At 44.2% G+C, this 143,609-nt stretch overlaps 5 protein-coding genes, 1 long non-coding RNA gene, 1 other non-coding gene and 1 pseudogene across 61 annotated transcripts; 4 read left to right on the top strand and 4 right to left on the bottom strand.

The window, feature by feature from the left end:
• Positions 1–27,197: 27,197 nt before the first annotated feature.
• LOC101163229 (bromodomain-containing protein 1) lies at positions 27,198–46,573 on the bottom strand. 13 transcript variants are annotated; one of them, XM_078949196.1, is made up of 12 exons: positions 46,245–46,573; positions 43,917–45,286; positions 43,664–43,817; positions 43,459–43,587; positions 42,675–42,803; positions 41,947–42,259; positions 37,118–37,858; positions 36,915–37,041; positions 36,551–36,699; positions 30,089–30,183; positions 29,746–29,900; positions 27,198–28,449 (listed from the first exon to the last, which is right to left on the bottom strand). In XM_078949196.1, the coding sequence occupies exons 2-12, from the start codon at positions 45,266–45,268 to the stop codon at positions 28,275–28,277; spliced, it is 3,519 nt and encodes a 1,172-aa protein (XP_078805322.1). In that variant the 5' UTR covers positions 45,269–45,286; positions 46,245–46,573; the 3' UTR covers positions 27,198–28,274. The 13 variants fall into 13 exon arrangements, with proteins under 13 accessions (XP_078805322.1, XP_023811980.1, XP_078805320.1 ...); XM_023956212.2 differs by having other exon boundaries at positions 36,551–36,681; XM_078949194.1 differs by having other exon boundaries at positions 43,661–43,817; positions 46,245–46,568.
• Positions 46,574–61,996: 15,423 nt separating this feature from the next.
• Positions 61,997–78,099, bottom strand: ftsj1 (FtsJ RNA 2'-O-methyltransferase 1). 12 transcript variants are annotated; one of them, XM_020699888.3, is made up of 12 exons: positions 75,724–75,861; positions 74,448–75,618; positions 73,753–73,879; positions 73,555–73,624; positions 73,384–73,483; positions 73,238–73,337; positions 73,111–73,163; positions 72,990–73,043; positions 72,201–72,303; positions 64,775–64,858; positions 64,577–64,680; positions 61,997–62,792 (listed from the first exon to the last, which is right to left on the bottom strand). In XM_020699888.3, exons 3-12 carry the CDS (start codon positions 73,871–73,873, stop codon positions 62,628–62,630), a joined length of 954 nt encoding a protein of 317 aa, XP_020555547.1. In that variant the 5' UTR covers positions 73,874–73,879; positions 74,448–75,618; positions 75,724–75,861; the 3' UTR covers positions 61,997–62,627. The 12 variants fall into 12 exon arrangements, with proteins under 12 accessions (XP_020555547.1, XP_004084525.1, XP_020555545.1 ...); XM_004084477.5 differs by having other exon boundaries at positions 73,238–73,316; XM_020699886.3 differs by lacking the exon at positions 72,201–72,303.
• On the top strand, positions 75,847–84,078 carry LOC101165529 (peroxisomal succinyl-coenzyme A thioesterase-like; annotated as a pseudogene). Its single transcript, XR_013656515.1, has 9 exons — positions 75,847–75,976; positions 79,631–79,832; positions 79,900–80,311; positions 80,733–80,852; positions 81,693–81,775; positions 81,860–81,953; positions 82,113–82,193; positions 83,409–83,550; positions 83,753–84,078. The product of XR_013656515.1 is annotated as a peroxisomal succinyl-coenzyme A thioesterase-like (transcript).
• On the top strand, positions 76,890–78,215 carry LOC144992506 (uncharacterized). The gene is made up of 2 exons (XM_078949193.1): positions 76,890–77,888; positions 78,076–78,215. The coding sequence occupies exons 1-2, from the start codon at positions 77,000–77,002 to the stop codon at positions 78,087–78,089; spliced, it is 903 nt and encodes a 300-aa protein (XP_078805319.1). The 5' UTR covers positions 76,890–76,999; the 3' UTR covers positions 78,090–78,215.
• A 3,529-nt stretch (positions 84,079–87,607) lies between the features above and the next one.
• On the bottom strand, positions 87,608–105,567 carry phrf1 (PHD and ring finger domains 1). 27 transcript variants are annotated; one of them, XM_078949171.1, is made up of 20 exons: positions 105,463–105,567; positions 105,155–105,245; positions 104,799–104,985; positions 100,746–100,844; positions 99,618–99,835; positions 99,428–99,511; positions 99,201–99,334; positions 98,998–99,089; positions 98,335–98,513; positions 97,068–97,197; positions 96,878–96,990; positions 96,615–96,808; positions 92,962–93,087; positions 92,710–92,849; positions 90,299–91,697; positions 89,179–90,083; positions 89,028–89,119; positions 88,378–88,518; positions 88,169–88,297; positions 87,608–88,100 (listed from the first exon to the last, which is right to left on the bottom strand). In XM_078949171.1, the coding sequence occupies exons 3-20, from the start codon at positions 104,887–104,889 to the stop codon at positions 87,948–87,950; spliced, it is 4,419 nt and encodes a 1,472-aa protein (XP_078805297.1). In that variant the 5' UTR covers positions 104,890–104,985; positions 105,155–105,245; positions 105,463–105,567; the 3' UTR covers positions 87,608–87,947. The 27 variants fall into 27 exon arrangements, with proteins under 27 accessions (XP_078805297.1, XP_023811971.1, XP_078805299.1 ...); XM_023956203.2 differs by having other exon boundaries at positions 92,962–93,084; XM_078949173.1 differs by having other exon boundaries at positions 98,350–98,513.
• A 7,948-nt stretch (positions 105,568–113,515) lies between these two features.
• LOC110013528 (uncharacterized) lies at positions 113,516–120,407 on the top strand. 3 transcript variants are annotated; one of them, XR_013656516.1, is made up of 4 exons: positions 113,516–113,655; positions 113,954–113,999; positions 118,481–118,576; positions 118,896–120,407. It is a non-coding gene; the product is annotated as an uncharacterized LOC110013528 (long non-coding RNA). The 3 variants fall into 3 exon arrangements; XR_013656517.1 differs by lacking the exons at positions 113,516–113,655; positions 113,954–113,999 and adding an exon at positions 117,309–118,383; XR_002288676.3 differs by lacking the exons at positions 113,516–113,655; positions 113,954–113,999 and having other exon boundaries at positions 118,444–118,576.
• Positions 113,982–114,086, top strand: mir210 (microRNA mir-210). Its single transcript, NR_107218.1, has one exon. It is a non-coding gene; the product is annotated as a microRNA mir-210 (primary transcript).
• On the bottom strand, positions 118,663–137,209 carry rassf7a (Ras association domain family member 7a). 3 transcript variants are annotated; one of them, XM_011492719.4, is made up of 7 exons: positions 134,534–134,925; positions 125,590–125,744; positions 121,613–121,820; positions 120,516–121,438; positions 119,860–120,016; positions 119,669–119,776; positions 118,663–118,897 (listed from the first exon to the last, which is right to left on the bottom strand). In XM_011492719.4, exons 3-7 carry the CDS (start codon positions 121,713–121,715, stop codon positions 118,866–118,868), a joined length of 1,323 nt encoding a protein of 440 aa, XP_011491021.1. In that variant the 5' UTR covers positions 121,716–121,820; positions 125,590–125,744; positions 134,534–134,925; the 3' UTR covers positions 118,663–118,865. The 3 variants fall into 3 exon arrangements, with proteins under 3 accessions (XP_011491021.1, XP_020555541.1, XP_004084526.1); XM_020699882.3 differs by lacking the exons at positions 125,590–125,744; positions 134,534–134,925 and adding an exon at positions 137,071–137,209; XM_004084478.4 differs by lacking the exon at positions 125,590–125,744 and having other exon boundaries at positions 134,534–134,763.
• Between the last annotated feature and the right edge of the window lie 6,400 nt (positions 137,210–143,609).

Genomic DNA, 143,609 nt, shown 5'->3' with positions numbered 1-143,609 from the left:
TTTGTTCACCCATGCAAGTGCTGTATATCTAAGTTGGAAATATTTATGAGGCATCTCATTCTGAAATCTCAGCCTCGTGATACAAACGGCTGATTTTTTATGAATTTTTAATTATCTGACTGCAACGCAATCAACCACTTCCTGTTTGGTGGTGGCTTGCGCAGGCACCGTCAGGTGTACACCCATGAAACTTTAGACGATGAGAGAAGACCCTTATGAGTATCTCCTGCTGTAATTTTATGAATGTCGGACAAAGCACAGAGAAAAGATAGGTCAGAATGTGACATAAAATGTATTTGTCAATATCTAGGTGGCGCTATGGAGTTCGTCCAAGATTGTCATATCCATTGGTTCAGAATGGAAGCCTCATCACCTCCATCGAATTTCAGTGAGATTGGACAAGGAATGTGCACGTGAGAGCAACTTTTGTGTGCATGGCGAGACGCCCAACTTCGCCGCTCTGTCACGACCACACCCCCGCATTGAAAGTTATGGCTTTTTATCAGAGTAAACTTCAATGGTTTTTCAACAGGTGGACATCATTTTGAGGTGTGTCGGCTCATCCTACTTGGAGCAGTGATGCTCCAAGTCAAACATGTCATTTCCTGTTGCCAGCAGGTGGCGCTACACCTATTCCAGATTCTTCCACTGCAGATGTGTTCAAAGTCAGACTACAATCATGCATATCAACTTTGGATCATATTGGATTTTGCATGGCTGAGTAATGGCCATTTTTCTTTTCATGGCCTGTTTTCAAAATGACCTCTATTTTCGACGCGCCGCCACGGTCACAAACATCCGTAAAAACTTAAAAGCTTCACAATTTAACATCGGACATGTGTCTAGTTTACAAAACCAAAGTTTGGAGTCATTACTCCAAAATCTCTAGGAGGAGTTCGTTCTAGAGCGAGGCCTGCAAATGTCCAAAATGAAGCAAAAATGACATATTGACCTCAATATATCAGACTCCCTGTGCGAGTGACAGGTGGGTCCTTTCAGACTTTTTTGTAGGTCTCCATCTGAAGAACATGCCCTGTAAAAATCAAGCTTGTACGTTAAAGCGTATGCGGGGCGTCGGGACAAAAGTCACTGTAGGTGGCGCTATCGAGCCGTTTTTGTGCGCCCATGCCAATCTCCTATAAAATACGAAATTTTTCGCGACTCCTGATGTGTGTGCCAAATTTGGTGAGTTTTGGGGTATGTTAAAGGCCTCAAAAATGCGACTCTTCTGGTAGAATAATAATAATAATAATAATAATAATTAAAGCTACAAGTACCATTTAGCGGGCCCGAGCACGTGCGACCGCATGGCACGAGCGACCGCCCCGTGAGCAACGCCCTGCTCGAGCCATTCTCGTCGTTTTTTCTTGTCCATTCTGGAGCTCCAAGCTATTGTTAATACGACAGCAGCCTGGGGGGGGGGGGGGGGGCTGTAATCTGTTGCCTTAAGGGACAAAGACTTTTGCATATAGCATGAAAAAAATTCAAGCAATGATGATAATTGCTATCACTGTCCCTAAGGATGAGAACAATAGAACTCATTCAATTTCCACTACAATGTCTAGATGAGTGTCAGCTATGTCTGATAACTTGGCCAATTAGCTGGACCGGGATCTTGCAAAGTGCAGGTGGTTAACGTCCAGTGTGATGAGTCTGTGGACGGCAACAGTACAGCATAGCTTTTGGTTTCCACAAGAGAAGAACTCCTGACACATCTGCCCTAACAGACAACTACAAGAGGAGTTGAAATGTATAACACGGTGAAGGAGTTTTTGTGCAGAAAAAGGTACAATTAGAAAAGCTGGTAGCAGTGACTGCAGATGGGACTCCTGCTATGATCAATAGACAAACAGGTTTCATCACTCACTGTAAAGCTGACCCAGACTTTCCAAAATGTCTGCATTACTGCTGCGTCATTCACCAGCAGGCCTTATGTGCAGAAGTGATTGGCTCTGGACATATAATGACTCTTATTCTGAAAATCGTAAACAACCTCAGCTGCAAAGCAAAACAGCACAGGATTTTTATTGTGCCATTGGAGGAGATGTCTGTTGAATATGGTGAATATGAACATTGTGAATCTGAACTTGCATTCTTGACTGACATTACTGGAAAACTAAACCACTTGATCTGCAAGCTGCAAGACAATGGCAAAACTATTTTTTTTTGACCAGCCTGCCTGAGCCAGTGTTTTTCTTGTGGGGATCTTTTCTGCCAGGGCTTGTCAGCTTGGTCAGTGGATGTTGCTGCAGTTGTCTCCCTTGCTGGGACAGCTGGAGTTAAACACAGCAGCTCACGGCTCTGAAGTGGACCCCGTTGCTGTCCCAGTCTGGATGGGCACTGTGGCGATGTTCCAATGGCCAGGCTGGCTCCTGGTATAAAGAGATTCCCAAATACCATTTCCTAACCGCAGAGCCAAGGATGTGTTTACATGTTTAGGTCAAAAATGTGATGGACAGCTTCATGTTGTCTATTGATGTAAGTTTAAACCTAAACATGCCACCCTGTTATTAATCCAGTTGATATGGTTCTCCATCTGTGTCTAGGTGATAGAAAAGCATTTTTTTTTATATTTAGAGCTCTAAGCAAACAAACAGTTGTCTATATAAAAGAGCTTTTACAATTGTGCACTTTTAGCAGGTCTCTGAGTTCATGTGACCAATGTATGGTGGATTTTCACAGACCTTGTTTAAAACTGAAGGTGAGAGAGACTTAGAGAAATGGCTTCATTGTTCTGGAGTTCTTTGTTTCATCCACAGAAGAGTAGAATTGGTGATTGATTTTGAAAAGCTGCTGAAAAAAGTATCTTTTCAAATTGCAATTTCTAACTTGGGTTTTACATTTTGTGTTCCATTTTGTGTGCTTTATTTGGGAAGCATTTGTTATTTGTTTGGTGTTTTTAAGGTTCTGCAAATATACACATCATTTTTTAGAGACATTTGTTATCAGTTGTGTTTGTTGATTTGTAGTTTAATTTCATTGGATGTATAGATGTCGTGTGGGGGGGAGGCTCGAGAGCAGGTAGGACCCAGGCGCAGAGACAGGAGGCAAACGGGTTCAGGGCAAGTGGGTTTATTTAACTAACAAAAAGCGCTGCAGAGCAGGATGACAAAACTAAAACAAAAACTTACTGTGGCATGGCAAGGGACATGGACGCCAGACAAGAAGACGTGATCAACATGAGCAGAAGTTAATGGACCAGCACAGGAGGAAGGCAGAGACAAGACTTATATACAGACAGGGCAGACAAGACACAGGTGAACACGATTAGGGCAGATGGGGACCAAAGGAAGTAAAACTCAAGAAACATGACAAGACAGGAAACCTTTCAAAATAAAACAGGAAACAGAATCAAACAAGATTGAACAAGAACTAAAGCGAAAAACAAGACAACAAACTGAAACCATGACAATAGAAAGGAAAAGAAGTTCAAACATTGATTATAAAAAAGGATATAAGAGATAAAAAAAAAGAAAAAGGAAAAGAAAAAAGATAAAATATTGATTTAATTGCATTTTGAATGAATAAAAAACAATGATTAATAGAATCAGAATCAGAAATCAGAAAAAGTTTTATTGCCAGGTTCAGTAGAGCGCACTTTACAAAACGAGGAATTTGACTTGGTGTATAGTGCAATTAAGAATAAGTTAAAAATTAAGTTAACAACAACAACACACTATATACAGTAGAGTAAGGTGAAGTAAAGTGGGAGCACAGATGGGCTGGGATGGTGGGGCCTGTAAGTGGCACCGACAGTCCTTTGGTGGGCGGGGGGGTCACCTGGGGGAGTTGGGGTACTGTTCAGCAGGCTGACTGCAGTGGGGAAGTAGCTGTTCTTGTGGCGCGAGGTCCTGGTCCTGATGGACCGGAGCCTCTTGCCAGAAGGGAGGGGCCGAAAGAGATTATGTCCTGGATGAGAGGGGTTGGCTACAATCCTGGCTGCCCGCCTCCAGGTCCTGGAGATGTGCAGCTCCTGGAGAGACGGGAGGTGGCAGCCGATCACCTTCTCTGCTGAGTGGATGACGCGTTGCAGCTTGGCCTTGTCTCTGGCCGTGGCCGCAGCGAACCAGACTGTGATGGAGGACGTGAGGGTGGATTCAATGATGGCGGTGTAAAAGTCTACCAGCATCTTTTCAGGGAGGTGAAACTTCTTCAGCTGCCTCAGGAAGTACATCCTCTGCTGGACCTTCTTAGTGATGGAGCTGATGTTCTGCTCCCACTTGAGGTCCTGGCTGATGATGGTTCCCAGGAAGCAGAAGGACTCCACAGAGGTCACCGGGGAGTCACAGAGGATGACAGGGGGGAGGGGGGCTGGGGCCTTCCTGAAGTCCACTGTCATCTCCACTGTCTTCAGAGCATTAAGCTCCAGGTTGTTAGCGCTGCACTATGACACCAGCCTGGCTATTTCACTCCTGTAGGCCGACTCATCTCCGTCAGAGATGAGGCCGATGAGTGTGGTGTCGTCAGCAAACTTCAGGAGTTTGACAGACAGGTGACCAGCTGTGCAGCTGTTTGTGTACAGGGAGAGTAACAGGGGTGAAAGGACACAGCCCTGGGGGGATCGGGTGCTTGTGGTCCGAGTATCTGAGACGAGCTTCCCCAGCCTCACATACTGCTGTCTGTCCGTCAGGAAGTCTGTGATCCACCTGCAGGTGGAGTCAGGCACATTCATCTTGGAGAGTTTTTAATACTAAAGATGTATGAAAGACATACCGAAAAAATATGTCTTTCAGTGTTTAACTGGCTGTCTTTGGATTATGCATGCCTGAGTAATGGCCATTCTTACTCCTCATCTCTCTGTTCACTGCTTGCTAATTTACATAGCAGGGGTCCCAGCAGGAGGGGGCGGGGTTGTAACACGACTCCTTCAGCAGAGCCAGGCTGAGAGAGGCTTTGACATGTAAGATGTTAGATGTTAGAATGCCAGATGTTAGAATGACCAGTTCATTTTATATCTATGAAAATATTCAGGGAGCTATGGGACATGTTCAGCTATAGGTCTGTGAAAATTGGTGTTGATTGTTGAAACATATGTTACCATAAAAAAATGTTTGTTTGGAGTCTAGACAGATTTAACACAGGTTTTTGGATGAAAAAGGATTTTTTATAAATCATCTGTTACACTTTTAAGTCTGAAAAAAATATGGAAGGCAGCAAACACAGATCCCTACCGTTTTTAATTTTTTTGTGCTGATATTTGAAAGATAAGTTATGCAAAAAAATAGGTGTTTGCAGTTTTGCCTAAAAAGACGTTTTCGGACCTTTTTGGATCAAATGTTGTCTAAAAGTTCACCTGTAACTTCAATCATTCTGAATTTTTTTAGGAAAACTAAACCACTTCAACTGTGATCTGCAAGGCAATGGTAAAACTATATTTTTTATGGAACAGCCTGCAGTGTTTCTTGTGGGGATCTTTTCTGCCAGGGCTTGCCGGCTTGGTCGGTGGTTGTTGCTGTTACCAATCCAGTTGATATGGTTCTCCATCTGTGTCTAAGTGATATAATCAGAATCAGAATCGTTTATTGTCATTGTACATGGGGATACAATGAAATTGCAGCAGCCTTGGAGTGAAGGAGTTACATAAAATAAAAATAAAAATAGAATAGAAAAAGAAATACTGTATTTACAACTCTTAACAAAAAATTAACAATATGGACAGAAACTGTTAAATATTAAATATTTGTGAATAAAATAGAATGGAATTACATGAGTTGCTGTGAGCACAGCTTAATAAATATCAAGTTATTGCACAGTGACCCGGTTAGACAGTCAGGATATTGCACGCATTGTAGTAAAATTAGAGTGAGGTGTGGTTGGTGGACGTATGTGCATTCCGTATGATAATTGCCTGTGGAAAAAAGCTGTTTCTTAGTCTGTTTGTCCTGGTTCTGATGGACCTGTACCTCCTTCCAGAGGGCAGCAGTTCAAACAGAGGGAAAGCAGAATGGGTGGAGTTAGTGGTGATGCTAGTCACTCTGCTGAGGCAGCGAGACTGGTAAATGTCCTTCAGTGAGGGGAGGGGGCAGCCGATGATCCTCTGCGCTGTCTTTACCACTCTCTGGAGACTCTGCCGTTCTGCTTCAGTGCAGTGGGAAAACCACACTGTGATGCCATAGGACAGAATGCTCTCAATGGTTGAGCGGTAGAACGTTACCAGCAGCTCCTGGCTGACGTCGTTCCTCCTAAGTTTTCTCAGGAAGTGCAGGCGTTGCTGGGCCTTCCTGATGACAGTCATGGTGTTGTTAGACCATGTGAGGTCAGCAGAGATGGTGGTGCCCAGGAGGGTGAAGCTGTGGACCCTCTCCACACAGTTTCCATCGATGTAGAGTGGGGGTGGATCTGTTCTGTTTTTTCTGAAGTCCAGGATGATCTCCTTGGTCTTGGTGGTGTTCAGGATGAGGTTATTAGCCTGACACCACCTTGAGAGTTTCAGGACTTCGTCTCTGTAGGCCGTCTCGTCGTCCCCAGAGATCAGCCCCACCACAGTAGTGTCGTCTGCAAACTTCACCACGGTGTTGCTGGTGTGGGCTGGTCTGCAGTCTGCTGTGTACAGTGTGTACAGCAGAGGACTCAGCACACATCCCTGTGTGGAGCCTGTGCTCAGCGTCCGGGTGGAGGAGAGGTGGGGGTCAAGTTTGACTGTCTGTGGTCTGTTTGTCAGGAAGTCCTTGATCCACGAGCAGGTGAGTGGGTGGAGTCCTAGTTCAGACAGTTTGTTGACCAGAATGTCAGGAATGATTGTGTTAAAGGCTGAGCTATAGTCCACAAAGAGCATCCTGGCGTAGGTGTCTCTGTGTTCCAGGTGGCTCAGCGCAGTGTGGAGGGTGATGGAAATGGCATCATCCGTTGATCTGTTTGCTTTGTAAGCAAACTGGTGGGGGACGAAGATTGGAGGGAGGGAGTCTTTGATGTGTCCCAGGAGCAGCCGCTCCAGACACTTTGTGATGACAGCAGTGAGCGCTACTGGGCGGAAGTCCGTGAGGAAGGCTGTGGATGAGGACTTTTTGGGTATCGGGATGATAGTGGATGACTTCAGGCAAGCAGGGATGAAAGCCTGAGCTAGCGACAGGTTGAAGATTTTTGTGAAGACCTGGGAGAGTTGATCGGCGCAGGCCCGCAGAACCTTTCCGGGAACTCCATCAGGTCCCGCCGCTTTCCTGGGGTTTACCCTGCTGAACATCCGTGCCATCCGTGCCACGTCCATAAAGGCATTGTTTTTATATTTAGAGCTCTAAGCAACCAAACAGTTGTCTATATAAAAGAGCTTTTACAATTGTGCACTTTTAGCAGGCTGAAAAAATTATCTTTTTAAAATTGCCATTTCAAATTTGGGTTTTAAATTTTGTGTTCCATTTTTCTGTGCTTGTATTGGAAGGATTTGTTATTATTTTGTTTAAAAGTGCTACATATTGTATATACACATAATTTATTTAGAGAAATTTGCTATAGGTTGTGTTTTTTGGTTTTGTAGTTTAATTTCATTGGATTTATATTAAGGAAAAGAAGTTGCAGCATTGATTAAAAAAGGATAAAAGAGACATTTACTGTCTAAGTCTTATGTTACATCTGTAGAACTGTACTGAGAGTTGGGTTTTGTTTTGGAGCACATTCATATGTTTTGTTTGTAAAAAAAAAAGATAAAATATTAAGTTAATTGTATTTTACATGACTAGAAAAGCAATGATTATTCATAAAAATCTATGAAAGACATACAAAAAAAAATGAAAAAGCAGTCTGCCCTCCCTCTTGTGTCTAAACTCTTGTCACCTCACCTCTGGGTTAGTTAGCATATGAACAGGCAGCTGGTGTGTGTGTGGGGGGGGGGGGGGGGGGGGGGGGGGTGAAATTTGACTCCAGCAACAGGGCAGATTGAGGAGCAGGCTGCAGCATGAGGAAAAACATGAAGCATGTAAGAGGAAATGACATCCTACAGTTGACCAGTTCATTTTATATCTGTAAAGAATATTCAAGAAGCATTTAGACATGTTCAGCTATATGCGTGTGAAACTTGGTGTGGATAATTGAAGCATAAGTAATTTTAAAACACTTGTTTGGAGTCCAGACGGAAAAAGCACAGGTTTTGGGATGAATCAGGATTTTTTTAAAATCATCTGTTTCACCTGGACTTCTGAAAAAAATATGGAAGGCAGCAAACACAGATCCCTACATTTAAAAAAATAAATGGTGTTGATATATGATGATTAAGTTATGAAAAAAAATAGGTGTTTGTAGTTTTGCCTAAAAAGACGTTTTCGGACCTTTTTGGATGTAAGGCTCTCTAAGATGTCACCTGTAACTTCAATCATTCTGAAAAAAATTAGGAAGCAGTAGCACATAAATGCCTATTAAAGTGTAGTCTTTGGTGCTGATAACCTAAACAGAATTTATGCTAAAAATCTTTGTTCAGTCCAAAATTGCATAGGAAAAAAAGAGGTATGAAGTTTCTCATAGACCCTATTGTGTTACATATCAAAGCTGGAGGTTATTAAAGGCATCTAATTCTGAAATCTCAGCTTCCTGAGACAAACGGCTGATTTATAATAAATTTCTATTATTTGGGTGCACATAATCGACCACTTCCTGTTACGCAGGCACCGTCAGGTGTACACCCATGAAACTTCAGATTATGAGAGAGGACCCTTCTGAGTATCTCCAGTTTTAATTTCATGCACATCGGACAAAGCAAAGAGAAAATACAGGGCAGAATGTGCCCAATGCAATAACTAGGTGGCGCTATAGAGCTCGTCCAAGATTGTCATATCCATGGGTTCAGAATAGAAGCTTCATCATATCCATTGAATTTCAGTGAGATTGGACAAGGAATGTGCACGTGAGAGCAACTTTTGTGTGCATAGCGAGATGCCCAACTTTGCCGCTCTGTCACGACCACACCCCCGCATTGAAAGTTATGGTTTTTTGTCAGAGTAAACTTCAATGGCTTTTCAACAGGTGGACGTCATTTTCAGGTGTGTCGGCTCATCCTACTCAGAGCAGTGATGCTCCAAGTAAAACATGTCATTTCATCTTGCCAGCAGGTGGCGCTACACTTTTTCCGGATTCTTTCACTGCAGATGTGTTCAGAGTCAGACTACAATCATGCACATCAATTTTGGATCAGATTGGATTATGCATGGCTGAGTTATGGCCATTTTTCTTTTCATGGCGTGTTTTCGAAACAACGTCAAATTTCTACGCGCCGCCACGGCCACAAACTTCTGTAAAAACTTTTTACTTGCAAAGTTTTGCAATTTAACATCGGACATGTGTATAGTTTACAAAACCAAAGTTTGGAGTCATTATTCACAAATCTCTAGGAGGAGTTCGTTCTAGAAGGAGGCCTGCAAATGTCCAAAATAGAGCAAAAATGACATATTGACCTCAATATATCAGACTTCCTGTGCGAGTGACAGGTGGGTCCTTTCAGACTTTTTTGTAGGTCTCCATCGGAAGAACATGCCCTGTAAAAATAAAGCTTGTACGTTAAAGCGTATGCGGGGCGTCGGGACAAAAGTCACTGTAGGTGGCGCTGTCGAGCCATTTTTGCGCACCCATGCCAATTTCTCATAAAAAACGAAATTTTTCGCGACCCCTGATGTGTGTGCCAAATTTGGTGAGTTTTGGGGTATGTTAAAGGCCTCAAAAATGCGATTCTTCCGGCGGAAGAAAAATAATAATAATTAAAGCTACAAGTAGCATTTAGCGGGCCCGAGCACGTGCGACCGCATGGCACGAGCGACCGCCCTGTGAGCAACGCCCTGCTCGAGCCATTCTCGTCGTTTTTTCTTGTCCATTCTGGAGCTCCAAGCTAATGTTAATACGACAGCAGCCTGGGGGGGGGGGGGGGGGGGCTGTAATCTGTTGCCTTAAGGGACAAAGACTTTTGCATATAGCATGAAAAAAATTCAAGCAATGATGATAATTGCTATCACTGTCCCTAAGGATGAGAACAATAGAACTCATTCAATTTCCACTACAATGTCTAGATGAGTGTCAGCTATGTCTGATAACTTGGCCAATTAGCTGGACCGGGATCTTGCAAAGTGCAGGTGGTTAACGTCCAGTGTGATGAGTCTGTGGACGGCAACAGTACAGCATAGCTTTTGGTTTCCACAAGAGAAGAACTCCTGACACATCTGCCCTAACAGACAACTACAAGAGGAGTTGAAATGTATAACACGGTGAAGGAGTTTTTGTGCAGAAAAAGGTACAATTAGAAAAGCTGGTAGCAGTGACTGCAGACGGGGCTCCTGCTATGATTGACCGACAAACAGGTTTCATCACTCACTGTAAAGCTGACCCAGACTTTCCAAAATGTCTGCATTACTGCTGCGTCATTCACCAGCAGGCCTTATGTGCAGAAGTGATTGGGTCTGGACATATAAGGACTCTTATTCTGAAAATCGTAAACAACCTCAGCTGCAAAGCAAAACAGCACAGGATTTTTAAGGTGCTATTGGAGGAGATGTCTGTTGAATATGGTGAATATGAACATTGTGAATCTGAACTTGCATTCTTGACTGACATTACTGGAAAACTAAACCACTTGATCTGCGAGCTGCAAGACAATGGCAAAACTATTTTTTTTTTTGACCAGCCTGCCTGAGCCAGTGTTTTTCTTGTGGGGATCTTTTCTGCCAGGGCTTGTCAGCTTGGTCAGTGGATGTTGCTGCAGTTGTCTCCCTTGTTGGGACAGCTGGAGTTAAACACAGCAGCTCACGGCTCTGAAGTGGACCCCGTTGCTGTCCCAGTCTGGATGGGCACTGTGGCGATGTTCCAATGGCCAGGCTGGCTCCTGGTATAAAGAGATTCCCAAATACCATTTCCTAACCGCAGAGCCAAGGATGTGTTTACATGTTTAGGTCAAAAATGTGATGGACAGCTTCATGTTGTCTAAACATGCCACCCTGTTATTAATCCAGTTGATATGGTTCTCCATCTGTGTCTAGGTGATAGAAAAGCATTTTTTTTTTATATTTAGAGCTCTAAGCAAACAAACAGTTGTCTATATAAAAGAGCTTTTACAATTGTGCACTTTTAGCAGGTCTCTGAGTTCATGTGACCAATGTATGGTGGATTTTCACAGACCTTGTTTAAAACTGAAGGTGAGAGAGACTTAGAGAAATGGCTTCATTGTTCTGGAGTTCTTTGTTTCATCCACAGAAGAGTAGAATTGGTGATTGATTTTGAAAAGCTGCTGAAAAAAGTATCTTTTTCAAATTGCAATTTCTAACTTGGGTTTTACATTTTGTGTTCCATTTTTTGTGCTTTAATTGGGAAGCATTTGTTATTTGTTTGGTGTTTTTAAGGTTCTGTAAATATACACATCATTTTTTAGAGACATTTGTTATCAGTTGTGTTTGTTGATTTGTAGTTTAATTTCATTGGATGTATAGATGTCGTGTGGGGGGGAGGCTCGAGAGCAGGTAGGACCCAGGCGCAGAGACAGGAGGCAAACGGGTTCAGGGCAAGTGGGTTTATTTAACTAACAAAAAGCGCTGCAGAGCAGGATGACAAAACTAAAAACAAAAACTTACTGTGGCATGGCAAGGGACATGGACGCCAGACAAGAAGACGTGATCAACATGAGCAGAAGTTAATGGACCAGCACAGGAGGAAGGCAGAGACAAGACTTATATACAGACAGGGCAGACAAGACACAGGTGAACACGATTAGGGCAGATGGGGACCAAAGGAAGTAAAACTCAAGAAACATGACAAGACAGGAAACCTTTCAAAATAAAACAGGAAACAGAACCAAACAAGACAGAACAAGAACTAAAGCGGAAAACAAGACAACAAACTGAAACCATGACAATAGAAAGGAAAAGAAGTTCAAACATTGATTATAAAAAAGGATATAAGAGATAAAAAAAAAAGAAAAAGGAAAAGAAAAAAGATAAAATATTGATTTAATTGCATTTTGAATGAATAAAAAACAATGATTAATAGAATCAGAATCAGAAATCAGAAAAAGTTTTATTGCCAGGTTCAGTAGAGCGCACTTTACAAAACGAGGAATTTGACCTGGTGTATAGTGCAATTAAGAATAAGTTAAAAATTAAGTTAACAACAACAACACACTATATACAGTAGAGTAAGGTGAATTAAAGTGGGAGCACAGATGGGCTGGGATGGTGGGGCCTGTAAGTGGCACCGACAGTCCTTTGGTGGGCGGGGGGGGAGGGGGGTCACCTGGGGGAGTTGGGGTACTGTTCAGCAGGCTGACTGCAGTGGGGAAGAAGCTGTTCTTGTGGCGCGAGGTCCTGGTCCTGATGGACCGGAGCCTCTTGCCAGAAGGGAGGGGCCGAAAGAGATTATGTCCTGGATGAGAGGGGTCGGCTACAATCCTGGCTGCCCGCCTCCAGGTCCTGGAGATGTGCAGCTCCTGGAGAGACGGGAGGTGGCAGCCGATCACCTTCTCTGCTGAGTGGATGACGCGTTGCAGCTTGGCCTTGTCTCTGGCCGTGGCCGCAGCGAACCAGACTGTGATGGAGGACGTGAGGGTGGATTCGATGATGGCGGTGTAAAAGTCTACCAGCATCTTTTCAGGGAGGTGAAACTTCTTCAGCTGCCTCAGGAAGTACATCCTCTGCTGGACCTTCTTAGTGATGGAGCTGATGTTCTGCTCCCACTTGAGGTCCTGGCTGATGATGGTTCCCAGGAAGCAGAAGGACTCCACAGAGGTCACCGGGGAGTCACAGAGGATGACAGGGGGGAGGGGGGCTGGGGCCTTCCTGAAGTCCACTGTCATCTCCACTGTCTTCAGAGCATTAAGCTCCAGGTTGTTAGCGCTGCACTATGACACCAGCCTGGCTATTTCACTCCTGTAGGCCGACTCATCTCCGTCAGAGATGAGGCCGATGAGTGTGGTGTCGTCAGCAAACTTCAGGAGTTTGACAGACAGGTGACCAGCTGTGCAGCTGTTTGTGTACAGGGAGAGTAACAGGGGTGAAAGGACACAGCCCTGGGGGGATCCGGTGCTTGTGGTCCGAGTATCTGAGACGAGCTTCCCCAGCCTCACATACTGCTGTCTGTCCGTCAGGAAGTCTGTGATCCACCTGCAGGTGGAGTCAGGCACATTCATCTTGGAGAGTTTTTAATACTAAAGATGTATGAAAGACATACCGAAAAAATATGTCTTTCAGTGTTTAACTGGCTGTCTTTGGATTATGCATGCCTGAGTAATGGCCATTCTTACTCCTCATCTCTCTGTTCACTGCTTGCTAATTTACATAGCAGGGGTCCCAGCAGGAGGGGGCGGGGTTGTAACACGACTCCTTCAGCAGAGCCAGGCTGAGAGAGGCTTTGACATGTAAGATGTTAGATGTTAGAATGCTAGATGTTAGAATGACCAGTTCATTTTATATCTATGAAAATATTCAGGGAGCTATGGGACATGTTCAGCTATAGGTCTGTGAAAATTGGTGTCGATTGTTGAAACATAAGTTACCATAAAAAAATGTTTGTTTGGAGTCTAGACAGATTTAACACAGGTTTTTGGATGAAAAAGGATTTTTTATAAATCATCTGTTACACTTTTAAGTCTGAAAAAAATATGGAAGGCAGCAAACACAGATCCCTACCGTTTTTAATTTTTTTGTGCTGATATTTGAAAGATAAGTTATGCAAAAAAATAGGTGTTTGCAGTTTTGCCTAAAAAGACGTTTTCTGACCTTTTTGGATCAAATGTTGTCTAAAAGTTCACCTGTAACTTCAATCATTCTGAATTTTTTTAGGAAAACTAAACCACTTCAACTGTGATCTGCAAGGCAATGGTAAAACTATATTTTTTATGGAACAGCCTGCAGTGTTTCTTGTGGGGATCTTTTCTGCCAGGGCTTGCCGGCTTGGTCGGTGGTTGTTGCTGTTACCAATCCAGTTGATATGGTTCTCCATCTGTGTCTAAGTGATATAATCAGAATCAGAATCGTTTATTGTCATTGTACATGGGGATACAATGAAATTGCAGCAGCCTTGGAGTGAAGGAGTTACATAAAATAAAAATAAAAATAGAATAGAAAAAGAAATACTGTATTTACAACTCTTAACAAAAAATGAACAATATGGACAGAAACTGTTAAATATTAAATATTTGTGAATAAAATAGAATGGAATTACATGAGTTGCTGTGAGCACAGCTTAATAAATATCAAGTTATTGCACAGTGACCCGGTTAGACAGTCAGGATATTGCACGCATTGTAGTAAAATTAGAGTGAGGTGTGGTTGGTGGACGTATGTGCATTCCGTATGATAATTGCCTGTGGAAAAAAGCTGTTTCTTAGTCTGTTTGTCCTGGTTCTGATGGACCTGTACCTCCTTCCAGAGGGCAGCAGTTCAAACAGAGGGTGAGCAGAATGGGTGGAGTTAGTGGTGATGCTAGTCACTCTGCTGAGGCAGCGAGACTGGTAAATGTCCTTCAGTGAGGGGAGGGGGCAGCCGATGATCATCTGCGCTGTCTTTTCCACTCTCTGGACACTCTGCCGTTCTGCTTCAGTGCAGTGGGAAAACCACACTGTGATGCCATAGGACAGAATGCTCTCAATGGTTGAGCGGTAGAACGTTACCAGCAGCTCCTGGCTGACGTCGTTCCTCCTAAGTTTTCTCAGGAAGTGCAGGCATTGCTGGGCCTTCCTGATGGTGATGTTAGACCATGTGAGGTCAGCAGAGATGGTGGTGCCCAGGAGGGTGAAGCTGTGGACCCTCTCCACACAGTTTCCATCGATGTAGAGTAGGGGTGGATCTGTTCTGTTTTTTCTGAAGTCCAGGATGATCTCCTTGGTCTTGGTGGTGTTCAGGATGAGGTTATTAGCCTGACACCACCTTGAGAGTTTCAGGACTTCGTCTCTGTAGGCCGTCTCGTCGTCCCCAGAGATCAGCCCCACCACAGTAGTGTCGTCTGCAAACTTCACCACGGTGTTGCTGGTGTGGGCTGGTCTGCAGTCTGCTGTGTACAGTGTGTACAGCAGAGGACTCAGCACACATCCCTGTGTGGAGCCTGTGCTCAGCGTCCGGGTGGAGGAGAGGTGGGGGTCAAGTTTGACTGTCTGTGGTCTGTTTGTCAGGAAGTCCTTGATCCACGAGCAGGTGAGTGGGTGGAGTCCTAGTTCAGACAGTTTGTTGACCAGAATGTCAGGAATGATTGTGTTAAAGGCTGAGCTATAGTCCACAAAGAGCATCCTGGCGTAGGTGTCTCTGTGTTCCAGGTGGCTCAGCGCAGTGTGGAGGGTGATGGAAATGGCATCATCCATTGATCTGTTTGCTTTGTAAGCAAACTGGTGGGGGACGAAGATTGGAGGGAGGGAGTCTTTGATGTGTCCCAGGAGCAGCCGCTCCAGACACTTTGTGATGACAGGAGTGAGTGCAACTGGGCGGTAGTCCGTGAGGAAGGCTGTGGATGAGGACCTTTTGGGTATCGGGATGATAGTGGATGACTTCAGGCAAGCAGGGATGAAAGCCTGAGCTAGCGACAGGTTGAAGATTTTTTTGAAGACCTGGGAGAGTTGATCGGCGCAGGCCCGCAGAACCTTTCCGGGAACTCCATCAGGTCCAACCGCTTTCCTGGGGTTTACCCTGCTGAACATCTGTGCCATCCGTGCCACGTCCATAAAGGCATTGTTTTTATATTTAGAGCTCTAAGCAACCAAACAGTTGTCTATATAAAAGAGCTTTTACAATTGTGCACTTTTAGCAGGCTGAAAAAATTATCTTTTTAAAATTGCCATTTCTAATTTGGGTTTTAAATTTTGTGTTCCATTTTTTGTGCTTGTATTGGAAGGATTTGTTATTATTTTGTTTAAAAGTGCTACATATTGTATATACACATAATTTATTTAGAGAAATTTGCTATATGTGGTGTTTTTTGGTTTTGTAGTTTAATTTCATTGGATGTATAAAATGGAAAAGAAGTTGCAGCATTGATTAAAAAAGGATAAAAGAGACATTTACTGCCTTAGTCTTATGTTACATCTGTAGAACTGTACTGAGAGTTGGGTTTTGTTTTGGAGCACATTCATATGTTTTGTTTGTAAAAAAAAAAAAAAAGATAAAATATTAAGTTAAATGCATTTTACATGACTAGAAAAGCAATGATTATTCATAAAAATCTATAAAAGACATACAAGACAAATGAAAAAGCAGTCTCTGGCCTCCCTCTTGTGGCTAAACTCTTGTCACCTCACTGCTGGGTTAGTTAGCATATGAACAGGCAGCTGGTGTGTGTGTGTGGCGGGGGGGGGGGGGGGGGGGGGAGTGAAATTTGACTCCAGCAACAGGGCAGACTGCAGCATGAGGAAAAGGCTGAATCATGTAAGAGGAAATTAGGTCCTACAGTTGACCAGTTCATTTATATCTGTAAAGAATATTCAAGAAGCATTTAGACATGTTCAGCTATATGCGTGTGAAACTTGGTGTGGATAGTTGAAACATAAGTAATTTTAAAACACACTTGTTTGGAGTCCAGACGGAAAAAGCACAGGTTTTGGGATGAATCCGGATTTTTTAAAAATCATCTGTTACACTTTTAAGTCTGAAAAAAATATGGAAGGCAGCAAACACAGATCCCTACATTTAAAAAAATAAATGGTGTTGATATATGATGATTAAGTTATGAAAAATAATAGGTGTTTGCAGTTTTGCCTAAAAAGACGTTTTCTGACCTTTTTGGATGAAATGTTGTCTAAAAGTTCACCTGTAACTTCAATCATTCTGAATTTTTTTAGGAAGCAGTAGCACATAAATGCCTATGAAAGTGGAATTTTTGGTGCTGATAACCTAAACAGAAGTTATTATAATAATAGTTGTTTAGTCCAAAATTTCATTAAAAAAATCAAGTGATGAAGTTTCTCGTAGACCCTATAGTGTTACATATCAAAGCTAGAAATTATTAAAGGCATCTTATTCTGAAATCTCAGCTTCCTGAGACAAACGGATGATTTTTAATAAATTTCTATTATTTGGGTGCACATAATCGACCACTTCCTGTTACGCAGGCACCGTCAGATGTACACCCATGAAACTTTAGATTATGAGAGAGGACCCTTCTGAGTATCTCCAGTTTTAATTTCATGCACATCGCACAAAGCAGAGAGAAAATACAGGGCAGAATGTGCTCTATGCAATAACTAGGTGGCGCTATAGAGCTCGTCCAAGATTGTCATATCCATGGGTTCAGAATGGAAGCTTCATCATATCCATTGAATTTCAGTGAGATTGGACAAGGAATGTGCACGTGAGAGCAACTTTTGTGTGCGTGGCGAGACGCCCAACTTTGCCGCTCTGTCACGACCACACCCCCACATTGAAAGTTATGGTTTTTTGTCAGAGTAAACTTCAATGGCTTTTCAACAGGTGGACGTCATTTTCAGGTGTGTCGGCTCATCCTACTTGGAGCAGTGATGCTCCAAGTAAAACATGTCATTTCCTCTTGCCAGCAGGTGGCGCTACACTTTTTCCGGATTCTTTCACTGCAGATGTGTTCAGAGTCAGACTACAATCATGCATATCAATTTTGGATCAGATTGGATTATGCATGGCTGAGTAATGGGCATTTTTCTTTTCATGGCGTGTTTTCAAAATGACATCCAAGTTCGACGCACCGCCACGGTCACAAACAACCGTAAAAACTTAAAAGCTCTGCAATTTAACATCGGACATGGGTTTAGTTTACAAAACCAAAGTTTGGAGTCATTATTCATAAATCTCTAGGAGGAGTTCGTTCTAGAACGAGGCCTGCAAATGACCAAAATATAGCAAAAACGACATATTGTCATCAATATATCCGACTTCCTGTACGACTGACAGCTTGGTACCAAGAGACTTTTTTGTAGGTTTCCATCTGATGAATATGCTCTGTTAAAATCAAGCTTGTACGATAAAGCATATGGTGGTGCTCGCGAAAACAAATTTTGCACGTGGCGCTATCGAGCCATTTTTGTTTACCTATGCCGTTCTCCTATAAAATATGAAATTTTTCGTGACTCCTGATATGTATACAAACTTTGGTGAGTTTTGGGGTATGTTAAAGGCCTCAAAAAGGCGAAGGAAAAGTCAGAATAATGATAATAATAATAATTAAAGCTACAAGTAGCATTTAGCGGGCCCGAGCACGTGCGACCGCATGGCACGAGCGACCGCCCCGTGAGCAACGCCCTGCTCGAGCCATTCTCGTCGTTTTTTCTTGTCCATTATGGAGCTCCAAGCTAATGATAATATGACAGCAGCCTGTGGGGAGGGGGGGGGGCTATAATCTGTTGCCTTAAGGGAAAAAGACTTTTGCATATAGCATGAAAAAAATTCTTAAATCTAAGCCTTATCAGATTGAGAAACAAACAATGATGATAATTGCTATCACTGTCCCTAAGGATGAGAACAATAGAACTCATTCAATTTCCACTACAATGTCTAGATGAGCATCAGCTATGTCTGATAACTTGTCAATTAGCTGGACCGGGATCTTGCAAAGTGCAGGTGGTTAACGTCCAGTGTGATGAGTCTGTGGACGGCAACAGTACAGCATAGCTTTTGGTTTCCACAAGAGAAGAACTCCTGACACATCTGCCCTAACTGACAACTACAAGAGGAGTTGACATGTATAACACGGTGAAGGAGTTTTTGTGCAGAAAAAGGTACAATTAGAAAAGCTGGTAGCCATGCCTGCAGACGAGGCTCCTGCTATGATCAATAGACAAACAGGTTTCATCACTCATTGTAAAGCTGACCCAGACTTTCCAAAATGTCTGCATTACGGCTGCTTCATTCACCAGTAGGCCTTATGTGCAGAAGTGATTGGCTCTGGACACATAATGACTCCTATTGTGAAAATAATAGACAACCTCAGCTGTTTTTTTTGGTGCTGATATCCTAAACAGAAGTTATGATAAAAATATTTGTTTGAGTCAAAATGTCCAAAAATTTGCTTTCAGTCAAATAGGGTGATTAAGGTGGTTAAATGTTTCTCGTAGCCCCTATAGTGGTGCTTATCAAACGTGGAGCTTTGTAAGACGCATCTAATTCTGAAATCTCAGCTTCCTGAGACAAACGGCTGACTTATATGAGGCTTTTTTCTATGATTGCAACACAATCGACCACTTCCTGTTTGGCGGTGGCTTACGCAGGCACCGTCAGGTGTACACCCATGAAACTTTAGATGATGAGAGAAGGCCCTTCTGAGTATCTCCAGTTTCAATTTCATGCACATCGGACAAAGCACAGAGAAAATACAGGGCAAAATGTACCCCATGCAATGACTAGGTGGCGCTATAGAGCTCGTCCAAGATTGTCATATTGATTAAAAAAGGATAAAAGAGACATTTACTGTCCTAGTCTTAGTTACATCTGTAGAACTGTACTAAGAGTTGGGTTTTGTTTTGGAGCACATTCATATGTTTTGTTTGTAAAAAAAAAAAAAAAAGATAAAATATTAAGTTAATTGCATTTTACATGACTAGAAAAGCAATGATTATTCATAAAAAATCTATGAAAGACATACAAAACAAATGAAAAAGCAGTCTGCCCTCCCTCTTGTGGCAAAAATCTTTTCACCTCACTCCTGGGTTAGTTAGCATATGAACAGGCAGCTGGTCTGTGTGTGTGGCGGGGGGGGGGGGGGGGGGGGTGAAATCTGACTCCAGCAACAGGGCAGACTGAAGGAACAAGTTGCAGCATGAGGAAAAGGCTGAATCATGTAAGAGGAAATTAGATACTACAGTTGACCAGTTCATTTTATATCTGTAAAGAATATTCAAGAAGCATTTAGACATGTTCAGCTATATGCGTGTGAAACTTGGTGTGGATAGTTGAAGCATAAGTAATTTTAAAACACACTTGTTTGGAGTCCAGACGGAAAAAGCACAGGTTTTGGGATGAATCCGGATTTTTTAAAAATCATCTGTTTCACCTGGACTTCTGAAAAAAAAATATGGAAGGCAGCAAACACAGATCCCTACATTTAAAAAAATAAATGGTGTTGATATATGATGATTAAGTTATGAAAAATGATAGGTGTTTGTAGTTTTGCCTAAAAAGACGTTTTCTGACCTTTTTGGATGAAATGTTGTCTAAAAGTTCACCTGTAACTTCAATCATTCTGAATTTTTTTAGGAAGCAGTAGCACATAAATGCCTATTAAAGTGTAGTCTTTGGTGCTGATAACCTCTACAGAATTTATGCTAAAAATCTTTGTTCAGTCCAAAATTGCATAGGAAAAACACCAGTATGAAGTTTCTCGTAGACCCTATAGTGCTGTCTATCAAAGTTGGAGATTTGTAAGAGGCATCTAACTCTGAAATCTCAGCTTCCTGAGACAAACGGCTGATTTGCTATGAAGCTTTGTTTTATGAGTAAGTGCAATTGACCACTTCCTTTTTGGGGGGGCCTTATGAAGGCACCGTCAGATGTACACCCATGAAATTTTAGGTGATCAGAGAGGACCTTTCTGAGTATCTCCAGTTTTAATTTCATGCACGTCGGACGAAGCGCAGAGAAAAGATAGGGAAGAATGCGACAAAAATTGTTTTTTTCAATAACTAGGTGGCGCTATGGAGCTCGTCCAGAATTGTCATATCCATGGGTTCAGAATGGAAGCCTCATCATATCCATTGAATTTCAGTGAGATTGGACAAGGAATGTGCACGTGAGAGCAACTTTTGTGTGCATGGCGAGACGCCCAACTTTGCCGCTCTGTCACGACCACACCCCCGCATTGAAAGTTATGGTTTTTTGTCAGAGTAAACTTCAATGGCTTTTTAACAGGTGGACGTCATTTTCAGGTGTGTCGGCTCATCCTACTCGGAGCAGTGATGCACCAAGTCAAACATGTCATTTCCTCTTGCCAGCAGGTGGCGCTACACTTTTTCCAGATTTTTTCACTGCAGATGTGTTCAGAGTCAGACTACAATCATGCATATCAATTTTGGATTAGATTGGATTATGCATGGCTGAGTAATGGCCATTTTTCTTTTCATGGCGTGTTTTCGAAACAACGTCGAATTTCTACGCGCCGCCACGGTCACAAACTTCTGTAAAAACTTAAAAGCTTTGCAATTTAACATCGGACATGTGTCTAGTTTACAAAACCAAAGTTTGGAGTCATTATTCACAAATCTCTAGGAGGAGTTCATTCTAGAAGGAGGCCTGCAAATGACCAAAATACAGCAGAAATGACATATTGACATCAATATAGCAGACTTCCTGTGCGAGTGACAGGTGGGTCCTTTCAGACTTTTTTGTAGGTTTCCATCTGATGAACATGCCCTGAAAAAATCAAGCTTGTACGTTAAAGCATATGCGGGGCGTCGGGATAAAAGTCATTGTAGGTGGCGCTGTCGAGCCATATTTGCGCACTCATGCCAATTTCTCATAAAATACGAAATTTTTCGCGACTCCTGATGTGTGTGCCAAATTTGGTGAGTTTTGGGGTATGTTAAAGGCCTCAAAAATGCGATTCTTCCGGCAGAAGAAAAATAATAATTAAAGCTACAAGTAGCATTTAGCGGGCCCGAGCACGTGCCACCGCCTGGCACGAGCGACCGCCCCGTGAGCAACGCCCTGCTCGAGCCATTCTCGTCGTTTTTTCTTGTCCATTCTGGAGCTCCAAGCTAATGTTAATATGACAGCAGCCTGTGGGGGGGGGGGGGGGGGGACTATAATCTGTTGCCTTAAGGGACAAAGACTTATGCATATAGCATTAAAAAAAAATTCTTAAATCTAAGCCTCGTTTAGACCTGCTCATTTTCTCATCAAGTAGAAGAAGGTTTTTATCAGATTAAGAAACAAGCAATGATGATAATTGCTATCACTGTCCCTAAGGATGAGAACAATAGAACTCATTCAATTTTCACTACAATGTCTAGATGAGTGTCAGCTATGTCTGATAACTTGGCGAATTAGCTGGACCGGGATCTTACAAAGTGCAGGTGGTTTAACGTCCAGTGTGATGAGTCTGTGGACGGCAACAGTACAGCATAGCTTTTGGTTTCCACAAGAGAAGAATTCCTGACACATCTGCCCTAACAGACAACAACAAGAGGAGTTGAAATGTATAACACGGTGAAGGAGTTTTTGTGCAGAAAAAGGTACCATTAGAAAAGCTGGTAGCCATACCTGCAGACGGGGCTCCTGCTATGATTGACCGACAAACAGGTTTCATCACTCACTGTAAAGCTGACCAAGACTTTCCAAAATGTCTGCATTACTGCTGCTTCTTTCACCAGTAGGCCTTATGTGCAGAAGTGATTGGCTCTGGACATATAATGACTCCTATTGTGAAAATCATAAAAAACCTCAGCTGCAAAGCAAAACAGAACAGGATTTTTAAGGTGCTATTGGTGGAGATATCTGCTGAATATGGTGAATATGAATATGGTGAATCTGAACTTGTATTCTTGACTGACATTACTGGAAAACTAAACCACTTGATCTGCGAGCTGCAAGACATTGGCAAAACTATATTTTTTTATTGACCAGCCTGCCTGAGCCAGTGTTTTTCTTGTGGGGATCTTTTCTGCCAGGGCTTGCCAGCTTGGTCAGTGGATGTTGCTGCAGTTGTCTCCCTTGCTGGGACAGCTGGAGTTAAACACAGCAGCTCACGGCTGTGAAGTGGACCCCGTTGCTGTCCCAGTCTGGATGGGCACTGTGGTGATGTTCCAATGTTCAGGCTGGCTCCTGGTATGAAGAGATTCCCAAGTACCATTTCCTAACCGCAGAGCCAAGGATGTGTTTACATGTTTAGGTCAAAAATGTGATGAACAGCTTCATGTTGTCTATTGATGTAAGTTTAAACCTAAACATGTTTCCCTGTTACTAATCCAGTTGATGTGGTTCTCCATCTGTGTCTAGGTGATAGAAAAGCATTTTTTTATATTTAGAGCTCCAAGCAAACAAACAGTTGTCTATATAAGAGCTTTTACAATTGTGGACTTTTAGCCGGTCTCTGAATACATGTGACCAATGTATGGTGGATTTTCACAGACTTTGTTTAAAACTGAAGGTGACAGAGACTTTGGAGAAGTGGCTACATTGCTCTGGACTTCTTTGTTTCATCCACAGAAGAGTAAAATATGTGATTGATTTTGAAAAGCTGCTGAAAAATGTATCTTTTTAAAATTGCAATTTCTAATTTGGGTTTTACATTTTGTGTTCCATTTTTTGTGATTGTATTAGAAAGATTTGTTATTTATTTGGTGTTTAAAGGTGGTACATATTGTATATACACAATCTTCTTAGAGACATTTGCTATATGTTGTGTTTGTTGTCGTTGTAGTTTAATTTCTTTGGATGTATTGAAAGGAAATGAAAAGAAGTTGCAGCATTGATTAAAAAAGCATAAAAGAGACATTTACTGTCTGATGTTACATCTGTAGGAGTGTACTGAGGCTGGGTTTTGTTTTGGAGCACATTCATATATTTTGTTTGTAAAAAAAAAAAAGATAAAATATAAAGTTAATTGTATTTTGGATGAATAAAAAAGCAATGATTAGTGCTAAGGATGTATAAAAGACAAACAAAACAAAGGAAATTGCTGTAATTTAGTGTTGAACTAGGCTTTCTAACTGTTCTACTTTCTGTCTGCCACTCCTGGCTAATTTACATGTGAGCACACAGCCGGGGGTGGGGGGGTGGGGGGGGGGGGCTAACTCCACTCCTGCAGCAGGGGAGACTGATGAAAAGCTTGAGGATGTAAGATTGAATAAATAAAATCCTAGAGTTGACCAGTTCATTTTATAAATGTAAATATTTTTTATTTTGGTGCTGATAAACTAAACAGAAGTTATGATAAAAATATTTGCTTGAGTCAAAATGTCCAAAAATTTGCTTTCAGCACAATAGGGGGATTAAGGTGGTTAAATGTTTCTCGTACGTATAGTGCTGCTTTTCAAACGTGGAGCTTTGTAAGACGCATCTAATTCTGAAATCTCAGCTTCCTGAGACAAACGGCTGATTTCCTATGAAGCTTGATTATATGATCATGCTTCATGATCATTTATGAACATATATAGCTCGTCCAAAATTGTCATATCCATGGGTTCAGAATGGAAGTTTCATCAAATCTATTTAATTTCAGTGAGATCAGACAAGGAATGTGAACGTGAGAGCAACATTTGTGCATGGCGAGATACCCAACTTCGCCGCTCTGTCACGACCACACCCCCGCGTTGAAAGATTTGTTTTTCATCAGAGTAAACTTCAATGGTTTTTCAACAGGTGGACGTCATTTTGAGGTGTGTTTGCTCATCCTACTTGGAGCAGTGATGCTCCAAGTAAAACATGTCATTTCCTGTTGCCAACAGGTGGCGCTACACCTGTTTCGGATTTTTCCACTGGAGATGTGTTCAAAGTCAGACTACAATCATGCACAACAAATTTGGATCAGATTAGATTATTTATGGCTGAGTAATGGCCATTTTTCTTTTCATGGCGTGATTTCGAAACGACCTCAAATTTTGACGCGCCGCCACGGTCACAAACATCCGTAAAAACTTAAAAGCTTCGCAATTTAAGATCGGACATGTGTTTAGTTTACAAAACCAAAGTTTGGAGTCATTGTTCAAAAATCTCTAGGAGGAGTTCGTTCTAGAACGAGGCCTGCAAATGACCAAAATACAGCAAAAATGACATATTGACACCAATATAGCAGACTTCCTGTGCGACTGACAGCTTGGTCCCAAGAGACTTTTTTGTAGGTTTCTATCTGATGAACATGTCCTGTAAAAATCAAGCTTGTATGTTAAAGAACATGCCGGGGCTCTCAAAAACAAACATGGTAGGTGGCGCTATTGAGCCGTTTTTTGTTCACCCTTGCAAGTGCTGTGTATCTAAGTTGGAGATATGTAAGAGGCCTCTCATTCTGAAATCTCAGCCTCGTGATACAAACGGCTGATTTTTTATGAATTTTTAATTATCTGACTGCAACGCAATCAACCACTTCCTGTTTGGCACTGGCTTGCGCAGGCACCGTCAGGTGTACACCCATGAAACTTTAGACGATGAGAGAAGACCCTTATGAGTATCTCCTGTTGTAATTTTATGAATGTCGGACAAAGCACAGAGAAAAGATAGGTCAGAATGTGACATAAAATGTATTTGTTAATATCTAGGTGGCGCTATGGAGCTCGTCCAAAATTGTCATATCCATTGGTTCAGAATGGAAGCCTCATCACCTCTATTGAATTTCAGTGAGATTGGACAAGGAATGTGCACGTGAGAGCAACTTTTGTGTGCATGGCGAGACGCCCAACTTCGCCGCTCTGTCACGACCACACCCCCGCATTGAAAGTTATGGCTTTTTATCAGAGTAAACATCAATGGCTTTTCAACAGGTGGACATCATTTTGAGGTGTGTCGGCTCATCCTACTTGGAGCAGTGATGCTCCAAGTAAAACATGTCATTTCCTTTTACCAGCAGGTGGCGCTACACCTGTTCTGGATTTTTCCACTTCTGATGTGGTCAGGGTCAGACTACAATCATGCATATCAATTTTGGATCAGATTGGATTTTGCATGGCTGAGTAATGGCCATTTTTCTTTTCATGGCGTGTTTTCAAAATGACCTCCATTTTCGACGCGCCGCCACGGTCACAAACATCCGTAAAAACTTAAAAGCTTCGCAATTTAACATCGGACATGTGTTTAGTTTACAAAACCAAAGTTTGGAGTCATTATTCACAAATCTCTAGGAGGAGTTCGTTCTAGAGCGAGGCCTGCAAATGTCCAAAATGGAGCAAAAATGACATATTGACCTCAATATATCAGACTTCCTGTGCGAGTGACAGGTGGGTCCTTTCAGACTTTTTTGTGGGTCTCCATCTGAAGAACATGCCCTGTAAAAATCAAGCTTGTACGTTAAAGCGTATGCGGGGCGTCGGGACAAAAGTCACTGTAGGTGGCGCTATCGAGCCATTTTTCTGCGCCCATGCCAATCTCCTATAAAATACGAAATTTTTCGCGACTCCTGATGTGTGTGCCAAATTTGGTGAGTTTTGGGGTATGTTAAAGGCCTCAAAAAGGCGACTCTTCCGGTAGAATAATAATAATAATAATAATAATAATAATAAACATTCGAATTACAATAGGGTCCTTGCACTCCGTGCTCGGGCCCTAATAAACCTAACAGATACAATAGGGTCCTTGCACTCCGTGCTCGGGCCCTAATAATCCGAGTAAATACAATAGGGTCCTTGCACTACGTGCTCGGGCCCTAATAATAATAATAATAATAATAATAAACATTAGAATTACAATAGGGTCCTTGCACTCCGTGCTCGGGCCCTAATAAACCTAACAGATACAATAGGGTCCTTGCACTCCGTGCTCGGGCCCTAATAATAATAATAATAAACATTCGAATTACAAAAGGGTCCTTGCACTCCGTGCTCGGGCCCTAATAAACATTAGAATTACAATACAATAGGGTCCTTGCATTCCGTGCTCGGGCCCTAATAAACATTAGAATTACAATACAATAGGGTCCTTGCACTCCGTGCTCGGGCCCTAATAATAAATAAGGAAGGAGAAAGTGGGCATCCTTGTCTAGTTCCTCTGTGCAGCGTAAAGCCATGTGATGTTAAACCATTGGTGGTTATTGTGGCTGAGGGTGCGTTGTAGAGTCTTTATCCAGTTAATGAATGACTCCCCAAAACCTAATTTTTCCATGACACTAAAGAGAAATGTCCATTTGACTTTATCAAAGACCTTTTCTGCATCTAAGGTAGCTAAGATGGTGTCTTCTTGCTGTAGAGTAGAATGATGTATTAAATTAAACAGTCTTCGTGTGTATCTAGAGGAAAGTCTTCCTTTAATAAAGCCAGTTTGATCTGGGTGAATTATATGGGGGGTTACTTTTTTTAATCCTGTTAGCTAAAGCTCTGCTGATGATTTTTAAGTCTACATTAATAAGAGAGATTGGGCGATAATTTGATGGGAGAGTTAGGTCTTTCTTAGGCTTTGGGAGCAGAGAGATGACTGCTGTATTCATGTGTTTTGGAATTATTGAGGTTTTCTTTATTTCTGTAATTGCTCTGATGAATAATGGAGATATATTCCAAAAGTGCTTAAAGAATTCAGCAGGGAAGCCATCGTCTCCACATCAGTCTCCTCTTGAAGTGAGATTCTTCTCACTGCGTTTTGGTGAACTACAGCAACAAATAAAACTGTTTTTTTTCTGCTTGAACTAATCTTACAGTTAAAAAATGTGGTAAAATGTTGGGTAGGTAGTAACAGACTTTAATTTCAGTGATTTAGCATTTAAAAAACTCTCAGCACGCCGATGCCGGAGCCGTTTCTCTGCTTCACAGAGAATTACCTGAAGTACCACTAAGTACATCCAGCACTCAGAGGAACTTAATGCCTCCCTGGTGCAGTTAACGCTTTCAAACAGATTTCCACCAGAGACCGAGGACTGGATTTTTTTTTCTATAAAGTGATGCATATTCAATTCTTTACAATAACTTAGAACAGGCACATTCTCAGGCTCTGCGGCTTGTTTTACAGACAGTACAGCACACAAAGGTCACACAGATCAGCTGTTAGAGACTTCAGACAAAAAGTCCTTTTGGTTTCTGCGTGAACGATGCACTTCAGGGATTTAAAGTGTGAGATTTCATATAAATATCTGCAGATAAAGTAGTCCTGTAAAACATTCAGGTAAAAAAACAAAGAAATAACACACAAATGCCACAGAATCCATTTAGAAAACTTCTAAATATACAGACCAAAGTAGAAACTAGTTGGAAGCAGTTACAGTAAGGTTGTTTTCCAAAGTAGGGACAGCACCAACCATGATGAAGACCTGAACACCACAGGACTTAGTGTCACACGTAACCGTCTCAGACTGCTGTGTACAGCCGCCCAACCATTGGTTAAGCTGCTGGAGGAAAATCAGTCTGTTATTGTTTTCCCTATAGTTCTGTGGTGTAGAGAGGGGTCAGCTGGTCAGCCCGAAGCAGGGTGACTGTTGCAACTGTTTAGTGGTCAGACTGTTGTGTAGTGTTCAGGTTGTTGCACAGCAGTCGCTGTTGAGTTGTGACATTGTTGTAGAGGTCAGGCGGTTGCTGCTGCAGGAGCTTTGCACCAGTTACAAATTCAGAAAAACACTTGCTTTCTGCATCTTCAATAAACAAGTCTGTAGCCACGCCCACAATTGCCCCCCCTCTTGCATAGCTTTGTTATGAAGACAAAGGCTTTCGGTGCTGAGATGAGAGATTTCGGGCACAGGAGTTGAGACGTGGCTGAGTGTCGATGTTAGCAATGACACCAGGCTGGGTGCAGTTGGTTGCGGGTTCACTGGCTGAGTCTGGCTCTGTCCAGTTCCGCCATGTTTAGGTGCCTCATGGCACGCTGGAAGGCAAGCTGCACAGTTTTGCGGAAGGAGGAGGAGCGAGCCTCCTTCAGCTTCATCCTGTCAGACGTATCGTTGATCCCAATTGGAGCCATCTTGGATCTAGGAAGCCATTGCCTGGAGGGGGAGAGGAAGGAGGTGTAGTGTTTATGTCTCGAGATAGTCTGGCAGCAATCGGATTTTTGTTGACACATTTTTGTTAAATAGAAACACATTTTGGAGTAAATTTTAGTTTTTAACTCTACCTGTGTTAAGTTTAAATAATCTGTATAGGAAAAATATTCTAAAGACTTAAAAATTGATAAATAATCAAATCTTTTCCTATCATTTAAATTCAGTGTTTTGCTGCAACAGGACTTCATTTTTTTACAGTTTATAAGATTTGTTGTGTTTAATAACTGACAGGATCAACACAAAAAGATTTCTTTGTCCAAAAGAGGGCGGAGTTTCTACAAAGTGATGATGAAAACATGAGCTTCAGTTTTCACTCTGGTTACTCCTCTGCTGACTCCAAGCATTCGCCAACATTAAGGATTACATGATGTTCCAACTGTGGTTGGCTTCAATTCAACAAGCTGGACTGGACGAGCAACACGGGGAAGCTGTACAAGAAGGCCCAGAGCAGGATGTACTTCTTGAGGAGGTTAAGATCCTTCAACATCTGCAAGAGGCTCCTGGGGATCTTCTATCAGTCTGTGGTCGCCAGTGTAATAACCTACGCTGTGGTGTGCTGGGGGGGAGCACCTCAAAGACAGACTTCTCCAGGCTGGAGAAGCTGATCAGGCGGGCTGGTTCTGTGGTTGGCACAAGGCTGGACCCTCTGGCTACTGTAGCAGAGAGAAGGACACTCAAAAAACTAACGGGTATCCTGGACAATGCCAGCCACCCTCTGCACACGACCATCAGCAGCCAGAGAAGCACCTTCAGCAAGAGGCTGCTCCTCCCAAGGTGCAGAACTAATAGACTGAGGAACTCCTTTGTCCCCCGGGCCATCAAACTCTTTGACCACCACTTAGGAGGGGGGAGGGGGACAGAAAAGGAAAGGGCCTGAATGACCTTTTTTTGAAATTTGCTGTTTTTGCAGATATTTAAATTGTTTGTTACTGTTGTAATCTTTCTAATTTTTCTAGTCACTGTGCTGTTTTTTCCTTTTTCCTACATGTATGTCAACCAGTGCTGTATGCGATGGAGATGTCAATTTCCATGCGGGAACCTCCCAAATGGATAAATAAAGTTGTCTATCTATCTATAATTCAACCAGACGCTTCAGTGTTTTGGAAAACAGAAAACTGCCAGGAAAGGTGGAGTCACTTCTTCATCCCTCCTCTCTCCTGAGGAGAGCTAACACAACTTGACTGAATGGCAGAGACCTGCTGCCTCCCTGAGCAGCTGCGCAGACGCATGCTTCCTCACCAGCTGCGTCTGCTGTCGAAGAATCGGACGAGGAAGAGTTTCTCTGCGGACCTGAACTGCTTCCGCTCTCCGGCTCTGAGGACGTCCGGTGGTGGCTTGGGAAGACGCCCCCCTCGGTCCCACAGTGGTGTCTTTCGAGCTCTGGGCTCCATGATCTGCAGACGGAGAGCAGACGGACTCACTGAGACCAGATGCTGACAGACGGAGCAAGCATGCGAGGCAGAGCCAGCTGCACACACAGGTCACATGCACGGGCAACGTTCACGCTCCACATCACAAGCTACAGCACGGACAATGGCAGGGGGCGGATGGTGATGAGGCGGGGGGGCTGGCACTCACTCACCAGGGCGGGAAAGGAGGGGTATCCACTACACTTAGCCCAAACTACTTTAAGAGGCTCCAGAACACAGGGGGGGGCAGCGCGGGACTTCCAAACCTCTACAGGAACAATCACAAGGGAGTCTTGAGGGTCGCTGGAACAGGCAGGTAACGCACACACGCATACGTGCACAGCCACACACGTGAACTGACCCTGACCGGCTCCTGCACATGACTGTCCAGAGCTGGTGTTCTCGACTATATGATCATTTTCTACGTTTTTCTACTCTTCCAATCACCACAGATATACAACAGAACTTGCACGTGCCACTGACCTAAGGGAACAAGCCATTCAGTGCCTTGCCCAAGGACAATCTGAGATGTGACAAACCAACAACCCTTTGGTTGGGAAGGTTAAAGTCAGAAGTATGTGTATCTGCACGTGTATGTCCATGTGTTAACAAGAGCGTTGTGTGTGTGGACATGTTTGAATGACACAGCGACACCACGAGGAGCCGACACCGTCTATAAATGTTGCCATAGAAACAAACCTGATAACCAATAAATGATATCCAGCACCTGTGTGAGTTAGTGTGTGTTGTGTTCCAGGTCAGCTCTGTTGGTGTGTGTTAGTGTGTGTTGTGTTCCAGGTCGGCTTTGTTAGTGTGTGTTGGTGTGTGTTGTGTGTGATAGTGTGTGTTGGTGTGTGTTGTGTTCCAGGTCGGCTCTGTTGGTGTGTGTTGTGTTCCAGGTCAGCTCTGTTGGTGTGTGTTAGTGTGTGTTGGTGTGTGTTGGTGTGTGTTGTGTGTGTTGGTGTGTGATGTGTTCCAGGTTGGTGTGTGCACTGTGTTACAGGTCAGCTCTGTTGGTGTGTGTTAGTGTGTGTTGGTGTGTGTTGTGTTCCAGGTCGGCTCTGTTGGCGTGTGTTGGTGTGTGTTGGTGTGTGTTGTGTTCCAGGTCGGCTCTGTTGGTGTGTGTTGGTATTTGTTGGTGTGTGTTGGTGTGTGTTGGTGTGTGTTAGTGTGTGTTGGTGTGTGTTGTGTTCCAGGTCGGCTCTGTTGGTGTCTGTTGCATACCGTGTTGGTGTGTAATAGTGTGTGTTGGTATTTGTTGGTGTGTGTTGGTGTGTGTTAGTGTGTGTTGGTGTGTGTTGTGTTCCAGGTCGGCTCTGTTGGTGTGTGTTAGTGTGTGTTGTGTTCCAGGTCATCTCTGTTGGTGTGTGTTAGTGTGTGTTTGTGTATGTTGGTATTTGTTGGTGTATGTTGGTGTGTGTTGTGTTCCAACTCGGCTCTCTTGTTGTGTGTTGTGTTCCAGGTCAGCTCTGTTGGTGTGTGTTGGTGTGTGTTACTGTGTGTTAGTGTGTGTTGGTGTGTGATGTGTTCCAGGTTGGTGTGTGCACTGTGTTACAGGTCAGCTCTGTTTGTGTGTGTTAGTGTGTGTTGGTGTGTGTTGTGTTCCAGGTCGGCTCTGTTGGCGTGTGTTGGTGTGTGTAGGTGTGTGTTGGTGTGTGTTGTGTTCCAGGTCGGTTCTGTTGGTGTGTGTTAGTGTGTGTTGGTGTGTGTTGTGTTCCAGGTCGGCTCTGTTGGTGTTTGTTGGTGTGTGTTAGTGTGTGTTGGTGTGTGTTGGTGTGTGTTGGTGTGTGTTGGTGTGTGTTAGTGTGTGTTGGTGTGTGTTGGTGGGTGTTGTGTTCCAGGTCAGCTCTGTTGGTGTGTGTTAGTGTGTGTTGTGTTCCAGGTCGGCTCTGATGGTGTGTGTTGGTATTTGTTGGTGTGTTAGTGTGTTGGTGTGTGTTGTGTTCCAGGTCGGCTCTGTTCGTGTGTGTTGGTGTGTGTTGTGTTCCAGGTCGGCTCTGTTGGTGTGTGTTGTGTTCCAGGTCAGCTCTGTTGGTGTGTGTTAGTGTGTGTTGTGTGTGATAGTGTGTGTTGGTGTGTGTTGTGTTCCAGGTCGGCTCTGTTGGTGTGTGTTGGTGTGTGTTGTGTTCCAGGTCGGCTCTGTTGGTGTGTGTTGGTGTGTGTTGTGTTCCAGGTCGGCTCTGTTGGTGTGTGTTGGTGTGTGTTGGTGTGTGTTGTGTTCCAGGTCAGCTCTGTTGGTGTGTGTTAGTGTGTGTTGTGTGTGATAGTGTGTGTTGGATTTGTGTTGTGTTCCAGGTCGGCTCTGTTGGTGTGTGTTGGTGTGTGTTACTGTGTGTTAGTGTGTGTTGGTGTGTGTTGTGTTCCAGGTCGGCTCTGTTGGTGTGTGTTGGTGTGTGTTGTGTTCCAGGTCGGCTCTGTTGGTGTGTGTTGGTGTGTGTTGGTGTGTGTTGTGTTCCAGGTCAGCTCTGTTGGTGTGTGTTAGTGTGTGTTGTGTGTGATAGTGTGTGTTGGATTTGTGTTGTGTTCCAGGTCGGCTCTGTTGGTGTGTGTTGGTGTGTGTTGTGTTCCAGGTCGGCTCTGTTGGTGTGTGTTGGTGTGTGTTGGTGTGTGTTGTGTTCCAGGTCGGCTCCTTTGGTGTGTGTTGGTGTGTGTTGTGTTCCAGGTCGGCTCTGTTGGTGTGTGTTGGTGTGTGTTGGTGTGTGTTGTGTTCCAGGTCGGCTCTGTTGGTGTGTGTTGGTGTGTGTTGTGTTCCAGGTCGGCTCTGTTGGTGTGTGTTGGTGTGTGTTGGTGTGTGTTGGTGTGTGTTGTGTTCCAGGTCGGCTCTGTTGGTGTGTGTTGGTGTGTGTTGGTGTGTGTTGTGTTCCAGGTCGGCTCTATTGGTGTGTGTTGGTGTGTGTTGGTGTGTGTTGTGTTCCAGGTCGGCTCTGTTGGTGTGTGTTGGTGTGTGTTGTGTTCCAGGTCGGCTCTGTTGGTGTGTGTTGGTGTGTGTTGGTGTGTGTTGGTGTGTGTTGTGTTCCAGGTCGGCTCTGTTGGTGTGTGTTGGTGTGTGTTGTGTTCCAGGTCGGCTCTGTTGGTGTGTGTTGGTGTGTGTTGGTGTGTGTTGTGTTCCAGGTCGGCTCTGTTGGTGTGTGTTGGTGTGTGTTGTGTTCCAGGTCGGCTCTGTTGGTGTGTGTTGGTGTGTGTTGGTGTGTGTTGTGTTCCACGTCGGCTCTGTTGGTGTGTGTTGGTGTGTGTTGTGTTCCAGGTCGGCTCTGTTGGTGTGTGTTGGTGTGTGTTGGTGTGCGTTGTGTTCCAGGTCGGCTCTGTTGGTGTGTGTTGGTGTGTGTTGTGTTCCAGGTCGGCTCTGTTGGTGTGTGTTGGTGTGTGTTGTGTTCCAGGTCGGCTCCTTTGGTGTGTGTTGGTGTGTGTTGTGTTCCAGGTCGGCTCTGTTGGTGTGTGTTGGTGTGTGTTGGTGTGTGTTGTGTTCCAGGTCGGCTCTGTTGGTGTGTGTTGGTGTGTGTTGATGTGTGTTGGTGTGTGTTGTGTTCCAGGTCGGCTCTGTTGGTGTGTGTTGGTGTGTGTTGGTGTGTGTTGGTGTGTGTTGGTGTGTGTTGTGTTCCAGGTCGGCTCTGTTGGTGTGTGTTGGTGTGTGTTGTGTTCCAGGTCGGCTCTGTTGGTGTGTGTTGGTGTGTGTTGGTGTGTGTTGTGTTCCAGGTCGGCTCTGTTGGTGTGTGTTGGTGTGTGTTGGTGTGTGTTGTGTTCCAGGTCGGCTCTGTTGGTGTGTGTTGGTGTGTGTTGGTGTGTGTTGTGTTCCAGGTCGGCTCTGTTGGTGTGTGTTGGTGTGTGTTGTGTTCCAGGTCGGCTCTGTTGGTGTGTGTTGGTGTGTGTTGGTGTGTGTTGGTGTGTGTTGTGTTCCAGGTCGGCTCTGTTGGTGTGTGTTGGTGTGTGTTGTGTTCCAGGTCGGCTCTGTTGGTGTGTGTTGGTGTGTGTTGGTGTGTGTTGTGTTCCAGGTCGGCTCTGTTGGTGTGTGTTGGTGTGTGTTGGTGTGTGTTGGTGTGTGTTGGTGTGTGTTGTGTTCCAGGTCGGCTCTGTTGGTGTGTGTTGGTGTGTGTTGTGTTCCAGGTCGGCTCTGTTGGTGTGTGTTGGTGTGTGTTGGTGTGTGTTGTGTTCCAGGTCGGCTCTGTTGGTGTGTGTTGGTGTGTGTTGGTGTGTGTTGGTGTGTGTTGTGTTCCAGGTCGGCTCTGTTGGTGTGTGTTGTGTTCCAGGTCGGCTCTGTTGGTGTGTGTTGGTGTGTGTTGGTGTGTGTTGTGTTCCAGGTCGGCTCTGTTGGTGTGTGTTGGTGTGTGTTGGTGTGTGTTGTGTTCCAGGTCGGCTCTGTTGGTGTGTGTTGGTGTGTGTTGTGTTCCAGGTCGGCTCTGTTGGTGTGTGTTGGTGTGTGTTGTGTTCCAGGTCGGCTCTGTTGGTGTGTGTTGGTGTGTGTTGGTGTGTGTTGTGTTCCAGGTCGGCTCTGTTGGTGTGTGTTGGTGTGTGTTGGTGTGTGTTGTGTTCCAGGTCGGCTCTGTTGGTGTGTGTTGGTGTGTGTTGTGTTCCAGGTTGGCTCTGTTGGTGTGTGTTGGTGTGTGTTGGTGTGTGTTGTGTTCCAGGTCGGCTCTGTTGGTGTGTGTTGGTGTGTGTTGGTGTGTGTTGTGTTCCAGGTCGGCTCGGTTGGTGTGTGTTGGTGTGTGTTGTGTTCCAGGTCGGCTCTGTTGGTGTGTGTTGGTGTGTGTTGTGTTCCAGGTCGGCTCTGTTGGTGTGTGTTGGTGTGTGTTGTGTTCCAGGTCGGCTCTGTTGGTGTGTGTTGGTGTGTGTTGTGTTCCAGGTCGGCTCTGTTGGTGTGTGTTGGTGTGTGTTGGTGTGTGTTGGTGTGTGTTGTGTTCCAGGTCGGCTCTGTTGGTGTGTGTTGGTGTGTGTTGGTGTGTGTTGGTGTGTGTTGTGTTCCAGGTCGGCTCTGTTGGTGTGTGTTGGTGTGTGTTGTGTTCCAGGTCGGCTCTGTTGGTGTGTGTTGGTGTGTGTTGGTGTGTGTTGTGTTCCAGGTCGGCTCTGTTGGTGTGTGTTGGTGTGTGTTGGTGTGTGTTGTGTTCCAGGTCGGCTCTGTTGGTGTGTGTTGGTGTGTGTTGTGTTCCAGGTCGGCTCTGTTGGTGTGTGTTGGTGTGTGTTGGTGTGTGTTGTGTTCCAGGTCGGCTCTGTTGGTGTGTGTTGGTGTGTGTTGATGTGTGTTGGTGTGTGTTGGTGTGTGTTGGTGTGTGTTGTGTTCCAGGTCGGCTCTGTTGGTGTGTGTTGGTGTGTGTTGGTGTGTGTTGGTGTGTGTTGTGTTCCAGGTCGGCTCTGTTGGTGTGTGTTGGTGTGTGTTGGTGTGTGTTGTGTTCCAGGTCGGCTCTGTTGGTGTGTGTTGGTGTGTGTTGTGTTCCAGGTCGGCTCTGTTGGTGTGTGTTGGTGTGTGTTGTGTTCCAGGTCGGCTCTGTTGGTGTGTGTTGGTGTGTGTTGTGTTCCAGGTCGGCTCTGTTGGTGTGTGTTGGTGTGTGTTGGTGTGTGTTGTGTTCCAGGTCAGCTCTGTTGGTGTGTGTTAGTGTGTGTTGTGTGTGATAGTGTGTGTTGGATTTGTGTTGTGTTCCAGGTCGGCTCTGTTGGTGTGTGTTGGTGTGTGTTACTGTGTGTTAGTGTGTGTTGGTGTGTGTTGTGTTCCAGGTCGGCTCTGTTGGTGTGTGTTGGTGTGTGTTGTGTTCCAGGTCGGCTCTGTTGGTGTGTGTTGGTGTGTGTTGGTGTGTGTTGTGTTCCAGGTCAGCTCTGTTGGTGTGTGTTAGTGTGTGTTGTGTGTGATAGTGTGTGTTGGATTTGTGTTGTGTTCCAGGTCGGCTCTGTTGGTGTGTGTTGGTGTGTGTTGTGTTCCAGGTCGGCTCTGTTGGTGTGTGTTGGTGTGTGTTGGTGTGTGTTGGTGTGTGTTGTGTTCCAGGTCGGCTCCTTTGGTGTGTGTTGGTGTGTGTTGTGTTCCAGGTCGGCTCTGTTGGTGTGTGTTGGTGTGTGTTGGTGTGTGTTGTGTTCCAGGTCGGCTCTGTTGGTGTGTGTTGGTGTGTGTTGTGTTCCAGGTCGGCTCTGTTGGTGTGTGTTGGTGTGTGTTGGTGTGTGTTGGTGTGTGTTGTGTTCCAGGTCGGCTCTGTTGGTGTGTGTTGGTGTGTGTTGGTGTGTGTTGTGTTCCAGGTCGGCTCTGTTGGTGTGTGTTAGTGTGTGTTGGTATTTGTTGGTGTGTGTTGGTGTGTGTTGTGTTCCAGGTCGGCTCTGTTGGTGTGTGTTGGTGTGTGTTGTGTTCCAGGTCGGCTCTGTTGGTGTGTGTTGGTGTGTGTTGGTGTGTGTTGTGTTCCAGGTCGGCTCTGTTGGTGTGTGTTAGTGTGTGTTGGTATTTGTTGGTGTGTGTTGGTGTGTGTTGGTGTGTGTTGGTGTGTGTTGGTGTGTGTTGGTGTGTGTTGTGTTCCAGGTCGGCTCTGTTGTCTTCAAACTTCTACAGCATGAAGCGTTCTTGCAGGGAGAACATGTAGGCGACATCCAGGCGACTGGACCGGTTCTGTCTGGGTTCACACATTTCTGGGTTCTGTTAGAATGAACAGTGATGCTGCTCTCCTCACCTGCAGACATTTTGGCAGCCTTAAGGAGGTCTCTGTTGTCAGTGCGAGACGTCAGACCGCTCCTGTCGTCCACAGTGTTTCGGCGGGCCGCAGACAGACGCCCTTTACTGGCTCTGGACGCCACAGAGGAGCTGAAAGGGACAAAATGACTACATGAAGCAGTCTGGTGAGACGGACTGCTGCAAACATCTGACCGTGTCCCATGCACAGGACTGTTAGCCAACACATGTGGACCCTCCCCCCTGGACTCACAGATAAATGCGGAGAAGTTTTTGGTTTTGTAAGCTGACATTCCTTTAAGGTGGTCTGAGTGAGGCGACCAGGAGGTGGGGTCTACCTGCCGCTGATGCTGAAACCAGCTCACCTGCTGACGCATGCGAAGCTGCTGCTGGACGAGATGCTGGACTCTGAGGCACAGCGCCGACGTGGCTCCAGCGGGTGGGCAGAACATGAGATTGTACCCTCTTCCCCCACAGAGCTCTCGGCGTCACCTTAAAGGGGGGGGGGGGGGGGGGGGAGTTTATAAATCTGCACCAAGTAAACGTTGAGAGGAAGTGTGAGGCAGACCTGTGTTGAGGCGTTTGATGGGCGCCGCCTCGTCCTCGTCAGCGCTGCTGCTGCGCGTTCGTTTCTTCGGCAGCAGAAGGGTCTCCAGGCGGGGGATCACCACAGACAGGAAGGTTTTGGCCCCCAAAGAAGGAGGGGCCTCCTGGGCCCTGGTTGGTTTGTGTGGACTGACGCTCTTGGACTTTCGGAAGAGTACGTTGGTGCGTCGGCTGCAGCCGTCTGAGGTTTGAGCGTGAATTTTGCAGCTAAGAGGCGTCTGCTCTGGAATGTGCGGGTTGAGGGAGTCCAAAGCTGCTGAGGTAGATGTGCTGACGTCTTCATCACGCACCAGGGCGCCATGGTCCTGACGGAAGTCTTCGGGCTTCAGGGAGAGCGGCTCAGAGGTGCTGGTGGGACCTTCAGGTGGTGGCAAAGCGCTGATTGGCTGAGGTATTGATGGGGATGAAGACCTTTCCGTCTGCGGTACGCCCACCTCTGTCTGGGATTCTGATGGTGGGTTCTCCTCTGAGCCCGTGGGGCCAGGGAGAGGGTCTGGTGTGGTGCGTGGGGGCGGCAGGGGGGACTTCTTCAGGCTCATCTCGTTACGAACCTCCATGATGGTCTTCTTCAGCAGCTTCAGCCTCTTGCTGCGGGACGGGCTGTGCTTCATGGCTGCACTTAAGTCCAGCTTCTGCAGAAGCTCCTTCAGCTGGTTCTCTGGGGGGGTCTGCTGCCGGTAAGAGGGGGTCAGCAGGCAGTCCACTGTAAGAGCAACACATTAGAAGCATTATAGTAGCACGCCTTTGACAGTTTAGCTTGTGTTTGTTTTTCCAGCCATGATGTCACATTTAACCATTTTCAGCTTAATAAGTTATATTCCAATTCAGTCCACATCGTTCCAAAAGCCTCAGACTGTCTTAACTGAAACCATCTATCAATCAATTATCTATTAATGACCCGACTTTTCTGTTTTTTTAAATGTGACTTTGAAAAAACTCAACCTGAATTTTAATGGCGTATACTTCTATAGCGCCTTTCTTCCTACAAGGACAAAGTGCTTTACAGTCACAGTCCCATTCACCCAGTCACACACATTCACACACTGGTGGCGGCTCCGCTGCCAAACACAGGCGCCTGCCTACCACCAGAGGCAAGGTGGGATTCAGTGTCTTGCCCAAGGACACTTTGACTCATGGGCGTGCAAGGCGGGATTTGAACCTGCAATTTTACGATCATGGGTCGACCGCCCTACCGCTGCACCACGGCCGCCCAAATGTCTTCCACTGTAATAAAATGGTCAAATTCAGTTTAATGATCACAATGTTAAGCACTGCAATTGTATCTCATATATAAGTTGCGTTTACCAAAGCAAATTCATAGTGCTTTTATTTTGGTAAGTTAAAATATAGAAAGGGAACAGTCAACATTGTCAAGAAAAAACAAAGAATGAATGAGCCTTAACCAATACGTTTCTATTGGGGAAATAAAATGCTGTTTAATTTCAGCTTTAATGTAGCTTCTCTAGTGCTTTTCAACAGTTCAGGAGCCTGAATGGTGCTTCAAAAATAAAGGGTGGGACACACACACTGATTTTTTCCCAGGAACAATAAAGTGTGATGATGAGGCAGCATGACAGAATGAAGGAAAGTTGTTTTAATGTGACAAAAAAAAGGGGCTTTGTTTACATTTCTGCTCTGCTGCACCTTTGCAGCCACACTTCTCACACACGGAAGTAAACTGGTAAAGCTGATCACCACAGTCAGCCTTTTTCAGAGCGTTGACACATCCCTCTGATCCATCAGGTCACTGAACTAGAAACTATTGCTGGGAGGTCCTGCAGAACTTTAGCCCGCTTTGCTGATAGCATTTTAGCCGATGCTAAGCGCATTAACTTATTAGCCGCTGCCGTGCTTCACTCGTATTTATCTGAGCCGCTAAAAAGCACAACAATCCTCGTTTTTATATCTTACTGGCAGCAACATGGCTCAGAGTTTCTGTCTGGTATCCATTTCAAGTAAAAACTAAATAGTTCAAGTCTCATAACAGAACAAGCTGCCTCTGGCTGCAGTCTTCCTGTTGTCTTGTGCAGAGTAGAGCTGCTCAAAGAGGCTCCGTGTTCTCTGCTGCCAACTAGTGGTCGGAGGGTGAAGTGGACAACAAGAGTCAGACGCTGAAGGACGCTCAGAAATAATTAAATAAATATCGATCTGGCAGCATTTTGAATCGATACAAGTATTGGCAAATGAAGTATTGCGATATATTGCCGAATCGATTTTTTCTTTCTTTTGTTCCCTTTGGATTCTTTGGATGTGGAAAAACAACAGTGGTGAACTTTAGGAAATCAAAATGTGAATGGATTTGACATTCATTCTAGTTTACTTGTTTGGACACAGATTTCATTTCCACTTGATGATCTGGAAGAAATCCAAGAATCTGGAAAACTGTTCAGTAGCAGGAATTTCTGTCTGAGTCTCACTGCTGGAAGTTTGGATCAAGAGGATCCACTTTAGGTCTGAGAACCGGATCATCAACCGGAAATAATAATATGAATCAGATCGCTGTAATGATGAATTAAACCCCTACAGGTTTGGCTTAAACTTTTAAACATGAATATAGTTTTGTTCATTTTTGTGTGCTATTAAGTAAACATGATGCTGTTGTATAATTGAGTTTTAAATAATGAATGTAATGAATTGAAGTGCATTTTTTTACATGCAGTTGCTCTTCCATGAACTGGAAAAACAACAGCTTTAAATGTGGACTTCCTCCTTTAGCTTTCAATGCAGGGCTCCAGACTGCGAGCAAATGGTCGCATTTTGCGACCAAAATTTGAGAGTGTGCGACTGAATTTTACATCCAGTCGCACATGTGCGACCAGTAAATTTGCCCCCCCCCCCCCCCACCCTGCGTATTTTTTATACATTAAACATGCAAGGGGCACGTCATTGATCAATGAAATAATCAATGAGACGCGAGCGCACACACACGGAGGTAGACACACACACTCACGCACATATTCATGAAACGCAAGCACGTACACTCTCGCGTGATGCCTGTGTGTGAGGCGGCCACTGCGTGTGAGAAGAATAGGGAGGGGGCGGGGCCTAGAGATAGCCGAGCGCGCGTAAACATCTGTGGGAAGGAAACTGAGACAAATATCATCACAGCCTGATATGTGCGTCTGAGCTATGAGCAAGCGAACTATTGATTCATTCTTCCGACCTGCAGCTATTGCCAGAGTGTACAGCAGGGGTCTCAAAGTCGCGAAGCAAACCACGGCTCTCATGCGCGGCTGTAACGGCAGCACACCGCTCCCGCGAGTCGGGTCAGCTGAGGAGAATAAATATCCCACACCGACATGCGTGACAGCTAACGGGGCTGTAGCATTAAACACGTGCGAGCAACAACACGATTTAATCTTTGTCACATTTAAAACACGTGGGGAAAATGCAACAACAGGCGTGTTTAAGATGAACCAGCGCCGCGCCTGGGACCGGGGGGGGGGGGGGGGGGGGGGGGGGCGAAGCTGCAGCGAGACTTAAGGAGAACAGGAAGTTGTTGTCCTTAACATTCAATACAGCTGCGTTTGCTAAGGTTGGGGTCTTGCTCCCGCCCCTTTCTCGTGATATTTTTGTTTTGATTGACAGGTGATGTTAGAGCAAAAACAAAAATATACGTCACACACCAGGTGATCTGTGCAGCGTTGCGTCCATCTGGGTGATCTCAAACACGCTCATTGTGCATCTTGGCTGCACCTATTTGGTGTCACAAACATGAATTTCCATCCCCTAATGTTTACATACATTTAAGTATTGTTTGTAACTGTGAAATGACCGACAGATTACTACGGTAATCACTTTGTTACTAAAAACTTTTCTTTAATTCTAAATGTATGGTATTTTGTTTACTATTTGTACCGTCAGTTTACCTTCTGTTGCATCTTCAAAAGTGAAGAATAAAATGTGACACTGGATTTGAAACAGCACATTGTAATTTCTGCATCTATTATTAAAATATTTATTAGTAATACAGTGGAAATTAGTAGATTTGGTTAGAATGTTGATTTACGGTATGCGCCCCTACATTTTCTGGTTTGCCCCTTAAATTTTCAGTTGGGGGCCACAGTGCTCCTAGTGAAAAAAGTTAGTCTGGAGCCCTGCAATGCAAACATTATTATAGAAAAATGTCAAAAATGGTCTACAGCGACGCTCAGCAGGTTATAGACGCAAAAACTCATTTAACACAACTAGAACCCCCCATCACTCCCACTGACAAAGGACACTTCCCTTCTGGTGCTTCAGACACTCATCAACTTCTGCCCTACAACCCAACACTTACTAGTAAAACAGTCCAGACTGAAAAAAAACTAAGTTCCCCATGGGTACTTTAAAGGTTCTGCTGCCCTCCTATCAACCCCTACAGAAAAAAACATAGACTCCAAGATCTGTATGACGCTGAAGTTGGCTTCCGATTCACAGCTTCCGATTCGCGAGGGCACTAAAGGAACATTCCGCTGCATTTTTTTGCGCTATGGTCACCTAAAACCGGGTCCTGTTCAAAAACCGCTGGACCTGGACTGCTCAAACCTGGATTAAATTATAATTTAATCCAGGTTTGAGCATTTTCACAAATCAGAAACTGTGTTTAATGTGTTCTTTACTATCTAAATTATAATTTAATCCAGGTTTGAGCAGTCCAGGTCCAGCGGTTTTTGAACAGGACCCGGTTTTAGGTGACCATAGCGCAAAAAAATGCAGCGGAATGTTCCTTTAGTGCCCTCACGAATCGGAAGCTGTGAATCGGAAACCAACTTCAGTGTCGTAAGATCTGTTAGACTCTTCAGGACTTACCGTCCTCCCAGGAGAAGGGTGGGGGGGGCTCTAACTTTGGCTCTGCTGGCAGATGAAGTCCGCTGGGAAAGTCAAAGCCGATTCTGAAGATCTCCCTGCGAGCTCTGCGGAGGATGGCCCCCCCATGGTCAAGCATCCTCTGCGCCGCTTTGTAGAAGAAGGTGTCCTTGGCGTTGTAGGTCATGCAGTTAGAAATGATCAGGTCAAAGTCGGCCTCAAACTCATCCAAGCTCCTGTAGCCATGAGTGTCGATCTTCCTCCTCATGGTGGAGAAGTCCATGGGATCCTTGATGTGGTCCAGATAGTCGGGGACCTGCCCAGAACCACACAGTTGCTGTTAAAATCCAGAAAGGAGGACAGAGGTGGGGCTTTCTACCAACAAACTAACAAACATGATATGAATTCAATGTGTAACAATATACTATATAAAAGCAAATATGTGTATGATGAAGAGCAATGATAACAGCATTTTGACATGTACATATATGTATAAAAGTGTGTATTTCTTTACCTCTCATCACTATGTGACTAAATATCTTAACCCGGTTTACTTTTTATCTCTTTTTTGTTGTTTGTCTTTTCAAGTTTTTTGTTTTGATGGCTACAAATACACCAGTTCCAGTCCAAACTAAACGTCAAAGCGTTCCGGCCGCTGCAGGCCGGGGAACATCCAGGTGTGCTCAGGTGTTCACACACAGGTATGACCTAGACGGAGAAGGCGTCCTCACCTCCTTCAGGCTCACAGGCTGAGCAAAGATGCTGTAGTGGTCTTTCTCCTGCAGGTTGCTGAGCACAGACCTCAGCAGGATGTTGAAGGGGTTCAGCTGCAGCTCCAACACCGCCTGCTGGAGCTTCATCTGCAGGAGCAGACACCCATCAATCACTGCACCCCCATGACTTACGTCCTCATCACAGGTCGCTGCCACGCCTTCATCCAGCCACTCGTGCTCACAAACACGAATGAATGCATGAATCCACAGCCTTCCACAGAAAGCAATTCCACCTTAAATGCACAAATATAGTCTCTGGTAAGGTGGGGGAGCACTTGAGTCTTACTCAGGTGTGGTCTGCGTAAAGGTGGGATGGAAGGGACAGGAAGCAGAGGAAGTGATGGAGGCATCATTTATACATGGCTTTATGAACTGTGAGACCAGTTTTACTAGCTTTCATAGGGCAGAAGCAGAACCAAGCTGCATCTGCTGAACCCGAGAAAGAGCCCACCAGAACAGTCAGTGTTCTGGGGATAGCAGAACCTCCACCAGAACCTGAACTACATTCTGCTCCACAAAGACCAGTCAGGCTGTAAAAGAATTGGTGTCTCATGAGCATCACATCGCCATAATCCACGTCCTCTATGATTCCACAATATCACTTGGATTTGAGAAGAATTGGATGAGAAGCCAAACCCCGATCAGCACCGAAATATTCCCTTATTCTGGACAAATGAAAAGGTTTGGAGCATCAGAGCAAAACGACTTCCTCCCTCTGCAAACGTCACAAACTAGGCCACACCTCCTCCCGCTTAAGCTTCTCCCGCTTCCTGATGAGCTCCAGCAGCAGGCGAGCACGCTCCAGGTCATGGCGGAGGCGGTGCCACACTTTCAGTTGCTCCTTCAGGGCCCGACTGGACTCCCTTTGGTCCTGAAAGAGACCAGCGTCTGTTTGGTGACATGAACATGTGCTAGCAGGAAACTGTAGAGCAGCAACAACCCACCACCTGCTTGGCTTTGGGGGGCTGCGGGTGGGCCTGCAGCCGGCGGATCAGCGGCACGTTATTCCTCGACTGTCTCTTCAGCATCCAGAAGCTTAGCACTCGCTCCACGAAGGGACGCTTCCTCTGCACAGCAACCTGGTTCAGGATGGTGTCAAAACTGGGCCACAGAAACACAGAACAGAGTTAAGGTTCAGCTGCAGAGTTCCCGTCCCTGGACTGATGTCCTAAATCAGAAGGCTGCAGGTCTCCTGCTCACCTCGAGGCTGTAATGCTGGGCCCAGAATTCACAAGAATCTCAGGTGCTGGTTCCTGTTCAGGCTCGGCTCTCTTCAGCTTCTTCTTCTGCAGGCTCTTGGACTTGGACCTTTTTTCAAGTCTTTCGTGACAAGCGAGGTTTCTGACGCAGGGCTGGTGGTAGATGTTGAGGGGCCGCCGGTCGCAGCCTTCAGGCATGTGGCTGCAGCAGTAGGCCGTCTTTTTGACGGAATAGGTGGAGGCGCCCGACGGAGCAACCTCTTTGACGGCCTCCATCTTCATGTAGAGCCCGGCCTGCTGGGCGCAGCTGACGTGGAAAGCTGTGTAGCAGTTGATCTTGTCGCATTGGATGCAGGCCCCCGCACCCTTTGCTTTGCACAGGTAGCACGTCAGTTTCCAGCGGGCGGGCGGGATGTTGCGAACTCCATCAATGGGCTCGATGAAAACGGTGTCAGAGAACCCCACTTCGGGAACCCACAAAGCACAGGCCACATGGCCCCAGCGGTCATCGTCCGTCCTCTTCAAAGCTCCCCCTTGGTTGGGGCAGAAAAGGCACTGGGCTGGACGTGAGGGGCACTGTAGGCAGTGGCGACAAAGCCACTGCCCCTCCGGGATGTAGGGCACGCCGTAGCACTCCTGGTGCACGGCAATGTTGCAGGAATCGCAGAAAAGGATGACATTGCTATCTGCCCCGTCTCCATCCATGCAGATGCAGCAGACTGCATCTTCATCCACCAGACTCTGCGGGTCGCTGCGGTCGTGAGACGTCAGGAGCGACTCCTTCTCCAAGCGGTCCATGAGGAACTCAAATAGGTGGTGCGACACAGGGCTGACCCCCTCACTCTTTCGTTTCTCGTTGATGAGTTCCAGCCAGGCGCAGTCCTCCTCATCCATGTCGTACTCCACCTCCTCGTCCAGCTCCTCCCCCGTCCTCTCTGTGTATTTGTAGAACGCTGCTGGCCTTTTGGGCACCACTGGCAGGTTGTACTCCACCTGCCGGACCTTGGGCTCCAGCAAGCTGCCGGAGCTAGCGCTGTGCGAGGTGGTGAGGGCTGCGCTTTTCTTCTGCTGGTTGTTTTTCAGGCGCACGGAGCGCACCGGGACCTGTGGGGACTTGTCATTGTTCTCCTTGTTGCTGTTGCACTCCATGATCTCCTGGGCGATGGGGTCTTCATCTGAGATTACATCCAGTTTGTCATAAATGCTGAGCCTGTGCACACGGCCGTCCACCTCCAGCTCCACCATGCGCTGAGCCTGAGCGTAGGTTAGAGTCTCCCTGTTAGGGGAGGGCTTGATGGGGGAGGAGTCCCGCTTTATGACAGCCAGGCGATGGTTTCTGCCTTTTTTCTTCATGCTGGACTGCAGTGGATCCTGAAAGCGACAGCGTGAGAAGAAAATGAGACCGTGTCCAAATGGCTGTTGTGTAGAGAAGGTCTTAGGCCAAAACTGCAGCAGACTTCATCAATAGATCAATGATTGACAGCTGCAGCCTCAGCATTCAGGTTAATTTACCTTATCCACTGCATCATCTGACTTGGAGGGACCGTCACTCGTGACGTTTATTTCAACCCTTTCTCTGGAATAACCCCTGTAGATGTTGGTCTCACCAACACCAGGACAAATAACCACCACCTATAAACTGTTGGCTCAGATGTTTAGGTGCTGATAGTTATTCAAAAAACAAACTAAAAGTTCATTTAGGTGATCTGTCTGAGAGTTGCTGTTGGTTATGGGATGTGTTTTTTAACTTTGATGTTTTAGAGGCAGGCCGTGGCGTTTTCTTCTGCCGTTGGTCCTCTCATCAGAGCAGCTTCAGGGTTAGATCCTAAAAGGGCAAAACATGTCCAGAACCCATCGGATCCCATGTCTCACCTGGATGACAGTCCATGTTTGTGTTTCTGGGGTAGCTTTGGTTACCATAGTAACCATGTTGCTCAAAGGCCTTCTGACAGTTCCATACCCATACAGGCGGTAGAGGTAGAACTGAGCTCTTCATCAGTTAGATGTGTGTAACCATAGCAACACCCAGCAAATAAAATGGGTGTTCACTTTTACAGCAACTGAACCGGAACCTGTTAGTCTGCAGATTCGGGTTTACAGCTAAAACCGGTTCCCAGTTTACATCACAGCAGCAACTGCAGCCCGAAAGACCGGGCCACATCATAATGCGGCGGTGCCCGTGCTCGCGAGCCTAGCGCGTGGGGACACCCCGTCCAGAGCGGAGCCAACTTGGTTAGCACGAGGAAACATGGCGACCAAATGGGCCGTTTTTAGCGCGCGCTCCAGCAGCGCCTGTGACACTGTATCCGAGGGGCAGAGCGGAGCTTACCTCGGACTTTTTCGTTGTTTTCCGGAGTTCCTTCAAAGATTAAGGCCCAAATCGCAGCAATGGCCGCGCGGCCTTCGAGGCTCTTTAATCCACGCGCTCCTAGCACGGCGGCTGCCGCGCACCAAACCGAGAAAAGCGCCAAACGAAATCACCGGGATCCAGAGGCGGGCACTCTCAGCCTCGAGAGGCCGTGAACGGGCCGCGGGGGTCAACACCGGACGTTTGACGGTTTGGGCCAGTGGAAGGAACGAAGACAGCCTCTTCCCCAACAACAATGCGGCTGCGCAGGCAGCAGCGGCTGACGTCACCACGCATAACGTGACGACAGAGGGCCCGGTCGCCTCAGTTTTTCTAATATCTTTATTTAAAAAAATATAACTGGACAAAAACAGAAACCCAGAGGACGACCAAGATGGCGACGTAAACATACGCAACTTTCCGAGCTCCGGTGCCGAACTTAAGTTTTGTCCAGGATAAATGACATTTAGAGCTTCCCGCCCTTTATCGACTCCAATGTTTAGCAGAGAACAAGCCGGCTATTAATGTTTGGCCGGGAAAGAAAAAGGCTCTAAGGAGACCAAACAACAATAGAGCCAGAGAAGCACGTCATGACATGCTGAAAAATCACTGCAGCAATGCTAACCGATTGTCCTATTCAGGAAAGTCACAAAAATAACATCCACTAAAAAAAGCCTTCACTACTAAAAGGAAAACTTTAGTACGGTCATCTAAATCACAATACAGTTGAAGTTCTGATCTTTTCAACACTTTTGTACTCTGTGGAAATGAAAATTAAAAAGTCTGTGGACTTGGCTTTAAAGGAAATTCAAGACATTATAAAAGAGTTGAAATCATTGAAAATAAAGCTGACAGTGGAAGCTCCTCCATGATGAACAAGAAGCCTAACGTGTTCCAGACGGTGGAAGTCTGGAGAACCAGCACACAATCAGAGCTCGGGGGTCGTGTGGGGGGCTATCTGAGGATTCCTGCCTCATACTTTACAGCCAAGTCAAGGGACTGGATGGACTATTGCTGTGGAGTGGAAGGTTGTTGGAAACTTTGGCAAAGTTACAAAAGAGAGATGATAGCTGCTGGACTGTAGCAAGATGTGGAATAACGCATTCACATATATGTACACGTGTGGAATAGCACATTCACATGTATGTACACATGTGGAATAGCACATTCACATATATGTACACATGTGGAATAACGCATTCACATATATGTACACATGTGGAATAGCACATTCACATAAATGTATGCATGCATGTGGAATAGCACATTCACATATATGTACACATGTGGAATAGCACATCACATATATGTTCACATGTGGAAAAGCACATTCACATAAATGTACACATGTGGAATAGCACATTCACATATATGTACACATGTGGAATAGCACATTCACATATATGTACACATGTGGAATAGCACATTCACATATATGTACACATGTGGAATAGCACATTCACATATATGTACACATGTGGAATAGCACATTCACATATATGTACACATGTGGAATAGCACATTCACATATATGTACACATGTGGAATAGCACATTCACATATATGTACACATGTGGAATAGCACATTCACATATATGTACACATGTGGAATAGCACATTCACATATATGTACACATGTGGAATAGCACATTCACATATATGTACACATGTGGAATAGCACATTCACATAAATGTACACATGTGGAATAGCACATTCACATATATGTACACATGTGGAATAGCACATTCACATATATGTACACATGTGGAATAGCACATTCACATATATGTACACATGTGGAATAGCACATTCACATAAATGTAGACATGTGGAATAGCACATTCACATATATGTACACATGTGGAATAGCACATTCACATATATGTACACATGTGGAATAGCACATTCACATAAATGTTCACATGTGGAATAGCACATTCCCATATATGTAGACAAATGGAATAGCACATTCACATATATGTAGACAATTGGAATAGCACATTCACATATATGTAGACAATTGGAATAGCAAATTCACATATATGTACACATGTGGAATAGCACATTCACATATATGTACACATGTGGAATAGCACATTCGCATATATGTAGACAAATGGAATAGCACATTCACATATATGTAGACAATTGGAATAGCACATTCACATATATGTACACATGTGGAATAGCACATTGGCATATATGTACACATGTGGAATAGCACATTCACATATATGTACACATGTGGAATAGCACATTCACATATATGTACACATGTGGAATAGCACATTCGCATATATGTAGACAAATGGAATAGCACATTCACATATATGTAGACAATTGGAATAGCACATTCACATAAATGTATACATACATGTGGAATAGCACATTCACATAAATGTATGCATGCATGTGGAATAGCACATTAACATATATGTACACATGTGGAATAGCACATTCACATATATGTACACATGTGGAATAGCACATTCGCATATATGTAGACAATTGGAATAGCACATTCACATATATGTACACATGTGGAATAGCACATTCGCATATATGTACGCATGTGGAATAGCACATTCGCATATATGTAGACAAGTGGAATAGCACATTCACATATATGTACACATGTGGAATAGCACATTCGCATATATGTACGCATGTGGAATAGCACATTCACATATATGTACGCATGTGGAATAGCACATTCACATATATGTACACATGTGGAATAGCACATTCACATATATGTACACATGTGGAATAGCACATTCACATATATGTACACATGTGGAATAGCACATTCACATATATGTAGACAATTGGAATAGCACATTCACATAAATGTACACATGTGGAATAGCACATTCACATATATGTACGCATGTGGAATAGCACATTCACATATATGTACACATGTGGAATAGCACATTCGCATATGTACGCATATGGAATAGCACATTCACATATATGTACACATGTGGAATAGCACATTCACATATATGTTCACATGTGGAATAGCACATTCACATATATGTACACATGTGGAATAACGCATTCACATATATGTACACATGTGGAATAGCACATTCACATATATGTAGACAATTGGAATAGCACATTCACATAGATGTATGCATGCATGTGGAATAGCACATTCACATAGATGTATGCATGCATGTGGAATAGCACATTCACATATATGTACACATGTGGAATAGCACATTCACATATATGTACACATGTGGAATAGCACATTCACATATATGTACACATGTGGAATAGCACATTCACATATATGTACACATGTGGAATAGCACATTCACATATATGTACACATGTGGAATAGCACATTCACATATATGTACACATGTGGAATAGCACATTCACATATATGTACACATGTGGAATAGCACATTCACATATATGTTCACATGTGGAATAGCACATTCACATATATGTACACATGTGGAATAACGCATTCACATATATGTACACATGTGGAATAGCACATTCACATGTATGCATGCATGTGGAATAGCACATTCACATAAATGTATGCATGCATGTGGAATAGCACATTCACATATATGTACACATGTGGAATAACGCATTCACATATATGTACACATGTGGAATAGCAAATTCACATATATGTAGACAAATGGAATAGCACATTCACATATATGTACACATGGTGAATAACGCATTCACATATATGTACACATGTGGAATAGCACATTCACATATATGTAGACAATTGGAATAGCACATTCACATAAATGTATGCATGCATGTGGAATAGCACATTCACATATATGTACACATGTGGAATAGCACATTCACATATATGCACACATGTGGAATAGCACATTCACATATATGTACGCATGTGGAATAGCACATTCACATATATGTACACATGTGGAATAGCACATTCGCATATGTACGCATGTGGAATAGCACATTCACATATATGTACACATGTGGAATAGCACATTCACATATATGTACACATGTGGAATAATACATTCACATATATTTTCACATGTGGAATAGCACATTCACATATATGTACACATGTGGAATAACGCATTCACATATATGTACACATGTGGAATAGCAAATTCACATATATGTAGACAATTGGAATAGCACATTCACATAAATGTATGCATGCATGTGGAATAGCACATTCACATATATGTACACATGTGGAATAGCACATTCACATATATGTAGACAATTGGAATAGCACATTCACATAAATGTACACATGTGGAATAGCACATTCACATATATGTACGCATGTGGAATAGCACATTCACATATATGTACACATGTGGAATAGCACATTCGCATATGTACGCATGTGGAATAGCACATTCACATATATGTACACATGTGGAATAGCACATTCACATATATGTTCACATGTGGAATAGCACATTCACATATATGTACACATGTGGAATAACGCATTCACATATATGTACACATGTGGAATAGCACATTCACATATATGTAGACAATTGGAATAGCACATTCACATAGATGTATGCATGCATGTGGAATAGCACATTCACATAGATGTATGCATGCATGTGGAATAGCACATTCACATATATGCACACATGTGGAATAGCACATTCACATATATGTACACATGTGGAATAGCACATTCACATATATGTACACATGTGGAATAGCACATTCACATATATGTACACATGTGGAATAGCACATTCACATATATGTACACATGTGGAATAGCACATTCACATATATGTACACATGTGGAATAGCACATTCACATATATGTTCACATGTGGAATAGCACATTCACATATATGTACACATGTGGAATAACGCATTCACATATATGTACACATGTGGAATAGCACATTCACATGTATGCATGCATGTGGAATAGCACATTCACATAAATGTACGCATGTGGAATAGCACATTCACATATATGTACACATGTGGAATAGCACATTCACATATATGTACACATGTGGAATAGCACATTCACATATATGTACACATGTGGAATAGCACATTCACATATATGTACACATGTGGAATAGCACATTCACATATATGTAGACAATTGGAATAGCACATTCACATATATGTAGACAATTGGAATAGCAAATTCACATATATGTACACATGTGGAATAGCACATTCGCATATATGTAGACAAATGGAATAGCACATTCACATATATGTAGACAATTGGAATAGCACATTCACATATATGTAGACAATTGGAATAGCACATTCACATATATGTAGACATGTGGAATAGCACATTCGCATATATGTAGACAAATGGAATAGCACATTCACATATATGTACACATGGTGAATAACGCATTCACATATATGTACACATGTGGAATAGCACATTCGCATATATGTAGACAAGTGGAATAGCACATTCACATATATGTACACATGTGGAATAGCACATTCGCATATATGTACACATGTGGAATAGCACATTCACATATATGTACACATGTGGAATAGCACATTCACATATATGTACACATGTGGAATAGCACATTCACATATATGTACGCATGTGGAATAGCAAATTCACATATATGTACGCATGTGGAATAGCACATTCACATATATGTACACATGTGGAATAGCACATTCACATATATGTACACATGTGGAATAGCACATTCACATATATGTACACATGTGGAATAGCAAATTCACATATATGTAGACAATTGGAATAGCACATTCACATAAATGTATGCATGCATGTGGAATAGCACATTCACATATATGTACACATGTGGAATAGCACATTCACATATATGCACACATGTGGAATAGCACATTCACATATATGTACACATGTGGAATAGCACATTCACATATATGTACACATGTGGAATAGCACATTCATATATATGTACACATGTGGAATAGCACATTCACATATATGTACACATGTGGAATAGCACATTCACATATATGTTCACATGTGGAATAGCACATTCACATATATGTTCACATGTGGAATAGCACATTCACATATATGTACGCATGTGGATAGCACATTCACATATATGTACGCATGTGGAATAGCACATTCACATATATGTACACATGTGGAATAGCACATTCACATATATGTACACATGTGGAATAGCACATTCACATATATGTACACATGTGGAATAGCACATTCACATATATGTAGACAATTGGAATAGCACATTCACATAAATGTACACATGTGGAATAGCACATTCACATATATGTACGCATGTGGAATAGCACATTCACATATATGTACACATGTGGAATAGCACATTCGCATATGTACGCATGTGGAATAGCACATTCACATATATGTACACATGTGGAATAGCACATTCACATATATGTTCACATGTGGAATAGCACATTCACATATATGTACACATGTGGAATAACGCATTCACATATATGTACACATGTGGAATAGCACATTCACATATATGTAGACAATTGGAATAGCACATTCACATAGATGTATGCATGCATGTGGAATAGCACATTCACATAGATGTATGCATGCATGTGGAATAGCACATTCACATATATGCACACATGTGGAATAGCACATTCACATATATGTACACATGTGGAATAGCACATTCACATATATGTACACATGTGGAATAGCACATTCACATATATGTACACATGTGGAATAGCACATTCACATATATGTACACATGTGGAATAGCACATTCACATATATGTACACATGTGGAATAGCACATTCACATATATGTTCACATGTGGAATAGCACATTCACATATATGTACACATGTGGAATAACGCATTCACATATATGTACACATGTGGAATAGCACATTCACATATATGTAGACAATTGGAATAGCACATTCACATAAATGTATGCATGCATGTGGAATAGCACATTCACATATATGTACACATGTGGAATAGCACATTCACATATATGTACACATGTGGAATAGCACATTCACATATATGTACACATGTGGAATAGCACATTCACATATATGTACACATGTGGAATAGCACATTCACATATATGTACACATGTGGAATAGCACATTCGCATATATGTAGACAAATGGAATAGCACATTCACATATATGTAGACAATTGGAATAGCACATTCACATATATGTAGACAATTGGAATAGCACATTCACATATATGTAGACATGTGGAATAGCACATTCGCATATATGTAGACAAATGGAATAGCACATTCACATATATGTACACATGGTGAATAACGCATTCACATATATGTACACATGTGGAATAGCACATTCACATATATGTAGACAATTGGAATAGCACATTCACATAAATGTATGCATGCATGTGGAATAGCACATTCACATATATGTACACATGTGGAATAGCACATTCACATATATGCACACATGTGGAATAGCACATTCACATATATGTACGCATGTGGAATAGCACATTCACATATATGTACACATGTGGAATAGCACATTCGCATATGTACGCATGTGGAATAGCACATTCACATATATGTACACATGTGGAATAGCACATTCACATATATGTACACATGTGGAATAGCACATTCACATATATGTTCACATGTGGAATAGCACATTCACATATATGTACACATGTGGAATAACGCATTCACATATATGTACACATGTGGAATAGCACATTCACATATATGTAGACAATTGGAATAGCACATTCACATAAATGTATGCATGCATGTGGAATAGCACATTCACATATATGTACACATGTGGAATAGCACATTCACATATATGCACACATGTGGAATAGCACATTCACATATATGTACACAATTGGAATAGCACATTCACATAAATGTATACATACATGTGGAATAGCACATTCACATAAATGTATGCATGCATGTGGAATAGCACATTAACATATATGTACACATGTGGAATAGCACATTCACATATATGTACACATGTGGAATAGCACATTCACATATATGTACACATGTGGAATAGCACATTCACATAAATGTACACATGTGGAATAGCACATTCGCATATATGTACACATGTGGAATAGCACATTCCCATATATGTAGACAAATGGAATAGCACATTCACATATATGTAGACAATTGGAATAGCACATTCACATATATGTAGACAATTGGAATAGCAAATTCACATATATGTACACATGTGGAATAGCACATTCACATATATGTACACATGTGGAATAGCACATTCGCATATATGTAGACAAATGGAATAGCACATTCACATATATGTAGACAATTGGAATAGCACATTCACATATATGTACACATGTGGAATAGCACATTGGCATATATGTACACATGTGGAATAGCACATTCACATATATGTACACATGTGGAATAGCACATTCACATATATGTACACATGTGGAATAGCACATTCGCATATATGTAGACAAATGGAATAGCACATTCACATATATGTAGACAATTGGAATAGCACATTCACATAAATGTATACATACATGTGGAATAGCACATTCACATAAATGTATGCATGCATGTGGAATAGCACATTAACATATATGTACACATGTGGAATAGCACATTCACATATATGTACACATGTGGAATAGCACATTCGCATATATGTAGACAATTGGAATAGCACATTCACATATATGTACACATGTGGAATAGCACATTCGCATATATGTACGCATGTGGAATAGCACATTCGCATATATGTAGACAAGTGGAATAGCACATTCACATATATGTACACATGTGGAATAGCACATTCGCATATATGTACGCATGTGGAATAGCACATTCACATATATGTACGCATGTGGAATAGCACATTCACATATATGTACACATGTGGAATAGCACATACACATATATGTACACATGTGGAATAGCACATTCACATATATGTACACATGTGGAATAGCACATTCACATATATGTAGACAATTGGAATAGCACATTCACATAAATGTACACATGTGGAATAGCACATTCACATATATGTACGCATGTGGAATAGCACATTCACATATATGTACACATGTGGAATAGCACATTCGCATATGTACGCATGTGGAATAGCACATTCACATATATGTACACATGTGGAATAGCACATTCACATATATGTTCACATGTGGAATAGCACATTCACATATATGTACACATGTGGAATAACGCATTCACATATATGTACACATGTGGAATAGCACATTCACATATATGTAGACAATTGGAATAGCACATTCACATAGATGTATGCATGCATGTGGAATAGCACATTCACATAGATGTATGCATGCATGTGGAATAGCACATTCACATATATGCACACATGTGGAATAGCACATTCACATATATGTACACATGTGGAATAGCACATTCACATATATGTACACATGTGGAATAGCACATTCACATATATGTACACATGTGGAATAGCACATTCACATATATGTACACATGTGGAATAGCACATTCACATATATGTACACATGTGGAATAGCACATTCACATATATGTTCACATGTGGAATAGCACATTCACATATATGTACACATGTGGAATAACGCATTCACATATATGTACACATGTGGAATAGCACATTCACATGTATGCATGCATGTGGAATAGCACATTCACATAAATGTATGCATGCATGTGGAATAGCACATTCACATATATGTACACATGTGGAATAGCACATTCACATATATGTACACATGTGGAATAGCACATTCACATATATGTACACATGTGGAATAGCACATTCACATATATGTACACATGTGGAATAGCACATTCACATATATGTAGACAATTGGAATAGCACATTCACATATATGTAGACAATTGGAATAGCAAATTCACATATATGTACACATGTGGAATAGCACATTCGCATATATGTAGACAAATGGAATAGCACATTCACATATATGTAGACAATTGGAATAGCACATTCACATATATGTAGACAATTGGAATAGCACATTCACATATATGTAGACATGTGGAATAGCACATTCGCATATATGTAGACAAATGGAATAGCACATTCACATATATGTACACATGGTGAATAACGCATTCACATATATGTACACATGTGGAATAGCACATTCACATATATGTAGACAATTGGAATAGCACATTCACATAAATGTATGCATGCATGTGGAATAGCACATTCACATATATGTACACATGTGGAATAGCACATTCACATATATGCACACATGTGGAATAGCACATTCACATATATGTACGCATGTGGAATAGCACATTCACATATATGTACACATGTGGAATAGCACATTCGCATATGTACGCATGTGGAATAGCACATTCACATATATGTACACATGTGGAATAGCACATTCACATATATGTACACATGTGGAATAGCACATTCACATATATGTTCACATGTGGAATAGCACATTCACATATATGTACACATGTGGAATAACGCATTCACATATATGTACACATGTGGAATAGCACATTCACATATATGTAGACAATTGGAATAGCACATTCACATAAATGTATGCATGCATGTGGAATAGCACATTCACATATATGTACACATGTGGAATAGCACATTCACATATATGCACACATGTGGAATAGCACATTCACATATATGTACACATGTGGAATAGCACATTCACATATATGTACACATGTGGAATAGCACATTCACATATATGTACACATGTGGAATAGCACATTCACATATATGTACACATGTGGAATAGCACATTCACATATATGTACACATGTGGAATAGCACATTCACATATATGTTCACATGTGGAATAGCACATTCACATATATGTACGCATGTGGAATAGCACATTCACATATATGTACGCATGTGGAATAGCACATTCACATATATGTACACATGTGGAATAGCACATTCACATATATGTACACATGTGGAATAGCACATTCACATATATGTACACATGTGGAATAGCACATTCACATATATGTAGACAATTGGAATAGCACATTCACATAAATGTACACATGTGGAATAGCACATTCACATATATGTACGCATGTGGAATAGCACATTCACATATATGTACACATGTGGAATAGCACATTCGCATATGTACGCATGTGGAATAGCACATTCACATATATGTACACATGTGGAATAGCACATTCACATATATGTACACATGTGGAATAGCACATTCACATATATGTACACATGTGGAATAGCACATTCACATATATGTACACATGTGGAATAGCACATTCACATATATGTACACATGTGGAATAGCACATTCACATATATGTTCACATGTGGAATAGCACATTCACATATATGTACACATGTGGAATAACGCATTCACATATATGTACACATGTGGAATAGCACATTCACATATATGTAGACAATTGGAATAGCACATTCACATAAATGTATGCATGCATGTGGAATAGCACATTCACATATATGTACACATGTGGAATAGCACATTCACATATATGTACACATGTGGAATAGCACATTCACATATATGTACACATGTGGAATAGCACATTCACATATATGTACACATGTGGAATAGCACATTCACATATATGTACACATGTGGAATAGCACATTCGCATATATGTAGACAAATGGAATAGCACATTCACATATATGTAGACAATTGGAATAGCACATTCACATATATGTAGACAATTGGAATAGCACATTCACATATATGTAGACATGTGGAATAGCACATTCGCATATATGTAGACAAATGGAATAGCACATTCACATATATGTACACATGGTGAATAACGCATTCACATATATGTACACATGTGGAATAGCACATTCACATATATGTAGACAATTGGAATAGCACATTCACATAAATGTATGCATGCATGTGGAATAGCACATTCACATATATGTACACATGTGGAATAGCACATTCACATATATGCACACATGTGGAATAGCACATTCACATATATGTACGCATGTGGAATAGCACATTCACATATATGTACACATGTGGAATAGCACATTCGCATATGTACGCATGTGGAATAGCACATTCACATATATGTACACATGTGGAATAGCACATTCACATATATGTTCACATGTGGAATAGCACATTCACATATATGTACACATGTGGAATAACGCATTCACATATATGTACACATGTGGAATAGCACATTCACATATATGTAGACAATTGGAATAGCACATTCACATAAATGTATGCATGCATGTGGAATAGCACATTCACATATATGTACACATGTGGAATAGCACATTCACATATATGCACACATGTGGAATAGCACATTCACATATATGTACACATGTGGAATAGCACATTCACATATATGTACACATGTGGAATAGCACATTCACATATATGTACACATGTGGAATAGCACATTCGCATATATGTAGACAAATGGAATAGCACATTCACATATATGTAGACAATTGGAATAGCACATTCACATATATGTAGACAATTGGAATAGCACATTCACATATATGTAGACATGTGGAATAGCACATTCGCATATATGTAGACAAATGGAATAGCACATTCACATATATGTACACATGGTGAATAACGCATTCACATATATGTACACATGTGGAATAGCACATTCACATATATGTAGACAATTGGAATAGCACATTCACATAAATGTATGCATGCATGTGGAATAGCACATTCACATATATGTACACATGTGGAATAGCACATTCACATATATGCACACATGTGGAATAGCACATTCACATATATGTACGCATGTGGAATAGCACATTCACATATATGTACACATGTGGAATAGCACATTCGCATATGTACGCATGTGGAATAGCACATTCACATATATGTACACATGTGGAATAGCACATTCACATATATGTTCACATGTGGAATAGCACATTCACATATATGTACACATGTGGAATAACGCATTCACATATATGTACACATGTGGAATAGCACATTCACATATATGTAGACAATTGGAATAGCACATTCACATAAATGTATGCATGCATGTGGAATAGCACATTCACATATATGTACACATGTGGAATAGCACATTCACATATATGCACACATGTGGAATAGCACATTCACATATATGTACACATGTGGAATAGCACATTCACATATATGTACACATGTGGAATAGCACATTCACATATATGTACACATGTGGAATAGCACATTCACATATATGTACACATGTGGAATAGCACATTCACATATATGTACACATGTGGAATAGCACATTCACATATATGTAGACAATTGGAATAGCACATTCACATAAATGTATGCATGCATGTGGAATAGCACATTCACATATATGTACACATGTGGAATAGCACATTCACATATATGCACACATGTGGAATAGCACATTCACATATATGTACACATGTGGAATAGCACATTCACATATATGTACACATGTGGAATAGCACATTCACATATATGTACACATGTGGAATAGCACATTCACATATATGTACACATGTGGAATAGCACATTCGCATATGTACGCATGTGGAATAGCACATTCACATATATGTACACATGTGGAATAGCACATTCACATATATGTTCACATGTGGAATAGCACATTCACATATATGTACACATGTGGAATAACGCATTCACATATATGTACACATGTGGAATAGCACATTCACATATATGTACACATGTGGAATAGCACATTCACATATATGTACACATGTGGAATAGCACATTCACATATATGTACACATGTGGAATAGCACATTCACATATGTACACTTGTGGAATAGCACATTCACATATATGTACACATGTGGAATAGCACATTCACATATATGTACACATGTGGAATAGCACATTCACATAAATGTATGCATGCATGTGGAATAGCACATTCACATATATGTACACATGTGGAATAGCACATTCACATATATGTACACATGTGGAATAGCACATTCACATATATGTACACATGTGGAATAGCACATTCACATATGTACACATGTGGAATAGCACATTCACATGCTCAGCAGCATATTGCAGCAAAAGCAACACTTGAGCATACAGAGTGGATAATAAATTACCTGCAACACTGAACCCAGCGCCTGGAGCCTGATAGAGAACATGTTTACAGTTCTGGATCCCTGTGAACAGCTGACAGACTTTAGCAGTGCCACCTCTACAGCTGCTGGTGCAATTCTCTTTAAAAACAGTTCCTACAGACCATGGTGGGAAACATGCAAGAGCTGTCAACAAACGATTTGATCGCATGGAAGCAGGGCCCCTCCACACACTAGCAACAACTTCAGACCCTGAGTACAAGGGCTGATACTTCAGAACAAGACAAGTGCTGCAGGAACAGTTGAACCTGGACCCCAGTCTCAAATTCCACAACCTAAGTCATTTTCCATAAATTGTTTGAAACATTAAAGTGTTATAAAACGTTTTAAGAGGAAACAAATTGCCGGTAAGCTTATTTTTGCATATTGTAGCTTCAAAATCTGACAAAACAAGTTTAAGCATTAACCTTGTCTCACTTGTGGCACCTCAAACATTTTTTTATCCAGATGAACCACCAGCAAAAAGAACGAAAGCCGATGGAAACAGTTGAACTTCTCTCACTGACATGTATGCTGAAATCCTTATAAGAAAATGAGGAGGGCAGTCAGCAGGCAGGGTGTAGTGAAGTGGATGTTCAGGTCCATTCTTATTTAACTAAATGTTGTTCAAATATTGATCAAACTTGCATTCAAATGTGTTTTGATTTTTAGATGCAGACATGAGTCTGAGTCTACACTTCCAATCAGCCCAGAGAACCTACCTGAAAGCCTCGAGAAGACCAAGACACCACTGGAATATTGGAACAGTTACCATTTCCCACACCTGGTAGGTTGTGCACGGGAATACCTGGCAGCACCCTGTGCTAGCATTGATGGAGAGCGTTTGTTTTCTTCTGCTGCAAGTGTGCTGGATGTAAAGAGAAACCGGCTAATGTGAGAAAGCAGAGATGCTCCTTTTGGTCAAGAAAAATCTCCCACTGATCCCACAGTTAAAAGCCCAAAAGAAATGTAATCGTTGTGGTTTCTTTCTTTTTGTCGTTCTGGTTTGTAAAAGGTTTAAATGTCTGTTTTTGTAAAGTTAATTTCTATAAGCAACCATGCATTTTGCACTTCAGTTTAAAACAAAGAAATACTCTTGCACTTTAGGTTAAACTATTTCTTTTGCACGTTATACTAGAACATTTATCATCTGTTATAACATTAGTATTTGTTCTGACCATTGAAATGCACCTTCTCTGTTGACAGATATATGACAGATTGAAAAGGCTAAGAAAGTGTTTGTACTATCAATTAATTTACAGCTAAAACTAGTTCTGCAGATTTGTTGGAATACATACTATACAACTATTTTTTTCTTCAGTATTTAAAAACTTTACGTATCAACTACAAGGGGGAAGAAAATATCAGTATCGGTAGTAAAAAATCATTGTGCATTACTAGAAGATTCAGTTATTAATGACATCTTAAAACTCAAAGTTGAACTTGAAGTTCTGAAAATAAAGCTGTGAAGAAAAACCCTTTTCTGGGATGTGGGGCAAATCCGGAAGTAATTTTTATTTTATCGCCAATGTTCAGATATACATTAACTTATCAACAAGAAAACATTAATACTGGAAGGATATGTAGATGATGAAAAAAGCCTACTTTTTTAGGAGTAATAAAAATAAAATATGGAAAAATTATAATAAAAACAAAAAGAAATTATAGATCCACAAGCTGAACAAACCCCAAAATATTACGAGTCTTGTAAGCTCCATGGTCTGAAGAGATTTGATAGATTCAGTGTATTTTTTGATTAAACTGAGGTTTTTTGGAAAAAAATGTGCATTTCTGAATAAGACATTTAGCAAGTTTTATAAAACTCCTTTTTTGTAAGACAATGTAAAACCCAAAAAAGACATCTTTATATAAAATTTTAAAGTTTTCCAGTATGCTATGTTGCAGAAAGAGGGACATTTCCTTGGAGGTAAAATGACATTTTTCCAAAAAGGTAAGAAGTTGTTTCTTTTTCCAGATTGCAGGAGGTGCTGTGTCTTTGTGGAGGCGATGCTCTGCTGAAGCAAACATTCAGGGTTTGATGGTTATTACTTATTTTGAAAACATTGTCCATACTTATGTCCAGGCAAAGTCTGGGGCACATTTTCTCCAGCGTCTTCCGTTTAAAACCGATAAAGACCCTTGTTCTGACCCTGGCTGCAGGTGCTGCCGGCAGCGCCCTCTTTGGACAGCAGGTTGTTTTTGCGGAGGTGGCAGGCCTGCTGGTAAGAAGGGCAAATGGGAGGCTGTGGTGGTGGGGTGTAATGATACTCTGTGTCTGCATCGAGCTACAGAAAGAAAGAGAGACAGCAGAAGATGTTTAAGAAGGCCAAAGTGAAACATTCTGTGTTTAGAAAATGAAACTCAGTTCTTCTTTCAATAATGAATGTTTGTGTGGCCTCGGTAACACCGGCAGCCTCCCCACTTGGCTGTGTTTAGTGGGGTCTTCAGAGCTGGCCCTTTATCCCTTGTTCTATCCTAGGCACTTTAACATTGGGAGTTGGGTCATCTAGACCCACTAGACAGTGCTCTGAACCTTTTTTCTTCAATGATTTGTGATCTTCACTGGTGTCCATGGATTACATGAAATCTTTCCACCTTTAAGAACAGACAAAGTAAACGCACGAGTTTCTGATCTTGTTTCCATTTTCCTTGTGACGCATATATATATATATATATATATATATATATATATATATATATATATATATATATATATATATATATATATATATATATATATATATATATATATATATATATATATATATATATATATATATATATATATATATATATATATATATATCAGTGACGTGCAGTCAGGAGAGGCAGGTGAGGCTGTGCCTCACCTGTCATTATGGGAAGAAAAGAGAAAAAATAAATTCAATTATTATATTTAATCAGTAATTTGTGCTTTGCAGTCATTTTCCATTTAAATGTACCATTTTTGGGTGTTTTTTCTTTTCAAAATCGCTGAATTTCCGCATTTGCCATTCAGATAATAAGAAATGACGTGCGATGAGGCACCAGCCCGCTGAGCCTCACCTTGGATTGCGCAATACCTATGCAGTCAGACAGTACTGCTGTCTCTCTGTGTGTCGGTTCAATCACCTGTACTATATGAGCTGAGTTTACATAATTTAGCAGATGTATATGATGTACAGTGTTTGTTTTTATAAATAACTGTATGTGAGGGACGTGTTTCTTGTGCTGAGCGCTAAACGCCGGCAAAAAAGCCGCTGGGTGAGGCCAGACTTTCTCGTGCCTCATGTTAGGGGGCGCCGGTGAGCCCTAAGATTATGAACAGCCTGAATATAATACTAGAAGAAGTGATAGCAAGCGGCAAGTCATTTTCTTCAGAAGGAGCGGCGTATGGACTTTATTTACAAGTAAAGGTAAGACGATAATAACGTTTGTGCTTTTTTCTATGCTGCAGTTTGTATATGAAAAAAAAACATGTTGAAATGATATTTTAAACAAAACGTTAACTGTTGTCAATTAAATGGTGAATAAGTTACTCAGTTATTTATACTCATGGTTCATATGTTTGTAAATCTGAGTGATGACGTCAGTGCCTCACCAGCCATTAACCTCACCGCACGTCACTGATATATATATAAAACGTGTCCAATTTTGCCACCTTAACCCTTGTGCTATACTATGAAGGGAGAACACTTCAATGGAAGGGGGGGGGGGGGTCATCTGGACCCCATAGGAGAGCACAAGGGTTAAAGAAGAGCTGCTGGGTCAAATCTGTTGCTTTAAGCCTGCTTTTGTTTCTAGACGGTTTCAACATTTTGCTGTTTTTAAAGCTAAAGCTCATTCTGGGATAAGTTATTTATATTCCGGGTAGGAGATCCTCTGAAGCACAACATGCCTGGTCCTATAGCTGAACATAACCAGGGCTAAGTTCTGGGACTGGAAACCCTTCATGTCCCTGGAGTCCCAGCAGGGAAGAGCACGGCTTGGCGTGCATGACCAGCACAAAGTTCACATTTAATAGGAAACACTAAGATGAGCAGAATCTGAGAAAGAAACATCAACAGGTTTGTTTTACAGGGGGGCTTACCTGTAGGGGGTACGTCCTGTCAGAGTCAAAAGCACTGAGGTCACCACAGGCCAGAAAGGGAACGATAAAGCGGTTTGAGCCGTCCAGCTGGTTAAAATCCACGTCTGCAGAACAGAAACAGAATCTGACTTAAGGATCCGGTCGGAATACCGACCACGGACCCACAGAAGAGCCGATTCACAAAGTTAGACTTGTTACCGTAGCAGTGATCCAGGAGGGGGTTGGACATGTTGGGGATGTAACAGGCAGGGGGGGAGTACCTCTGACACACAACGAAGGACTCTGCAAACACACACAGATCTGCACTCACACCTGCAGCATAATTAAGCCTGAACCCAGGTGTGCGCCAGTGTGTGCAAGCTACCTTTTCATGAAACAACAAGCCCCCACCTTCCAGTTTTACATTAAAGGCCAACTAGGAATAACCAAAGGATGCAGTTCCTCACACTACCACTAGAGGACGGTTTCAGAAAAGATGTCACAAACAAATACAGGACAAGTCTATTTTATAACTTGTCCAGATGAGAGCTGAAAGCCTCTGGTGTTGGACATATTTTACTTTTACAACAAAGACCAAAGATGTTTACATACAATCAAGTAAACATGGAGTTAATACAACTCATGTTCACACACGCATACTTATGCGTTCAGACCAACACGTGAAACATTTCATTCAGTCACGCAAACTGTGCAAAGGTGAGACAGCACCTGTTTCTGTTTGTTGGGGTTTGTGTAGTTATCACTTGTTTACACTCCATTATCACCAGAAAATGATCCTCTCAGTTCTGTCTTTCAGTGAGAAAAACTTTTGTGAAAAGTGCTGATTATACAAGATATGATTTTCCTGTTCTCCCTGATTGAATGACCCCCTTTTATGTAATCAACCCCGGCCACCAATAAAACCACACTGGATCCACTGGGAAGGCCGAACTCTGCAGTCGCACTTTGCACTGTGACAGACAACACCTCACCCTGCACAATGAAAACGTTCCACAGGAACGCCCTACAAATGAGAACCGATAATGGAGTCCCATAGGAGTTCCGGGTGGAGGGGTAAAATGAGGACAATCAGTGGGTTCTGGTCCTTGCCCTCGAGCGCTGGCCTTCTACAGATTCCATCCATGGGGGAGCCTGGTCGGGCCACAGTAACAACACTTCTTGTGGACCCCCACTGCTCTGGGGCGTCTTCCTTCAGGGCAGGGGTGTCTGGCTCCTGTCTTGCTCTCACCTGGACCAACCGTGGACTGGGTGGGCAGTTGTCTGGAGCGTAGGGCGGGTCTCCCTTAGGGGCCTCTGGTCCATGCCTGGGGTCAGGGTGGGGGGATGTCCAGAACTCCTATGTGGCGGTGGGTTGCTTGTCTGGCGCTGGGGGTGCTGCTCTCCTGGTTGGGCTGCTCTCTGTCCCCCCATGCCTTCCTGCTCTTTTTACATAAACCTGATACTCGGTTGACATCAGTGGTGGGACTGAGTATTGGAGATTCTAACAACATTGAGGTTGTATGGAACTTTAACATTTGCAATTGATCACGTTGGGGCTGGAGGCTTCTAGGCCTCGAGGCCTAAAAAACAATCCTCACTTTAATATTTCTTTGGTACATCTTGGTAAGAGTGAGTGAGAAATAATGCCTCCCAAACCAAGTAAAACATTGCTTGATGAGGATGCTATTGTGACCATGAGTACACTGAGCCATTTAATGGATCAGCAAAAGGAATTCTACAAAGAAATGCTACAACAGCAACAAGAGAACTTCAAGAGTTTTATTCAGATCATCATGGATGGAAATACAAAAAGGTTGGATGGTGTTATCAAAGAAGTCCATGAACTGAAAACAAGCCTACAATTCAACCAGGGCATCGTGGAAGAGGTGACATCTACATATAAAGGTACTGATGTAAAAATCAAAGCAATTGAAAATGACATTGCAAAGTTCAAGAAGGAAATGGAGGACTTGTTTCATAAGTTGGACTATCTTGAAAACCAGTCAAGGAGATCTAATCTTCTAATTGATGGGATTGCAGAGGAAAAAGGAGAAACCACTGGTGGATTAGAAATCAAGATCCAACAAATGCTGTCTGAGAAATTGGGTCTAGATGCCTCAAACATTGAAATTGAGAAGGCACATCGACTTGGAAAGTTTCAAGAAGGACGGAGGCCTAGAAAGATTATTGTCAAGCTTCTCAGGTTCAAGGATTGCCAGCGTATCCTTTCCTCAACCAAAAAGTTAAAGGGAACAAGTATATATGTCAATGAAGACTTTTCGGATGTGGTGCAGCAGAGGAGAAGGGAATTGCTGCCCCAGCTGAAAGCAGCCAGCGAAAAAGGGGAAAGAGCTGAGTTAAGGTATGACAAACTTGTTATCTGGCCTGTAAATGAACAGAGGCAATAATCGGATTAAATGATCATGAGAACCGTCTATTGTCATGTATGTTCAAAGTTTTGTATTAATGCAAATATGTTGTGTTTAGTTGCAAATGGGCCACAAAACAGGTATAGTTTTAGCACACTCACATCACTCCTGTGTTGGTTTCGCTCCATTGGCTCCCAGTTGATTCCAGAATCAAGTTCAAGATCCTCCTGTTAACCTATAAGGCCTTACAAGGAATGGCCCCGTCCTATATTAAGGACCTCATAGTCCCTTACCATCCAATCAGAACACTTCACTCACTAAATGCAGGACTGCTTGTGGTTCCTAGAATTAGTCAAAGTACGGTTGGAGGTAGAGCGTTTAGCCACCAAGCCCCTGTTTTATGGAATAAACTCCCAGCTCATGGAAGAGAGGCCGACTCAGTTTCTACATTCAAAGTTAGACTGAAAACATTCCTCTGTGGACAGGATTATTGTCAGACTAGTTAGTATTCAGAGATTATTTAACTTAATGTTAATTTGTTTAAATTAAACTTAATAACTATTTGTTTTAAAGGCTGCTAGAAGTTGAAGCTGGGGTAACTATGGTGCTCTGGGGTTCTGTCCTCTTTTCTCATCTACTTCTACCCTTCCTCTCCTCTATTCTTGATCATTATTTATCATTTAGTTCTCCATGCCTCTGTTTGGTGCAGTGATTCATGTATTGTATCTCTTTCCCCTCCCCTCCTGGGGAGTGGGAGTGCTTCTAGACTCCTGTTGGCTCATCCGTGCTCCAGTTCCTGACCGTTTACCTCGCCTTTGCTCCCGCTCCTACACCTGGCTGTGGATCCTGCCTCTGGCTCATCTCTGGCTCGTCTCTGCTCTGTACCTGACCGAGTACCTCGTCTCTGCTCCTGCTCCTACACCTGGCTGTGGTTCCTGTCTCCGGCTCGACTCGCGCCTTTGACTGTCCCCCCAACCACGGCTGGATGAAACTCGTCTGCTGGACCTTATATATGTAGTTGTAGATTTAGATAAGTTAATTCTTCTCTAAGAGTTCTGGTAAATCGCCTGTCCGTCCTGGGGGAGGATCCCTCCTTCATGTGGACACCCCTGAGGTTTCTTTGTTTTTTCCGGAATCCGTTTTTTTTGGGAGTTTTTCCTTACCGCGAAGGGGGGTCTAAGGGCAGAGATGCCAGTATAGCTTAGTCAGTTTGTTAGTTCATTTTAGTATTTTTCTATTGAACTCTTTGTATTCATGATCCTTTTGAGTTCATGTTTTACTTCGAAGCCCATCGAGACGACTGTTGTTGTGATTTTGGGCTATACAAATATAATTGAATTGAATTGAACTTAAATATATGTAGCTTGAGAAACAAGATTAATGAAATCACACAAATATGTTTGACTGAAAATATTCATGTCTTAGCTTTATCTGAAACACACCTAGATAGTACTTTTGAAAACTCAATGCTAAATGTTGATGGGTACAGATTATACAGAAGAGATAGGAATCAAAATGGTGGAGGAGTAGCATTCTATGTAAAGGAGAATATTGTTGCTACCCTAAAATCAGAGTTAATGAGCAGAGACATCGAAGTAATATGGTTGCAAATTAATCTTCCATTTAGTAAACCAACACTGGTCGGTTGTTGTTACAGACCACCTAGCTCCAATGCAGAATACTTACAAAAAATATGTGAAAATGTGGAAATGGTCTCAAATAAATGTGGGGAAATGTTTCTTCTTGGGGACTTTAATATAGACTGGTTTTCAAAAAAAGTTTTTTGTTTGAAAAGATCATTACAATGGCTAATACATGTAATCTTAAACAGGTCATGACACAACCAACTAGAATTGCTATGGATAATTCATCTAAATCAACCTGCATAGATCACATTTACACTAACGTTCCTGATTTATGCTCCCAGGCAGTTTCTATTGGAGTAGGGTGTTCTGATCATAATTTGATAGCCATTACAAAGCAAACAAAAATGCCTAAATCCGGTGGAAGAATCATGTATCGCAGATCCTCTAAACATTTTAATCCCAATCTATTTATGGATGAAATCAAAAGTTCGAATTGGTCTACAGTTGTGCAAGAAATTGATGTAAATGCTTCTTTGAACACTTTTATGGCAACTTTTGGAAAGATTGTTGAGAAACATGCTCCACTTCGTAAAAGAACGGTAAAAAGTAATAGTGCTCCATGGTTAGATGAGGAATTATTATCACTCATGAAGCGGAGAGACAACGCAAAAAAGGTGGCTTCCAACTCTAAACATGTAGAGGATTATACAAACTTTAACTTTAAGTTTATGTCATGTGGTGTTCCACAAGGTAGTTGTTTGGGTCCACTTTTATTTTCAGTGTTTGTAAATGATATGTCCCAGGAGATTAGAAATGCAGAAGTGGTGTTATATGCAGATGATGCAACTTTATTCTGTGCATCTGCTACTGTCCCAGAGCTCAATACAGCCCTACAGAATCAACTTAATTTAGTCACCAATTGGGTTAAGTTGAATAAATTGGTTCTTAATACATCTAAAACAAAATGCATCGTTTTCGGTACAAAATATTTATTGAATGCACCATGTTACCTGAATTTGACGATCAGCTCTCTTGGACAGATCAGATTAATCACATAGTATCCAAGATGGGCAGAGGAATCGCCCTGGCTCGGAGGTGTGCGCAAAATTGTCCACCTTCAGTCATGAGGACAGTTGTACAGTCTTTGGTTTTGTCACATCTGGAGTATTGCCCAGTCATTTGGTCTAGTGCGACACAGGGGCATCTAAAAAAATTACAACTTGCCCAAAATCGAGCTGCCAGGGTGGCTCTTGGTTGCTCTTTTTGGACCAATGTGAACGAGATGCATACCATTTTAGGTTGGTTGATGGTAAAAGACAAAGTACAACTCAGTCTTCAATGCTTAATGCACAATGTCATTTTTAAAAAATGTCCACAATATTTGGTAAACAAAGTTTTATACAGTGGGTATTGTCACCAATATCACACTCGTCAGGTCAGCTCTGGTGATTTGATTGTTCCTTTTTCAAGATCTAACTACATGAGAAGAACAGTGCTGTTTAGATCTTCTGTTGCATGGAATCAAGTGTCTGTAAGGACAAGGCTTAATAGTAACAAATATCACTTCAAAAAGATTTTAAAACTAAGATACATGGACCACTTACAATAACTAACAATTTGAATGATATGCTGTTATGAAATGTATTATTGTTGAGGTTATGTTGCTATGTGTTTTGATATGCTGGTATAAAAATGAAATTGTTTTAACTTATTTTAACATGTGAAGCTTTTAAGGTAAATATGATGAATTAGTCACTGTATTTTCTGAAATCAGCTTTGGTTTTTGTGAAATTGGTAAAATGTATGTATTTTTTTGCGTATGGACCCCAGGAAGACTAGCGACCACTTTGTGGAAGCTAATAGGGCTCAAAATAAATAAACAAATCCCATCATCCACCTCAGAAAAAGATAAAGATCCACTCTAACACAGGTGATGTCTCACCTTTGCACAGTTTGCGTGATTGAATGAAATGTTTCCCATGTGTTGGTCTGAATGCATAAGTGTGCGTGTGTGAACATCCGTTGAACTGTGTACATGTTGACATGTTTTGTATGTGGGCTTTTTGGAGCCCACAGGTATGTTTGTGTCATTTGGGAGTGTGTGGACAGGCTCCGCCCCCTTTTGGATTTATATTACTTTTAATCCTGCTGTAATGATTATAAACATCCAGGAACTTGCTGCCTTATTCTGCTTCTACCCCCCTGGTTCTGCACCCCCCCCCCTTCTTTAATCACCCTTTAATTTAAACCAGAGAAAAGGGAGAAAATGTTCATGTCTGTGTGAGAAAAGTGTATTTAGACAGTGAGGAGTTTTCCTGCCATAAACGTCTGGAATCAGACTCCATGGATTTCATTGTTCACAGTTATTTCTAGAATGAAACTCCTGAAATAAACGAGGGAACTCTGTACTGGTGAAAAGGTAACAGATAAAAGTCCAGCTGCAGCAGAAGACAGAAGAATAAGACTTTTTTATTATCACTGGATGAGAAACAGACGTGCAGCTGCTGAGTTTAAATTTGTGAAATTTAACGCAAACTGTGAGACGTGAGGAGCTGCAGCCTCCAAAGTCTCAATGGGACCTTGACGAGAGAGGATCCACTATTTCTCTGTTAGGATATATTTGGAAATGCATCAGTCTAATTTTTCCTGACCTTTTTTCATTGTAGATCACAGGGAGAGTTATTGGAGTTATTTTGAGTTATTACCTGCTGCCAGAGAGTCTGGACAGGTGAACCACAGTGCATGCATGTAACTGTGGGGCAGATTACTGTCACAAATGTCTGAGTTGCTGAGACCCATCTTGAACATCCTCTGTCCAGTGTAGTAAATTCTGTGAAGAGTTTTGAGATGGATTAGCTGCAGATTTGGACTTTTTGTCAGTTTAAAGGTGTTTAGACAAAGTTCTGACCAAAAGCTTCCATCTGTGCTGATGCTCAAATCTGCATCCCATTTTGTTGTTGGAAGTGAAATATTATTATCTAAATTACATAAAAGTTTGTATATTTTGGAGAGAGTTTTATCCATTTAAAAATTAATCAGAGTGGTAACTACTTCTGGTAGCTTTGAATCGTTGTCTCTGTATTTAAACTTTTTGGTAATACTTGATTTAAGTTGCTAATATTCCAAGAAGTTATTTATTCCATGTTTGTCTTTTAGTTCCTGGGGAGTTATGAATCTTCTATCAATAATTATATGCTCTAGTTGTTTTACGCCCCCTGCTTGCCAAGCTGGGAAGTGAATCATTTTTTAGTTAATGAGGATGTCCGGGTTGTTCCAGATGGGTGTCATTCTGCACGGTTGAATCGAGGAGTTTGATATTTTGAGAAATTCCCACCAGGCTGTTAAAGTGGCATTTATATTAATACTTTTGAAAACAATCCCTGTTTTTTATTAAATATTAAAATATTTGTTACGTTTTTTTTTCATCACTACTTTACCTTTGCCTTTTTGCCTGGAAGGGGGGGGGTCAAAGCCTCCTGTTCCAATTTCATTAGAGCTCAAGTTTCTGCATTATTATGTGTGGGTTTTTGACAGGTGGGTGGATGAAACAGGCCCCTCCCTCTTCATTGGGTCAGAGGTTAAGACAACATTAGGCTTCCTTGCCATCATTCAGAATCCGAGTGATGCCTGAGATTTTTGATCTAGTTGGCATATTTCTGTGGTTGGACTGCTAATGGCAGAGGCGCTCACCGATGCTGGAGTTTCTGCTGCTGCGGGGTTTGGCACACGTCACACGGCTGAAGAAGATCTTCAGCTGGGAATACAGCAGAGTCACGTCTTTCCCTCGAAAGATCTGAGAAGAGCAACGGGTCAGCCGGGCCCACACCATGATGCACTCACCGCCTACATACAGCACGATGCGTTCTCTCAGAACTTCTTATTTTCACGGCACACCGGTCATTCTACTCAGAATTTAAAATGCAGGAGGGTTGGGGAAAAGACGGGTCAGAGGAGCATGTTTGAAGACTTCTAGACGGTCATAAAAAGAGGATATTTCTTTATTGATTTATTTTCCTCTGCTTTTTCTGTTGTGTATTCCTTTTCCTTCTAGCTCCATCTGAGTGTTTTCCTCAGATGAATCCTCCACATCAGTGACGGGGGGAGGGGTCACTGGTGTGGGCAGGAAGCCAGAATATTGTTTCCTCACTTCAGTACAAATCCAGACTTCTACTGTGCCTCTGATGAATGAATCATTGGAAACTGTATTATGTTGTGTGTGTGTGCGAGTGTGTGCGTTTGAATGTGCACCTCTGTGTGCTTGTTTCTGTGTGTGTGTGTGTCTGTGTGTGTCTGTGAGTGTGAAGGTCTTGCTCTTACTTTTGAATTTTAAAATGAGACATTTCTTGTAAAGCCCTTTGAATCACTTTAGTAGGAAAAGAACAGCACCAATAACATTTGATTTGATTAGATTTGATTTGATTTGGGCCGTTTGCTCAGGCTGAGCTCTGATTGGCTGATGCAGAACAGAGAAGGTCTCACCTTGGCTACGAATGTCCCCCCTGGTTTCAGGACATGGGTGGTGATGTTCAGAGCCTGACAAGCACACAGCCGTCAGACCAAAGCAACATCTGCAGAAGGAGACGCTCGACGTTTTACTCACTGCAAGCAGAAGCTGAGCCTGGATATACTCGTCCACATCATGCAGCCCTGTTACTATGGAAACAAAGCAGCACAACCGTCACAGGACAGTCCCACTAAAGCGGGTGAGAACAGACGGATCGTCTCACCATCGGGAGCTCCGTCGCACACCACCAGGTCGGCCGCCTGGCCCTCAAAATGACGGATGATCTCCTGAGCTGTGGATACCTGGAACGGATGTGAGGAGGACTAAACCAAGATCCTCCCACAGCAGAAACTCCTGCAGCCTCCTCACCTTTGTGATGTCTCCCTGAATCTGGGTGACTCCTGGTAAAGGAGCCATGGCCTGCAGGTCCACCGCCACAATCTTCACCTCCTTAGCCCCCTCGTCCCCCCTGCCAGAGAAGGGCTCTTTACAGAACTACTCCTTCAGAGGGCAGCAGTGAGGCTGAGCACCTGAGGACACCTGAGTTTGCGGCTGAGAACCTGACTCCAGCTGCCGGGCGCCGCGCACAGATCCACCGCTCTGCTGACGCCTGCAGCTCAGACACAGACAAGCATCAGTGAGACGCTCCAGGTCTTCATCAACAAACTTTTCTGTGCAGATGTTCGTTACATGCAGATGTTTGAGGGACCCGTTTCCGTGGAGATGTGCGTGTCTCACCTGTGAACAGGTTGAACTCCTGGTCCAGCTGCAGCAGCTTGAAGGCACTCCTGGCTCTCCATCCTTCCTCTTTGGCCAGACGATAGTAGATGTCCCGCTTGTCTTTGGAGGAGCGTCCCATGGCGACCTGTGGCCATCACATCCAGGTTAGTTTTCCACTGGTACCTGATGTCAGGGCCCTGCAGTCATCCTGCTGTCAATACTTTGATTGGCAGCCATAGGAATTAGACTCAGTGGGGTTTGAGGCTCTCTGAAGAAACAGCCATTGTGTCTGAATTCCTTCACTACTTAAGTTAGTGAGCCGTTTTTCTGTCTGAACCTACAATGACAAAATCACGTCCCATAGAAATTTCCCAGAAGTCTCTGCGAAAAAAAGCACCGAGCGTCGATGCTCACTAGATTGGCAAATGTAGACCACAATGCATTGCGTTTGAACGATGTTTCATTTTCTAACTATCCAAGTGTTCGTGATCCTGAGAACACAGTGGATCCAAATACGCCTCGTAAAATGTTCGCATTTCTTAGGTCTTTACTTCAGGAAATCGGTGACGTCATATTAGCCATTTAGAAAGAGCAGCGGTGTTGCTAATCGCGTTTATCATCTCATAACATTAGGATAGTCCTGCACTGTGAGGTCTTTGGTAGTTAGGGAGTCGTGAGGGAAACCAAACATAAATTCATGGGCTTCTACTCACCGCCGACGATGCGCGCTCACGTGTAAAGACCCCGCGGGGCGGCCGCAGCGCCTGTTGAAAAACCCTTCAATCCGCTGCTTCAAGACCGCCACTAGGTGTCAGTAAAGAGTCTGAAAGCTGGTTTATTACACATTCAGTGAACAAGATCTAGTAGTAATCACAATCAGAGGAAACAGAATGACATGATGAAAATAGAAATGATAAAAGAGAAATAAGTACAACAATATGAAACAATAAAAAAAGGAATATTTGTCATTTTATTGTAAAGTTTTTTTTGCCTCCTTAAACAGTTTTAAATGTTTCTAAATATGTTTTGAATTCACTAATAAGTAGTGAAATATCGAGTTGACCTTCACATGTGTACATTTAACTTGGGATGTCATACAATTATTTTTATACAGATGTTTTCCATTTTGTTCTTTAATTTGACAACAAAGATGATAGTGTGAGTAAAAGTTGATAGATTGTGTATTTCTGTCTAGACTATTTGTGTTTGTGCACAGAGAATAATGTTGTGTTGTATTGATTTGTTGCTATATTTTTGAATATAGCTAAAAATAAGGCTGCCTCTCGTGAAATGATGCCTGAAGTTTTATCCTAAGAATGAGCAAAATCGCAGAAAAAAGGGGACAACATCAGGAGACTAAACTTCACCAAATGTTTACCAAAAACAATTATTGTTGGGACAAAAAAGAAATCTAACAGTAATTTTTTAACAAGGCAGAACATTTCGTCTAGCCTGGTTAAGAGAAGTTAGAAAAAAATTGATTAAAACTGGAAATGAAAGAACCAAACTTTGGTGTGCAGTTTTTATTAAATTAAGCAACTTCCTGTGCAACACCTGACAAATACAAGAACCTCTAAAGCATCACATAGGCTGCGTTGTATAGCAGGACTGTTTCAAAACCAAACAACAAAAATCCTATATTGATGATGGTAAAATAAGAATAATGTCAAAAGAAGCGGGTCATTAAAAGAAGAGTGGGGCTGAGGGTCTAAAGAAGATTGACAAGAGAAAATTACAATTGTCCTTGAACTCAACAACGATGTGCCACAATAAGATAACCCATGTTTAACTTAGTTAAACGTTTAACCTACTGGTTTTTATCTGCGTTCGCGGCCACCCCGACAGGTGCACGGTGATGGGACGGAGCTGTTTACGCAGGAACAGCTACAAGAGGCACAAGAAGCAGACCAATCATTGGCCAACCCAATGAAGTGGGTCATAGCAGGACGGCATCCTGATTGGTCAGCTGTGTCCGCTGGTGATCCAGACCTGAAGATGTTGCACTCCCCCTGGGAGACCGATTGCAGCTCCTTGTGCCCACCTCTCTACGGACTGAGGTGCTCCACTGGGTCCACGGGGCGGCTGGTTCTGGCCACTTTGGAAATACCAGGACAGTGAAGCGGCTGACTGTTCTACCGGCCGGGCTGTCGACAGGCTGTTGAATTACATGTGCACTGCTGTGATCTTTGCACGGCACACAAGGGACCCACACAGCAGTCCCGTGCCCCTCTGCAGCAATATGGTGGGGGCACCAATGGAGAGGGTCGGTGTGGATGTACTTGGTATATATATAAAAAAAAAACGCCCCTCTCACCCTCCGCGGGTGGTTTCTCCTCCAAGCTGGGGTCCTCTACCAGAGACCTGGGAGCTTGAGGGTCCTGCGCAGTATCTTAGCTGTTCCTAGCACTGCGCTTTTCTGGACTGAGAGGTCTGAGGTCTTTCCAGGTATCTGTTGTAGCCACTCCTCCAGCTTGGGGGTTACTGCCCCGAGTGCTCCAATTACCACAGGCACCACTGTCACCTTCACTTTCCAGGCTTTCTCCAGTTCTTCTCTGAGTCCCTGGTATTTCTCCAGTTTCTCATGTTCCTTCTTCCTGATGTTCCCATCGCTATGTACTGCCACATCCACCACAACGGCTTTCCTCTGTTCTTTATCCACCACTACAATGTCTGGTTGGTTCGCCATTACCACCCTATCAGTCTGGATCTGGAAGTCCCACAGGATCTTTGCCCTCTCATTCTCTACCACCTTCGGAGGTGTTTCCCATTCTGACCTTGGGGTTTCCAGTTCATATTCTGCACACATGTTCCTGTATATTATTCCAGCCACTTGATTGTGGTGCTCCATGTATGCTTTACCTGCCAGCATCTTAGTCTAATAGAAATCGACTAGAAGTGACATATATATATATATACCTATATATATGTATATATATATATAGGTATATATATGTATATATATATATATATATATATATATACATATATATATACATATATATATATATATATATATGTATATAGATATAGATATAGATATACATATATATATCTATATCTATATCTATATATATATATATATATATATATAGAGAGAGAGAGAGAGAGAGAGAGATTTAAAAAAAAATGTATCAATATATGGAACCCTCCATAAGATGGAGGGTTCCATCCCAAATCCAGCACCCTGAGACTGTATGCTAGCCGCAAGGAAGGAGGCCGAGGACTAGTGAGCGTAGAAGCCACTATCCAGGATGAAACATCCAAGATGCATGAGTACATCAAGCTCAAGGCCCCAAATGACAGTGTGCTCAGTGAATGCCTCAGGCAATGGAGAACAGATGATACAGTGCTGGAGGACAAACCCCTGCATAGGATGTACCACCGGACCATAACGGAAGTGGCTGATATCAAGAAGTCCTACCAATTGCTAGAAAGGGCTGGCCTACAGGACAGCACTGAAGCACTCATCCTGGCAGCTCAGGAACAAGCCCTGAGCACCAGAGCAATGGAGGCTCAGATCTACCACACCAGACAAGACCCAAGTTGTAGGCTGTGCAAAGAGGCGCCTGAAACAATCCAGCACATAACTGCAGGATGTAAGATGCTGGCAGGTAAAGCATACATGGAGCGCCACAATCAAGTGGCTGGAATAATATACAGGAACATGTGTGCAGAATATGAACTGGAAACCCCAAGGTCAAAATGGGAAACACCTCCGAAGGTGGTAGAGAATGAGAGGGCAAAGATCCTGTGGGACTTCCAGATCCAGACTGATAGGATGGTAATGGCGAACCAACCAGACATTGTAGTGGTGGATAAAGAACAGAGGAAAGCCGTTGTGGTGGATGTGGCAGTGCCAAGCGATGGGAACATCAGGAAGAAGGAACATGAGAAACTGGAGAAATACCAGGGACTCAGAGAAGAACTGAAGAAAGCCTGGAAAGTGAAGGTGACAGCGGTGTCTGTGGTAATTGGAGCACTCGGGGCAGTAACCCCCAAGCTGGAGGAGTGGCTACAGCAGATACCTGGAAAGACCTCAGACCTCTCAGTCCAGAAAAGCGCAGTGCTAGGAACAGCTAAGATACTGCAGGACCCTCAAGCTCCCAGGCCTCTGGTAGAGGACCCCAGCTTGGGGGAGAAACCACCCGCGGAGGGTGAGAGGGGCGTTTTTTTTTATATATATGTATATATAGATATATATATACATATATATATCAATATGGGGGGTGCGTGTGTAAATAGTTTATACATATAAGTTGAATGACAGTTCTTACATTTCTTATTTTTCTACTTTATAAATAAGTCCCTCTTGTTGTTACCGCAATGTATGTAAAAAAGCAGCACACCGTTTTTGAGAGAGAGCTCACTTGACCGCCGTCAGAGGAGAGAGGGCTGGCTTGACCCCAGTGAGACCGCCCCCGGGACCAGAAGAAGAAGACGCTGTGCGGGGAGGTCCGGTCGCTGTCGGTCCCTCAGAAATCCTCTGATCTTCCTTCTGCAGCCACGTAAGATTTTGATCCCCCTTCCGCCACACGGTTGGGCTGTCCCGTGCACGCGGTCCGCGCATGCACGGTTAGTGTCGAAGTTTAGGGTCGAAAGGTTGTCATCAGATCTGGCAACCCGCATCAGATGGCTGCAGGTAACCGCAGGAGTTTCCTGCTTCTTGCAGAACTGTTTGAGCTTTAATCAGCTCCAGTTCCAGCTGGAAACTTCCAGGGGTTTGATCTTCAGTCCCTCTCAAACTTTAACTTTTCTGTTTGAAAAGACTTTTACAAATTTACAGAGGCTGGTGCACCTTCTGGGTTTAGAGATTTCAGACTGACCAGGAGGTTTGGCCTCCCAGATGAGTCAGCAGTAAATCTCTGAGTTGTTCATTAATCTTTGATTAATGAACAACTAAGCTTAATCAGAATCAGAATCAGAATCAGAAAGCCTTTATTGTCATTGTTACACAAGAAACTTGTGACAACGAGATTACCGGTGCTCTCCAGCTGCTTAAACAATAAAAATAGATAATCTTGTAAAACACAATAAAATTGTGTTTCACTGAAAATATACATATGTACAAAGCTAAATAACTATTTTAAATTGCATTATATTGCACTGGGAATTGTTAATATTGCACATTGGTTTCAGTTATTGCACGAAGTTACAGCTTTTTGTGGGATTCACATTTATTTATGAGGTTGACTGCTCTGGGGAAAAAACTGTTCTTGAGTCTATTTGTGCGAGCCTTGAGCGATCTGTACCGTCGGCCTGACGGTAGCAGTTGGAACAGGTGGTGGTTGGGATGGTGGGAGTCCTTGATGATTTGCCTGGCTCTGCTCGTATAGCGAGAGCCAGCAATGTCCTCTAGGCTGGGCAGGGGGGAGCCGGTGAATGTTTAATGTTAATGTTAATGTTAATGTTAATGTTAATGTTAATGTTAAGTTAATGATTAATTAGAACCGTTCGTGACGGGCAGGGTTGCGGCCCAAAAGCGGTCACTGCATGTTTGTGAAGATCCTGGTGCTACATCACTTGTAGACGACCTGATTCTGGGTCAGGGTTTCGTGCGTAGCAGAGCAGCTCCCTCGCTGCGACCTATTGAAAGTCATCCCACGCCGGCGCGGGCCGGGCCTTCGGCAAACCTCTCCTGTAGCCCTTTGGGTACCGGGGGAACAGAGGGGCCCTGTGGAGGAAACCGTCTGTGGGGAGGATCCATAGTGGTCCCCCAGGAAGCCTCTATGCAGCGTCAGTGGGCTGTGGTACCAGCGTCACGAAAAATCTCAGGGATACTTGAGAAAATGTCAAAGATTAATCATTAAGCTCTTCGTGAAAGTTCATAGCAGACAGAGGAGGAGGAGCACCAGAAACAAAGACAAAAGCATTTTTCATGAGTCTATCTGTCCAACAGGTTAGGATGGACAACAAACAGCCCAATGTGAAGCTGTCTGTCCATCCGTCTAGAGCGCTGATGGACGAGGCTTTTGTCATCCTGGTCCAGAACGTCCCTCCTGGTTTTCAAGTGACCCTCCACGCCCTGCACCGCTGTGAAGATGGGCACCGGTGGGAAGCCTGTGCTCACTATGTGGCCGATTCTTCTGGGAACATAAACGGTACGCCGATGAAACTCTGGCTTTAGAAACCTCTACTGAATGTCAAACTGAAGCTACTGCTTCACAGCTGCAGACGACTGCAGCGTAGGAGGATCGTATTTTGGAGTGGAACCCATGGGTCTACTTTGGAGCCTCAAACCAGTTCCAGGCAGCAAGCCTGGTCTCAGGTGGGTCCGCTGTGCATGTGATCCCACTCATTCCAACATCCATGTAAACGGCCCACAGAAGTGACCCGTAGGCTTCATGGCAGGGTTTTCAATGTAATACTGTGTAAGAAAAGGCTGCATTGTTGTTTTGGACCTCCCAAAGGACCTGGACCTTTCCCTGGACTGCTGGATCTGTGGGGGGGTGGAGGACAGTTGATGGAGTACCGATCAGCTCTACTGGCTTCCCACGGGATCGCCTCACTAGCCCTGGATTACTTGACCAGTAAAATCACCACAGAGACGGGGAAGATGGTGGACAACCAGTATTTTGAGGTCAGAATCTGGTCACAGTGTCTGTTCACTGATGCAGCTTCAACAGAGTTCTGTTCAGTACATTCGAGTCCAGGTAGATCCAGAAAGTTGTGTCTGACCAAAAAAGTATGCCTAATCCTAGTCTACCATGACGTTCATCCTGGATGATCATAGCCCTGAGTAGCAGGAAGCAGGATTAGCAAGGGTGGAAGAAGTCCAAAAAGAAGAGGAGGGTGTATTTATGAACAGGGAAGAGGAAGGGTTTAGGTCTAAGACTGAAGTTTTATGGGATGCAGACAAGAAAGGTGGAGAGATCAGAAGGATGTCGTCTGAGGAAATGACTTTGCGTTGGTGTAAAGAACAGAAAGGATTCTGCGGTGATGAGTAGGTCTGGTAAACCAGAGGGACTGACCAAAGCCTAACGGTTCCTGTTTCTGTACAGACAGCTTACAGAGTCCTGCAGCAGCATCCTCAGGTGTTGGGAAGCAGGATCGCCATGCTGGGTCTGTCCCTCGGCACCGTTTTCACCTTGAAGATGGCCGTCTACTCCCCAGTTGTAAAGGCAAGGCACCTCCAAAAACCTCTTTCTTCATATATGAGCTGGACTTGAGCGCTCTCTCTGGGCCGCTTCTACTTTACAGCTGTTATTTGACATTTCCTGTAAGACGAAGGCTTTGTGTTGACCGTCAGTGACCAGCACTGAGATGAAGACTGCTGGTGATCCAGAGCAGCTGCAGATCATCTTTGGGCAGAACTGTCATCCATCTAAACCGTTAGAGCCGGATGTGACGGCCAAAAGAACAAATCCATTTCCAAGTTCATCATTTGATTTGATATGAATTTATGTTTTGAATTTTTCTATAAAGCCCATCTTTGGTTACAGGGAACTGTTTTCACATAACTTCAGATCCATAAACTGAACAAAGGAGGAAATTTCAGGAATAAATCTCGGATTTTTGAATCTACTTTAAAGCAGTTTTTACCAGTATAAACTACAAGAATTACTGAAAAGTAAATTTGGGTTTTGGAGATGATAAATCAATATATACAATTTTTAAGGCGATCAATGTTTTTTTTAACCCAGACCCAACTCTAGTGGTTTTCACCGCAGCTCATGAGTAGCTACTGCTGTTTTACAGGTAACCCCACCTTAACCCCTAATTGCCTGAACTCTACCAATCCATCCATCCATCTTCCTTGCTCATCCAGGACCAGGTCGTGGGGGCAGCAGTCTAAGCAAAGATGCCCCCGCCACTTCCTCCAGCTCCTCTGGGGGGAACCCCGAGGTGTTCCCAGGCCAGCCGAGAGAAATTGTCATCTCTAGCCTGAAGTTTTGCTGCTTCATAAAATCTGTGTAGCTCCTGAATGTGTTCGAGTGCTAAAGGCCAGTTTGTCCCCCCAGCTCAGATGTGCCGTATGCATCAGCGGCAGCCACATTCAGCCGGTCAGTGGGGGCCCTCAGCAAATGATGGATTTGTTCTCCAGGTAAGCTCAGCTGCTTCAGCTTCTCTGCAGTCTCTGAACACACTGCTGTGACAGAGAGGGGGGCGTGATGTGTTTGTGTTACAGAAATTTTGAGAAGATTTCTTTCAGTGAGCAGGATGAGGTGATTTGGAGGGGCTTGCTACTGCCAATCCCTTCTGACCCCTCTCTGAAAGTGGATGTGAGTACAGGGCGGCAGCCTTCGCTTTGGTTTTTTCAGGTCTCAAAAACGACAATGGTGGCAGCTCCAAACCTAAAACATACATGTCCCACCTATGAAGCATGGAGGTGGGAGTGTAATGGTTTTCATGTGTGGTGGACATGCCCTCTGTCTCAGCAGGTGGGGCGTCTTCAGTGTCCACTGCTGCTGGTGGTGGGGGAGGATGATCAGAACTGGTGTAGCCATGAGTCTGCCACTGATGTGAGTCCATCAGCAGACAGGTTTTGTACCAGATGATAGTCCAAAGGGGAAGGCAATGAGGTCCGCGTGGCGCAGAAAGAAAGAGGTGAACAAAAGTAAAAGTTCCACAAGTCCAGAACACTGGACCCGCACAGCTTCTTCATAGCAGATCACTCCTGATCCAGGAAACATCTGGAGCCAAGATGCTCCTTTTAGATAACACAGATTACCTCCTTTCAACTGATCCAACTGATTTCTCATGGAAGCCTTGATTTCCTATCAGGAAGATAAATCAGGCTTTGAACATGGATCAAAAGATGATCAGAGTGGAACTTTAATGTTCTCATCTAGACGGCCCTGATTCAAATCCCGACTTGGAGCTTTTTGTGTAGAGTTTGCATGTTCTCGTGCACGTGTGGGTTTAGAAGATGGATGATGATGAAGGGAGGGATGGAGGGATGGAGGGAGGGAGGGAGGATGTCTGTAGACCACTAAATCCTTTTTTCTGTTGAAGAGTTTTCTGAGTTTTTATCACGTCTACATTCTGAATGTAACAGTTTTAATGACTTGTCATTTCCGTTGGTAAACATACTAAAGTTTATGCAAATGAGTTTTTAAAACTTTTATGGGGAAAAGATTTCAAACATGCTTCATAAAGCGAGCCATCTGGACTTGATCATGACTTTTGTGTCCTTTGTTATGGACTATTTTGTGTCTTTTCCTCAGTCTGAGCCAACAGGAAGCCCCAGTGAAAAGTGTGAGGAAGCGGCAGATTGATCAATATTTTACAGCAAACTGCTGCTTATATTTGACCTGCATCCTTATTGATGATGACTGAAGCTATGGCGCTACGGAGACATGAAAGGATCACAGCCAGGAAAATAAAGGAGAGGGGGTGGGGAACATCTAAAACTTCACTTCTCTAACCTATTCATATAAAACAGAAATGATCCCAAATGTCTTTTGTAAAAGATATTTGAGCTAATACTGATTTTAGGAGTGCCAGCTTCGCAGACCACTTCAGGAGTGAAATCATGATCAGACTCTTTTTACCAAAGGAATCACTACTTTCTGGTCCAAAGCACTTTACAGGAAGAAGTCCCACTGAGCCACGCCCACAAACACTTACGCAGCGATGGGCGGCACACAATGCAAATGACCACAGGCATTCAGCCTTTACCTGCTGATGCGCCAGCGTCCTGCTCCACTGTTCAGCTGTCACTTTCTTGTTTCAAGATGAAGCAGATGATGGAGAGAGCCGGGAACGACCAGCTGCTGACACTTCTGTCCTACCCAGGGACGGGTCATCTGATAGAGCCACCATACACACCCCACACCCCATCCAGCATGTTCAGAGGAGCTGGGGTGGGCCAGAAGAGTGAGTCCAGATCAGAACCGGTTGACTGGTTCAGTCCGAACTCTGAAAGGGTTGGGAGGTTTTTATGTTGTTTCTGAACCGCTTATAGATGAATTTGACCTGATTTTATTATCTAAGAGGGTGGGCGGTCCAACCTGGCTGCTTCTGAACCCCTTCTGGGGGGCGGCTGCAACTGCTCTCAAACTGCTTGTGTTGTACACAGTGATGGTCCTGTGGGGGGGGAAGACGCCAGAACATTCTGCCGCTCAAGAGGACTCCTGGAGGAAGATCGTGACTTTTCTGAGGAGAAATCTCTATGGAGGCTCTGACCCTCATGCAGTCAACCTGTCCCACCTGTAAGAGGAACCTGGAGGCCCTGTGGAGCTGCTCCGCCCCATGCTGACTGAGAAGTGGATCTGCTGCAGTTACATGTGTGATCCATAGATGAAATGGAAAATCTAGACTCAAACTTTAAGGGGTTCTTGTATTTCTTCCTTTGTGTCTTATGATTTGAAAAGAAAAAACCGAATAAAGTAGAAATGTGGCATTTCCTGTGATGCTAGGGTGAATACTGTATGCTGAGTGTTGTCGCTGAAGACACCGTTTGCTGCAGACGCTGAAACTTTTTGCAGAAGAAGCTGAAGCAATAAGTCTAAACTGATAGAGTAATTGCCTTAAAAACAAATCTGATGCCAAGATATTGTTTCTAACTTAAGAAACGCCGGTATTAACTAAACGAACTAGCCTAATGCAAATACGATAGTCAAATGCCGAAATAGCATAAAAACTGTACTATCTAAATTGGTAACAACAGCCATCATATTTCTAAAATATTAGCTAAACTCCAAATTAGCTGCAAGAATGGCTGTTATAAGGCAGCGTTTTTTTCAAGCAAATGCTGACAAATAGAAGAAATCTACAATAGCTCTAAGAACAATGAAACATGGAACCTGGTGAAAACGTCTCTGGAGTTGGAAAAAAAGGAAAAATGCTCCTTCAAAGAGACTGGGACTTATGCTTACTTAATGCTCCTCATAGGTCCCATTCTTGAGATCCTCCATACAATCCCTATCATTTTTGTTTGCCAGAGGAAAAACAAAAGAGCAAGAAGGGGGACTTCACTAGAGAGGGGTGCATCCCGACCACGCCACTCCGCAGATCCATCCTGCTTCCCGTTTTTGCCGACTACGCCCCCTGTGGTGTGTTGCTCTCCTCCAGGCTGCGTGGAATTCTGCGATGCAGCGGCGGTCGCGTCCTCTGTGGACATCTCATCCCAAAGGTCGTCATTTCGGCTGGTTCAGGGCGGGTTCCCTGGTGGCACGGCAGGGTGTGCTCGCCCCGTGGCGAGTGGCACAGATTAAGGAGGTGGATCACATTGCACCGACAGAGGATTTAAACCTCTTCTTTGCCCATTTTAACCCTTATGCTATCTTAGATGACCCCCCCTTCCATTAAGGTGTTCTCCCTACCATGACAAAGGTGGATAAAGGTGGAAAGATTTCATGTAATCCATGGACACCAGTGAAGATCACAAATCATTGAAGAAAAAAGGTTCAGAGCACTGTCTAGTGCTCTGAACGAACCTGACTTGTTATTGGCCTCAGAAAAGGGACTACTTTCTATTCTGGTCCTGTTGGACCTCAGTGCTGCCTTTGACACTATCGACCACGGTATTTTACTCCATAGATTAGAGCAGGACATAGGGATCAGAGGATCTGCTCTCCAGTGGTTTAAATCCTATCTGTCCGATAGGTATCAGTTCGTTAATGTAAATGCACATTCCTCTCAGTGCACTCGAGTCAACTATGGAGTCCCACAGGGCTCAGTCTTGGGACCGATCCTGTTTACGCTTTATATGTTACCCCTAGGAAACATAATCAGGAAACACAGCATTAATTTTCATTGTTATGCCGATGATACGCAGTTGTATTTATCCATGAAGCCTGACCAGAATGACCAGATAGAGAAACTGAACGCCTGCATCAGTGACATCAAGACCTGGATGACAATTAATGACCTCCTCTTGAACCCAGAAAAAACTGAGGTCATTATACTTGGTCCTAAAAACCTCAGAGATGCTCTGTCTGCTCAGATAGTCTCCCTGGATGGTATAAGTATAGCCCCCAATTCCACAGTTAGAAACCTTGGGGTTTTACTTGACCAGGATTTATCATTTAAGGCTCACATATCTCAGGCGTGTAGAACTGCCTTTTTTCACCTGTGGAATATTGCTAAGATCAGAAATATACTTTCTAAGAGTGATGCTGAAAAACTCATCCATGCATTTGTTACGTCGAGGCTGGATTACTGTAACTCCTTGTTAGCAGCGTGTCCTAAGAGTTCCTTAAGAAGTCTCCAGCTTGTTCAGAACGCAGCAGCTAGATTGTTAGCTGGAACTAGCAGAAGAGATCACATCACTCCTGTGTTAGTTTCACTTCACTGGATCCCAGTTGATTCTAGAATCAAGTTCAAGATCCTCCTGTTAACCTATAAGGCCTTACATGGAATGGCCCCGTCCTATATTAAGGACCTCATAGTCCCTTACCATCCAATCAGAACACTTCACTCACTAAATGCAGGACTGCTTGTGGTTCCTAGAATTAGTCAAAGTACGGTTGGAGGTAGAGCGTTTAGCCACCAAGCCCCTGTTTTATGGAATAAACTCCCAGCTCATGGAAGAGAGGCCGACTCAGTTTCTACATTCAAAGTTAGACTGAAAACATTCCTCTGTGGACAGGCTTATTATCAGACTAGTTAGTATTCAGAGATTATTTAACTTAATGTTAGTTTGTTTAAATTAAACTTAATAACTTTTTCCTTTAAAAGGCTGCTAGAAGTTGAAGCTGGTGTAACTATGGTGCTCTGGGGTTCTGTCCTCTTTTCTCTTCTACTTCTACCCTTCCTCTCCTTTATTCTTGATCATTATTCATCATTTAGTTCTCCATGCCTCTGTTTGGTGCAGTGATTCATGTATTGTCCCTCTTTCCCCTCCTGGGGAGTGGGAGTGCTTCCAGACTCCAGTTGGCTCATCCGTGCTCCAGTTCCTGACCGTTTACCTCGTCTCTGCTCCTGCTCCTACACCTGGCTGTGGTTCCTGTCTCCGGCTCGACTCGCGCCTTTGACTGTCCCCCCAACCACGGCTGGATGAAGCTCGTCTGCTGGACTTTTATATATGTAGTTGTAGATTTAGATAAGTTAATTCTTCTCTAAGATTTCTGGTAAATCGCCTGTCCGTCCTGGGGGAGGATCCCTCCTTCATGTGGGCACCCCTGAGGTTTCTTCGTTTTTTCCGGAATCCGTTTTTTTTGGGAGTTTTTCCTTACCGCGAAGGGGGGTCTAAGGGCAGAGATGTTAGTTTAGTTTAGCCAGTTTGTTAGTTCATTTTAGTATTTTCCTATTGAACTCTTTGTATTCGTGATCTTTTTGAGTTCATGTTTTACTTCGAAGCCCATCGAGACGACTGTTGTTGTGATTTTGGGCTATACAAATAAAATTGAATTGAATTGAATTGAATGACTGCTGGAGTGAGAGCCACTAGTCACTCAGGCTGGACATGTGAGGCTTCTTGGACAGAGGAACCACGGTGGAGGACCCCAGGCAAAGTGAGGCTATTGCTTGTGTCAGGCGTTGGCTGAAGATCCTTGTGAGAACTGCAGTCAGCTGGTCTACATAAACCCTCAGCACTCGGCCCAGGGCACCATCAGGACTGGCGGCCTTCCTCAGGTTGACTGCACACAGGATGCGGCTCAGCTCCTCCAGGACCAAGGCAGTGGTGTTGTGGGCTGTGTGGTGGAACTGGGTGTCTATGGTGTTGTGACAATAATCCTTTGAAATACCTTTGGGGCCCGAACATGTTGGATCAATTCAGCAGACGAGATCAAATCAAACGTACCGAAAACAAAAAGCCTTTTTCATAAGTTTTCCTGTTACTTTTCCAAAACCATGCTGGACGTTTCACTTAAGGAGGACTATCCTGACGTGTCTTCCTCCAAAGGAAGGTAGGGGGTGCTGCTGTGGCAGCAAACGGCTGAAAAAAAGCCTTTGACCAGAACTCCTGCTTCAGGTAAACAAACTGTGCTGGTTTTCCAAAACTGTTTTATGTCAGAAAGTTTGTTTTTTATCAGAGGTTGAAAAAAGCACTGAAATGTTTCAAACATTTTACACAGATTATTCATAAAAGGCAAAAATGGAGGAACAGGTGATGACATCCACTCTGAGTTGTTCACAGCTACAATGTTATCTTTAATAAATGTCACTTTGTTTAACAGCACCACCTGCGTATTTCTGCCACCTATGAAGACTGTGGGTCATTTCACCCCCCGTCCCAGAGGGGCTGTCCCAGGAGAGGATCTGCTCTTCCAGGTCTTGGTAAACCTCCCTGTGGAGCAGCTCCGTGTCGGTGCAGAAGGCAGCTAGCGTCATGGACTGTCTGGTGCTCTGATTGGCTCAGTCTGTTCCCCAAGCACCGCCTCTTTTTGACGTTTCCGTGCGTGTTTGTATTTGTCCACATAAGCTTTGACCAGGTTTCCCACTTTGACCGGGTTGATCTCCCCACTCTTGCTGTGACACACCTGCTGGAAGAACGGAGGCATCAGCATCACCACGCCTCCTGACCAATGACAGCTCGGCTGCAACCTGCCTTCTGGACGGCTTTCCGCAGAATCTCCTTGTACTCGTCTTTGTTGACGTCCCTCCTCTGGTAGAAAGGCTTCATGGCCAGCTTGACTTCTTCTACGGCTCTCTCCTGCATGTGCAGCTTCTGTAAATACTAGAATAGACAACATGTGACTCCTTCACAGGATGACCGTTCCATCACAGACGGTGACGTCTGCTTCGTCTGGTATTTACTTTGTCTTTGCTCCACAAACTCTCTCCTCCACTGGACGCTCCTTGCTGGGTTGGTGGATCTCTAGAATGAGTAGCATCAGGAGTAGAGGTGGAACCAACAACCTCCTTCTTGGGAGAGTCCGTAACAGCCCCTCTGGTCTCCTGTGCAAGAGTAAGACGACTGCAGATGAACCAGGGGGTCCTCCCATGACCGACCCCACACCCAAGAGCCCCAGAACCCCAGCAGTGTGTCAGACCACAGACCCACGGCTCCAGGCTTTGAACCCAGTCAGAGGCTTTTTCTGTGGCGTTCATGCCACCGTTGCTGCAGTAGGGGTAAATGTCCCTGGAACTGGTAGAACAACTGTGGAGTTGGCATGTTCTCCTGGTTCATGCGTGGGTTTCCTCAGCCAGGAAGATGAAGAAACATGTTTATGGGTTCATTGGTAATTCTAACTTGCCTCTAGGTGTGTGTGTGTGTGAGTCTGTGAACCGGTTCAGGGAGAACCCCGCCTTTGCCCCACGGTAGCTAGGATAGGCTCCAGCAGCCCCATGTCCCAGAAAGCCATGGGGCAGGTTTTCGAGGATACGGATCTTTCCCCCTTTGATAGCAGTCCAGAAGCCTGCCCCCTGCCTGCTATTGCTGACACTACAGTTGTGTTCCTTCTTACCTGAGCCGAGGTCTGGGACATCCCGGAGGACCTGCGAACTCCTTCCTGCTTCAGTTTCAGTTTATAAAGCGCCAGCTCTGCAGAAAGAAAAGCTAAACATGTTTTACATGAAAGCAGGCGACAAATGAACAAATCAGACGATGACACTTACTAGTGGCAGATTTCTCCGGCTGAGGCCCTTCGGGCTCCTGGATGTTCCAGGTAACCCGTTTCACTTGAGTCTTAGTCTTTGGTACTGCAGCAGCAGAGACCTGCTCCCCTTCATCCCTAAAAGAATCTGCTTCTTCCTCTTCCTGCTTCACAAAATCAGGACAGTCCAGCATCAGATCCACATCCAGGTCAGAGTCAGGAACATCAGGAACATCCTGCTTTCCAGGCTGAGGTCCAGTTGCTCCAGGCAGCAGATCAGGGAGAGAGGCGGCAGGAGGTGTGGGGCACAACTTTGGGGAACTTTGATCAGATTTGATCCCAAGAGGTTCAGATGACTCCGCCGGGTTCTTCTGGATATTTGCCTCATTTCTGTCAAACACAGAGGAAGAGGTCCAGACCTGTTCACTCTTGGTGGGATCATTCAAACGCAGCTTTTCCTTTTTTAAGTTGTTTTCAGGCTTCGTGTCTTTACTAATATCTTTCATGGTGTCCTCCCCACCAGAGTCTCTGCAATTGTTTTTGAGGGGGCAGGAAGGTGAGGGATTCTGATGGTAGTCCTGAAGCTGGACGTCTCTGTGGGAGGGGTCCTTGGCTTGTCTCTGTAGAGACTCTCTGGAGGATGAAGCGCAGTCCTTCCGTGTGCTTCTGTCTTCTGACCGGCATCTCCTCCCGTCTCCTCCTCGCTCTTTGCAGGTCAGGGGGGGGTGTTTTTCTTGGACGTATTCTCCCCCCCTTTCTCTTGGCGTTAACAGAGATTCACTACGTTCTGGTTTAGGCCCAGATGAAGACGTTGGGCTGGGCGGTCCGTATCTTCTGTGGCTTGGCGCTGGCTGGTTCTGTCGGCCATCGTTTCTGTTCCTGCTCTGCCTTTCGTGGCTTTTTTTCCTGCTGGAGCTGGAAGCCGACCTGATCAGAGACACAAGAACCACTTTAATCCAGGATGAAGATCAACCTTCTGATGAGTCCAGGAGAATTCAGTGAGGAAACTGGAACAACGCTGAGGAGCATCGGTTCATTGTGCGGAGACTCTGTCACGTTTGGTCAAACCGAGAAGGAAAATGATCCTGAAGATCACATTAAATAGAAAAACATCACCAGCCCAAGTAAAAGAGCAAACTTACCGCGATGGACTGTTTCTCTGCGAGTCTTTGGACAGAGAAGCAAACTGCCGTCTCTTCTGTGGATTCCGATCTGAGGGGTTGGACGGTGGGCTGCCTGCTGATGAATGCCCCCCCCTGGTCTTGTCCTTGTGGGTGTCTCCATGATCTGTTCTCCAGGCTGATTGGGGCTTTTGGCTCTTGGGTGCCATGGAGCTCTGGGGCCCTGAAGAAGGTGCAGACCCTCTCCTGGCAGCATCCAGGCTGGCTTTTGGTGAATCCTGGTAGCTATCGGAACAACGGCTTGGAGGTCCAGAAAACCTTTTGCTTTTTTCTTCCTTTTTAGTGAAATCAAGGTCCCCACTGTTTTCCATCGCCTCATCCAACTTTGCTGAATGTGGTTCTTCTTTCATCTTGGGGGGTCCATCTGAAAAAGGGACTTTGTGTAATCTGCTCCTCTGGGAACTTCCTGTCTTTTCCTGAACAGCATTGGGGAGGCTTAGCCTCCACTCCTCTCCATCTCCCCAAGAAGGGCCCTCCCTGCTGCAGTCCAGACTTCTGCCCTCAGCTTCATCAGCTGAGCCGCCTGAATCTGACGTGGTGGGATTGCATGGATCATAGATGTTACTCTCCTGCCCCCTGCTGGTCCGGCTGTGTGACGCCAGCAGCATCCGTTTGTCTCGAATCAAAAGTCTCTTTTTTGCTTGGTCTTCCTTTCGTCTCTGGACATCTTCTAGCTTTTCTCCAGAAGAACATCCCATGTTGAGCTTTCTTGCATGCCAAGAGTTTCCACTGGAGTTGATGCGAAAGCTCACTGCTGATGAAGATGACAGCGATGGGGCACGCTGTGGCTGGCTGGCAGAAGAGGAGAAGGAGCTGCAGAAGGCGTCTCCTTTAGACCTGTGTCTGTGCGTCCAAACGTCCTTCTGTTGGTCTTCACTTTGGTTCCTTCCTTTGTCTCCTGAAGGGCGGTTCATGCCAGCCCTGAGGATGCCAGCCGGTCCGTCATCAGGTCCTACACGGCTCTCACGTTTAATTCTGGGGATTCTGGGTAACTCGGACACATCCACCCACATGGGCTTTACAGCTGCTTTTGTTGCATGGGCCTGTGATGGAGCTGCAAAGTCCACACCGGAGTTCTCAGAGCTTTTTAAAGGTCCTGATTTGATTGGCTGTGGAGGCAGAAAACCTGGAGTTCCTCCAGAAAGTAGATCAGAAGAAGCTGCTGTGAAGGACAGAGCGCTCTGTGAAGCTGTGAAGGAGGGAAGGTTAGTAGATCGGTGGGCCGTAGGGCTGTTTGTAGAGCTACAGAAGTCTTCTGGTAGACGTCCATCATTGTGTTCAGATGGGTCTTCTTCTTTGATGAGAGTGTTAGCATCGCTCCAGCTTTCCAGCCCACTTGCTGTCACTGCTGATGACAGCCCTAAAAAAAAAAGAGAATCGATGACATTAATTCAGAAAAAACCACACATGAAAGAAACCTCAACTTTTACATTGGATTACAGAAGTTTAGGATCAACAGCAGAGCCTCACCTTCATCAGAACCTAAAAACAAAAGAACAACAAGAAGACAGAGACCATCGACCAATCAATGCCTCCAGAGTAGGGCTGTACCATATGAGGAAAATCTGCAATTTGCGATGTTGGTGATCAATGTTGCGATGACTGTATCACTTGCGATACACGAACAAATAACCAAACAACCAAAAACATAAATTCCATTTCACTGCAACTGATGAAATCAGTCAACATAAGTTATTCTCCAAATGAGCCTCGTCTACATAGGAGGCGAGTATCTAAGAAAAGAGCTCCGTCTGATTGGTCGATGATGTAAAGAGCTCCGTCTGATTGGTCAACATTGTGAAGGTGTCCATCTGATAAAGAAATTGCATAAAGGGATTCATTTGATTTGTTAAATACTTCAAGCTATAGGATTGTTTTAGGAAACCATTTATTGCAGTTTTTGCCGTCGTTTGCGATTTGCGTATTGCAGAGCTCAGTTTTGCGATAATGATAACTTTACGATTTATTGTGCAGGTCTACTCCAGAGTAAAGATGTTCCCTTTTTTTAATTCTACAATCAAAGATTCATAAACGGGAGAATCTCTGTGGATTAGAAGCAACGACAAAAGTCAGAGAAACTCCAGGTCAAAATCCTGTTTTATTTTAAAACCAAGTCATGGGGGGGATTTGAGGAGGGTGGGGGTTGAAGTGGCCCCATGCCTTTGAGACCCCTGAACTACATGATTCCCATATTAGTTTCTGATCCAGCATCAATGAATTCATATCACTGTGTGGAGAAAAATGAACTCTTAAGAACTTGATTGTTCTTCAGCAGAAAACGGCGAGGCTGCACTAAACGCCGCATCACAGAGGCCGGACTAAACCCCAACCCTTTAAACAGATTCCATGCAGAAAACAAATGTGGAGCTCACCTGGCTTTGCGGCTTTGAGAGAACCGTCCCGGTTGATGATGACATCAGAACTGTCCATTAGAAGGATGCTCTGTCCTGTCAGGATGCTTCCCAGAAGATCCGGAACTGAAGCCGCTTCCGTCTGAGAAACGTCCGGCCCTCTGCTTCGGCACAGGGAACCACCAGACTTTATTTCATCAGGAGCTCTCTGCTCCCTCTACAGTTGTGGCTCTATAAGATGTAACTCTGACCAAGACTAAGAAAGACTGTCACCTGGGGAGGGGGGCAGGGACAGGACGGGCAACAGGACGATGAGAGCGGAGAGCGGACCGGGACAGGCCCCGCCTCCGGGCCGCCAGCAGCGAGGACACCTGGCCTTGCTGTTGGTGGTTCTCCCTGCTCAGGACAACAATGCGAGAAAAGCTTCAGCTTAAAGAAACAAACCTGAAGCATCCAAAACAGTAGAGCGGGTCACGACCCCGCGGTGTGGATCAAAGCCCCGCGGCGTGGATCAAAGCCCGCGGCGTGGATCAAAGCCCCGCGGCGTGGATCAAAGCCCCGCGGCGTGGATCAAAGCCCCGCGGCGTGGATCAAAGCCCGCGGCGTGGATCAAAGCCCCGCGGCGTGGATCAAAGCCCCGCGGCGTGGATCAAAGCCCCGCGGCGTGGATCAAAGCCCCGCGGCGTGGATCAAAGCCCCGCGGCGTGGATCAAAGCCCCGCGGCGTGGATCAAAGCCCCGCGGCGTGGATCAAAGCCCCGTGGCGTGGATCAAAGCCCGCGGCGTGGATCAAAGCCCCGCGGCGTGGATCAAAGCCCCGCGGCGTGGATCAAAGCCCCGCGGCGTGGATCAAAGCCCCGTGGCGTGGATCAAAGCCCGCGGCGTGGATCAAAGCCCCGCGGCGTGGATCAAAGCCCCGCGGCGTGGATCAAAGCCCCGCGGCGTGGATCAAAGCCCCGCGGCGTGGATCAAAGCCCCGCGGCGTGGATCAAAGCCCCGCGGCGTGGATCAAAGCCCCGCGGCGTGGATCAAAGCTCGCAGCGGGTCACAACATCAGAGCAGATCACAAACCCAGAGAGGATAACGACCCCGGAGCGGATCATGACCCCATAGTGGATCTTCTTTCTCTTTCGGCTTTTCCCATCAGGGGTCGCCACAGCGAATCATCCTTTTCCACCTCACTCTATCATGAACATCTTCTACCCTAACGTTAGCCAACTTCATGTCCTCTGTTAAGACATCCATATATCTCCTCTTTGGCCGTCCTCTTGCCCTCCTGCCAGGCAGCTCCATCTCCAACATCCTTCTACCAATGTATCCACTATCCTTCCTCTGAACATGTCCAAACCATCTCAGTCTGGCTTCTCTGACTTTGTCGCTAACACAGGCAACATGAGCCGTCCCTCTGATGTACTCGTTCCTTATCCTGTCTAACCTGGTCACTCCTAAGGAGAACCTCAACATCTTCATCTCTGCTACCTCCATCTCAGCCTCTTGTCTCTGTCTCACTGCTACCGTCTCTAACCCATAGAGCAGAGCTGGTCTCACCACTGTCTTGTACACCTTTCCTTTGAGTCTTGCTGGCACTCTTCTGTCACACAACACTCCTGACACTTTCCTCCACCCGCTCCAACCTGCCTGCACTCGCCTCTTCACCTCTTTTCCACAATCCCCATCACACTGAACTGTTGACCCCAAGTACTTAAACTCCTGCACCTTCTTCACCTCAGCCCCCTGTAACCTAACGCTTCTACCTTGATCCCTCTCGTTCAGACACATGTATTCTGTCTTACTACGACTGACCTTCATGCCTCTTCTTTCCAGAGCAAACCTCCACCTCTCTAGCTGTTCCTCCACCTGCTCTCTACTCTCACTGCAAATTACAATGTCATCCGCAAACATCATTGTCCAGGGAGATTCCTGTCTTACCTCGTCTGTCAGCCTGTCCATCAGCATAGCAAACAAAAAAGGACTCAAAGCTGATCCTTGGTGTAGTCCCACCTCCACCTTGAACTCCTCTGTCTGACCTACAGCACATCTCACCACCGTCATACTTCTCTCATACATGTCCTGAACTACTCTGACATACTTCTCTGCCACTCCAGACGACCTCATACAGTACCACAGCTCCTCCCTCGGCACCCTGTCATACGCCTTCTCTAAATCTACGAACACACAATGCAGCTCCTTCTGACCTTCTCTGTACTTTTCCATCAACATTCTCAAAGCAAAAATGGCACCAGTGGTGCTCTTACGGGGCATGAAACCATACTGCTGCTCACAAATCTCCACCTTCTTCCTAAGTCTGGCTTCCACTACTCTTTCCCACAGCTTCATTGTGTGGCTCATCAACTTTATTCCTCTATAGTTGCTGCAGTTCTGCGTGTCACCCTTGTTCTTAAAGATCGGGACCAGAACGCTTCTCCTCCATTCCTCAGGCATCTTCTCACTCTCTAAAATCCTATTGAACAACCTCGTTAGAAATTCCACTGCTGTCTCTCCTAGGCACTTCCATACCTCCACAGGTAGGTCATCAGGACCAACGGCCTTTCCGCTCTTCATCCTTTTCAGAGCCTTCCTAACCTCATCCTTTCCAATCTCTGCTACTTCCTGCTCCACAACAACCACATCTTCCTCCCTTCTTTCCCTGTCATTTTCCTCGTTCATCAGCTCCTCAAAATACTCCTTCCATCTTTTCTGTACACTCTCTTGGGTTGTTAGCACCTTTCCATCTCTGTCCTTAATCACCCTTATCTGTTGCACGTCCTTCCCATCTCTGTCTCTCTGTCTGGCTAGCCTGTACAAGTCCTTCTCTCCTTCCTTTGTGTCTAGCCTGTCATATAGCTCATCGTAAGCTTTCTGTTTGGCCTTTGCCACCTCTCTCTTCACTCTACGCTGCGCTTCCTTGTACTCCTGTCTACCTTCCTCAGTCCTTTCTACATCCCACTTCCTTTTAGCCAACCTCTTCCTCTGGACGCATTCCTGTACTTCCTCATTCCACCACCAAGTCTCTTTACCGTCTTTCCTCTTTCCAGATGACACACCTAGCACCTTCCTACCTGTTTCCCTGATAATCTCTGCTGTAGTTTCCCAGTCCTCTGGAAGCTCATCCTGCCCACCCAGGACCTGCCTCAACTTCTGCCTAAATTCCTCACAAGTTTCTTCATTCTGTAGCTTCCACCACTTGGTCTTCTTTTCTGTTTTCCCTCTCTTCTTCTTCCTGACCTCCAGAGTCATCTTACACACCACCATGCGGTGCTGTCTGGCTACACTCTCTCCTACCACCACTTTGCAGTCAATAACCTCTCTCAAATGACCTCGTCTACATACGATGTAGTCCACCTGAGTACTCCTACCTCCACTTCTGTATGTCACTCTATGTTCCTCTCTCTTCTGGAAGTAAGTGTTGACTACAGCCATTTCCATCCTCTTCGCAAAGTCCACCACCATCTGTCCCTCCAGATTCCTTTCCTTCACACCAAACCTGCCCATCACCTCCTCATCACCTCTGTTGCCCTCACCAACATGCCCATTAAAGTCTGCTCCAATAACAACTCTCTCTCCTCTGGGAAAACTCTGTATGACCTCATCCAACTCACTCCAGAATCTCTCCTTCACTTCTAACTCACAGCCAACCTGTGGCGCATACCCACTGACTACATTCACCATCACCCCTTCAATTTCTAACTTTAAGCTCATCATCCTGTCTGAGACTCTTTTCACCTCTAGAACACTGTTTACAAACTCCCCCTTCAGAATCACTCCTACCCCGTTTCTCTTCCTATCAACACCATGATAGAACAGTTTGTATCCTCCTCCAATACTACGTGCCTTGCTGCCCTTGCTATGACCCCATAGTGGATCACCACCAATAATCATCTGAACACTATGAAATCCCGTTGAGGAGAGCCGCCTGTTTCCACTCACTGATCCACAAAGGGGTCCAGGTCGAAGGGATCTCCGTAGATGGACAGAGATGCAGCGCCGATGTCGGCGCGCATGCTGCTCAGAGTGGACTCTGATGGCCGATACACGGTGGGAAGGGAGGAGCTGTTCCTGTCCTTCACCATTCCCAGGTTACTGGCAATCCGGCTTCGAGGATCGGCAGAATTTTTGTGAGTCTGTGAGAAAACGGAGACAACATCACTGATGTGCTGCAGCTGTATTCCAGGTTTGAAATTCAAACTCACCAGCTTTTTCTTGGATTTTGGTTTTCTTGACCTGCGTTTTCTTCTCTGGACTCCTGTGCTGCTCATTTTTCCAGCTGCCGACGTCTTCCTCTGTTTCACCTTTCTGCGTTTCACTGTTTAAAAATCAAAGTCCTAACATGTTGACGTCCAGCTTTCATGGCTGCCTGTGTCCACGTTTGCTGACACTCACAGGTCTGTCTGCGTCTGGACGCCACACGAGGAGCGACGTCTCGAACATACACAGCTGTGTTCAGCCCGGCCACCACGGCGTTGATGGTTTCGTCCAACCAAGTGGACTGCATCAGATATGTAGGAGCCAGCTAAGAATCAAACATCTACATTAATCTGCTGCTCTGCAGTCGCACAAACTCCCACTGAGGTGCATCCTCTGCACGGGCCAAAGCTGTGTAGTGCGCACCAAACGATCTAAAGCAGCGTGCACTGTATACCTGCAAAGGTTTAATGCTGTGACCGATGCACTACAGCAGTGGTCCCCAACCCCCAGGCCGCGGACCGGTACCGGTCCGTGGGTTATTTGGTACCAGAAAAAATAAAATAACTTACACGACTTTTATTTATTTCGGAATCTGAAAGATGTTTTATTTTGTAAAATCTCCCTATTCTCTGGTCCATCTGTCTATGTCACTCCTGACGCAGGCCAAGGTGCTCTTCTCGGTCACGTGATAGGATACCACTAAAATAAAACCAGGCGCTACCAAAATGAGTAAAAAACAAACGTCTTTGGAAAGTTTCTTTGCCAAGTGGAAAAGGCCCAGCCAGGAGACTGAAGAGGAGCCTTCCACTCCCAAAAGAGAAAGCTACATTTAATAGACAGCATCAGGAGTCCTACTTCAAATACGGATTTATCCCAACGGGAGATTCCCTCCAACCATTCAGCATTGTGGGGAGTTGGAGTCTCCATGCTCTTATTTTGAAGGCATGTTTAAATGTTATATGTAGCGGGTAGAGAGGACGTTGCTCATGTCATAATTCGGGTTTATTGTTATGTTTAGAAAATACCACAGTTTTCATGCATATTATTTTGTGTGGGTCACGTGCACGTTTGGTCTGCTGTCGGACTCGGAGTTCCACAGGCTGAGGAACTCAGCTCAGATAGGGTTGAACACGGGTGTTTCTTTTCGCCTCCGTGTCCTTTCATCTGGCAGTTGTGTTGTTTCAGCCTCAGTTATTTCTTCCTGTTGTGTTTACTTCTTTTCAGCACCATGAGTGTGGGAAGGGGGGGGGGGTGATGACACCTGTGCGATGTACAATTTCAAGTGTTTCAAAATAAAAGTGCAGAGTACATCTTATCACGTGTCTCTGCCTATATTGCAGCGTTGGTGCAGCGTGTGTCCGCCACATACGCCGGTCCGTGGTGCAATAAAGGTTGGGGACCGCTGCACTACAGCGCTGCGTTCTGGATACACAAAAGCATTACACTGTGCAGCATGCCAAACCTGTGCAGAGCGTGCCTGTGAGATGCGATGGCGGTTGACATTGGCTCGAACCCTCTCGCTCTGCTGAGTCCGGGCGATGGCTCTGGTGGGTCCCAAAGCGCGAGGCAGAGCTCGACTGGTGGCTGGACGCGCAGCAGAGGGTACGCCGCCCCGGTCACTCAGATCTTCTGCAGAATGTCCTGAACAAAGAAACCTTTCAGCAAATGTGTTTTGATATTTACAGTTTAATAACCAACCATTTTGAAGCACAGAGGATTTTCCTTTCAAAGATGTTTACTGTAGGAGCCTGAAGGAATTTACAGATATTTTAAACGCTGCATCCCAAACAAAAGTTAATTACTGAAGTTAAAAACACGCTTCATCTGAAAATACTGGATAAATTCAAAGTATTTCTTCATGCTTCCTCCTCCAATCAGCAGACCGGCACACAGGTGATCAGTCTGAAGGAGGAGAACAAAGTTTTGTAGCTTTAATCACATTTTTTACAAATATTTTTGACATATCTGATCATGAAGAAAGTCAACCGCGAAGAGTGGAATTTATTTTTGGAAACTTCCAAATGAAGGAACCAAAACTCAAAGCATTCTGGCTGCTCTGACTCATCTACCATCCTAGCTTCCTATTTTCTGTGACTGAATGGACTTTATAAACACCACGGCTCACTTGAAGACTGATTGGTGGCTTCACACTCTGGACAAAACCATTCCTCTACAGGGACAGAGTCCAGGGGGGGCGTGAGGCACTCCATGTGATATCTACCAAACAAAAGTGTTACATTAGCTTCAATAAGCAACAAAACAGAAAAACTCAGGTCAGGAACAAGGAAGGCTTCACCCTGCTAATTTGTAAAATAATAATAATCCTACCCTGCATCACAGCCATCGCAGAGCAGGAGGCGGTCCTCCCGGTCACTGCCGCCACACACCTCGCAGTTGGTTTGCTCCAGGTCCAGATCTACTGCGTCTTCCTGGCTCTTCTGAGCAGGCTTTTGCACCGTTACCTGGATGAAGCAACAGATCCGCAGCAGTCACAGACATCACAAGGCTGCAGTACAGACTTACCTTTCAAAATAAGAGTAAATGTGGGGACGTACCATTTTCTTTACCTTCCCTCCATAGCATTTTCTAATGTAGATGCTGTTGAAGGTGGTACGGTCTACAGGACACGAGTTTGCATTCTACATGACATGAAAAAGACCGGGTGTTTTCTCTTATCAAAGATGAAACGCAGAGAAGGTAGTAGTTTCAAATCTGAGATGACCCTTCCTTCTTCACGAAGCCCACCTTGGTCCATTCCAGGATGCAGTCGAAGCAGAAATAGTGCTCACAGTTTTCCGGCGTGGCGACAGGCTGCTCGCTGAAAGTGTTCAGGCAGATGGGACATTTTTCTGAGTCCTCATCTGAGCTGATCCCAGTGAAGCCAGCAGACACCCCCCCCCCATCATGGGGCTTTGCATCCTCCTCCTCATCGCCATCATCGCCATCATCATCATCATCGTCATCTACAAAGAGAAACAGAAAAGCTGTTGCTACATACATAAGATGTTTAGACGCAGACCGCAGCATTACAGACAGCAGAACCACAGTGATCAGGTGAGTAGTGGGTCATACATGTGTAGCTAAACATGTGTGTGCACTTCCTTTTTTCAATCAGTTTGTAACTAAGTACCTTAAATATGAGAGCATGCAAACTCTACACTGAAAGGCAGGTGATTCTGTTTCAGGTCCACGTCCTCTGACTACTACACTGTAGTACCAAAGGTATTGGCTCAGAATCACCTGGCCTGGCCACAGGTGTAGAAAACCAAGCCCTCAGGCATGCAGACGTTTGTGGAAGAATGAGCCGCTCTCAGTGAATTCCAGCGTGGAACTGTCAAAGGACGCCACCTGGACAACAAATCCAGAGGTGAAATGTCCTAAATCTTCCACAGTCAGCTCTATCAGAACAGAATGGAAGAGTTTGGGAACAACAGCAGCTCAGCCACCAAGCGGTCGACCAGAGAGGGCTCAGCGGATGCTGAAGGTCAAACAGGTCTCAGACTTTCTGCAGTCAGTTGCTGCAGAGCTCCAGACGTCATGTGACCTTCAGATGAGTCCAAGTCCAGCATGCAGAGAGCTTCATGGGCTGGGTGTCCACGGCCGAGCAGCTGCATCCATCCACACATCACCAAGTGACACACAAAGCACCGATGCAGCGGTGGGAAGCTCTGTAATCGCTGCTTAAGGTGGACCACATCATATTGAACTGGACGGTCCTTCAGTTCACCTGAGTCGAGGCAGGTGAGCCGATACTTTTGGTAAAATAGTCTGTATGTCTAATGTAGTCTTTTTTACTTTTGTTTTAATTGCTTGAAACAAATCAATGAATCAAGGATTTTACCTTTTCTGTTGATATTAAAGAACCATTCTTACCATCATCTTCATCATCTCCATTCACCGGGTCATCGTGTTCTTCATCTCCACTGTCAGACTCTTCGTTCTCAGGCTCCGCCTCCGCGTCATCCGAGTCATCTGAAAGAGTTTAAAACGTTTGTTCTGTTCAACACCTGTACCTGCATGTTCCGTTCAAAACCACCTGAGATGGTCCAAAGGGCTGCCCGTGACCCACCTGAGATGGTCCAAAGAGCGGCCCGTGACCCACCTGAGATGGTCCAAAGAGCGGCCCGTGACCCACCTGAGATGGTCCAAAGAGCGGCCCGTGACCCACCTGAGATGGTCCAAAGAGCTGCCCGAGACCCACCTGAGATGGTCCAAAGAGCGGCCCATGACCCACCTGTCTATGGTCCAAAGAGCGGCCCGTGACCCACCTGAGATGGTCCAAAGAGCGGCCCGTAACCCACCTGAGATGTTCCAAAGAGCGGCCCGTGACCCACCTGAGATGGTCCAAAGAGCGGCCCGTGACCCACCTGTCTATGGTCCAAAGAGCTGCCCGTGACCCACCTGTCTATGGTCCAAAGGGCGGCCCGTGACCCACCTGAGATGGTCCAAAGAGCGGCCCGTGACCCACCTGAGATGGTCCAAAGAGCGGCCCGTGACCCACCTGAGATGGTCCAAAGAGCTGCCCGAGACCCACCTGAGATGGTCCAAAGAGCTGCCCGAGACCCACCTGAGATGGTCCAAAGAGCGGCCCGTGACCCACCTGATATGGTCCAAAGAGCTGCCCCTGACCCACCTGAGATGGTCCAAAGAGCGGCCCATGACCCACCTGTCTATGGTCCAAAGAGCGGCCCGTGACCCACCTGATATGGTCCAAAGAGCTGCCCGTGACCCACCTGAGATGGTCCAAAGAGCGGCCCATGACCCACCTGAGATGGTCCAAAGAGCGGCCCGTGACCCACCTGAGATGGTCCAAAGAGCTGCCCGAGACCCACCTGAGATGGTCCAAAGAGCTGCCCGAGACCCACCTGAGATGGTCCAAAGAGCGGCCCGTGACCCACCTGATATGGTCCAAAGAGCTGCCCGTGACCCACCTGATATGGTCCAAAGAGCTGCCCGAGACCCACCTGAGATGGTCCAAAGAGCTGCCCGTGACCCACCTGAGATGGTCCAAAGAGCGGCCCGTGACCCACCTGAGATGGTCCAAAGAGCGGCCCGTGACCCACCTGTCTATGGTCCAAAGAGTGGCCCGTTTCCCACCTGAGATGGTCCAAAGATAGAGCGGCCCGTGACCCACCTGAGATGGTCCAAAGAGCGGCCCGTGACCCACCTGAGATGGTCCAAAGATAGAGCGGCCCGTGACCCACCTGAGATGGTCCAAAGAGCTGCCCGAGACCCACCTGAGATGGTCCAAAGAGCTGCCCGAGACCCACCTGAGATGGTCCAAAGAGCGGCCCGTGACCCACCTGATATGGTCCAAAGAGCTGCCCCTGACCCACCTGAGATGGTCCAAAGAGCGGCCCATGACCCACCTGTCTATGGTCCAAAGAGCGGCCCGTGACCCACCTGATATGGTCCAAAGAGCTGCCCGTGACCCACCTGAGATGGTCCAAAGAGCGGCCCATGACCCACCTGAGATGGTCCAAAGAGCGGCCCGTGACCCACCTGAGATGGTCCAAAGAGCTGCCCGAGACCCACCTGAGATGGTCCAAAGAGCTGCCCGAGACCCACCTGAGATGGTCCAAAGAGCGGCCCGTGACCCACCTGATATGGTCCAAAGAGCTGCCCGTGACCCACCTGATATGGTCCAAAGAGCTGCCCGTGACCCACCTGAGATGGTCCAAAGAGCTGCCCGTGACCCACCTGAGATGGTCCAAAGAGCGGCCCGTGACCCACCTGAGATGGTCCAAAGAGCGGCCCGTGACCCACCTGTCTATGGTCCAAAGAGTGGCCCGTTTCCCACCTGAGATGGTCCAAAGATAGAGCGGCCCGTGACCCACCTGAGATGGTCCAAAGAGCGGCCCGTGACCCACCTGAGATGGTCCAAAGATAGAGCGGCCCGTGACCCACCTGAGATGGTCCAAAGAGCGGCCCGTGACCCACCTGAGATGGTCCAAAGAACGGCCCGTGACCCACCTGTCTATAGTCCAAAGAGCGGCCCGTGACCCACCTGAGATGGTCCAAAGAGCAGCCCGTGACCCACCTGTCTATAGTCCAAAGAGCGGCCCGTGACCCACCTGAGATGGTCCAAAGGGCGGCCCGTGACCCACCTGAGATGGTCCAAAGAGCGGCCGGTGACCCACCTGAGATGGTCCAAAGTGCGGCCCGTGACCCACCTGTCTATGGTCCAAAGAGTGGCCCGTGACCCACCTGGGATGGTCCAAAGAGCGGCCCGTGACCCACCTGAGATGGTCCAAAGGGCAGCCCGTGACCCACCTGAGATGGTCCATAGAGCTGCCCGTGACCCACCTGAGATGGTCCAAAGGGCGGCCCGTGACCCACCTGAGATGGTCCATAGAGCTGCCCGTGACCCACCTGAGATGGTCCAAAGGGCGGCCCGTGACCCACCTGAGATGGTCCAAAGGGCGGCCCGTGACCCACCTGAGATGGTCCAAAGAGCGGCCCGTGACCCACCTGAGATGGTCCAAAGAGCGGCCCGTGACCCACCTGAGATGGTCCAAAGAGCGGCCCGTGACCCACCTGAGATGGTCCAAAGAGCGGCCCGTGACCCACCTGAGATGGTCCAAAGAGCGGCCCGTTTCCCACCTGAGATGGTCCAAAGACAGAGCGGCCCGTGACCCACCTGAGATGGTCCAAAGAGCGGCCCGTGACCCACCTGAGATGGTCCAAAGGGCAGCCCGTGACCCACCTGAGATGGTCCATAGAGCTGCCCGTGACCCACCTGAGATGGTCCAAAGGGCGGCCCGTGACCCACCTGAGATGGTCCATAGAGCTGCCCGTGACCCACCTGAGATGGTCCAAAGGGCGGCCCGTGACCCACCTGAGATGGTCCAAAGGGCGGCCCGTGACCCACCTGAGATGGTCCAAAGAGCGGCCCGTGACCCACCTGAGATGGTCCAAAGAGCGGCCCGTGACCCACCTGAGATGGTCCAAAGAGCGGCCCGTGACCCACCTGAGATGGTCCAAAGGGCGGCCCGTGACCCACCTGGGATGGTCCAAAGACAGAGCGGCCCGTGACCCACCTGAGATGGTCCAAAGAGCGGCCCGTGACCCACCTGAGATGGTCCAAAGGGCGGCCCGTGACCCACCTGGGATGGTCCAAAGACAGAGCGGCCCGTGACCCACCTGAGATGGTCCAAAGAGCGGCCCGTGACCCACCTGAGATGGTCCAAAGAGCGGCCCGTGACCCACCTGAGATGGTCCAAAGAGCGGCCCGTGACCCACCTGAGATGGTCCAAAGAGCGGCCCGTGACCCACCTGAGATGGTCCAAAGAGTGGCCCGTTTCCCACCTGAGATGGTCCAAAGAGCTGCCCGTGACCCACCTGAGATGGTCCAAAGAGCGGCCCGTGACCCACCTGAGATGTTCCAAAGAGCGGCCCGTTTCCCACCTGAGATGGTCCAAAGACATAGCGGCCCGTGACCCACCTGAGATGGTCCAAAGGGCGGCCCGTGACCCACCTGGGATGGTCCAAAGACAGAGCGGCCCGTGACCCACCTGAGATGGTCCAAAGAGCGGCCCGTGACCCACCTGAGATGGTCCAAAGAGCGGCCCGTGACCCACCTGAGATGGTCCAAAGAGTGGCCCGTTTCCCACCTGAGATGGTCCAAAGAGCTGCCCGTGACCCACCTGAGATGGTCCAAAGAGCGGCCCGTGACCCACCTGAGATGTTCCAAAGAGCGGCCCGTTTCCCACCTGAGATGGTCCAAAGACATAGCGGCCCGTGACCCACCTGAGATGGTCCAAAGAGCGGCCCGTGACCCACCTGAGACGGTCCAAAGACAGAGCGGCCCGTGACCCACCTGAGATGGTCCAAAGGGCGGCCCGTGACCCACCTGGGATGGTCCAAAGACAGAGCGGCCCGTGACCCACCTGAGATGGTCCAAAGACAGAGCGGCCCGTGACCCACCTGAGATGGTCCAAAGAGCGGCCCGTTTCCCTCCTCGGTGGCGTGTGGAGCTGCAGTTGATCTGCTCGTCCTGGCTGTCATCTTCATCCATGGCGGCTCATCAGAACTGGAGCCAAGAACCAGCTTCTTATCTGAACTTCTGGAAAACGTCTGCAGTCGTCTCAGCGATTGTTTGGTTCCTTTTGTCCTGTACATAAAGTACAACTATGAGAGACAAACACACGAAACGCAACAACACAAAAACAACTGACAGAGATGTAAGAAACACACAGAGCTCGTTTTCATGATGAAGAAACATGTTCGTCATCATAGTTCATCTGCACAGACAGAGACAGCAGGTGGGCTTCTGGGTTTACCTGCCGGGTCACCGGGGGGTCATGCAGGTGAGCCTCCGTTTATCCCGGAACCAGCAGCGGGTCTGTGACTCTACAAACACGGGTTTATTTTCTGAAGGAGAGGAAATCCGACATGTTAGCAGCTGCTATGAAGACGCTGCTAGCAGCCTTAGCTAGAAGCAGCACATAGCTAACGTCGGTAAGCTAACACGGGCCGACCGGACCGAAGTTCCGGTTCTTGGTGTGAGTAAAAGGGGAACAGAACTCACTGCTCCAACATTCAAATGTTCAAAGCTCCCTGGGCGATTCGGGCCAGTGTTTGGACCCACCTTACGAACGGTGTGGTGCTGACTGACACTGCCGGCTGTCGGCTAATCGGCTCATGACGGAAATAGCCGAAGTCACTTCGTAGACTGTCCTAAAGAAACAGTTCCTGAGAAAACGTTTGTTTGTTTGCAAGACAAACATGCTTTTTGAGAAAAAAATCATTTTATTTAGGCTTTAAAAGTATCTGGAAAAAACATGCGAACATGACGCTAATTAAAAAAATTATTAAGATCTTACTTGTTTCTGACACAAAATCCGAAACAACAGACTAAAATAACAGAACTTCAACTGTTAACATTAGGTTTTTGGAGAAAAAACAGTCCTAATTAAATGCTTTGGGACTCTCCACACAAAAGAACCTCTGACTGTGTTGTTTTTTTGTTTTTGTTTTTTTTAATTAAAAAAAAGACAATTGAGGTTAACAGTTTGAGACAATTGTATACAATTATGCAAAGTACAGAAACATCGAAAAAAATACTGGACATGTACAAACAACAAATGCAGAATAAAACAATATATATTTTTTTTAATGATACAGAAAAATAAAATAAACACAAGACATTAAAATAAAATAAAAAATAAATTAAAAGTAAATTAAAAAAAGGGGGGGGTTTACATAGACACTGTAATGATTCTTAGTTTAGGGGGCTATCAAAAAGCTGTAATTTACATACAATACTTTGAAGTTTCATAGCAAGTTTGTTTTCCATGAAATTTACAGATGAAAAAAAAGAGCAGAGTTCTTTGTGAAACGTAGAAAAAAAAGGTTTGATTTTAAGGAAACGACATTTATGTATATAGAATTTACCCAAAATAATTACAACATTCAGAATAAGTTCTGTGCTTTTGTTTTCTAAAATAAACCCAAAAATGATATCCTTAATAGAAAAGTCTGCTAAAAGTGGAATCTTGGGGAAAAGCCAATAATGTAAACTATTCCAAAAGACATCAGAATAAAAACATTCAAAGAAAAGATGCTCAGTTGTTTCAATCTCCACATGACAAAAAGAACAACAGTTTTCAGGAATTCCAAACCGTTTTCTTAATAATTCCTTGGAAGGGTAAATACCTGAAAAGGTTTGAAAGGGGACTTCCTTGGCTTTAGGAGGAATGGGGAGTTTTAAGTATTGAGTTCGTATTTGTTTCTTTTTTGAATTATTAAAATATTGGGTTATATAGTTTGGATTTGAGATGTAGGGAAAGGACGTTTCATTCAAATATTCTCTGATTTGATGGTTTGGGAGTTTGGACGTTGCTATATTGTGTCCATTAATCAGAAGCTTGGGGACAGGAGGACGTCTGTAGATGTCATCATGAAACAGATCAGAAACTGATTTACAACATTTTGAGGAATGGCCTTAATCATTTTTTCAAAATCTTTTCTATTCGTTAGTGAACCATATTTAACTGTGAAATCATCAACAGACATGAGAGTGGCATCGTCATTAAGAAGATGCATTAAAGACCAAATTCCATTTTCAAACCATGTTGGAACAAAGATGGATTTGTTTCTGATAGTGATGTATCTGCAGTTCCATAGAGGAGTGTTGTGTGGACTGTAATTGTGTTTATAAATGAGCTTCCAATACATGAGAACTTGCTGATGAAAAGACGAAAGTTGAATGGGAAGTTTCTTATTGTCAAAATCACAACTGAGTAAAAATTGGATCCCTCCTAGGCGGGAAAATATTTTATTAGGAACAATGAACCAAATACTATTTTGATTCCTAATAAATGATTTTAACCAGTTTATTTTTAAGGTGCCATTAAGGCTGTTAAAGTCTATGGCTTGAAGACCTCCATCTTCATATTTTTTAGTCAGCGTACCTTGTTTAACATAGTGTGTTTTCCTTTTCCATATGAAGTTAAAATTGACTTGATTAATAGATTTGATGGCTTGTTTAGGGACACCTATAGAATAGGTGGGATATATGAATCTGGATATGCTTTCAATTTTGGTGGAGAATTCTACCAAAAATAGAAAGATCTCTCTGTGCCCAGTTATTCAGCAGAGTCGAACATTTCTCTAGTTTGTCCCAAACATTCAGTTTTTCCAAGTCTGTTTTGTTTTTAGTTATATGCATTCCGAGGTATTTAACTGTGAATTTAATAGGAATATTATAAGCATTCAATAATGTACATGGTTTAATGGGTAAGATCTCACATTTGTTTAGGTTCAATTTGAGGCCTGAAGCTTTTGAAAAGATGTCAATAGTTTTAGGAATCTTGGGATGTCATGAAGATTATTAAGGAAAATTGTTGTATCGTCGGCTGGTTGGCTTATTGAAAATTCAGCATTTGCAACTGACAGCTTACCAAAGTCAGTGTGTTTGATGAGCAAAGACAGCATTTCTGCTGCTGCAATAAAAAGAAGGGGTGAAATGGGACGACCTTGTTTTATACCTTTGTTGATGTTAAATCTGTCAGACGTCCCCTGAGGTAAACAAACACAACTACTGGTTTCATAATAAAAAGTTTTAACTGTATTAATAAATTTGTTACCAAAACCAAAGAATTGCAGAGTTTGAAACATGAAATGATGCTCAATCATATCAAAGGCCTTGTAAAAATCTAAGAATAGAATCAAACCGTCTGTATCTATGAGACGTTCATAGTCAATCATATCCAGAACAAGGCGTAAGTTATTATGAATTGAGCGACCTTTAATAAAACCGGATTGCGTTTCAGAGATTATTTGGGTTATGTCTGACTTGAGTCTGTTTGCAAATATATGCGTTAGAAGCTTATAGTCAGTATTTAAAAGAGTTCTAGGCCTTAAAGTATCTAGAAATGTTGGGTCTTTACCCGGCTTTGGAATAAGGGTGATTACACCCTGTTTCATTGTATGTGTTAGAGATCCATTTTGAATAATTTCGTTAAACATTTCAAAAATTAAATCTTTGATATGCTCCCAAAAGAATTTATAAAAGTTACTGGTCAGTCCGTCACATCCTGGAGCTTTATCCTTGGACAGACAGCTTAAAGCCTTCTCTAATTCCTGCAAAGTTATTTCTGAATCACAAGAATTTCTAAAATTGTCATCAATCTTAGGAATGAAATCTTTAATTGTCTGGAAAAAAGTATTATTGTGGGATTCGGAATTAGATGACGAGTACAAATGACTATAAAATGAGCTTATTTCTTTAGAGATCTTTTGAGGATCAGAGCATAATTGATTATTAATATGAAGTTTCTTTATAGCATTCTTCTCTTGCCTCTTCTTTTCTAGATTACAGAAATAAGAAGTACTCTTTTCACCAAGCTCCACCCATTTTGCTCGGGATCTGATGAAGGCTCCTTTGGCTTTTTTAATATAAATATCGTCAAGAGAACACTGTAAAATACTTCTGCGTTGTTTATCATCCTCGTTGAAAACAGGCTTGGAACAAATCTGATTTAACTAAAATTTCAGTTTCTTTTTGCTTATAATGTTTTGCAATTAATTTGCTATGTTTAATGGCAGTTTGACGTACTTTGAATTTAAAGAATTCCCACTTATCAGTGTAAGATTTTAGGGTTGAATCACTATTTATTGTTTCTAATAATTCCATAACAGCATTACAGAAAGTTTCTTTAGTGAGAAGTGAAGAATTCAATTTCCAGTAGCCTCTTCCAAAGGATTTTTGGATTTGAGAGCTGACATTAAGTTCAATCAAACAGTGATCAGTCAGGAGAGCTGCTGAGATGTTAACGTCTATTTTGTTTTGTAGAAGGTTATTTGAGACTAGCCAGAAGTCAATCCAAGATGTTGATGATCCATTAGGTCTGAACCAAGAGAATGTTTGTCTGAGAGGATTTTTAATCCTCAAGGGGTCAGAAACATTAAGATCAAGACAAAAGTCCCGTAAAGTTGGATTAATATGATGGCTATTGAACTTTGAGGGTCCTCTATCCAGCCATTCATCTAGAACCATGTTATAATCACCACCAATTACTACAGTATTTGTACAGTACTTATGATTGAGAAGTTTGATATGTTTTACAATTTCTGCTAAGAATGACTTGTTTTGACTAGGAATATTATAGCCATAGACATTGCAAAGGATCAGAAAACCATCATCAGTTTTAAGAACACAGATGAACCAGTGGCCGTCATCATCAGAGATACAGGTAATCACTTTGAACGGACAGTTTTTAAAGAGCAAAGCAACTCCAGAAGATTTGTTTGTACCGTGACAGAATAAGATTTTGTCTCCCCATTGATTAGACCAAAACTGTTGGTCTGCTTTAACAGAATGAGTTTCCTGCAGTAGAATGCAGCTGGCTTTCACATTTTTACAGAATAGGAAAATAGATTTTCTTTTTACGTTGTCTCGTAAACCCCTAACATTTAAAGAAACAAAGTTAAAATTAGACATGAAACACAAAAAAACAATAACACAAAAATGAACAAAAAGTTACTTACTTAGCTAGTTACTGAAGGTGAAAGTGAGCGGTTGGAATTCAGATCCCAAACAACATTGTAATGCAGAACTAGACCTCAAACTTTTAGAAAAAATACTTTAGAACTTATAACTTTCAAGTTAACAACAACAGAGTTTCACTTTCCTCTGTGAACTTAAGGTGTGGAAAAAAACGGAGCAAATGAGGTTTATGCTTTAAATAACAAAGCATGTATGATAATTAACTCCAAACGTATAAAGAAGAATAAAATAAAACACAGCTAGTCTGGAGACAAACGGACTCCATTAGCGTACCCGATGTGGCCTCGATAGTACACGTTCTGTCCCGCAGCTCTCGCTTTCTCCATTTTGGGCCAGACAGCAGCTCTTGATTCTCGGTCAAATTTGCAGAAATCCTGCTTGAAGAAGATTCCCATCTCTTGACAAACCTTTGCATCTTTAGAAACCTTCCAGAAGATGTGGTGGTAGTGCCTCATGGAGAACTGGATGATGATTTGCCGGTGCCTCCCGGTTTCTCTCCTCCCCAGCCGATGTTCTGTATCCACAACCATTTCCAACACCGATGTGTGCTGTGGCGCCATCTTTGCCAGGATCCCCAGGACTTCTTTGCGGGTGTTTTCCTCGCTTTTTTCTTTCAAACCTTGTAACTTCAGGTTCCAGCGCCGTTTATATCGCTCCATCTCCACCACCCTCTCTTTTAAGTCATCATTTTCTTTCCTCAGCACAGAAACTTCTTTTCCCAAATTGTGCACTTTGGATTTACAGTCCTTTATATCAGCAGCGTTTACCTCAGTGATCTTCGTCAGATTAGCCAGAATCACAGAGTTTTCCCGAAGTCTGCCGTCAAAATCGTCAAATCTCGCCGTCAGTTTTTCAATGGCGGCAGTTAATGCTGACAACTCAGCATCACTTTTGTTAGAAACGACCACCTTGTTAGGTGGAATGGAGAGCTTAGTGGGTGTAACCGGGGTTTTCCTTTTAGTAGACAGCGAGGATACTTCCATGGCGTATTCGTGGTCATGTGTTGTCATCTCTGGGTTTTTGGATGCGGGAGTCGGCTTCTCCGATACAGGCTTTTCCCGTGGCATTCTAGGAGCTCTTAATATTGCTGTTGTTGTTTTTCCCACTTCGTTCTTGTCCCTTTACAGTGGTAAGACTTGAGAGTAATACAGAAAAAAGCAAAACTAGTTCAGCAGTTTGAAAATGAGGTCAAAAGGGATATTTTGGGACCGGACCGTCGCAGCTCACAAAAAGTTGACCGCACGGACCGCCATCTTAGCTCCACTCCTCTGACTGTGTTGTTGCTATTATTTTTTTCTGATAAAAATCAAATGACTATTGATTGGCTGCATGCAAAGTGTGCGTGTTTGGTCTGTAATAATGGAAATGTGCTTTCTAAACATTGACTTTACCACATAGTTTCACACAAATCCTGTGATTATAGTACATGGAAAATAAATGTGTTTTTTAAAAGTTGTCAGCTTGATAAAATTATCAGGATAATTTGGATCAGTTTACTAAATGGACAGATGTGCAAAAACTTTAGGAAAACTGCAATCAGACTTGTTTAGGATAAATATGTCAGCACATACAGTGGTGGACAAAATAGTTGGTCCCCCTCAGTTAAAGACACAAAGTCCACAATGTTCACGTAAATGACTTGAAATGTTTAAAAGTAACAATAATTTAAATTTTACTGAAAATCAAAACATCAAAATCAAACCATTACTTTTGAGTTGTTGTTTAACAGAATTATTTTTTTTAAAAAACTAGTGAAATAGGGCTGGACAAAAATGATGGTACCTCCATAAAAGACTGAGAACTAATTGTCCAGGGGGTCATGATGAACTCAGGTATGTCCTTTGATTGACATCACAGCTGTTTTCAAACCCAGAATCAGTCAGTCTGCCTATTTAAAGGGAGACAAATAGTCACATAGTTGCTGTTTGGTGAAAAGGTGTGAACCACACTGAACATGGAAAACAGAAAGCCAAGGAGAGAATTGCCCCAGGACATTTGAAACAAAATGATAGACAAACATGGTAAAGGTAAAGGCTATAAAACCATCTCTAAGCAGCTTGAAGTTCCTGTGACCACAGTGGCACATATTATTCAGAAGTTTAAGACCCACGGGACAGTAGCCAACCTCCCTGGACGATGGAAGAGGAACATTGATGACAAATGGAGGAGACGGATAGTTGGAACTGTGTCCAAAGAGCCCAGAACAACCTCCAAAGACATTAAAGGTGAACTCCTAGATCAAGGTACATCAGTGTCAGATCCCACCATCCGTCATTGTTTGAGCCAGAGTGGACTTCATGGGAGACGACCAAGGAGGACACCACTGTAGAAAGGAAATCATAAAAAAGCCAGACTGGAATTTGCAACAATGCATGTTGACAAGCCACAAAGCTTCTGGGAAAATGATGAGACCAAACTGGAGCTTTTTTGGTAAGAAACATCAGCTCTATGTTGGTAGACTCTCCAACCAAAAGAACACTGTCCCTACTGTGAAACATGGAGGAGGCTCAGTTCTGGTTTGGGGCTGCTTTGCTGCATCTGCCACAGGGTGTCTTGAAGTTGTGAAGGTCAAATGAAATCTCCAGATTATCAAGGCATTCTGGGTAGAAATGTGCTGCCTAGCTAAACTAAACTAGACTAGAAAGATTAAACTAAACTAAATAGACTAGACTAAACCAAACTAAACTAAATAGACTAGACTAATCTGACTGAACTAAACAGACTAAACTAAACTAGACAGGCTAAACTAAACTTAACTAAATAGACTAAACTAAACTGGGCATCCCTGCCTTTAGACTCTCTTCTGTGAAGAAAAATTACTATACATGCAAATGATATATATGTGCTATTGCATAAACAATCCAGCATAATAGGATATACAAACAAATAAAAAATCTTTATGACGCAGAGTTTCAGGGTGTGTATTTTTTTAATCAGCCCAAATTAGTCTGTATTTACACTCCATTTCCCCCACTGCAAACAAAAAGCAAGTAAAACGTGTCATTTCAGCTTTATAATGTAATACAAGTCTATTTTTGTGTATGTACCCCCTGGCGTTTACTTTGCAGAATTGATGTACAGTTTAATGTTGTTGGTTTTTGTCACCTAATCATAAATAAGTCAAAGAGCCCGCCCCTCCCGCGCGCAGCATCCTCGTACGTGCGGAGCCGCACTCCGCTCATGGCATCGCCGGACACAGGCGAGCCGAGTTGAACCACTTCCCCGCAGAGGGGTCGCAGCGCTGATCGTCGATCCAGTTCTAAGATCACTTGGGTCCGGCTCCGACAATCAGTCTCGTGAGTCGGCCTCTGTTAAAGCCCGCAAACCCGGTTCCCCGCCTGCACCGGCAGCCAGCGCGGATCAGAGCCGTAAACCGGGAACGCCGTAATGGTTTGTCCCTAATGTACGACGTGCAGAAGTGAACGCGCCGCATCCCAACTACTACTCCGCTGGCCGGTCAAACGTGTTGGCAAAGAACATCCCACCTCCAGCCGCTGTTGATTTGTCAGTTTACCTCAGTGGGCGGAGCATTTGGCTGCAACGCGAGATCCTATTGGCTGTTTGTCCTGCCAGTGATTAGCAGAACCAGGCAGGGTTGCAGACGCAGGGCAGGGAGCTGAACTTGTGCCTTGCTCCGGCTTCTAACTTTAGTCTGAGCACTGATTTATTGTCCGTGAGAAATGCTGTCTGACTGAGAGAAAACAAGACATTTAAGCTCTTTTTCTTTATGATTTACAAATACAATTTTTAATGGATACAGAAGGAAAGTTGGTAAGTGGCTTAATTTTTGTCACAACTATTTCAATTATTTGAAGTAAAAAAAAAGAAGTCACATTTAACCTTTTAACGATATACAATAGTGGAGAAGGTTTCCCGAAAATGACACATTTTTGTTGTTATCGCTAGAATTTGATGGGAACTTTCTGACAGCTGAGACAGAACTAGGAGGAAACCATGATGAAGCTTATTGTGCTGCTTAGTTATATCTGTATGACTAGAACTTTAGCATCCATCATCTGTGGTGCTCGCTGAAGTGGTTTGATATTCTTATTTAAACTGTTGTTTGCAGATGTTGTGCTCTGAAGAGAAGGACAGTTTCCGAGTTCTAAAAGCAGGTAAGCCACTGACTAACGCACATTGTGCGTGTGACAGATCCACTGTGCGTGTGACAGCGGCTAACCTGGTTTTGGGAAAACCTCTGACTGCTGCTGTGGACCATTAGACGCCCACCTGCAAGCACCTGTGTGCACAGGCCCCCAATAACGTCCTGTGCACAGCCCCACCAGGACTCTCTACTTCCACTGAAGCCGACGTCTTTCTGTTTTTACTTGTAAACCTAACGTTTCGCTGCCACCAGCGGTTTCTACGCCTGTCCTGTCAGGCTTTGAGGACTTCTGTTCCATTTGTGAATCTTTAATTGTATTCACATCCACAGTCCAGTTTAGGAAGAGGTCCTGGAGACCCAGCAGTAAAACTGATTGTGACAGAAAGCCACATGGACAAAGTTAAAGGTGATAGTTTCACCTCTATTGAAAAAGCAAAAACCTACCGGGATATGTGACTTAACTCATTTTAATTCACGTACATCCATACGTTGTTTCATTTCTACCATCAGTGTTTAACATCATGCACTAGTAAGTTGAATCAAGTTTGAATCATCTCTACCTTTCTCCATCAGCCATGCATCACTTAGTATAATGAAAATGTATAATTGTTTGCAATTCCCCCCTCATGACAGTCAGTGGTTTTACAATGTTAGGTCATGATCATGAAAATATTTCCAACACTTTCCCTCTGTTTAGGTATGTATATAGTTTAAAACTCTTTGGGTTTTGCTGAGTTTTTATAGACATCCTATGTTGTGTTGTTGTGTGATTAAACCACTAAATACGGTACAGCATGTGGTGAGCATCCTTCAAATTCAGGTATTCCTGGGCCTCATTTCTAAAGGTTGCGTACGCACAAAAGAAGGCGTACGCCACTCTCTACGCAATAGTTGATATTTATAAAAAGCAAACTTGACGGGAAAATGTGCGGTCCTTCATTCACGCTCTGACCCAGGCGTACGCACAAAAACGGGTGAAATGAGAAACGGCGACACCGTCGGCAGATGGAAGAAACACGTGAAAGTGAAAATGACAATACTGCCTCTCAGAAATAACATGAAGACTTCACAAAGCAAGTCTGACAATTAACAGCTACACCAACACCCGTTTGATCGATCAGCAGTGAAACAAACAAAAAAAATCAAACGAAAATTACAACAGAAATTCAAATGAACACTTATTTGCAAAAAGAAAAGTGAAATATTTTCTGCAATATTGGCATGTTGTGCAATTCATCCTCATAAATAATATAGTTAACAGAACGAAATAATGTACAAAACTGATATTCCCGTCAATGTGTCCGTCTGGCGGAGCAGATATAGGTGCGGGTGTGCGGACGGACAGATGCATTAATTGTCCACTGGGGAAAGTTGTTTTCATAGTAAAACATTTCTTCATAAGCTATGGAATTATGGTATTCATGCATATGCCTTTAGTTTGTTTTATTTTTAATAAAACAATGTATGGCGTATGTCTCAACCATTCAGAAAGCAACAAGAAATTACATTTGCGCAGAACAATTTCCCATTTCCACGTGGATTATTACAGACATCTGTAGCTTGTCAGATGTAATGAAATGGATGGAAATAAAATGCCCCATCACAATGCGTAATGACGCACAATGGCTGATCTGGCGCTCTTAGAAGATGTGGCAAATGGAAGAATTCAGAGTGAACGCATCTTTAGACAGCAAGAAGACTTGCTGACAAACGAGGACGAGTGGTTTATGAGCCGGTTCCGACTTCCTCTGCGGGCTTTTGGGGGGGTGTCACCCGGTGCATCTGGCGCGTCGGTGTCCCCCTGCGCCTCAGTCACCACTCCACTTAAAAGGGATTCCCCAATAATTGCCGCCAGTCTCTCATCAGGAGGGGTCAGCTCCAGTGTCCCCCCCCCCCACACACACACACCCGTGTCTGCCACGGGTGTGTGTGTGTGGGGGGGGGTCAGCGCTAGACGTTTTCCCCCCCTGACTTTGATGTCCGACCTTTTCTTTTTTATTTCGGCCACGGTCCGAGGTTGTGAGGCTACAGCATTTACGGCGTCTGCCACCGTTTGCCGCTCACGTGCCTTTTTGGCATTAGTAATGCCCACACTGTGTCCTCCAAACAACACTTTTCTCCTCTTTTCCACCTCGCCAACGATAACTTCTACTTCACATTGAGTGAAGTTACGTTTTTTTCATTTCCTCTCCGTGTTTGCCATGATTTCGCAATCAATGAATATTAATTTGTGGGCGTTTCACGGACTATTTATGGGCAACTATGGGCGTGTCATGAAGCCGCTAAAGCTGCGCTGCATTTAGAATTGGTTGTGATTTATTAAGAGAAAGATGCGTAGGATGTGCGTGCGCACGGTTTTATAACTCCGAATATTTCTGTGCGTACGCACGTCCTATGTTTCATCCGTACGCCACTTCTGACGCAAATCCTACGCAAAGTTTTATAAATGAGGCCCCCTGTCTCCACGCTGTCATGTGACCACAGGCTCTGTTCCTGTTGTGAGCAAAGTCCATGGGTAGTACCGCTCACGCCCACAGGGAGGTCTCAGACTCCGCTTCAAGCTTTTCCCCGGTAGAAACAAAACAAGGATTTGAAGCTTGTCTAAACCCTGCAAAGCCAGACATTTCTAAACCGTCTCCGTAGAATTCCACATAATACAGGAAACTGCCATTGCTCTTTTTCTCCTTTGTTGTATGATGTTGAAACATGGAGAACATTTTTACAAAACACGGAAACAGTGATTAATATTCACGCAATAAAACAGAAAAAGCCAGAAACATACCAGGGCTCCAGACTGCGACCAATTGGTCGCATTTTGCGACCAAAATTTGAGAGTGTGCGACTAAATTTTACATCCAGTCGCACATGTGCTACCAGTAAATATGCCTCCCCCACCCTACGTATTTTTTATACATTAAACGTGGAAGGGGCACGTCAATGATCAATAAAATAATCAATGAGACGCGAGCGCACACGCACGCAGGCAGACACACACACTCACGCACATACTCATGAAACGCGAGCACACATTCGCGTGATCCCTAGGGGGAGGGGCCTAGAGATGTTCGAGCGCGCGTAAACATCTGTGGGAAGGAAACGGAGACAAATATCATCACAACCTGATATGTGCGTCTGAGCTATGGGTAAGCGAACTATTGATTCGTTCTTCCGACCTGCGGCTGGTGTACCAGTGCCAGAGTGTACAGCAGGGGTCTCAAACTCGCGGCCCCCAAGATGATATTTTGCGGCCCCCGCCTTAATATGAAAGTTCAATTTTAATGCGGCCCGCCAGTTTGTATGAAAGACACTTTTTCATTGTCGTGCGCGGAGCTGACCAACCAATCACAGTGGGGTATATGACTCTTGGGGGGCGTGACAATGACAGGGTTTGAAAGAAGGAAACCTGACAGCCCCCTCCCTCCCCGGACCACATTAAGGAGTTCCTTACTTTCCTTTAGAACGTATTTATTCGCTCGTAATTTTCTACATACATGCAGTCCGTGCTGAACTTTTCTCTGGGCCGCACAGAACCGGAGGAAGGTTTTGGTTTTGGTTACGGTTACGGCGGCGCATCAAACGGTTATGCACGGCCGTTACGGGAGCACACGGCTCCCGCGGGAGTCGGGTCAGCTGAGGAGAATAAATGTCCCACACGTACATGCGTGACAGCTAACGGGGATTGAACTTTAAATATATGCGAGTGACAAGATTTAGTCTGAGACACACTGAAAACACGTTGGGGAAAATGCAACGATAGACATGTTTGAGATGATCCAGCGCCGCACCTGGATCGTTGGGGAGACCAGGCGGGGGGAGGGGGGGGAGGTGAAGGCGAATGAAGGACAACAGGAAGTTGGAGTTGTCCCTAGCATTCAATTTAGTTTTAATATTCCTCTCCCCCTCAGAATGATTTGTGTTATTATATAGTTTATGCTTATTTGAATGTTATGTAATGTATGTAGCCTTTTTTAATCAGTTGGTATTTTAAATTATTTTGATCACTGAACTACAAAAACCATCAGGACACATGTCCCATAATTCATTGTTTTGTAGTCATAGGGCAGCTTTCAGTCAGTGCAGTACTAAATTTCCAGCTGCGTTCGCTCAGGTTGGGGTCTTGCTCCCACCCCTTTCTCGTGATATTTTTGTTTTGTTTGACAGGTTATGCAAAACAACAGGTGAGCAAAAACTAAAATATACCCACACACCAGGTGATCTGTGCAGCGTTGAGTCCACCTGGGTGATCTCAAGCACGCTTTTGGTGTCACCAACATACATTTCCATCCGTTTTCTTTACTTATTGTTATTATTTTACACAACATCTCAGCTCTGGAGAAGACCTGCTTGGAGGAACGGACCAAACCCAATGAAGACCTTTGACCTCTGTCATTGAAGTCAGGATTACATTTGTTATTGATCCTTCTTTGAAAGGAGTTCAAAATCCAACGTTCTGGTTTCCTGGATTCTCTGTTTCCTTTCTGTCGCTGATAGTTGAAGTTCTGATGAAGGTCACAGAACAAACTGATCTTCAGGAGGAAGAACGGCAGAACCTGTGACTGATGGAGACGTCATGGCCTCTGTTCTCCAGTTGAGTATTCACTGCCCTGCAGCTTTACTTCTGTTTATGACAACAAGAGACTTTAGGGTTAAAAATTAATCACTCAAGAAAAACATAAATATGATACACTTTTATTATTTTACAATACATACAGACTACAGATTAGAGGTTCTGAATTATTTTACATTTCATACAATAGCAGATCTATATATTAATTGTATGTACAAAGACGTACAGAGTCGTGCTACAAAGCGGAGGGTTACAAAGCGTTGCTGTCATTAACTGAGCTTTTTTTCCTTTGGACCTGCTGTTCCATGTTTATCTCCACGACGATTCCCGGGATGTCAGGACTGCAAGACACAAAAAAAGGTGGGGATGATCTTCCCTTTGTTTGGGGGAAAAAGACACATCGCCTGGATAACTGGCACACACCACCAGACACGCTCCAGGAGGTTTTTAATGAAGGCACTGCGATGTCTTTAGCCAAGACAACAGCTTATGACCTGAAGGGACACTCCACACTCCATGTACTCCACAAAACCAAAGGACTTGTGCCACTTTGATCCGTCAGTTCGAAATGGGAGGATCATGGAAAAACAGCATGAGGGCTTTAATCTAGTGATTACTGATTCAGGTGGCGTGGATATCATCTGTGGACAATTATTTACAGATTAGGGCACATAGTGTCCAGCTGGCAGGTCGGGTGACTGGTGACGAGAAAAGAACAAAATGCATGATCCCAGAAGAGGAAGAGACAAGCAAAGTAGGTATGAAATACCTGCTGAAGGGGGGGCAGACTTTTTGAAAAAACACAGAGCAACTCACAGAGCAATCCCAATGTCATTCCTTGGAATACAGACAGACAGCCGGCATTGATTGGTTATTGGTTTCTAGGGACGGCCGCTTTTGACTGAGACTTGGGAAAAGAGTTAGCACCATTTCCCACTAACAAAAGAGGAAAACTAAGAGTCACACAAAACCCAAATAATCCCCAGAGAATTAAAGCAAAGAGGGACGAAAGAATCTCAGCAGAAGACTTAGATAAAAATCTTCCAATGGAAAATACAAGGCAAGTGGGCGTGGCACCCAGGGTTGGACAGCAGGGTCTCACACATACACACCCTCAGGGTTGAGACTGGACACTAGAGGGTTTTGCAGGTTTCTCGGGTGTCCCAGAAACTGTTTAGCGGTGGGGCGAGGTGGACTCTCCCCTGGAGTTACACTCTGACCTGGGAGATGAAGACAGATATCTTTTGAGAGAGGGTCGACTTAGCGGCGTTCCGGGAGAAAACAGTTGTGGTCTCAACATTACCATCTTGGAGGCTGTCCTGCAGAAGGTGTGTTAGTTCCAGTTGCTCCTGCAGGTCTGAGCGAGCCTGAGATGGTAGCACCCCGGTCTGCTGGATAAACTGCTGCAGGTTACACTGTCTCAGCTCCTTGTTTAATTCCTCCACCTCCTCATTTTTTGCCTGAAATGCAGAAAACATTGATGGGTCCATCAACCAGTGATTATGAGCCAGACTCCAGAGCATCGACTCGCTGAAGAGTAATGCTCAGGTTAGACGACTGATCCTTTTTTAATCCATGCATATTTTGGATTAGTATGATTACATTAATAGCTTTATACTAGTCATTACACACACCACAAGGGGGCAGTAGAGTCAAGTGTAAAATGGTTCAAAGTGTTATAAAGCCATTTTAAAGTGTTATAAAGCCATTTTAAAGTGTTGTAAAGCCATTTTAAAGTGTTAAAAAGCCGTTTTAAAGTGTTAAAAAGCATTTTCTAAGTGTCATACAGCCATTTCTAAGTGTTATGAAGTAGTTTTAATGTGTTATAAAGCCGTTTTAATGTGTTTTAAAGCCGTTTCTAAGTGTGGTTTTTGTGTGGTTCTACACCGTAGTGAGGTGAACAGGCTCTTGTCTGCCCCCCAATAGGACAGAGGCTGGTGTCCCTGATCCCCGTCTTACCTGCAGGACAGACTCCGCCTTCCCCAGAGCCTTCTCGGTTTCAGAGAGCTGCTCTCCCAGTTCTATCACACGTTTCTCTTGGCTTCGTAGTTTAGCCTTCACAGCTTCGACGGTGTCTTGTGGTCCGTGGCTTTTGTCTTTGGCCTGACTCTCCTGCTGGACCTCTTTCTCCAGCTGAGCAGACCTGACAGACAGTTCGTGGAGCTGCCGCCCACAGTCGTCCAGTTGGGCTTGGAGCTGCCCCAGTTTGTGCCTCATTTCCTGATCTTTCTCCACCTCTGACTGAAGTTCATCCTCCCAGTATTTCTCAAAGGCAAGCTCGTCCTGTTTTTTTTGCATTTCTTGCTCCAAAAAATGGATCTCTTCTGTCAATTGTCCATTAGAGACTGGGGAGGGACACGGGGATGGATAGGAGCACTTCCAGGTGTGCGAATCCTTCTCAACAGATTCCAGCTGGGCCTCAATGGCCCTCAGTCTCTCCTGCTGCTGAAGAACTTTCTTGAAGACCTCGTTTTTGGAAGGTCTAACGGAGGGTGAATGACCGGGCTTTGTCCCGTGAGGGGACTCAGGGTGGGGTGAAGGGGAGCTTCTTTGCTCTGGAGAGTCCCGGGGAGACCTGCTAACCTGTTTGGGCGTGCTTTTTGGTGAAGTGGATGGTCCTAAGTTAAAGGTCAGCGCTTTCTTAGGCTGGTTGCGTTTTAAAGGCTCTGGCTCGGGATGTTTGGGCAGCGAGTTTTGAGCTGTTTTGTCGTTCTTTGAACTACATCCATCGCTGCTGCTGGGGCCTGTACGGCGCAGGAAGAACTGCACTTCACCGCCATGTTGGCCTAACTTGGCCAAAGACTCCAGAGGCCTCTCTGTGGCCAGCAGCTGCCGTTCCGTGTCCCGCAGGCGCTGGATGAGAACATATCGGCCTGTCTGACCTAGGGTTCAAAACCATCAATGATTACAGACCTAAAACTCAAACACCCAAGCTATTATTTGCATTTTTATTTTATTACAGTTCTATTGCCGATGAATACAAAATGGAGGGAGTTCAGCACAGTTAGGAATATTTTAACAGATTTTTCTGATGATCTTCTCAGTGCAGTACTCACCGATGGCCTGAGCCAGAGCAATGACCACATCCTGACAAGACGTTTCCTCAGACAGGCCACACACCACCCGCACCGCTCCATCTACCCATACTTTGAGCTCCATCAAGCCCGAAGGGGTGAGAGTCTTCTGAACACAGCAGCCGAGCCGACCGAACAGTCACCGGGCCTCAGCTCACCGCAGCATGACCGAGCCTCCAGAGCACTTCAGCTGCAGAGAGAAAGCAGAAGCATTTCTGAGCAGGATGATGATAATAATAATTATACATTTTAAAATGTAAAAAGCGCCTTTCGGAACACCCAAAGACAGTGTAAAGATTCAAAAGAAAACAAAATAAAATCACATGTTAAAAACAATAAATAAGGGAAAATCATTAATAAAGCAGATGAAAAATAGTGATCTAAAATTGAATCTCAAATTTAAACAGGTTTCAATTCTGTATTTAAAAATTAAAAAGGATTCAATGTTACGGAGGTCTGGGGGGAGAGAGTTCCAGAGTTGAGGAGCCGAGCGGCTGAAGGCACGGCTCCCCATGGTGACCATACGGGCCGGAGGGACGCAAAGCTGAAGGGAGGAAGAAGACCGAAGAGAGCGAGAGGGAGTGTTAATGTGAGGAGATTAGAGGCGGCCAGGTGGAGGACTTTGAACGTGTAGAGAAGGAGTTTAAATTGAATCCTGAAAGCTACTGGAAGCCAGTGCAGCTGCTGGAGAACGGGAGTGATGTGATGGAAGGAGGGGGTTCTGGTGATGATGTGGGCTGCTGAGTTCTGGACCAACTGAAGCTTATTCAGAGTTTTATTGGGAAGACCAGAGAGAAGTGGACATTTTATCAAGTAGAACTTCATCTCTGATAGCTGGGTGGTACATATATATGAAGCACAGAAAACAGTGGAAGGGGATTTTTAAAGCTGTCAAAATAAAAGAAAATAGCTAAAGAACACAAAGGAATATATACATATATAGGATATGTGTAACCCAGGTGATTTTCAGCCGTTTTCTTTTTCTCCTGCCCTCCCTCTGTCCGTCCTACTATCGACATATGAGTTATCAGGAGACTTGCATGCTCCCGAGATTTCCCACGAGACTTCATGGCTCTGCCCCTTTAAAAATGGCGCGGTTCGGTCTGTCATGGGTACTTGTGGGGAAGCTAGAAAGAGCAGCGGCTAAGGTACGCTATTTTCGCTGTCTCAAACCATACTTTGACCTTTTGCTGAGACTGATATGGTTTCAACTAGGGATGGGAATTGAAGCCCCATGAAGCTTCCTTTGGGGTTCATGTAATTGTGCCAGAAAAATGAACCACCCATTCAGTGCTTTGAAACTACACAGAACAGCGGCATCTGGTGGTGGACTGGACATATATCATATGCTTCAACTAAGCTCCTTGTAACAACTCAATGTGGAAATGATGATGAAAAAACGTGAAAACAAAACAACGTTGTTAATGATTATTAAAAAGAACAACGTAAAACAACACAACATGTGACGTTTTCTGTGCTTTCTGTTGCTTGACAGCAAAACACACATCACATGAAGAAAAAAAACGCAAGCAAAAAAAAACTTGTAAATTTCTGGCCTTGAACCCAGGATCCTTGGATGCGACTTCCATCGACCGTTCCACTGAGCTATCGCTGCTGACATTAATTTTGTCTTCCCATCATAAATTTATTGAAGTATTTTTTTATACATGACGTTCATAGTGCATTGTTTTATTAGGAGAAATCGAGTAGAAACGATCTTGAGCCACAGTATGTTTCTTACTAGGAGCCATGGTAAAGTGCAATGAACTGATGCTGATTCTGATACTGGGGAAACACTAAACTGGTCGGGAAACGTTCGGGATTCATTTCGCATTTCTAGAGAATAGCGCCCCCAACTGTTCGAAACGCAAGTGACATCTGAAGCGTGGTTCGACCAAACCAAGCATTTGGCGCGTCATACGTCATCCACCACGTGATCTGCGCTAGTTGACACACGCCCCGAAACATTGTGCCGAAACAGTCTGTTTCACGAAGGTGAAACGCGCGCCAAAGCGCCGTGTCAAACGGGCCATCCCTAGTTTCAACTTTTAGGCACCTCTGTCTGTATGTCCAGACATGACGTAATAAGGATTTATGTGCAACTTCAAGAGGGAACTGCTAATTTCTGTCTTTGTTTACGTTTTTCGGAGCTAGCATGCTAGCGCTAGGCTCCAAGCTTAACCAATGTTGTTTTGTATTTTTTTTTGTGTCAAAGCTTATTTTTGTAAAGTCTGAACTTTATACCGAAATGTTTAAACATTATCATTATTGCATCCAAATTTATGGTGTAGTATTTATTTGAATTATGAGTACTCTGATGAATTATTTAAAATGTACATGTACTGAATGATTTAATAATTGAAACTGGATACTTGAATGAAACTATTTATGTGAACATGACACATGTCTATACTGGTCCTGTCCCCAAACAGGCCAGGTTCCATTTCCATCTCTGTCTTTATCCCTTTCCCTTGATGGCGAGCTGCCCGAACGAAAAGAACCAACTGGAACTTCCAAATAACACCTGTGTGTTGAGAGGCGCAGTAGCCCTGTCCTTTCCCCACTCAACAATCATACATTGCCTTCATCAAAGGCACAGTGCCTTTGTTTCTTCCTGGACAATCCAACCCGGAAGAAATCTTGAAAGTACAGCGACGTGCTGTTAGGAAATCATGAAATATTCATCTTGCAGTCTTTGTAAATGTGTATATATTGTAAATGTCTTTGTTTGGGGTTAAATACATAAATATTCACTTCTTGCACCATAGCCTTTGTCTTTGTGTGTTGTTTAAGCTCTTCACCTCCCTCCCTGAGACAAACCCTAGATCTTCGAACACTAGGCTAAACTCAAAAATCTCCTAATTAAATTAATTAAATAAAATCTGTGTGTGTTTATTTACTCAGCCACCAATTGTGCAAATTCTCAGCATTCTTTCTCCTCCAAACACGACGAGTAGAGTTCTATTGTGATTTCATCTGACCATAGGACATTCTCCCAATCCTCTTCTGGATCCTCCAAATGCTCTCTAGCAGACTGTAGACGGACCTGCACATGTACCGGCTTTAGCAGGGGGACACGTCTGGCCCTGCAGGGTTTGAGTCCCTGGTGGTGTAGTGTGTTACTGATGGTAGCCTTTGTTACTTTGGTCCCCGTTCTCTGCAGGTTATTCACTAGGTCCCCCGTGGAATTCTGGGATTTTTGCTCACCGTTCTTGGGATCATTGTGACCCCACGGGGTGAGATCTTGGGGGGAGCCCCAGATGGAGGGAGATCATCAGTGGTCTTGTATGTCTTCCATTTCCTAATAATTGATTTATTCACTCCAAGCGGCTCACCTGTTGCAGATTCAGTCTCCCAATCTGGTGCAGGTCAACAATCTGGTTTCTGGTGTCCTCAGACAGCTCTTTGGTCTCCATAATGGAGTTTAGAGTGTTACTGTCTGAGGTTGTGGACAGGTGTCTTTCTATAGATGACCAGTTCAAACAGGTGACATTAATACAGGTAAGGAGTGGAGGACAGAGGATCCTCTACAGAAGAAGTTACAGGTCTGGCTTGTTTGCAGGAGACCAAATATTTATTTTCCACCATAAGTTACAAATAAATTCTTTAAAAATCAGACAATTTTCTGATTTTTTTTCTCATTCAGTCTCATGGTTGAAGTTTACCTGTGATATAAATTACAGGCCTCTCATCTTTTTAAGAGGGAGAACTGGCACAGATGGTGGCTGATTGAATACTTATTTCCCCTACTGTACATATGCACACACACAAAAAGCTGCTAAATTCTGCTTCACTCACAAAGCTTCTAAGAATATTTTTGGTCTTTAGTGGAGTTTGGAGTGTGGGTAAAAGCCCCCCCCCAGCCTGAACCACCATGCCTCCGTCACTCCCTCCTCAGAGCCCAAACACCAACATCGCTGGAGGACGAGTGTCTGATTTGGCAACAACGTGGTACAGACCATCTTGGATGTGAGCGTTGTCCCGGGAAACAAGTGGGAGGTCATGAGCGATGACCTCATGCTGCAGGAATGCGGCGTCTCCTGAGGCCGACACTGCCGTGCTTTTCCAAACCAAAGTTCAGCTGAAGAGTTGAAGGATTATGTCCGCCATGCCACTAAAAACGAAAATATGATCAACTATGAAGCTCACAGTGGACGTAAGATCCAGATAATATTCAAGAACAGACTTTTGTTTAGCATTAAATGCCCTCTTCGGACCTTTGGTTTGGTTTCTTTGGTCTTTTGTTTTCGGGCTGGTCTCGTGTCAGTTTTGCTCTCAGAGAAGTTCAGCGACTGCTCGCCGCTTCCCTGTCAGCACGTCGCTTTTATCTCCCATTTTGTGCTTCCTGGTTTTATGAGTTTGTTGTGTTCAAGTTCATTAAAGTTTCTGCCAAAAGCCGGAGCCATGATAGCCAGAAGGCCACACCCCAAAACTAGAGCTCAACCACAGCTGGCCTTTATATACCCCCCCCCCAAGAGTTTCAGCTAAGACTCCACCCCTTAGAAATGTCCAGGTAAGACAAAAAAAATTAGGGATCTATAGAGGGGAAGTAGGGTGGACATGCCAGCCCCTCACCCCTTCCTCTCCGTCATCACCCTCCATCTCCCCTCAGGGTCCGTGGTGATAGTGTCAAAGGTGGTGTTGGGTGGTTGTGTTGTGCTGTTGTGTTTTTCTGACGCGTGCATGCGGTTTAATTGTTTGGATCATGGACCTGGTTGCACACACCTGGACCTCATTGGGCAGAACTCCTCACCACTGCTTAAATCAGAGGTGGGCACTGAGGGCCGCATTCCTGCATGTTTTCCAGCATACCCTGCTCTGGCATGTTCTGATTGGCTGGACACACCTGAACCAGGTAATCAGCCATGAGTAGGGCAAGGATGTCTGGAAATCATGCAGACACACCGGCCCTCGAGGCCTGGAATTGCCCACCCCTGGCTTAAATGGAACTCTGAGCCGTTGCCCTGGAGTCAAACGAACAAGAACCTGAGGCAGACGCGCACAGCGCAGCTGAAGCGTGCCGTAAGGAAGGAAACTCCGGGTGAGAGCAGAGGAAGGGCGGACCAGCTGATCGCCAGCCCGACGCCGATATTGTGGACGCAGGGGGAGCCTTGTGAGACGGGGGCGTTGACCGTGCGGAGGAACGCCGGGGCCGACCGGAAAGCTGCATGCGGGACCTGAAGGCATGACAATGGGTGAATAAAGGAAGGTCTGCTCTCCTGATCTGCCTGGATGCGTGTGGCTGAGGTCAGTGCAGCACCCTGAAGCATGCTGGTCTTCCCCCTCCACGGCCGGTTTCAACGGTGGACCTTTGGGGGGCGGCTTTGGACTGGACTTTTTTTAACCTGTTGATACTGTCTTTAGATTACCATTTATTACATCCATTTTTAAACGTTTAATTGTTTTTAGTAATTTTTGCACAGTATTTTATTGAGCTGATTCAATCATCAGTGCGACAATGGGATGGTCCATCATGCATGGGGGGCACAATAAGCCTGTGCTGTCCGAGCTGCAAGGTGACCAAACCTTTTGGAGTATCTTATGTGAAACAGTAACACAGACTGTTGGGAGATGGGGGGGGGGCACTTCTCAAAAGAAGGGAGCCTTTTGGTCTGACAGGCCTCGAACCTTGAACCTCCTTTCTGAGGGTTAATCTGAGTTCTTCATAAAGGCCGTCCTCGGCGCCTCACCTGCCTGTTGAAATGCTCAAACTGTCTTTGTCTGAGGATGTCCTCAGCAACAGAGGCCAGGGACGTCTTGCAGGGAGATCAAGTATCCTAGCAACGAGGCTAACAAACAGCCGTTCTGATAGTTAGCCTGACGTCAGCGAAGACCCCACTGTAGCTGCAGAATAAGCAGCATCTGTTCCACACAGACGTGTCCGTGTCAGGCTGGCACCAAGCATGCTCCACTCATCTGCACAAACACGGATTGTCTTTTCATTTGTCTTCGTGGCTGAAACGTTCTCAGCAGGGCGGCTCTGCAGATTCCTGATGGTCCATCTCTGGAAATGCCAGCTAAAGGGCCAACAGACACCTGAGATTTACCTGCCTAGTCACCTGTTTGATTCTTGACCAAACCTCCTTCCTGTTTCCCTGTTGAGTCATGTTTCCTCTTGATCTCAGTACCAAAGTTTTCAGGAAATAAGATAAGCTCCCACATTAATGCTTTAACTTCACTACAGATTTCCTGATGTTTTTAAGGTTCGGTTGTTTGCTTCCTGCTGTTCCTAAAAGATCTTTGAAGTCCAGTTATTCCTGTTCTCTCACTGCTGCAATAATAAACTCATTTTTCTGCCCTGAAACAATGTTCTAAGGGTTCGGAAGCGGTTCCATTCTCTTTTAGTAAGGTTGCTTTCAATGCTTTCGTGTGCTCATGCTGTAGCCATCTTATTTCTTTTTTTATTTTTTTATTTTTTATTTTTATTTTTTTTAACTTGTCCTGTCCAACAGCTAGCCAAACAGATGAGAGCTGAGGGCCTCTCATCTTATTTCTAATGCTTTTATATAGATTTATTCTTGTTTTTAATGCTGTTTATAATCCTATTGTTGTTGTCAATGCTTTTGTTGTGTTGTTTTCATGCTTTTCCAGTGTTTTGATTATGATTTAGTCATATTGTTGACAAATGATTCCAAAGGTGTTGTGTGTAGTTGTGTTGCTGCAGCAGCCTGGTGCTTGAATGTTCTCAGTGTGCGTTTTGAGCAGATTCGGTCGGGCTGACTACACCTACAGCGGACACGATCGCCTCCAAACCAGATTAGGTTACGAAGGACGCGTGACAAGCTTTGGACAGTGTGACTGAAGGGGGGGTTTTTCCTCCACACGTGACGATGCCTCAGAGGTCTAAGGGGCTTTTTAGTTGTAGAAAGCCAACCAGTACACACCAATGATCACCGGGGGGATGGTTGGCATGGAAACACAAACACTACTGATTGAATGACGATGCTGCGTTTACATGCGGGGCTGTGTTGCACCCCCCCCCCCCCCCCAAGAGGATGCATATAGATACAGGTCAGGCTTTCTCAAAGGAACCTGCATTGATCTGGATCCTGGAAAAGCCAGGAGTCCAAACGCTGCCACAGGCAACCCGATGTCATAAAAGGAAGACAGAAACGCTGACAACAGATGAAATGAAAACCAGATGAGATTTTGAGGTGGAGGGAAAAATATTCCACCCGAAAACAGAATTTGATCCGAAGAAACAACAAAACAAAGACGTCCTCTCAGAACATCCACCTGTCTGCTCCATCTGTAAGGTGGGGAGGGTCCTAAGCACATCTGAATCACTTCCTGTTTGGTGTCCTGACCCTGCCGGCTCTGTTGGGCCTCTTAACGCACAACAGTCCCAGAAAAGCATGGAACGTCTTCAGGTGGGGGAAGGAACGTTGCAGTGATGCGTGAATAAAGACCCCCAAGTGTTTTCTCCTGAGATCAAGCCAGAAACAGTACGAAAAATGACAAGACCCCCCCCATCCCCCCAGAGACATAACTCTAACCCTAACCCCACACACACACACACACCACCACTGCTAAGTAATTATAGTCTGTGAGCTGCAAACCTACAGCATGTTGTCTTCTCAGATGAGACAAGTGGCGGTTCGCTGGGCTGCATGCCAGTCTGGGACTGGTTTAGCAAGCTTGGTAAATACTGACAAAAGAGGCAAACTAAAGACTGCTCTTCTGTGTGTGGGGGGGTGGGGGTGGGGTGGGGGGTCTGTTTCAACACTTTGATAAAAGTCAGGTGATGTGGGAGGAAGTTATGAGGGACATGAATGTGATGCGGAGGACTGGGTGGAGCTTTGATTACGCTCTCCTGCCAGCTTTCATCCCTGATGACCCTGGCAGGAGCGCGGCGTCACTTCCCTTCTCGTCGTGCTCAGACCCAGCACGGCCATAAAAGTGACCAATGGTCAGTGGGAGCTGCTAGATTAGACCACTGGTTACTGACTGAGACGATGCCAGACAAAAATGACCAGAAACAACAGAAACGAGCTCAAGAAGAACTGGAGCTGAGCTGATCCAGGTTTGGTTATCTTCTGATGGTCCTTTATCAGAGGTGGGACCAAGTCATTGTTTTGCAAGTTTCAAGTAACTCTCAAGTCTTTGTCCAAGCCAAGTCCCATGTCAAGACCAACAACGGCTGGGTAGCTCAGTTGGTAAGGTGAAAGATTACCACGCAGGAAACCAGGGTTTGTTTCCCGCAGGGGAATAAACAATGGTAATGGGGCAATTACCATATCACTGTGTGACAGATAGTCAAACTTTAACTTTTTAACAAGTCTCAAGTCAAGTCCAATATCTGTAGTTGAATGTTTCAATTCCTTCAATATTATTTACCCAGACCAATGTGGGCTTTAGAACCTGTATTTATTGATCAAATGTTTGCCAGCATATTAGATCATTTGCCTTTGAACACATGCTACCCACTTGAAAAATCCAAAACGATTTCTCTACATCCAAATCCCAGTTTACCACGTTCATAACCCAGAGATAGAGTTAAAGTTCCACTATCTGTTACACAGCTAGGTGTGTGATTTGTTCTCCACATTTGACACCCCCCCCCCCCCCCCCCCCCCCCCCATGGGGAGCGGCGAGCTGCAAACAGAGCTGCACTTGGGAATGCTGAGTGCCAGGCAGGGAGGGATCGGGTCCCATATTTACAGTCTTTGCTATGACTCGGCCTGGATTTGAACCAGTCACAGGGCGGACACTCTCCCACATGGCCACGAGCTGGAGAAGAACCAGGCTAAAGGTAAAAATCCCATCACTACAGACCAGTGATGGGCAGTTACGTTTGTGACCGATGAGGCTCTGGCTCTTTTAGAGTCCGATTTACAAACACATGAGCCCAAATAAATTAACCAACCACTGGTAGTGTTTCATGTCAGCATCCTTTTACAAACATAGCAGATACTCATTGGACCGAGGGAGAATGTAAAATATGTAGCAGCTCAGTGTGATTCCAAAAAACAAAAAAGGCAAATACGTTTCATTTTAGGTATAACCTTTCTGTTGTGAATACGACTTTTCTTTGTCTTGAATATGAAATTTCTTGAAGCTAACTGTCTAATATACATTACAAGCAAATATATATTTTTGACAGTAAGTGAACACTGAAATATATTGTTGTTGTTTCTCTGTCGGCTTTTCCCATCAGGGGTCGCCACAGCGAATGAGTCGCATGGTAAACTTGGCAATGTTTTACGCCGGATGCCCTTCCTGACGCAACCCTCTCAAAGCAACCAGGCTTGGGACCGGCACAGAAGTAGAGAAGGGAACAGGGAGCAGCCCGGATTTGAACCCTGGTTTCACAGACGGAAGGTGCCGCAAACCAGCACGAGCTAAACCAGCTCCGAACACTGAAATATATTATTGGTGATAAAAAAAAAGTCATGTTCAAACAGAAATGTTAAACAAAATGTTGTTTTTTTGCAAAGTTGTGTACAAAGTATTACTTTATGCTTTTCCAGAGGCTCAAAGTTCCTCCAATGTGTCCATCATTCATTCATACTTGGTGACGGTAACTACTGTTGTACCACAGCTGTCCTGGGGCAGAATGACAGGGGCGTGGATACCAGTTGGCGCCTACTGCCGCTCTGACCATCACCAGGACATTTAAGCATATTCACACCAGTTGAGCCACACTGGAGGCAGGAGGGGGTAGTGTTTTGCCCAAGGACACAACAACAATTGACTGGGGGGGAACAGGGATTGAATCACTGCCGCTTTGATTAATTGGCCGACCTGCTCGACCGCCTGAGCCACTGCCACCCAAACACACCACCACAAAGCAAAATGAGCACAAAAAAGCTCCACCCACAAGCCGCCGAGACTGAACAAGGAAACAACAATAATTTACAATACATAGAACAATGTCCCAATGATTCCAGGGGGTGTGGGGGAAATAAAACTAAAACTAAAGAAATAAAATACAACTAAAGAAAATAAAGAAATAAAACTAAAGCCTAGCTTTAGTCTGGCCGCCCTGCTAACAGCCCTGCCAGTGGTCCTGAATGCATCCTGTGTTCCTGTCCCGCCGTGATCGCTAGCGTCCGTTCTCCAGTCAATGCCCACATCGTTGAGACTCTATGAGAAGAGCCAGACCCTTACCTACCGCAGGTAACGGTCTGGGCGGTGGAAATGTCTAAATCACCTGAGGCTTGGCTGCGAGTACACCGAGCTGCCTGCACACCCACAGAACGTAACAGAGAGTTTATGGTCTCATTCATTTAACTGTAGCTAGCGGTTAGCCAATACATTAGCGTCACTCTTTCATTCAGAACTTTCGGGTCTTTGTGTAACTTCAAGAGTTGGATAAAGGTGGTTGTTGTTGAGTCTCTGGTAGTCATCCTTTTATCCGCATGCTCTGCAAACTGCAAACCGCTTTTGTTGACAACCTCATTACTACAATACGGTAAACCCTCGTTTTTCGCGGGGGTTACGTTCCAAAAAGAACCCGTGATAGGCAAAATCCGTGAAGTAGAAACCTTTTTTTTTCTTACAATTAATATACAATTAAATACTCTATTATACATTGAAAAGAAACAACAAACCATTTTACAGGCTCAAGCATTTGTTTCACAAATAAAAGTACTTTAGAAACAAATAACTTCTGTACTGTACTGTCAAATAATAATTTTAATCATCGATGTGAACAGAAGGCTTCAAATTGCGGAGATTAGCCCCGCCCACCGCGACCCGAGTAATTGGATTAAACGGGAGAAAATTTAAAATGATTATGAAAAAAATACAAAGTACAGTTGGACAAATAGTGACTCAGGTGTATTTTACTGCTCTTCAGACTGAGCCGCTGCATCCTGACTCCGCTCTGCAGTGTTTTCTTCTTTTGAAGCCCGCAGTGCAGCTGTGTTTGTTCTGGAGAAGAACATAGTGATTGGCAGTTGCTGTCGCTCTTTTTTCTACGGGTTTTAGAGAAACTCGAAATTGCAAGAAAATTTGCACGTACGTAATGTAAATTTGGCAAGCTGTTTTACGTACGTGTACATATTAAACTGCAACATTATTGACGCACAGGTAGAGAAGAAGCGGAGTGACTTTTTAGCCAATCAGAATGCAGAACACAATGCACGATGCAAATCCGTGAAGTAGCGAAACCGTGAAAAGTAAATCGCGTTATGGCAAAGGATCACTGTACCGCAACTAATAACTCTGGCAAACAGGAACTGGTGCTTTGGCTGACAGATTGCCTACATTGGAGTTTGATTGGTTGTGTTGTCGGATTAAACCAACGTGGACCTAATTTGATTGGACGTTGTGCCGACAAATACACACACAGACGCACAAACACAGAGACAGTCTAAAGTAGTCTGAAGTCATCATATTCACGACTCGACTCTGGTTCAAGCAGTGATGTGCGGTGAGGTTGATGGCTGGTGAGGCACCGACTCCTCTGGAGACAGATTTACCATGAAATAACTAAATATTTCAGCATCCATCCAACAGCAGCTAACAGCTTATACAATACACACAAGAACACATTTGTCCAACAGAGAATATTTCTGTCATAGACATGAATAGAACACTCTTCTTGTGTATAAATTATTCATATGAACTGTAAACAAATTAAAGTATACAGATGTGTTCAGCACACATTTGACCCTCAGGAACAATTTCTGGTATTTTTCCAACTTTAAATTCTGGAGCATTAATCAGTTATCAAATGTTGTCTGTGGAAATGACCATAAAAATAAAATGAATTATTTTACTTACATTTTTTTCACACTTACTCCCATGTTATTTAAAAAAAATAAAACATTGAAAAATACGTTTTACTTTTTGAGTCCATGTGTCGATCCTTCTCCACAAAAATCTCTATGATCTGTTGGAAGGTCTTCCTGGTTTTCCTTTATTTTACATGAGTTTCTGTTTCCACGGTATCAGTGTAGCTACAAAGCAGCGTTCAGCTCACGTCTGCCCCCCGCTGGTGAGGCATGTCTCTGTTAACATCGAGTCCTGCCGTCAGACATGAGGCAAAGCGCTTCAGAGCCTCACCAGGAGTTTCAGCTCAGTATGTGATCGCAACACTCAAATTCAACGATTTTAACCCCAGAAACTGTGGAAAACGTGTTGAGTCGACTGAAAATGTATATTTAACACAGATCACTGGAAAATAATATTAACTTAATTTACTTTTTTCTATTTTATCACGATTATGACAGGTAAGGCTCACTTGCCTCACCTGACCGCGCGTCACTGGGCTCAAGTCCAAGTCATGTGACTTGAGTCCACACCTTTGTCCTCTTGGTTCTGCAGGTGTGAAAGACCACCTGAACTCTGGTTTTGGACCAAACAAGAAAACTCTACAGAACAATGGTCTCTGTTGACTTGGAGCTGACCTGTAGTGTGGACCTGGTCTGTTCTAAACAAGTCAATGGAACTGTCCCAGCAAGGAAGAGGCGGTACTAGAACAGCTTCCTATCCTGACTGACCTTCATGGAAACCAGTTCAAACAGACATGTAACCCTTTGGTAAACAGAAAGAGTTCACGTTCTACAAAGGAGGGCTTTTGGTCACAGTCTTATATAAGAACGGAGTCCGGAGAAGCTCCAAACTTGGACTGTTCAGTGGTTAGTCCGTACTTATAAGCGTTGAAAAGGACATCAAACACAGCAGGAGCGTTTATCTTTGCTTTGGAACATTTGAATAAATTAACCTTTAACTTTCATGACTAAGCAGACCTGCTGCTTGTATGGCTGAGGTCAAAATGAACAGAGAACCTGATCTGAGAATGGAGATGTTACAGAGTCAAGTTCCCCTCAAACAGGTTTGGTCGTTTCAGACTGTGCTGCAGGAAAGGTCTTGCTTCAACAGGTACAGACAGTTCAGATTAGCAGCAGCGTCTCAGCACAGCCACAGAGGACTCCCAAAACAGCTCTTACTCACCATCGGGGGGCTCTCGGCTCCTGAAACTCTACCCCTTCTGCCTTTTCTCTTCCTTGGGGAGCGGGGCCCGGCGTGGGGCTCGAGCGGGGGTCAGAACCAGTCCAATTCAAAGGTGCTCAGGCAGTGTTCCTGCCGTTGTGCCGGCTCAGCACTGCCGTCCGCCCCGTCCGTCTCTGCACCACTTCTCCTTTCTGCCTCCCTCCCCCACACAAACACACCCTTCCAGTTGCTCTTCTGCCCCCCCACCCACCCCCGCTGCTGTAATGACAGATCAGCTCTTGTGAAAGCAGCTCTTCTTTTCTATCTCCATTTTTTAGGTTTTCTATGTTTACTGTCAATGAAAGAAAATGAGCTGCAATGTGTGAAAAGACATGCAGCGGCTGAGCAGATGATTAAACAAATGAGTCTGTCGGGTGACTCTGTTCCTTTTCCTGGAATGAGCTCATAGTCCAGGTTCACCTGGTAGGAGGGCTGGACACCGCCCTTCTCCTAAAGCTCTTTGTTCAGTCCACAGAGGCAGATCTGTGTCAGACTAAAAACTCTAAACGAAGTTTACATCCTCATGGTCAAATCTGTGTGGATTTGATGCTAGCATAGCAATGAGGCAAAGGAAACGCATGAGCGTCAGTCAAGAACTGAAACTTCCACTGAAGTTGATAACAACTGTACATCAACGAAGGAGCACCTCCCCCCTGTGCGTGGATGTTGCCCCTCACGTGGTGCGACTGTCTACCCCTAGCCCTCCACTTGCTGCTCACACTGCGACTCTCCCCTCTTTTCATTTTTCAAGGAGGTTCTCGCCAGAATCGGGTTTTCAATAATCATGTGATGTTTGCATCTGAGCTTAGAGGATGAGTTTGTTTCAGCATTTATGTGAACGTATAAACTCCGGAGGAAGGAAAAAAGAACGAAATAAAGAACAAGTCTATTCCCGTTGTTCACATTACTGAGCCGTTCCAAAGATTCAATTCGTTCATGAACATCACATCATAACTGCATTGTGCCAAATGTGAAATTTGGTGGACTTGGACTTGACCCCTTAGTTCCAGTGACAGGAACTCTGAATGCTTCAGGATACCAAAACATTTTGGACTATGCTCCCAACCTTGTGGGAACAGTTTGGAGCGACCCCTTCCTCTTCCAACACGGTCCATGAAGACATGGAGGACATAGCCTGGTGTGATGACCTGGATGGCCTGCAGAGAGTCCTGACCTGAACCCCATAGAACACCTTTGGGATGAATTAGAGCAGAGACTGAGAGCCAGGCCTTCTCCACCAACATCAGAGTGTGACCTCACCAATGACCTTCTGGAAGAACGGTCAGAAATTCCTAGAAACACTCCTGAACCTCGAGGACAGCCTTCCCAGAAGTGTTGAAGCGGTAAAAGCTGCAGAAGGTGGATCCACATCGTACTGAACTCTGCAGGTTAGGAATGGGACGGACCTTCACTTCCAATGTGAGTCAAGGCAGGTGAGTGAATACTTTGGTAATATCGAGTTGGAAGAGTGAACAATAGAATATACATCTCAGAATAACAAACAAATGCCAGCAGGCAGTAAGATGGACATATCATTCAAAATCAGCCAGCGGGAAAATGTCAGACATAAGGCGACTGAGATGAAACCATTCAGAAATTATTCTCTAGTCTTGGACTGAAGTTCCGGAGGAAGAGCAGCTTACAGGTTTGTTTTCTGTGGCTTCACTGCATCATAGCAAAGCAGCTTCATTATGGCAAAAATTGAATGTGTGCACAGACAAACCCCCCCCCCCCCCCCCCCCCTGCATGATGGTGTTGGAATCTACCAATCAACAGCAACATCATCATAAAGACAAATGAGTTGAACCGAACTTGAAGTACTGCAGATGTCCTGAATTTGAATGTGGAGGATGGGACCATCGTCCTCGTCTCATCTCAGGTTCAAGAGTGTGTGAGTGTGCAGTGAAGGGATCGTATGCATGAGTCTGAATTAATCATGTCTTTGTGTGAGGATGTGCCAGATTATTCATCAGCTCTCAGACAAGGCCACATTTATGCAAACTCCTGCCCACATGGCTGCAGAAGAATCCTCTCAGTAAGGATGTCTACGTTATTGGCTCAGCCATGGTGGTGTGGCTGCAACGACCAGGACTGTGCAGCAGTGGCTGCAGCATCAGCAGCAGCAACCCTGAGAACTTAGAACCCTGTTTAAACAATCCAGAGTCCCTCTGAGCTCATCTTGGTGCTCCATGGCTACAGTTTTCTAGACTGAGTTAATGATGCGCAATGACTCGGCACTGTTAAGAATATGTCACTTTTTCAGCAGCAGCGCCGTTCCAGCAAACAATCAGGCTAAAGTTGGAAGCAAGCAGGTCATGGGGAACTTCTTCCAGCATCTTTACTGCAGACCCGTTAAATAACGTCAACAAGTGATGAGGCGGAACATTGGCTGAACTCTGATAGTTCTGCTGGAACGCTGGAGTTTTTCTGTCTTAACAAAAACAACAGCAGCCAGACGAACGCTCAGATCCCAGAAAACAGCAACTAGTTGCTCTTACCTTCACCGTGACAGAGCTGCCGTGTTCACATGATACCTGATCTGCCTGAGTCAGGAGGGAGGAGCCGTCGCCCGGGAAACCAGCACTCTGTCAGACTACCAACAGCACGCCGCCACAATTGTGATCAGACAAAAGGTCACATGATCTCCCCTCCCCCCATCCACATGGGAAAAAGGAGAACGAAGGAAGGGTGATGGTGGGAGGCGGAGAGGGAAAAAAGTACAGAACATTTTAGACATGGATTTTATTCAAGCAGATCAAACCTTACAAGGACTTTTCTACTTTCTTGGAAGTCAGTACTTTCAAATAAAATGCATCTGAAGGAAACGCCAAGAACGTCTTGTGTGACGTCCTGGTGATTTAGTTCAGACTGGAAATGTATTTCTGTCACCATGTAGCAGAGATTTACTACCATTTATAAATTGTTTGAATTGGGCCCCCAACAGGACTAATCTGGAACAAAATGATCGACGAATTACATTCTCAACTTTAAAATTTGATAGTCTAACATGCTCCCACTCCCCAGTAAACCAAACCCTGAACACCTCAACCCTTCGTTTCCGATTGGACTGAGCTCCACTTTGTTCTGACTTTCCTCAGTCTGAATAGGCTCCACGCTCTGAGTGGAACAACTCAGCGTTCCTTCTTAGCCGTCATCTCCTCAGTAACCGTCGTGCAGCATGACTCCGCTGTATCAAAGGAAAAAGTGCTGCACCTGACGTTGATACAGACGTTCAAATTGGTCAGTGAATTATCAAGTTTGAATCAGTAAACCATCCCGACAAGGACTGCTAAGCACAGGACTGCCATTATTCCTTGTTTTGAAACAGAAATGTCCAATAGACAGCTGTCTGAGCACAGACCAAGTAAGGTTCAGGACTCGGTCCGGACCAATGGACTTTTCCAGTCTGAATACACCCTTAATCATAGAAAAAAAAAGTCCTAAGTAAGTATATGACATATACCATTTTACTTTTGAGTAAATAAATAAAAATCAAAATAAATTTTACAAATAAACTCCGCCCAGAAAAACACATTTCCACCAAAGTGAGTTATATACATTTTTTTTTACTTGTCCTGTCCAACAGCTAGGCAGGCAGATGAGAGCTGAGGGCCTCTTGTGTTGGACATATTTTACTTTAACAAGAGGGGTTATTAATCTTCAGACAAACCAAAGGTATGTCTGAATAAACCCCTTTTGGAATTGAGGCCAAACTTTATTAATTTCAATCATGTTTGAAAATCTTTGGTGTTGGACCGGACGGAAAAGGAAAGAGGGGAAGAAGAGAGAGGGATGTTAGAGAGAGGGGGGGGGGGTAGGAGGGTGATAATAGGAGGGGAAGGGGGGTAAGACCATGAAGCAGCATACAGCAGACAGGTTTACTGGTTGTTTATCATTACGGTACGGTTCAAATGTAGTACAAAAAGGGCGGGGCCTATCCACACACACACTCAAATGTTATCAACACACCTGCTAGCTGCAAAAATGTCCACATGTCAACATGTACACAAAACAGATAGTGTTCACGAACGCATACTTATGCCTTTAAACCAACTAGTGTGAAATCTTTCATTCATTCAATCATGCAAACTATTAGTGCAAAGGTGAGCTAACACCTGTGCTCAGGTGAGTGTTTATGTTCTTCTAAAATGGATGGTGGAATGTGAAAAGAAGGAGGAGGAGCGCCCAGCCACCCCCACACCAAGACCCCCGCCCCAGGAGAGCTCTGGTCAGGCCTCGACGGGACCGAGGCAGCCAACCAGCCGGGGCAACCGACGTTGTGAGTTATATTTTAATGAACTTTCTTCTTTATTTAGGCAGTAATGAAGAGAAAACAACAGAGACAAAGTAAACTTAACAGAAGGTGGTTTGTAGAGCTAGTTGATTCTTTATAACACAACATAAAGGCTTAGGGTTCATTTAATTACAAAGACAGAAAAATTGGCTGTTTTTACTCAAACTGTGCTCCAACACAAAACACTTTTGTCACCCTTAAAGGTACTAGCTGAGGAAAGATGGTGCTGCGGTCTTCCGTGGACAAGCACCAAAGACTATTGATGGCTCCGGTTCTTCCTCTGGGTGGTGGACCTAAAGGGAAGGGTATACCACAAAGTCATTTTGGGCAGTCTGGTAACGTCCAATGAGACGAGGCCTCAGCTTCAGTTTTATTTTCCAAAGTAACTGCTCATAGCCTGTTTTGTCGGATTGGACCTGTCTACCATGGGAGACCCTCAAGGCCAGAGCCCCAAGGACCAGTCAAATTCTCACACCCCCACTACGAGAAAGTTGCAGTTCATAGAGAGGTGTAGCTCAGAATGAAAAAGAATTTCTAACCATCATGAAGGACCTTCTGAACCTCATCAGATAAAAACTTCATCATTAAAACTAAAACCATAAGAAGAATAAAAAACACAAAAAAGTTATTATTTCCAACCAAGTTAGACAAACTTTTCATATCAAAGAATAACTTCTTACAGTGTGTTAGGTTAAAAGTCATTTAACCTAAACCTAACCTAAACAAAGCCAACCCTTGGTATCAAGCTTATGGAAGATGACTGGATCATGTTTTATGAACTAACTGAAAGCTCTATGTACAAATAAAGAACATCTACTGCATTACACTACAGAAAGAGAAGCCAGGAAGTTTTTTGAATTAAGGTGATGCTGAATCAAGCAGAAGTTACAGAAATATGACAGTTCAGTGTTCAAGGCAAACATGTATTCACTCCTTCAGGGTTTGGCTTAGGAGAAAGAACTGGAAAGATCGATCTGATGAGGCAGAATTCTAACTTCACATTCATCCGGTTTCCTGCCAGCAGTTCTCTGCAGCACAGCGCCTGATTTTTATCAGTACAAAAGGCAAACCAGGAAAAAAGAGGAAGGCACATCACAACGAGGAACTAAAAGAGAACTGTAACATTAGGCTGAAGAATGGAGGAAGATAAAGAAAATGATCAGGAGGAAATATACAACTTCTCGAAAACAGCAAAAAGCTGAACAGCAGATTATTATATGTCTGTTTGGAATCATGAAAAGTATTTTGAGCTCACATTGAGGGAACATGGGAAAGAACCAGTTTATTTACCAAGAAAGAAATCTGGTCCCATGGTAAAAGGTACATTCCTGGTAAAAGGTATGTTCCTACGATAAAAGGTACATTCTGATGGTAAAAAGTATGTTTTTATGGTAGAAAGTGTGTGATAGATTGATGTGTGTGCAGGTGTCACATGTTTTTGAGTGGAAAAACAGATGTTTTGTTCCTTTTTTATGGAGTTAATTCAGTTTCAATCAGAAATACACACAACCTGTTTCACAAATACACACACTCTGATTCACAACTGTAATTTTATGCAAACGTGCAATATTAATTTGGAAATGCACACGTTGTGTTTCACAAACACACACTAAATGAAAATTATGCCTTCAGAAAAACAAACTGCTGAGCACATGAACAATTGTTAGAACAATAGCCCGGCGCGGCGACCACCTCAGCCCGGCGTTCACCAAAGCCCGGCGCGGTGTCCACCTCAGCCCGGCGCGGTGTCCACCTCAGCCCGGCGCCGCGTCCACCTCAGCCCGGCGCCGCGTTCACCAAAGCCCGGCGCGGCATGTGGATTACACTGATCACACTTTACAGAACATGGAATATGACATTGACCCAATCAACCATTTCATCTCTGCTGTCACAGATAATTGCAGTTACTACACTGAAGAGCATTATAACGTCAACATTAAATGTAAAGATAAGTTTTCACTTGTTCATTTCAATAGCAGGAGCATGTATGCAAATTTTGATAACATTAAGGAATACTTATGCAATTTTTCACAACGATTTAGTGTGATAGCAATTTCAGAAACATGGTTCAATGCAGAGAAGGGAGTTGAAAACTTTAATTTGGAGGGTTATGAACTCAGATACTGTAATAGACTAAACAAAGGTGGTGGAGGAGTTGCTCTATATGTGGATAAAACTTTGCATTTCAGAGTAGTGACTAGCATGACAGCTGTTGTTTACAATATGCTTGAATGTTTAACGAAATCTCTCAAGAATATCAAAAAAATATAGTTGTCAGTTGTATTTACAGAACACCTGGCTCTAATATGGATATGTTTACAGGCTGGATGGAGAAAATGTTTGTGAATAAAAATAAGGTAATGTTTTGTATGTTGGGATTTTAACATTGACCTTTTGAAATCTCATAAGATTAAAGCAGTTGAATAATTTATTAATACCATGTACAGCATTAGCTTATTTCCAAAAATTACAAAACCAAGTAGGTTAACTGCAAGTTGTGCAACATCAATTGATAATATATTCTCCAATGACATTGAAAATAAAACGGGTACCTAATTTCCACAAATACTTTCTTGCAAATAGATTACAATACATCTTAAAATGGTTAAAAAATAATCCAGAAACCAACTCATGGTTAGACTTGGAACAGGTGTTATGTGGAAAGATCAACCTGTCAGATCTTCCATTTATTAGCCAAACAGTTAAAAAACAGGATTGTTTCAAAAGTATTAATATAAATGCCACTTTAACAGCCTGGTGGGAATTTCTCAAAATATCAAAATCATCAATTCAACCGTGCAAAATGACACCCATCTGGAACAACCCAGACATCCTTATTAACAAAAAAATGATTCACTTCCCAGCTTGGCAAGCAGGGGCATAAAACAACTAGAGCACATAATTATTGATAGAAGATTCATAACTCCCCAGGAACTTCAAGACAAACATGAAATAAATAACTTGTTGGAATATCAGCAACTTAAATCAAGTATTACTAAAAAGTTTAAATATAAAGAAGACGATTTAAAGCTACCAGATGTAGTTACCACTCTGATTAATTTTTCAATGAATAGAACTCTCTCCAAAATATACAAACTTTTATGTAATTTAGATAATAATATTTCACTTCCAACAATAAAATGGGATGCAGATTTGAGCATCAGCACAGATGAAAGCTTCTGGTCAGAACTTTGTCTAAACACCTTTAAACTGACAAAAAGTCAAAATCTGCAGCTAATCCATCTCAAAACTCTACACAGAATTTACTACACTGGACCCTTCTGCCGTGTTTGGGGTGGGAGTCAGGGCCTCCGGTGCCTGGCGGGGGCGGTGGGGGCTCCGTTGGTCGGGGGGTCGGGTCCGGTGCCTGGGTGGGGTGGGCTGGGGCGCGGCGTGGTCCTCTGGGCTTGGGTGTGGGGGGGCAGTGGCGCTGGGCGGGCTGACCATCTACACCTGGGGCTGGGATCGGCCCTTCCCTGGTTCTGGGACGGGACGGGACAACCCTCTTGGGGCCCCCGGTCGCTCTGGGGGTCATCCGCTTCGGCTGCGGGGTCTGGGGTGGGGGCTTGTCGGCCCTGTCCTGTGGGGGGGCGTTCTGGGGGGGGAGGCCCAGTATTGGTACGGGTCCCGTCGAGGCCTGACCAGAGCTCTTCTAGGGCCGGCGCTTGGGGGGGGGGGTTCCTGGGCTTGCTCCGGGGGGGGCGGTGCTTTCTGGCTACTCTATCTCTGTGTGGGGTGGGTGGTGCTGGGCCTGGGGTGTCGGCGCTGGCCCCTGTGCTGGGGGGGGGGGGGGGGGGGGGGGGGGCTGGGGGACGGCTGTTTGACCACCGGGGGGACAGTCTACCAGCTGTCCCCAACCTACCCCCTTCCTCATATAACCTCATATTAGGGTGAAGGGGTGGGGGTTAAGCCTGCGATGCGCCTTGGGGGGGAGCTACTTGGCAGTGGTACCCCTCCCATGGTTGCCGTATGGAGTGGGCCCCCCCTCTTTCGGTTTTATTTGCACCTTAGACATGTAGGGCCCTTGGTAGGGGGGGTGGCCGTATTTGGTTTTGGTTTGTTCTGTTTGTTCTGTCTTTTGTGTATTATTTCTTTATTAGAGTGGGACTTCTGTGTTTTGTGGATCTTTGTTTGTATGTCTGTGATTATTTACAGGTGTAGTGCATGAAGGTGTGCCCTCAATTTGGACCAGCTGGTGGAGGCAACTTTAAAAGCACCATTTGGACATCCAGCCGGTGGGAAGGGAGCCTTGCTGCAACAGTTTCCACTGCAGCTTGGCCCTCTTCTCCATTTTGGTTTTGATTTCACCTTTTGTTTAGTTGTGTGTTGCACTTTAGTATTTTGTATTCATAGTTCTTCGTAGTTTGTATTTTTGTGCCCACTCTGATTAGTCTTTTGGTTTATAGTTATTTAAGTGAAGCTGTAGGGGTGAACTGCCATTTTGTTTAGTACATGTTTTCTCCTGTTTTTGTTAGGTTAGGGAGGTCAGAGTTTTGTCATTTATTTCCCTTTCCTTTCATTTACAGGTAAGATTACATGTTTCAGTTAGTTGGGGTTTTGTTTGTTATTTTGGCCTTGGTTCACCCTGAAGCCTTTTAGCTTCACTTTTAGTTATTGTTGGATTGTTTGTTTATTTGTAAATAAATTTGGTTATTTTATGGAGACATTCGTTTGGTGCTTTTTTTGTTGCAGTTAATTTATTAGCCAAAAAATTACTTTTTTTATGTTATGCCCCCCTAGCAC

The sequence above is a fragment of the Oryzias latipes genome, chromosome 6 (genome assembly GCF_053564925.1).
Source record: "Oryzias latipes strain Hd-rR chromosome 6, Olatipes_Hd-rR_3.1".
NCBI lineage: Eukaryota > Metazoa > Chordata > Actinopteri > Beloniformes > Adrianichthyidae > Oryzias > Oryzias latipes.
The sequence above is the reverse complement of the archived record's forward strand: the minus strand, read 5'-3'. Positions and strand labels throughout refer to the sequence as shown.

Bases quoted from the DNA above. Each gene is read 5' to 3' on its own strand.
- LOC101163229 (XM_078949194.1), bottom strand. From the start codon at position 45,268: ATGAAGAAAAAAGGCAGAAACCATCGCCTGGCTGTCATAAAGCGGGAC. The intron at 43,818-43,916 runs GTGAGCAGGAGA...TCTGTGGCCCAG, and splicing joins CCCAGCATTACAGCCTCGAG to TTTTGACACCATCCTGAACC. The intron at 30,184-36,550 runs GTGAGGAGAGCA...TTGTTCCTGTAG, and splicing joins GGCTGCCAAAATGTCTGCAG to AGGTTTGGAAGTCCCGCGCT.
- rassf7a (XM_020699882.3), bottom strand. From the start codon at position 121,715: ATGGAGCTCAAAGTATGGGTAGATGGAGCGGTGCGGGTGGTGTGTGGC. The intron at 120,017-120,515 runs GTAAGACGGGGA...TCTGCATTTCAG, and splicing joins AGGCGGAGTCTGTCCTGCAG to GCAAAAAATGAGGAGGTGGA. The intron at 118,898-119,668 runs GTGTGTATGTGT...TGTGTCTTGCAG, and splicing joins GTCCAGTCTCAACCCTGAGG to TCCTGACATCCCGGGAATCG.
- LOC144992506 (XM_078949193.1), top strand. From the start codon at position 77,000: ATGCATGAGTACATCAAGCTCAAGGCCCCAAATGACAGTGTGCTCAGT.
- phrf1 (XM_078949161.1), bottom strand. From the start codon at position 104,604: ATGTCTTTGGACCATCTCAGGTGGGAAACGGGCCGCTCTTTGGAACAT. The intron at 96,991-97,067 runs GTGAGTGTCAGC...ATTTTTAAACAG, and splicing joins GTCCAGACGCAGACAGACCT to TGAAACGCAGAAAGGTGAAA. The intron at 96,809-96,877 runs GTGAGTTTGAAT...GTTTTCTCACAG, and splicing joins CAAAATCCAAGAAAAAGCTG to ACTCACAAAAATTCTGCCGA.
- ftsj1 (XM_078949187.1), bottom strand. From the start codon at position 73,873: ATGGGACGCTCCTCCAAAGACAAGCGGGACATCTACTATCGTCTGGCC. The intron at 73,625-73,752 runs GTGAGACACGCA...TCTGAGCTGCAG, and splicing joins GGAGTTCAACCTGTTCACAG to GCGTCAGCAGAGCGGTGGAT. The intron at 73,484-73,554 runs GTGTCCTCAGGT...CTTCTCTGGCAG, and splicing joins GTTCTCAGCCGCAAACTCAG to GGGGGACGAGGGGGCTAAGG.